This window comes from Anguilla rostrata, chromosome 5 (genome assembly GCF_018555375.3).
Source record: "Anguilla rostrata isolate EN2019 chromosome 5, ASM1855537v3, whole genome shotgun sequence".
NCBI classification, from domain to species: Eukaryota; Metazoa; Chordata; class Actinopteri; order Anguilliformes; family Anguillidae; genus Anguilla; species Anguilla rostrata.
In genome coordinates, this window is record NC_057937.1 from 46,289,599 (window position 1) to 46,405,114 (window position 115,516).

The 115,516-nt window shown below is 42.3% G+C and overlaps 3 protein-coding genes across 7 annotated transcripts; 1 reads left to right on the forward strand and 2 right to left on the reverse strand.

Moving 5' to 3' along the window:
- Positions 1 to 5,777: 5,777 nt before the first annotated feature.
- On the reverse strand, positions 5,778 to 28,954 carry abhd17c (abhydrolase domain containing 17C, depalmitoylase). The gene is made up of 3 exons (XM_064336607.1): positions 28,133 to 28,954; positions 12,692 to 12,871; positions 5,778 to 7,798 (listed from the first exon to the last, which is right to left on the reverse strand). Exons 1-3 carry the CDS (start codon positions 28,615 to 28,617, stop codon positions 7,579 to 7,581), a joined length of 885 nt encoding a protein of 294 aa, XP_064192677.1. The 5' UTR covers positions 28,618 to 28,954; the 3' UTR covers positions 5,778 to 7,578.
- A 17,156-nt stretch (positions 28,955 to 46,110) lies between these two features.
- arnt2 (aryl-hydrocarbon receptor nuclear translocator 2) lies at positions 46,111 to 91,302 on the reverse strand. Of its 5 annotated transcripts, none has more exons than XM_064336609.1 (20): positions 91,023 to 91,302; positions 86,981 to 87,095; positions 83,614 to 83,661; positions 80,932 to 80,976; positions 79,966 to 80,179; positions 79,171 to 79,384; positions 69,443 to 69,545; positions 65,045 to 65,110; positions 64,606 to 64,691; positions 62,289 to 62,365; positions 61,327 to 61,461; positions 60,491 to 60,565; positions 58,303 to 58,454; positions 53,089 to 53,164; positions 52,863 to 52,986; positions 52,456 to 52,555; positions 51,911 to 52,049; positions 51,452 to 51,617; positions 47,474 to 47,610; positions 46,111 to 47,250 (listed from the first exon to the last, which is right to left on the reverse strand). In XM_064336609.1, exons 1-20 carry the CDS (start codon positions 91,051 to 91,053, stop codon positions 47,152 to 47,154), a joined length of 2,202 nt encoding a protein of 733 aa, XP_064192679.1. In that variant the 5' UTR covers positions 91,054 to 91,302; the 3' UTR covers positions 46,111 to 47,151. The 5 variants fall into 5 exon arrangements, with proteins under 5 accessions (XP_064192679.1, XP_064192678.1, XP_064192681.1 ...); XM_064336608.1 differs by having other exon boundaries at positions 47,474 to 47,619; XM_064336611.1 differs by lacking the exon at positions 80,932 to 80,976 and having other exon boundaries at positions 91,023 to 91,301.
- Positions 91,303 to 98,297: 6,995 nt separating this feature from the next.
- On the forward strand, positions 98,298 to 111,299 carry LOC135255433 (cortexin domain-containing 1 protein). The gene is made up of 2 exons (XM_064336613.1): positions 98,298 to 98,943; positions 109,740 to 111,299. The coding sequence occupies exon 2, from the start codon at positions 109,794 to 109,796 to the stop codon at positions 109,971 to 109,973; it is 180 nt and encodes a 59-aa protein (XP_064192683.1). The 5' UTR covers positions 98,298 to 98,943; positions 109,740 to 109,793; the 3' UTR covers positions 109,974 to 111,299.
- The last annotated feature ends 4,217 nt before the right edge of the window (positions 111,300 to 115,516 follow it).

The following is a 115,516-nucleotide window of genomic DNA, read 5'->3' on the forward strand; positions in this document are numbered from 1 at the left end:
CAGCCAGAAGTGTTAATCACAGCCGTGTTTTTATCTACCGTGCCGGGGCAACGCCTCTGGAATTATCGCCGGCATTATGTAGCTGGCCCCATGTTTATTCTGTGAACGAGGAAATAGAAAAATTGCGCGGCATACGTTGATTAAGTCTGAGAGGTGCAACGCATAAATCAGGATACTTCACTTCCAGTTGCTATGTTTGGAATGCATCAATCGACGACCATTACATGTAACTGTCTAAATATCCATTTACATTTCACCAGGATACAATATGGATATTACTGAAAATTGGAATCCACCTTGTTTTTTTTTTTTGGGGGGGGGGGGGGGGGGGGTTCTGGGGCGAACTTACGCAGAAATATTGACAACCGCATTTGCTGAAAATGAACACACTTGTTTCCCTGGATCTCTCAGAAAGAGCATTGCACTTCACATTGCTTGATATAGCTTATTGTTTGTGTAGATGCAGAATATCTGTTGTTAATGTTGTCATATTGGTTCTAAGGTATCGATGCATGTAAGTGATGTTCTTTGTGTTGTGATGCGGTTATGGTCATGGTCATGGTCATGGCCATTCCAATGCCACTTGTGGGCAGTCCTGTGGGGCATGCATAAATGCCTGTACCTTTGCCCAGGGAGGGTGGCTTTCCGAGAGGGCAGGGCACTCTGCCCCTTTTAGCTCAATAAGAGCTGCACCAGTTGCACAGTCTTCTGGTGCAGTTATTGGGATAGTCAAGCGATAGTTGTCCTGCAAAAAGAAGTGGCAACAGCCTGGATTTGCTTTGGAGGAGGCACTAGAACTTACTCTCCCAAATAAAAAATTCAAACGGATAATAAAAATACCACATGTACTCTTGGCTATAGACAGCAGCTATTTGGCATGAAATACAAGTTGAATGAAACCTCTGGTTCTGGTTATTCTCCCAGGTATCAACAAAGAGCCTGATTTGTTCCAAAGAAATTCAGAAACATGACCTCTTACACTGCAGTGTTTCCCCAACTGTGGATGGGACCGATTGGTGGGTTATGAGATGATACACGAAAACAACTTTGAATATTAGAAATTTTTAATTGACATTCACACTGGTCCAATTAGGAGTTGTTCTTTCATGCATTGCATTATTTATAGTATACATCCATTTGTTTTGATATGTTTCATAAAAAAGATTAAAAGGACATTTTCAAAAAATATATGGCTGGCCGCAATTTAGCAGGGGATAAGTCACTACAAATGCATTCAATAAGTAGGTCACAAGTTCAGAATATTTTGATACCCCTGTTATATAATACGCAGTAGTGCCATACTTCTTTTAAGCGCATTTGCTCCTTACACCATCAGAAAATTTAGTAGTGCTAGCGGGTAGAAAACTGACTGAATTCCATCAATTTCCTATACTTGATTAGCAGTCGTCCTTGGCTCTGACAGGGAGGATGCACTGGCCTGCTCACTGTGGGCCTGTGTGAATCTCTTAATCTGGAAGGCAATGCCCTGGCTCATTGCCCAGCAGGGGGAGCCCCAGAGGGCAAATCTTCCTGGGAGTCACGGCGGGACTTCCCTCTGAGCTCCGCAGGCTACAGGGTTTCCAAAGTCAGGCTGCGGCAGGGGCCACGTCCCGGGACAAACAAGCGGTCCCTTTGCTCTCATTTTCCTATGGGCAGCCCCGCAGAAGCTGCTGATCCTGCAGCACCACAGGGCCTTTGAGTCTCATGGTGCCGACAGACGACGATATCCCAGACATCCCCTGTAACACAGCTGTAAGAAACACTTCCACTTCACCAGTGATCAGTTACACATTTCAGGACATTACAGTGTTTTATGTGCCTAGTGGGATCATTTTAAAATACACTTGCCAGAAATCTTTTTCGGAAACATCCCATGAATCAGCTTCAATATATGCCGAAAGTATAAACATTATCTGTCCGTTATTGACCTGATGTATGGTTTGATTAATTGTGTGCATGCTGTTCTACTTAAGGAGCCGCAGTGAAAAAAATTAGAGATAAACAGAGGGACATCTTCACCAATCTTTAAGCATAAAATATGACCGCGGAGGGATGCAATTCGGTTCTAAATCTTTAACTTGAACTCCGGCTCCATTTGGCCGGTAAAAAAGTGGGACAGTTCTCCATGAATGCCCTGTGAAGAATTTTCTAGAAACAGGCCTCAATTAACCTGTGGGAGCACAAGCCTCAGATCCCTGCTAACAGGCAGAGCAAAAAACCAACACTGTAAAACACAGAATAGTAGGGGAGCCTCAAGTCTGATATACTAGGACTCCATTGCTGGTGAAATGAGAGTGATGCTTCATGAACCACAAAATTGAGGTACAGTGAGCTGTCACTGCCTCATGCAAACATTGTCACGACCAATCATTAATTTGGCAAAAGCTCTTAACCTGAGCAGCTTACCAAACAAACAACAAAATGCATCAGTGCTTCTCAGCAAAATGAGTCATTTGAAATGAGTGTCTTCAATAACATATCCACCAAAAACACACCCACTCCCACCCACTTCCTGTTAGCTCTTGGAGACCTCCGGGTCTTCTGACGGTCTCATGGAACGGTGCCTGGTGTGGAGTCCACAGGGGGCCACTCAGCAACGTTCATGTGGGGGGAGGGGACAGCACAGAGGCCCCTCACAGGAATCTGTATTTGAGAAGTTTCATAAGGACAGGACTGGCCTGAGAAGAGGTGGCTTCCTCCCAACACACATCACAGGCCTTGGAGCAAAGAGAGGCTGTCATCCGAGACACAGGCGTGCCACAGCAGTTCATGCACCAAAGCTCAGGTCACAGACTTTTCCCTTTTCGTGACATTTAGTGTTTTCGATGAAAGGAGAGACAGGAAGAAACTTAAGCTTAATCTTCCACCAAGAGATTACACCAAGAACAGAACCACTTTCTTTGAGGGCGTATGTACAAGCATTGTACAAGGTCTGTGGTAAAACCTGACACAATCATACAAAGGCACTCCCTCCAGTTCATAAGGCATGCACCACTATGTCACGATGTCATTTCAGACAATCTTCATAATTCATCTCAAATTATTTGTTTGTCAATTGGCTATCTGCCACAATTGTAAAATATTATCCATGTCAAACTGCCAGTTAATATATTTATATTAACTGGCAGTTTAGCTTTGTAACAAAACAACAGTATTCACATAGTTCTGGGACTTGGAAATGGTGCAGTGTCACAAACCAGCGCACAACACATGAGTCGAGGAGAAGAGTCAGCTGAGAATGTCAAGGTCCTGCCCCGGGGTTCTCTCCAGGATGGGGCACGGCTAGTCTGTGGCAGGAGGGGTCGTGGCCTGTAGTCAGGCCTTCCATTTGTCATTATAAGAGACAGGTCTCATAGGAAAGATCATGTTACAGGGCAGAACCGGGTTCATTCAGGCTTTTCACTGTCATGTTGACCAGGACCTCGTCTTCACACCAGGCTTTAAAAAAGCGACCTATTCTCCTTTCATACTCGATCAGTGTCAAGTGGCACTGTCATGTCCAGAATTATTGACATCCAGGATGAAAATGAGGGGATAAAGCTTGTATAAAATAAACAGCAGAGCTATAGTATAAAACATATGAGCTATGGGAAGCTATACTACTATTGTAGAGTATTTATTCTTTAAAAACTTGTTTTATTGAATAACTACCACTCTCTTGGACCCTCCTGCACTAGGTGCATTACTAATATTTGAGTGCAGTAGCCCCAAAGCCAGTTTGGGATCCATTGGACAGTCTGAAGATGAATATGGAAAAACAGATCTGTATTACATATACACAATATACATTAAATATATACACTTACCTTATATATTGACACCAATCACATGAAACCGTACATGGTAAACGGACAGCGCTACTTGAAAATGCAGCTGTCTTGACAAACTGTATGTCACAAACATTGTTAATTCCACATTTGATGATAGGCCTGGCATGCAACTCATACAAGGCATTCTCTAGATATGAAAAGAAGACCTTGTTTTGGAATGACCCTATTAAAATCTGCTAGAAACCCCAAGGGAAGGCGAAGATTCATAATTTGAAGTAAAGAATTTTTCTCTCTCTCAGGGTCCCAATATATTCATGCCCAAAAATGCATCAGGTAGTGCCATTATGCGGAGATTCATTTGTTAGCAGTTTTTCTCATCACATCAGTCTCTGTCAAGCCAAACAGCTAGCAGAAAATTATGCATACAAAACAGCAGCTAATGCATAAGATACCCTTGTTCCGCTGAAAGCAGCTGGCTTCGAGCAGCAGGTTACTCACAGCATGCCAACTCATTAATATGGAAGGAGAGAGACCGCACAGCCTCTCTTTATTAAGAGCTCCCCAAAAGTTCAGCTTCATCCCCATATTCGGCACTCGTGGGGCTGCAGCCCATTAAAACCTGAACGGAAGCCAAATTAAATGTAGGCCTGTCAGCTGGAGCCCAGGTTAGACCTATAGACAATCACCTGGAAATGTTTCACCTTTCCGTATGACCATCCACATTCCAATATCAGCCATGATGGAGATGGCGTTTTCATTGGTCTTCCAGTCAGCAGATAAGGTCCAGTGGTGGTTTAGAAAGACACAACCGGTTTCATAACTCGATCGGTGTGTGTATTGTCGCAACTGCCATTTGTACAGGGAAACCTCCACGGATGCATTGTTGGTCTCTGAGTAAAACAGTTGGAAAACTGTGATTCACCAAGAAAGTCGACCAAGAACATTTGTTCTGAAATGAAACCTTGAGAGAAGATTACGGTTTAAGATAACAGCACATGGGGGATTTTCTTTTTCGAAGGTATAACAGTATCTGGATTTGCTGGGCATTGCTCCTCACAGTTTTTTCACTGAACCTGTAACCGATTAAATAAACGGCTCACCTTCAGATCCTACTTATGCTCAATGTTTATTTATGTTTAGACAAAAATGAATTATCAAAATGCATTTCTCACAACAGGAACTGCATTTTAATATCATTTCAAGTGGTAAAGTTAGAACCAACTGATTTTGCCAAATAATCTTAGCCTTTCACTTCTGACAGACCATTTGACAGGCAAAATAGATAGCGAATGTGCAGATGTATGAGTATGAGTATATGCAAAACAAATTTCCATTTGCTTTTAAAAACGTGTGGTTTAGCAAGGGCAGAGCAGTTTTCTTTAGTATTTCTGCTTACCATGGTATGCAGAATGAAGCATTCATGTTCCGACACTTGAACGATACTGCCGAGTGATTTCCAGTTCACCACAACAACTTTAAACGCAATCAACAAATCACAAGCCGCAATGTGCGAGCGTGCATACAAACTGCACTTTACAAAAAGCCAAACTTCTTTTTCGTACTTCCATGCATCCTTTATTCCATTGTAATCTTTATGACATTCACTGTGTTGCGTTGAAGCAACAAAACATTACAACACACAATTACATCAATCTCAGTCTTTCAGTATATTAAGTTAAGGCTTTTTGATTTTAGCAAAAATCTACACTAGTAATGTGTACCGATTAAGTATTTTTGCATTATTTATGCATACTGTGATTCCAGTGACAAAATCAAGTAGGCTAAAATACCTCAAATCACATTTCATATATATTTAGATAGATACACAAGTTTCTTACAAATCAGCATTAAACAAATGTGTAAATTTATTAACAATTACTGAAAAAAACACTGTAAAAAAAAAAAAAACAAAAAAAAAAAATACTTCAGTATCAAAAGAATATGGGGACTAGAAATAGCCGACAACAAAAACCTGCTTTGTTTTGCTCTTCTGCTTTTCTTAAAAAAAAAAATTAAAAAAAAAGAAAAAAAAATTTATAGTTTAAGCTACAAACACCAGAGAGGAGCCCTTTTGTTCCAAAAACAAGGGCCAGGAATTCTACAGTTTTCAGAAAAGGAGGACAGACCCTGAAAAAGAAAAGCCATTCATTAATGCTACGAGGAATGTCTCCCGACGTCTCCGTACTGCAACACCGTGAATGGAAAAAGCTGCTGGATATATTGCAAAATCCTTCAAATGAAATTAATGCTGCAGCGACAAGCCTTTACACCGGCCCCAACATTTTTCAGAAAGATATGTCATTAACTGAATCACCATTGAACAAATCTGGTTAAAACATATTAATACAGAAAATGATGATTTTAGATGGTGAAACATTTTTATGCAAGGAAATCTTATTGTATGTAGCTGTACTACAGGTGCAATTTTCACAATAAGCCTCCTTAAATATATTTCAATATAATGGGGAAAACAAATTAAATTTGGCATCAAGCATGAATATTTTTCATAAATTTATTTTACTGTATGCGCAAAACTCCAATCAATTGCATATTTTCTCGCTTCGGATAAAACGGTAAGGGGGATATCTTCTCAGATAAGGACACGACTGTTTGCGGTACGCGGTGACAGAAAATGAAATGAATTTGTCGGGGCGAGAGCAAATACCCATTGGCTGCAGAGATCTATCAAAAAAGCAGGTGAGAAATGTCCCGGTTTGACAGGCCTGTATCCCATGTAGCGATGAAATGCAGTTCAATGTTCTAGCAACAGTACGATCCAGTTCAGATTCACAGTGATTTTTTTTTTTTGCTAACAAAAGAGCAGCGGCTCGCAGCACCTTCGTGAACCGTGGCGATTCCACGCCTTCTACACCTGAAAGGAATGTCGCAACAAGGTATCAAAAAGACGTAAGGCCTTTTCCCGTAGTGTCTGTATTTAACTTTAAAGCATAAATTTACACATTGTTTAGGTTCCCCTCCCTTCCCCCCTGTCACTGCTTGATGAGACCATCTGGGCAGACGCATATATGCAGGGACTCTAACTCTACTCACTTCAAAACACAGAAAAGCACCATGCTCCAAAAAAATCATTCCGTTCCTCATTTCCCGTAACATGTCCTGTACAGTACATTTTAGTGTTAAATTAATTATGTGGAAATGTACTAAAAGCACAACATTTTACAGTATACAATATGACAGGTAAGGGCTTTGTACATTAAGGAGTGTTCCCTGGGTCTGTAACCTGCCTGGGTTAGAGTGGTTTGCGGTTCCACCAGAAGCACTGGCCTGATAAGACTCCACAGTTCAGATCGTGGAATGCAAAAAAAGGATAATCAAAATGTACAAACCAAACGACAGCAATAACAAAAAAAAAAGGTTCATTAACAACAGAACATAAAAATAGTGATTACTTCCAAACAACCGCACCAGAAATTCAAGTCGTTTTAATTACCTTCAAGGACCTGAACCAGCAAAATAAAACAATACAAACAAAAGACGACGACAACAACAACAAAAAAAAAAACCTAATAATTATCTGAGGTGCAAAAACATTTTTGTCATCAAGTACAAAAGAATGCAATCACATTTAAAACCCCTAGGTCCTCCCCGAGCCGTGGTTTTGGCTTACATCGCGGTCGGTAACAATATCATAGACACGTAGGCTGAGAAGAATCTAGATTCAAAAGCAAAGTGCAAATAGGGGTTAGGTCCCCCGGCTCCGGATCAAAGGGGACCTGTCCCACATACGTGCTCCTTGGCCTTTCCTCCGTCACGACCTCTCCCTCGTCCCTGGGTCCGAGCGCCCGCTTCAGGAGTTGGGCAGCTCGAGGGAGATGAACTGCTTTAGCCTCTCCAGGTACTGGGCGTAGAGCTCGATGTCGTTGTGCCCGGCGCCCTCCACCCACAGCGGCTCCACGGGGCGGGGGCAGCGCTCGTACATGGCCAGGCCGTGGGAGAAGTCGATCACCTCGTCCTCCGTCCCGTGGATCACCAGCACCGGCGACGCCACCTTGGACACCTTGTCGATACTGGGACACAGAAAAGGGGGGGAGGAGGGTTGGCAATGCTGTGATAGGGGGGGTCAGGGCACGGAGGGAGGCTACGGCAAGCCAGGAGGTCCAACTTTGGCGGAGTGCCGTGGGTACGTGAGCGGGAGGGGCTCTTCCGTTAAGAAAGCGAGTGTTTTTTACGGTCCGCTCGAATGAGCTCTAAGGTGCCGGAAGGAGCCTGCTGTTGCACGGGCTTCCAGATCATTTCCTCATGCCTCGGCGGGGGGAAACCGGTAATGTTTCCTTTCACTTCGGCATACTAATTAATTACAGTTAATGCATGACTAATCGTTCTTCATCTCCCACTTTAGCGGGGAGTTATTTGAACTGGGTGTTGAAGATAAATGCAATTATGGCGTGATGGAGTAATTACATTTTGAACCAAATGATGTCTAATGAGAATTATCTCCTGCTAAACCGCTAGAAAGCGGCGGAGTGATTTCCCCCTCGCGGACACAATCTACTGCGGGGACGGGGTACGCGCCCGCGGCGGTGCGGCGAGGGTTTCCGCGCGCACACGGCGCTCAATTACAGGCATTCTGGGTAATTTGGTCTGAAGCGAGGAGCGGGCAGTTAAAACGCCGAGCGTTTCACGCTCCGCCGGGCCGCTCGGGAGCCGTGGAAACGGATGCAGTTTTTTTACGGGCTTGGCACGCGCCGCGGGCAGGTGCAGGGTGGGCGTGGCCCGTCCTGGGTCCCATGTACGGAGCGTCTGGGGAGCCAAAAAAGGGGGAACGCGGAGCGGCCCGCTTTCGACGTCACGTTCTCTTAACGGGCTCCTGTCTGGCCTGCGCTGGCCGAGCAGGGTGGAGAGGCTGGGGGGGTCAGAGGCCTGAGGATGACTGAGGAGTACGTAACCCAAACCGCCACAGTGCACAGGGCTACAGCAGCGCAGAGCTACAGCAGCGCAGAGCTACAGCAGCGCAGAGCTACAGCAGCGCAGAGCTACAGCAGCGCAGGGCTACAGCAGCGCAGAGCTACAGCAGCGCAGGGCTACAGCAGCGCAGGGCTACAGCAGCGCAGGGCTTCAGCAGCGCAGGGCTACAGGCGCAGAGGCGCTACAGCAGCGCAGGGCTCGCAGCGCGAGCTCAGCAGGCGGGAAGCGGCAGAGCTACAGCAGCGCAGGGCTACAGCAGCGCAGGGCTACAGCAGCGCAGGGCTACAGCAGCGCAGGGCTACAGCAGCGCAGGGCTACAGCAGCGCAGGGCTACAGCAGCGCAGGGCTACAGCAGCGCAGAGCTACAGCAGCGCAGGGCGATGGCGTGCTGTTTATATCCGTTCTGTACAGAGGGTGCGGGGGAGGACTCCTGCCACTCGCAATGAATGGCTCTGAAGGCTGAGGACTTGGCACGCTCTCTCGCTCCGTCCGCCTCCTCTTCCCTCGCCGCCGCAGGGGGCGGGCGCGCTTAACATTCCCGGCCACGCCGCGCGCCGCCGAGACCGCCGTCTCATGAAACTTTCATCCGCCGCCACGCCCGCCCCTCCTCGGAATTCTGCCGCGTGCTCCGGGCTCTGGCTGCGGCCGCTCGCGACCCAGCGGCTCGGCGGCCTCTGGGCGGGAGCAAACAAACGAGCCGGCGGCGCGCGGGGCACCGGGGGACACTCTCCCCGGCTGGAACGGCGCCGCGAGTCAGCGCTGACATAAAAGCGCGGCGGAGACAATGGAGCCGGGGGGGGAGGGGGGGTCTGGGGGGAGCGGACCGAGTCACTCGATCCCGAACGCGCTGGCTGCTAACGCTCAGGGTTTGGACAGGGAGGAGCACAGAGAGAGAGAGAGGCCCCCAGCAGCTGAGGGGCTCTACAGTTACACTGCTGCCGCGCGGAGCACTAGTCTGCCCCGTCCCAATGCGCCAGGGCACAGGTGTGCCTACAGAGCTGGAAAAATTTAAGAGGCCGCATGAAATTTCCCGATTCACAGTTTATGGGTATGCGTCGGAGTAAACTCATTTTTTCTATCTTTTGATATTATACCTCCCAGAATATTATATATATATATATATATATTGTCATTTCAGAACATTTATTTGCAGAAAATAACAACTGGTCGAAATACACAGCGTTATTTATACATTGAACAATGAAAAATAAAAAAATAAAAATAACTATGTCTTTTTTAAGGAGTGGTTCAACAATCGTTATTTGGTGGAATAACCCTGATTCTGCATCAAAAACATGGGGCGGTCTCATAATGGGGAGGTTTCCAGAGCTGTATAATCTCAGTTTACAAAGAGCTACTACTCAAAAGCTATAATAATGCGCTCTCATTGATCAAACACCTTCACCGCTCGTTAGCTAAAACGCTCTCTCATCAGACAGACACTTTCACCGCTTACTGAAGGCACAAACTACACTGAGTAAATTCTATAGAAAAACCGCTCTCCCTGGAGACTGGAAACAGACATTTTTCTTCCTGGCCAGAGCCTGTCTGCAGCCATCTTTAATTTAACTTCCATTATTGGTCCGTCGGTCCAACGGACAAAGAAAAACTGTGCTTACAGCATAAAGCTCTTCTTTAATTCCCCAATGTTGACTAATCCTCAAAAGGCACGACTGCATCTTCATGGAAAAGTAGATTGCGGTGCGCAAATGAGAAATTCCATACCTATTAAAGCTGTCAGATTCTTGACCCTGCTCAAATGCAGCACTGCCCACAGACTGTATCTGTTCAGGGACTCAATGGAACAGCTTGAAACCGTGTGATGAGAGACCTACAGTACATCTGGCGAGAGGTAAAACCACATTACATACCCCTACAGAAGTAGGTCTAAGCACACCTTTAATTCAGTCAAATCCAATCCAAGAGAACTTAAAACAAAACACACACCCTGCTGCTAGCCAAACTAGCCGACTTCACATCTACCCGAGCGCCCCGCCTCAGAGAGAGAGAGAGAGAGAGCCGTGAGACCATAAAAGTCCAATATTTCCACTATACATTAAAAGCGCGGTGTTTTCCAGACAGGAGTCGGACTCCCCAGAAAGGACGTCGTCTAATGGAGTCGCAGCGAAGATTCCATTAGGCTCCATCGCGGCGGGGAGAGTCTATTCGATAAAGACGCAGTATCAGCCTCCTACACATCCACAGATGTGAAGATTAAAAAGATTGCGGGGCCCGGACGCGGCTGTGGGCTGAGGTATAAACCTCCATCATAAAGGGGGTGGGACGGGGAGGGGGGGGGGGGATAATGTGCAAGAGCTACGAGCATAAAGAGCCACAAACACGGTACGGAATTCCTATCCCGTTAATCTACATCCATAAATAGTCTCCTCTCCGCCTATTCGGCATTCTGTTGCGGTCGGGACTGAGTGAGGGAGACGGAAGGTTTCCCGCTTCCCGTTCCGTGTCCAGTTTTATGCCCGCGGCGGTTCGGGACCATGGCGCGCGCGATGTTCGGGGGGAGGACCCGCGATAAGCTGACCTGCCGGGAGGGGGATTAGGACGGCGAGGTGAGTCTGGGCTGAGTCGTGCGCCTCTCCAGGGCTTTGCTCAGGATTGGTGCCATGCAGATATACTAGACCACCCCCCCCCCTCCACAGCTGAGGAAAGCAGGGCGTAGTTTACAGTCGCGTGCGCGTATGTCAGAGTGTTAATGGCTGGCTGCGGAGCCCCGGGCGGGCCCCGGGGTCCATAAATAATCCTGCGGAATAAAAGGCGGCGGGGCCTCAGAATAGCGCGGTCGTCCCGCCGGCGTGCCGCGGCTGTCCCGCGGCCGACAGGGCGCCTCTCAAGGCCTCCTTCTATTACCGACACAACCCCTCTGGGGGCCAGGCTAAATCGAAACGCTGACAAACACCACCGAAAATACGAAAGCGGGCCTAATGGGAGCGGCGTTCCGCTGGCGTACAGTGAGCTGCGGGGTGTGTCTGGTCTCCGGTCGGTGATTAGCGGACGGCTCGAGGTTCGAATTGAATTTCGGCGCTGGCCCTTTTCGGGAAGACGCGTGAAACTGAAAACTGCTCAGCAGTGCATCAATTTGCGTCATTTTTTTCTTTTGGAGAATGAGAGCGAGGAAATGTTCCTTAAAAAATTTTGTCACTGTGACAGACAAACTCGGCTATGCGTCGCTCTGAAATGAACGGATGGTTATGAGGGGGAACTGCAGGGTACAGTCTCTTAACTTTCAGAGCACTTCTGAAGCGTCAAGAGTGCTCAAAAATGGGCAGAAGACAAACGACTGCACCGACGCTCAGACCCACTCGCAATGCTACGCACAAATACTATGCGTAAAGCTGTTTTACACGGTGAGCTGCGCGCAGGACACTGTGGGATGGTGATGTTATCAGTCAGAACTGTAACGGGGACACTGAATGAGCAAATCATTGCCAGCGCCTAAAAGAAAATGAACGGTATATTAGACCTGCCAACCATATATGCTCCGGTAATGGTAGATGGCACTACAATTTGGATTCTACAGAGCAGTCCATCACCATCAGCTATGAAAAACATAAGAGAAAAATGTATAACGTACGGCTGACAGCCAATCAGAATTGAGTATTTAACCAAGCCATGGTGTGTGTGTGTGCGTGTGCATATATATATATATATATATAAAATTTCTTCTTTATAAAATATACATACTTTCACTGCAGGCAGAAGATCAATGCAATAAAAAGTGAGAACAGAAGCATGGGGACGTTAGGCTGGAGGCAGGATGGGGGCGGGGGCCGGTCTTCAGTTGAATTTGGGAGCCCGGTTTTCAGAAAGCAACGCCTGACGCGTGAATTAATGATTAATGCACTTTGCGCGATGAAAAGTAAAAAAAAAAAAAAAAAAAGAAGAAAAAGAAAAAGCCACCAATCACATCTGAGCTGGCCTCTGTGAGTGGCAGCAGGCTCGGTTTCAGTGAGGGGGAAGGCCCGTCTGCCCGTACCCACCTGGGGAAGGCGTCGAAGCAGTAGGTTTTCCTGGTGTCTGGAAAGGCCACCCTGAGGCCAGACATGAGGGGGGAGTGCAGGATGACGGCGGCGCACTCGTAGCGGGCCGCCAGGTCCACCGTGGGCACCGTGCCGATGCTCTGCCCGTACAGGATCACGTTCTCCGGCGTCACGCCGTACCTGGACACACAGACGGACGGACAGACAGACAGACCAGTCAGTTCACAGGAACTCCCACCGCACTGAGCCACCGTACTGCATCGTCACACTCACCAGTGCTGAGACGCAGGAAAAGGATCAGCCGCCCGAGCTAGGAATGTATCCTACAAATTAGGCATTTCCCCGCCCTAAAGTAAGGCCTCTTTGATTGGGGTGTAATTCCTAATGGACCCCATATTTTCCTTGGCATAATTAATGTGAACATTCAACAGAAATGATCAGAATACAGGTTAAAAACTTGCGTTGGTCTGAAAACTAAATGAGGAGCATCTGTCGAAGTCGATAGACAAGATTCCTGCAAAGTTTCAAAAAATGTACCTGTTGGAAATCTCCATTAAGAGGTAACACGAACACTTTTAGCAAGGATAAGATTATTTTTGCCTGTGGGATTGTTAAGAGTACGAGCCCTGTATCTAAAAACATCAAATAAAAATGAAAAGAATCCAGATAAAGTAACAAAATACATGAATGTGTTATGAACTTAAAAGGGGAATCAATAATCTCCAGACCAAAAATGATATGCAATCAATATATATGTAAGGTTTACATGTGTTGACATTATCCTTGCCTGGATATTAGGCTATTTAAAATGCAAAGCGGGAATACAGGGGTACCATCTCATAAGGCAGTACCATGGGTTTGCCAGTACTATTAGTCTTCAAAAAAAAAAAAAAAAAAGATCTTGCATGGAATCAAATTAGGGCCCTAATTAAATCTTAAGGATCAAAGCAATTGCACCCATATATTCACACTGTCTTAAGAAGTAAGCTGCTATTAAAACATCCTCAACGTGACTTATGTTACTAGCATAAAGTTCAATTATTGTGTTTGTTCAAGTTTGTAGTGCTTCAATTACAAGAATCCGAGGTCAATTCTGAAATGATGAAATATTTTACTAATTAAGCCGTTCTGTAGTACAGTGGTTAACATCAGCTATGTTACATATTTACGAAATGTGGGATCTCACTTTTAATAACCGCTATTCGTAACAACAACAGCTTTATCTGCCGGGGTTATGGTAAGGTCAGAATCACCAATTATTTCTGTTCCTCATACTCACTTCCCCACATATTTGGATATGTGGTCACCCTTGTTATTTTCCATGCCCGTTTCTCCAGTCTACAGAGAGAATGAAGTAATGCACCGCAAAAAAAAACCTGGGTCCTGATTGGGCTGTGAGTGTGGTTCAGAGGCCAGAGCCAATCAGTATACAGACTGTACAACTAATTTTGGCATTTCATCGATCCGATTTCATGGAATAAAAATGTATACCTTGATTTTGTACCACAAAACTACAGGTTTTTTTGTTGTTACCTTGACCAAAGATTAAAGGTAGGCCACATTGACTGCAGACTTCAGAGAGACTTGTTATTCAGCCTCAGTGCCAACTGGGATATGATACGTCTGCATCGGCGACATCATGACCACGTCCACGATTCTCAATTATAAAAAATAGTTCCTGGAATTTAGGCACACAGTCAACCCGCATCCTAGTGATCCGTAGCGCTGCATTGGCAAGAGTTCACGTCCAGGTCCTTCAGTTAAAATGTCATTCTGGAAAAATGCAGTCCACATTGCATGGGCTGTTTTTTTGTTTTTTTTTAAAGGGGCTTATGAAAGGCACCTTATGTTTGAGAGAGAATTCCGGCAACGAGCCATTGGTGGGTTAAAAGGGGGGGGAAAAACCTGTTCCTTGGAAGCGCTCTTCATAAAACCCAGTTCCACTTGACACTTGAAAATGTGCAGGCGACCGCGGCGGTAACATGTGTTTGTCTTTACGTGTTTGTGTGGACCTGTCGCTGGGCTGGGGGGGTGGGGGGGTGGCGACCCCTTTTCTCGCCTCCGCTCGGCACGCATCGGCGGTCGGGCCCGGGACGCGGGGGGCGTGTCAGGCATGCCGCGGGGTCGCCGGCGAATGGAAACACATTTGATATCTGACCTTTTCTGTTAGCGCGGCTTTGGCGGGGCTAATCCCTGCAAGGTGAGAGCGGCCCAGAAACAAAACAGCCTTGAACCCGGAGCGCGGTACAACGTGTGCTCCGGCCTGTCCTTCGCTCTCCGAGCCGTGTCCGCCTTCAAAGAATCCAACCCCGCTGCAGCGCTCGGGAATCCCCTCCCACGCGAAATGACTCCATTACGTGCGACGCGTGGAACGAAGCAGAGAGGATGGCCCCCGCGGAAACCGCCGGAACGTGACTAATCCAGCGGACAAGCCGCCGCGGGCTGTTCCTGACAGACAGGTGGCGCTTGCGAGACGAAGAGGAGCGGAGGAGACAGAAACGGAGGAGGACTGCGGAGCATCACAACAGAGAAAACGAGTTCGAGGACGGCTGGCAATTCGGTGCAGCCAATTAGAGCCGAGCATCTGGCAGGAATTAAAGCGGAGCGCCGCAGTCCCATAACTCACCCGAAAACCGCGCGCTACCCGCCCTCGTGCCCCGCAAAGGCAGAGAGACGGCCAGGCCGGCCCGGCCTCGTCCGTGTGCCGCGCAGGTGCGTTTCAGTGCCGTTTTACCGCCCGGAGACGACGCCTGCAGGTTAGAAACGGCACGTTCGAACGGTCAGCTTCAACCAAAACAACCGTTTAGAAAACCCTGGAGGGAACGCTGGAGGGAATGCGGTACAGAACGCTCTCTCTGGAAGTGTTTACGGAAAGCAGAATTCACCGTCCGGCAAACATCTCTGCGCGCTCTTGTTATTGAAACGGTCTCTGTGTTGTGGCGTGAGGCACGTAGCGTAGCTCAATCACAGGAGGGTACTTCGAGTCTTGGGCTGCACTCCGCACTAAGACAGCAGTGCTGAGAGAGAAGGAACTATTAGTGGCTGTTTTTCAAAATCCAGAGACATTTTAAAAAGGCTCTAAAATGGAGAATACGCAAGGAAAATGCCTCAGGCAAGGAGAGGTGAAACAAACTTAAACAACATAGAAATGACGGATGTCAAATAGACTATTTTTTTATACACTAAGAATCAGATGGATGGGGAGACTCACTTTCTGAAAAACAGACACATTATTTTGGGGTGGGCGGTGCGTTGAACTGCATCCAAAATCATTAGTCCAAACAGGAGCCCTGGATGGAAAGCCACTGGAAATACAGTGCCAGGAAGGCTGTTTCACGTCATGTAAAAGAGGTCAAACAATGAGAAACAGGCTGTCAAAACAAACACCGGCTTATTTTCGAGAAAATTAATGCAAGTTGCACAGGAGCCAGCCATTGGGGCAGAGCCAGAATTAAACCGAATTGTATAACACCGGCCGTAAAAATAATAACACGGAAAATGGGATTTCATTTCGCTGGCGAGAGGTGTGTAAAAATACCTGTTTGAATAAGTGCGGTGAGCAGGAGCGTTTAAGTATTCAAAACGGCTTGTACTGAAATAAACATTTACAAACGACTGCTGCCAGAGATCTTTCTGTTCCCGTCTGCCAGCACTGCCAACCCTTAAATAAACACCCTTTAAGCCTTTTACAGGTAGAAATTAAATCTCCATTCAGTCTTTAAAGTTAAACGGCATATATCCGCTGAACTCTCATTTGCAAGCAAGCAGCAAGAAACGAACACAACTGCTGTCCTCAGCTGTCCCCGAGGCATATTTCTGCATTCGGTCCTGGGCATATATGGACACAAACGTGCACAAATGTGTGTACTGCGGCATCTGAGGCTGAGTTGGTGAAGAGATGTGTTTTCTGACAGAAATAACGGAGGTGACAGAAATGGCAGATGTCTTCTGTACTGTACATGTCACTTGAGATGTATGACAAAGCAGCAGCCTTGGGCCTAAAAGGAGCACCTACGTTCGACTGAGAACATTAAGAAGCTGGTGAGGTGTTGGAGCCCTAGGGGGTGAGCAAGGACTTGACTTACTACCTCCCATGTCCCATTCCTTTAATGCCACTTCATGAGGAGGAGGAGGAGAAGGAGAAGGAGAAGAATTTATGAAGTGATTTTTCCTTACATGACTGTAAAAGCACTTTCCAAAGAAATGACACAATGACGAGACAGGAATGGAGATGAACGGGACAGTTTTTAGAAAATCCAATTAATTATACAAAAATGCCACAAGGCAGTTCAGAAAACAAGACGTTCAAATAATACAAGTGGTTAAAAGCAGTCCAGTTCAACACAAACGCGGGGCATAAAAGAAGAACATTCAAGAACAGGAATTAAGTGAAAGTTTTACAGCATGGGTTTTTAAAAGGCACTTGTCGTGAGCTGATATCGTTTGAGCAGCTCTGATGTTCTCTGGCAATGAGCTCTACAAAAAAACCCCTCCAGTAATGGAAGTGACCAGCAGGAACCCGTGGACTCCAGCCGACTCATTTATAGGTTGGTTCGGTCGGTGGAGGATCGCGCCGAACGCGTTCACCAGCGAGCCACGGGACGCTGAGCCGCGTGGTTGCTTCGGGGAGGGGGGGGTTTCCGCCTGCCTGTATCAGCCGCGCGTCACCGTCGGCAACGCGCCGCCACGTCAGAAATTACTCGGACAAGGACGAGGCGAGCGAGAACATCTGCGCGCTCGTTACAGAGTTACAGCGCCGGGGCTTATTCGTGACATGGCCGCGGTTCTTTGAGCGGAACAAATTCGCTCCTGCCGCGCGGCGCGCTGGCTCGGCCGACAGCGTCCTGACGTCGGTACAAATTATTTTGTTTGTTTATTGTCACTGGACAGCTTTCTGGCTTCGGATCTGTTACTCGCCAGCCACCGGCTGGCCAAGACACGTTCGGCGGAACGGACTCTGAAGTGCGGCCACGATTTCCACGGGCGCTAACTTACCACACAAACATTTGCGGGAGCCGCATGTGCGGCAGCGCTGCTTCTAAGACCGGAGCCAATTCACGAGACGCGAGGCCTTTCCACCGTTTAAAGTCAAAGCCAAGTTCGGTTCACACTTTACAGACTTGGAGCACTTGACGGATGCCTTAAACTTCTGGCCCACTGACCTCACGCAACTATTCCTAAAAACAAGGAAAGCGCAGCTGTTGTAAGTCACGTTTCTCCGCGAAGGAGATGTGCTCAGCGCAATTCAAAACGGAGACATTCTGACCTGATAATTCGCAGGGGGACCATAATGCATGAAAAGTAATGCACAGAGCAATTTACATGAAGATGGACTTTGCTGAAAGACATAATTTGTTTGTGTTTTTCATTTCGTTAATGCAGTTTAGCAGCTGTGAAGGATTAAAATCTGCTCAACCCACACACCATTCACTTCACTCCTTATTATTTGCGTTACGAATTAATCCCCAGCCCATTTGGTTCGACATCACAGACTGTGCCAAAGCGGTCCCCATAAATAAATTAATTGAGGAAAAATGCTGACTTAAAGCCTCCGCAGAGATAACCTACAATGTTATTCCAAACCGCGCGCGCGAAATTCAGCGGAAAACAGACAGGAAGGCGGAAAATTCATGCTGTCAAAACGAAGGCCCATTCCACATCTCTGTCTCAAAGCTGTTCGCGGGAAGCCTGGCGCGTGTTCCGATTTCCACTTTAACAGAGCTCTTAATCAAAAAACAAAAACTGCTCTGCTAATCGCTTTCCGTGTGGCACAAATCAGAAATGTGCACCAATATGGCGCACATGCTTCTGCGAGCACAATAACACCGACCACATTAATCCAATCCTTTCGTAAGACTTCTGGCAGATCAAATAAGTTCTCACATTCAGAATAGAATTCAGGTGACGCCTACACCCTAACTCATGAGAAGGTGCTCAAAATAAGAGAAGGGGCCAAATAAACAGTGGGAACACTAGGCTGACGGTACGGGTTTTATGGTGCTCCGCTTCAGCAGGGCGCACTTATTTTGGGACAGACTGAACGTGACGCCGCATTCCTGGAACGGAAAGGTGAGCTCGGAGAGCTTCACTCGTCTCCGTTTATCAAAAGCACGGCCGCGAACCGCCGCTAGCCTCCTGGCGGGTTCGCGTCCAGGCAGCCAGGACAGCCGCGAGGATGATTCAAGCCAGGCCGCGGATCTGAAGGGTGCCACCCGATGGTTTCCAGCCGCGTTGCGTGATCTACGGCGTCTGGCGTTTCACAACGCGGTCTTCGGGACAAAACATCATCTGGAACCCGTGAAAACGCGCGCCTCGCCGCGCCTCGAGGTCAAGCAGCGTGAGGCAAGGTGCTCGTCCTGAATTCTTCCACGCCAAGAATGTCTTTTAAAAAAAAAAACCAACGCTGACCCGAACCTTCGAGAAGCGATGGGCGGACGGCATAACTCACGGCGAAGCTTTATGAAACTGCTATTCTCGGAACAGCTGCAGTGGAACTCATTACCTTGCATATCTGACCAAAAATAAACCCTTTGTGATCCCGTAAATCTCTATTTGGGAACACTTGTGAAACCCTTTCTTTATTTTTGCTTGTGTGAATGGGGGGAAAAAGAAGAAGAAAGAAATAAAAACTCATCCTCAGATAAGATGTCAGCCTGCGACTCAACTGTCTCTGTTGGACTACAGCTCAAGGCAATGCATCAAGTGATGGTAGCTTACTGTGTGGGTCAACTGCAAAAACAGGCCAGAAACACTGGTCGGCCCTTTTACCAATTTGGTAGCGCAGCTCAGAACTTTAAAAGCTTTAAGAACATCAAGAAATGGATCAAGAAGTGTAGGAAAATCAATTTCTTAAAAAGCCAACAACAGCCTTTCAGATGACAGAATTCCAGGGGATACTTCAGTGTCAGAGAGGGATTGCTGGTCTCAGAACCCGGAGGAGACAAGAAAGAAAACAATTTGAAAAAGTCTACCTTGCCTCTCAGACAGCAGGGAAAACGGATTATTGCATTACTCACTCCCACACGAGAAAATATGCTCATTTTCAAGGCCAAGCTGCCGCTTCTCAGCGCATTATCATAACACATGCCACGTTCGCAATCGCTTGCAAGTGGCACCCAGGAAAAAAATGGAGGCTATTAAATTTAAGAAATAAAACAAGACTTTAGCAAGAGAAAGAGTCTACTTCTGTTGATGAGCTAAACAACGAGTCGTTCAACGCAGCATTTGTGTGTGCCTGATTTGGCTATAAAAATAAAATAAATAAATAAATGAATGAATGAACAGTTAGGGTGCAGGACGTGTACGACTATAAAGAACCAGAACTATTCAGCAGAGATCCACATTTGAATACCATTACACCAAACTAATGGCGTATGAGCACTGCCACACCAGTGTACCTGCACTCCGGACTGTTGTATCGGTCCAGAGATGGAATCAGGGGTCACACTGTTGGCATGGTTCTATCCCTGAGAAAGATACTTCAACTGAATAGTATCAGCTGTAAAGATAGATGATATGTTAAAGTGAAATGGCACAAAAACCTGTGCCAATATCCATGATATACCATCAAATGCCATATCGCTGTTATAAAACTAGAAGGGAAACTAGAAGACGAGAACATAGCACACTTCAAAAACTCTGACAAATTAGCTATCTAGCTATGTAAACACTGTTCATTTGTACACTGCCAGTCAAGGTGCAGTTACTGAAGTAACTCAAAATCATTAACCCAAAGAGATCAAACGATAGGTATGTTAAACATTTCCATTTTCCAAAACTTTGCTCTTACTGTTTCTGTACGCTAATGGATCTGTTAATGTTACAATATGTCACAATGATATTAAAACAAAGTGCAAACATCCTGTTTACCCATGGGGTAATAATCGGGAATTGTTGTCACGGCTGGAATGCAAATTGACTTCTCGAAACAATGAACCGGATCCATCCGTTATATAAAAAAATCAAGCCCGTGTGCCTAACAGCTGCTAAAAGCCTAAATGTAACGTAATGTAATGGCATTTATGGTGTGACAGTGTGAATAAAAATACATTATCCACAGAGACAAGTAGTAGTGGAGAAGATGAGTGCTACTCTCAGGACTGCACAAACACAGTCAGACACAACAAATGGGGAGAAACAGTGGTTAACTACTTCAGGATGAACGGAAATATATTGTTACATAGTTAGACCGTAGAGTTAAACACTATAATCCCGAATACAGTAATTTATTAAGAAATTAAGTGTCATTTTATTCCCCAAAACAGAACAAATTCCAAGAGCCCCCATGTCTCAAAAACTGAATACAAGATGCAGACTCACTAGGCAGTTCCAACTACCAATTATGCTGCGCATTCGGTTCTCACAGGTATCCGGGAGACCCAATTATAACCGGTCGCATTCGAAAACATTAAATCGGTTGTTGACAATCAAATGGTGATGCTACAAAAAGGTATGGTATTTTGAATAGGTTTTTTTTTTCCAATTCCCCCCCAAGAAAATTACAGCCCAACTGTGTGCGGAGCTACATTTTTCTGTACGATTACATTTTTTCCAAACTCAGAGAAGTTAGCAAGTACACAGCCCCCGCAGGTGTTTTGATTATCATATCAATCTACCTATGCATCAAATGGCCTTTCAGCACAATGACAGACAATGCCACCCTCGCACAGTAATTCGCACAGAACAGTACTTCATGTCTTCATTTTCCTTCCTACCGATCAATTAAAATGGCGCATGAGTCACGGAGCAATTGTCCTAATTACAGCTGAACCTGTAATGAGATGACAGTGTGGGGTGGGCTTATTTTAGTCGGTTCCATAGGCTTTTCATGAGCCCGAAATAAAATAAAATAAATTCTGAAAGGAGTTCCTGTCATGGAAAAACTGCAGCTGGAAATGTAACGGTGACAGTAAAGATCAGCAGCTCCGCAGACTCACTGAGCACAGAGCGGTAATCTTGTCTCGGAGTATTTGCGCATTAAACTTCATCGCCGTTGATGGGCAACTCTCTTGCCAGTGTAGACTGCTGAAAAGACGAGTAACGGCCGGAAATAAATTTTTTATAGGTGAAAGATGGCTGAAAACACTGTAAAAATGATATATAAACGTAGGCCTACGTCCAACCGCTGCAGGGAGGTCTGCGGGCACTTGGACGACAGCACCGGAAGGCTCGCCAGAGGAAGGGCTTAATGAGTTCTGTGCGCGTTCGGATCTCGGATAAAGATGCTGAACTTCTCATTCAAGTGCAAGATTTAAGAAGGAAAAAGGCAATTGATGTCAGATATCCTGTTAGTCTGGATTTATTTGTCTGGCCTCCATACATTTCAGGAAGTCTCCCCACTGCAATATTTCCTGCAGTTCCCTAAGAAGAATGATTATGTATTGATTTCTTGGGGAGTCGGCGGCCAAGACTGGGGAAATGCATCACGACGTGCGCGACCGAGGGCTTGCACTGCAGTGACCCCGACAACTCGCGGAAAAAAGCGCAATGCAGCAGCGGCCAGGGAACCGCACCCGTGACGAGGCGTTCGCGGGTTCGAATCCGCTCCGTGAAGAAAGCGCGGGGGGACCCGCTAACTGCATGCAAATGTAGTCGCTAACCGCAAGGTCTCATCAAGCACGACAGATGGACATTAGGATCGCTTTCGTTGTTTTAATGCCAGCGGCACAGAGCGGCGACCGCAGCTTGACAGTCACCGCGTTCGCCGCATTAAGTGATTGTTCGCTCCGCGCCGCATTTTTACGTTCCCCTTTATCTCAGCGCTGTGCAATGTGTCCCCCGCCAGCGTGTCTGCTTCACAGGACCTGTACTGCGGCGTGCCACGCCACAGCCGGGGGAATTACAGCCTGCATGCACTGCTGCTGAAACACAACAGGCTCTGTACAGCCAGCACGACTGTGTGTGGAAGAGTCTTCAATGACTCATCTTGTTCTCCAACTGGAATTGTATAATTACTGATGCAAGCGCATTGTTTTTTTTTTTCCAAGCAAAATTAGCAAAACAATAAAAAAAGGTTACATATTAACAAATATATTATGATTATTTATATCATAATCTATTTTAGGCAATAAGCCTATAAGCTACATAATATTATTTCAGCATTGGTGCATGCCTTTGGTATTCAATGATCTTTATCTTTCACAAAATCCTTAAACGATAAAGAACAAAGAACAAAGAACAAAAAAAGGCCATCAAAACAGAGCATGCCCTTTGACACCCTTTTGATCTGAATTTGATCTAAATTAACAAACACAGTGCTGTGTCCCACTGTTAGGGTGCAGAGGCAAGCCAACAGCTCAGTTCTACGCAACTTATAAATTGTTTTGTTGCAGGAACAAAAAGTTGCAGAATGATCCGAAATCCAATTAAAACATTAAATTAGTTCTGAAAATAAAGTCACTAAATGCTTTTTAGAAGATAACAAGCAAAGCAAAAAAATAATAATTTGCTGTCATGCTTTGGCAGTTTCTCAATCTCGTTCAGGTCATTATGTGATGCAGTATAAATGTTTACAGCAGTGCATTAAGAGTAATAATAGCTTTCCTTGGACAGTTTTGTAAAAAAAAAAAAGAAAAAAAAAAAGAATAAGAACTTGATTGGGCTGCAGATTACAAAATTAATTGCAGCAATAGGAAAAGGTCTAATGAGGAGTTCTACTCGATATATGTTTGTGTCATTGTCATTTTCCCAAGTGCATTTTTCTCATTTAAGCTTCTGTTACCTGAAGGGGAAAAAAATTAATAAGATCCATTGTAATACAATCAGCATGGCTTACATCAACAATGTGTCCAACTGCTGATTCGCTCAAATAGGGTTTAAATAACAGCTAAAACGTCCTTCGAAATACAGCGGCGTGTAATTTCCTCCAGAATAGAATGTCCAGCTAAATCGCTAGTCACTGGTTTAGTAATGCACCCCACAGAACCGTATCCTGCCTGTCTCAGAGCCAAATGTGTCCAGAGAGGCCATGGAGTGAGACACAGTCGGAGGCAGCCCTACCCAGGGATAGGTTTAGTTCGGCCTGCATACCCCAGCTCACTGCAAATGAGCAACCTCTTAGGCAGTTTAAATGCAGTGCAGTCTGCCTGTGGCTAGCTGCATGGTACCTGTGTGACTAGGCCTACATCTCAGCTGGTGAACTGAAGAGGAGATGTGTTCTGGATGCAGTGGTCCTTGCTAGTCTGCATGCTCTACAGAATCAACGGAACGGGCTGACACGATACAATACTTGGTCCGCATTGGGAGAAAAAGCAAAAAGACGACATAAAAGGCAGTTTAAAAACTGACTAGTTTCATTCTTATGAATTCATCTTTTAGATACCATAGTCATGAACCTCGAGCGATGGGTGACCGTAAGGAAAATTGGGCTATATGACCGGAAATATTACGATTTCGATCGGACCATTACAAATCCTGTCCTGCAGTGAGACTGGCAAGCGCCGATTTCACGCTGAATCAAAAAATCCCCTTCACGACTCATCAGCCGGTGCACCGTTTAGCCGCGACCTTTGTTTAAAACTAAACAACTGCGCCGATAACGACGGCATGGCATTAATCGCTATGCCGGAACTCGGGGAGAAGCGCCCGAAACGCGAGGCGCGCCTTCGGGCATGCACTTACCCAAAACAAGCGGAGGGTTTAATTTGGCACCGTCACGCCGAGGAGCCGCGTGCGTCGGCGCGCCCGAGAATCCGCCGAGAGGAAACATCGGCTAATTCAGGGGTGCGCAGGAGGCGATTAACGTCAGTCAGCTTTCCGAAACGCGGAAAGGTCGGGACGGAGAGAGAGCCGGTGACCTTGCCTTCTGAAAGACGCAGAAACGGTCCGATTTGTTGTTTCAATTTAGCGAGGCCCGGCTTTCAAAGCAAAATGGGCGCCGCGCTTTACGTTTAGCCTAGCTCTGGGTTTGAAATGGATCGGCTGTGGTGGCAAAGCCACTCATTCAATAAAAGGCCTTTAAGTGAAAGCACTGAGCGGCGCTAGGAAAACGGTTTCTTTAATGGCACTGGCCAGCTGACACAACACGGGCTGATCTGAAGAGATCAGTGAGGGCGCGTGCCTTACACGAAGCCCTTCTCTGGGCCTAATGGGAACAGCAGTGAGCGAATGCAGCCAGAAGGCCATCCTAAATGTCAGCTATAATGAAGAAACTATTCTTATTACAGCTTTGACATTATGGCAGGAACGATCTATTTTTGTTTTAAGTGAATAAAAATAATACAAACACCCGAGTGAGCCTTTGCTAATACTCTAACAGTCAAAGGACACTGCCCACAATCCATACTGATGAGTGGCGAGAAAGTCGATTGGAGGAACAGTTCTTCACTTTTTGAAGAATGATAAGCGCCTTGGAAAAAAATTACAGCAGGCTGTAATAACACAGAGAGTACACCTAATGACCACCTTACACTGGTCATTAGGTTTTAATTCATTCAAATGCATTCCATCAGATTTCTCCCCAGAGAGGTGATTGGCAAAGATGATAATCTGACTTGAAAGCATTTTACCGATGATAAAAGAACGGCCGGTGGAATACAAATCAGAGTAAGCGCACTGTTGATTATATTGCTTTCTCACACCAGAGCGTCACTACCTCTCAGTCTCATTCTGCTGTCAGAGCAGGAACACTTGATTGATTTCATGGTACTTATGTTGATAGGCTTCAAGGTTTCTTCATTTATGAACAATGCGAAAGCTGACTTTAGGTTTGGGCCAACATTGTTACATCATCATCGTTTGTCCTGGGACAAACAGCTGAGAAAACAATAACTAACTTATGTTATGGCCTTATAAAGCAGTAAGACGGCATGGTTTCCCCTATGTATTAATGAGAGAGGCACAGCACCTCTGCTGAATTCACAAGCACCTCCGCAAAAACAGAAAAATCTAAACCCAGTCAGATCTCCATTGTGGGGAAAAAGGCGTGGTGTTCTTTTTTTAACAAATATTTCCAATGTGTAGTCGTGATTTGACCAGGTCAGATGTAGGCTGTACCAGAGCTTGCTGCTTCAGCAGGCTGCCACTGATTCACCTCTGAGGCACTCCCCCTGCCCCCCCACCCCTGCTATTTTCCTGGGGAAAACTCTGGACTGGACAGTATATGTGGGAGTAGCACAGAAATGCCGATTCCAATGGAAATCAAGCCTCTTAAATCCCATACAGATTACACCCACTCACTCTTCACATAAGAATCAGCAATAATGGGAAGCAGCAAACGCAACTGACTAGCATCAGTGTTAATCTTGCACACTCCTACACTGCCTTGGACCCACGGCCAAATCTATAAGTTTGGGTGTGCTGTACTGTTCATCAAGCGCAGACGGGAGCATGTGAAGTAGTATTTGTTTCACCTGGCGTGACTCATCTCCCCTGGTGCAAAAGGTTTTGAGGAGACACTTTGGAATCCATTTCATTAAAACTGTTTATCAAAAAGACCACTATTGTGAATGAGACGGGGAATACTCTGGCTGGCACTGTATTCCATCAACATAAAGGATCGAGATAGCGTTTGTTCCCTGCCGAAGAAGCTATAATTAGATATTTTTCATCCTTAAAACAACAGCCTCCGTTTAATTTTAGGACTCTTTTAAGCTGTCCCCAATAAATGTTAAAAATGCATTTTCTGACAGGCAGGTTTGATATAGAAGCTTTTTAAAATGCATCAGGCAATCATTTAAAACTAGTACTGTTTAAAAGGCACCAAATGACTGCTCTATGTGTGTGAAATTAACAGGGAAAGTTTATGGTTGGACTTACCAAGCTGAAGATACACATCAGTGTAATTTGTGTTATTCACATGGTGCGGTCGATATGTCAACAAAACACTTCAGCACAGAATATACTGACACACAGGTAACCTTGCCGTCTTAAAAAAACAACAAAAAAAAAACATTCAAGCTCCATCTTTACATGTCAACTTACAGATATTGGGGACAATAATATCTATGAGCTAAAAGCAAGATATAACCTAGCCGAGTACTATTTCAACTTTCAGGACTATGATGTATCATCAGCCATTTCAGAATTTCATTTCCCTTTCTCATTATTATTTCAAAGACACTTTCCCCATCACATCAAGCTCACAGCATAATATTAAATGTTGGCAAAATGTAGAGGCCTGATGGGCATGCTCCCTTTTAAGGTTTTTCCCCCTTAGAACGACACTTACTTTATAAGAGTACAGCAATTTGACCTTATGTGCGTTTGATAAGAGCGCCCTTGCTCCTGTAATGCTAACAATGTCATTCCTCAGCAGATGCAGTCAGACCAGTTAGTTGATGAGGGTCATCGTCTGAGATTGCCATAGAGACAGCGCTGCGTTTCCTGTGGCGTGTCCCTCGGGACTGTGACTATGCCTGTGAAAATGACTCATGTGTGAGGGCTTCGCCGGCACCCTTGCCCTCAGCAGCTCCTGTGGGGAAGGTGTGTACTGTGTGTTACCACATCCTTCATCTCAGGCACAGAAAAGTGACTGGGGCCAGACCATTTACTGTAAAAGCACTGAGGATTTAACAGCCTCTGAACTGGACATGCATACTGATAACAGTCAGCTAAATGTGCCGTCTCTGTAACAGCAAGCCAACATGTGCAAGAGATTTAAAATAAACCAACAAAACTTAGGGTAAATACAGGCCATGGTATATAATAGAATATGGAATTTCTGTGCAATTCTGTTTGTGATCACACACAATCACACAGCATCCTTCTCAGTTTCTTTCAATTAGGCCCAAAAATGTGCAAACACAAGAATGGGTTACCATATCTGGTTCATCCATACAGTGAAATTTGAATGTGACCATTGACCCAGAATAAGAATACAATCCATGACTCTCGGAAGTGGAGACAGAAACCCACCATATAATTTCATGCCAAGAACCAGTAAACCCAACACACTTCTTCAGTGTGACCAACCATTCAAATGCAGACAAAAGCACAAGCAGGTGGAGTATGTGTAAACGTATCATTCACTATGGATTATTTACTTACCACCTCTCAATCAAATTACACACAAATTACATTTAGGCCAAACACATTAGCCTATTACAAATGCAAAATAGCCTGCTCAGCAAGCTCGGTTTGTGAAATTTTAGGCCCCAATGCAGTACAAGGCTGTAAACCCTGAAATGCTAAATTCAATTTTGTATGCCTTTAGAAGTGTGGATAGGTAAGATGCTCTGTACGGCTCGGAAGATCACCACCATACACCCATTAGGCTATATAAAGTGACTATAACACAAATATTAAGGCAGGCCTCGCAGTTGTTGAATGGCGAGTTAGTTACACGTTGCAATAGCATAGCATGATCGTCAGGGACCATGGGAAAGTGACTACCAGAACTGGCGAAGTACATGGTAGCTAACATTATAGCCGTCCAACTCCAACATGTTCACCTTATAATTTAATCTCATTCACGAACAAGAAGGTTAGATGAAATATACTCACTTCGTCCTAAGGACTTGCCAGGCTGCTTCAATATCAGCATACAGATTCTTTTCCGATGGTTTCCCGGTGCTGACCCCGTAACCCGAATAATCGTAAGAGAAGACGTTGCAGTTGATCCTAGAGCCCAGACCGATGTAGAAGCTGCACATCTGGCCTAGGTCCACTGCATTCCCGTGGGAAAACAACAAGGTATACCGGCTGTTTGGGGCGCAGCGCACAAACATGCACCCGACACGATTCCCTCGGCTTGTTCTGGTATAAAACACCTCGACCGCATCCAGTTCACGCTGAGAGTACTGCCAGTCTGCACGCTCGTTCAAATGAAGGCTACAGGTCCCGTCTGTATGGTTCTGCACCGTGTATGTGGGCTCCGGTGGGAGAAAGGCGAGCTTAGCGGCGATGCGACTAGGGCAGGGCGGGCAACAAAATAGCCAACATAGCTCGCCGATGGAGAAACCATTCATCCTAGGGCCTTGCTCGGGCATTGAGGCTCAGTATAATACAGCTAACTAGCTAGCTAATCCCTTCCCTTTTCAATAGCAGCAAAGCTAGCTAGCAACAATGTATGACAAACGCAAACGATAAAACGACGACTAACTGACTATTCCTTCTTATTGTAGAGTAAAAAAACACAAACGGCCGTCGACATCATAGTTAAGAAAAGTCTTGTGCGCAAATCATATAAACTGGTATTTATTTTCTACAAATATTATTCAGAATAAAGGAAGACTAAAGCCTATATTGAATGGCTAACACAAAGCAGGCTGCCATGTCTTTTTCAGAAGCCAACTATTCGGTAAAGCTTCCGGGTTAGACGGCACACATACTATGTCAGTTCCGCTGTCAAGATAACAGTGCATTACCATATTTGAAAGCGTATTCTTGAATTGCAACCGTATTCGGTCTGTAAAAAATTAACAATATTGTGAATTCATGAATAGTTTTTATGCAATGCTATTTTCTTTTAGTTTATGGAAGACATACACGTAGGCTGATTAGCCTACTGTCTTACAGTCCCTAACACTATAAGGCCTACGCTAACTAAATGACTTTTAGAGGTAGGCTAATAATAGGCCTAGTAAGTATAGGTAAAAAGTAGCCTATTAGGCAACCTTTTTTTTTTTGTTTCTTTCTTCAAATTTCAGGTAGATAAGAATTCAGGTAATACATGTACATTTATTAAACAACAAACCAAAGTATAAACTTTTTTTTTGCAATTCCTACCGACAGTAACACGAAAATATGAGTTTTACTTAAAAAAATAATCTTAGACATGACTTTCAGTGTCTCCAAATGGTCTTCTTTGCCTTTAATCACAATTGAACAAATTATTGGGGTGGTGGGTGATGGAGGGATGGGAGGGAGGTGGACTGACTGAAATTGACTGAAATCTTGTCTACCTTACGTTTTTTTTTTTTTTAAACCACAGGTAGCCTTATACCTTTAGCATGTGGTGTAAAGAAAATAGGCACTAAAGTGGCAAGAAATATGGTAAAGAAGAATGAGTTAGGTTTAGATGTGCTGGATCAACTAAACATATTGTGACACAAAGGTTATTCCCAGTGAGACATTGCAAAGAAGCTTAAGATTTTCAGGTGCTGTGTTTAGTACACAGTCAGAAGGGTCCAGTTGATGGGCTGTAACTTTAACAGTGAAGACCAGGAAGAAGAAGGATAACATCAGAGGCAAGGGACAACTATCTTGTGGTGTCTAGCAAAACAAACCATTATATAAATGCACCACAACTATAGAGGGAAAATTCAATACAGCTGGAGAGAAACCAGTTTCCCTGACTACTGTGAAAAAGCCCTTGCTACGTGCCGTTAACAAGAAGAAAAGACCAAGCAACACTGGACCAAGAAAGTCTGGGGAAAGGCTTTTTTGCAGATATACATCCTTTTATAAAAGCACATTGCCGTTTTACTGTAGTCAGGGAAACTGGTTTCTTTCCAGTTGCATTGAGTTCTTCCTTTGATCACTCTAAAGTAAGTCACATTGCAGCCCAACTTCTATTCTTAATTATGTAATTATCTCAATCATAACTTGATCTGACATTTGTATATGCTACAGCTGCAGACTGCAAGGATATACTAAAGATTATACTGTTCTGAAGTACAGGAGTGAACCAGCGTAGTTCATAGCTGTCATAAAACCAAAGCTAAGTTAATTGGTTGGAACAAAAATGACCAGCCTTCCAGGACCAGAGTGGTGCACTCCTGGCATACACTGTTACCATTTGTGGCACATTGGCGCAGTGGGTAGCACTGTCGCCTCACAGCAAAAAGTTCCTGGGTTTGAATCCGAAGGCCCTGGGCCTTTCTGTGTGGAGTTTGCATGTTCTCCTCATGTCCCTGTGTTCCTCCTACAGTCCAAAGATATGCGGGTAGGGTAATTGGATACTCTAAATTTCCCACAGGTATGAGTGTGTGAGTTAATGGTGTGTGTGCCCTGTGATAGTTTGATATCCTGTCCAGGGTGTATTCCTGCCTCTCGCCCAATGCATGCTGGGATAGGCTCCAGCACCACCCGCAATCCTGCTCAGGATAAGCGGGTGTAGATAATAGATGGATTTTGCAAATCAAGAATATTCAGGTCCCAGTCTAACAGGCTTATGACATGCCCAAAGCTGTCTTCACTTAAATACACTGCTGTGTCTTTAATGACTGGGTCAGTCTGAAGATTAATATTATGATCATCCATCATTTTTAATATGACTCTATTTCTGTGCCTACAAACTACCAAAATAAATGTATAAAATTGGAGTAAATATGAATTTTACATCCAGTACACAAAAAATGTCATAATCAAAGCATTTTGGTTCAGTTCTTTTTTTTGTTGGTAGGAATAAAATCTTCATTAACCTAATGTAGTGATAAATTGTGAAGCTGCTATAATAGGCAGCAGGATTTTGCCTCACTTCAAAGGGAAACAATGTGTAAGATTACTTGACTGATGAGTAGTCAAAGCATTCCCACAGACTCAAAGAGACCGGCTATTATACCTATTTCTGTCTATGAGGAGGCTTTGATGTCTGCTACAAATATAGTTTTCATCTTCTTGAGGAAAACGTTGTTGTGGAATGGAAGGTATAGCTGAGGTCCACATCAATTTCAATAAGTGACCCGCGACACAAAGAGCAAGTCACAGAAGTATGGATACAAAGTCTTGATGATCTGTTTGTTAGGATGACGTTCAGGGACATTTTATCATGAGCTCTTCTTTGAAAATGAATACATTCTAAAATGGTAAATTCATTAAAATGCACACCATAATGAATGAATTAATTAAATTTCAGATGAACAATATGCAATAAATATATTAATAATTTCAGTGTATAGGCAAATTTACAGGTACCATAACTGTCGAACACTGGCACAATCATAATTTAAACAGTTAACTAACTTTTCCACAAGGGAATCCAACAGGCCACAGAATTTGGAACACAACCAAAAAGGACAACAGGCAAATACTTGTGATGCTCTGTAAAGCACAGATGTTCAATTCAAACACACCATATCTGAATATCTGAATTTGACATTTCTGAAGCAGAAATCAGAATGGCAATGGTTAGAATCTATAGAAATGATAACAGCTTTTCCAGTCCCACTTCAATGTGTCCTGCTTCAAGTTACTTTTTTTTTTGTTGATAAAAACTATAGTGGCTCAGGGGGACATATAGGAAGGAACACATGTCACAATGTGCTATAATCATACCTGACCTGCTGTTTCCTCTTAAATATTCCTCTTTGATACCTTAATCCCAAAGAAATCAAATACTGTATTCTATACACATAAATATACCTTTATGTATTTTTTCTCTCAGGTCCCCCTTCCACGGTTGGTGTAATGGAAAACATATGTTTCCCTATTATGCCAGACATTTTAACTTTCTGTTGAGTTCAAATTCTAATGGAATACAGTTTCATCATTAAGGAAAGAACACACGGTTCCTGACCTCAGAAAAGATTGTTTGGTTATTCAAGCACAAGGGGTGCCTACCATTATTTGAATTGATTAAACACTGGAATTGATATAGAATTATATAATTGATTTTGCTTAAATTCATCAAGGTAAACCATAAACAACCAGTGTGCTTCAGGATGAGTGCTATAGCCATAAATTTCTCATTTAATACCAGCTGACAGAGCTGCATTTTTCCCCCAGAATGGAATCCAGTACTCATGCTTTGTGGTTTGACCTTAACTTTGGTTAGCCAATTCAAGGAAGTGTTACTTGTTTGTGCAGTTACACAACATGTTCTCATTTATTCCACCTTGGAAAAAAAATGGAAATATGCTGCAATGACCTTAAAATGAGTAAAGTGAACTGAACTGTGGACTGAATTATGTCCCAAGCCACTGTATAGTGCATAATTACCATAGCTTATTTAGCACAAGTTTTGGATTGGAGGCACTACTATATCGATATTCTATTCTATTCTATTCCGGTGAAATTAGTGCTTTCATCTCTGGTGGCTGTCTTACTAATTTACTAATTAGTAGTACCAATCATTAGTTTACTAATCAAGAAGTGTTTTAATTGTTGCTGTTAATGAGAAAATGTAGGCTTTTATTGCAATTTTAATTTTCATTCTTTTTACCGGATGCAGTTATTACCTGAAACTGGCTACAACTATGACTGTGTCTAACAAAAGCTCCACCTCTTTAGAGAACATTTATGCTCAGAGGAATATTAATGCAAGTGTGCATCTTAATTGTTTTTTTTTTTGGATTACTGTTAATGTAAATAATGGCCCTGCAATGGGGTTCGTATGCATTTTTCCACTAATGAGCTGCTTTTTTCCCCCCGAAATGCAATGGACTGCCGTATGATAATTGTTTTCCTTTTCATAAAAATAGATATGTTGCATCTCATTTTCCTTTTATTTAAATAAGTGAAATGGTGGGGATGCAAAATGTAAAACTTTATACAACCAGGTTACCTTTGTTTCGCTATGTATGCAAATAAACTTCAGATGTGCATTCATTGACAGAACAAAAGCAAAAGCCCCAATCATAATCACGAGGGGTTACAAGCAAAAGAATGTAAAAAGTATCTCTGCATATGAGGATACGTAATTCAATAGACAGTCATTAAGCATAGATTAGATTTACATTAATTTCATACCTAGCTTTGTTAGAACTGCAAATATTAAATATATAACACTCAGAAGTGTCTCTTCTCAAAGAAAAAAGCTGTGGATTACTATGACATTTTATCCTATTAACTTTTGGGGGGAAAACCCTGACATTTTCACTTGGAACACGTAGAAGTTGACTGCAAGAGTACAGTAATGAGGAACTGGGCCTGTACCCATAAAAAATTTTGATTATAGGATGTTTGTCTGTGGTAAATGTCTACTAGTACTACTGCTACGGCTACAGCAACTACTATTAGTGATAATACTCCAACTAATAATAATAATAATAATAATAATAATAATTGTACTTGAGGCTAGTCCTCCGCAACTTCAAACCATACATTCTGGGCCTGCCCTCAGTTTATCCTACTGGTTGCCAATATTCAAACTGTTTTCTGAGGAAACGTAATTGTCAGGATCGGGTCACAATTGATCCCACACTCCTACTTGCACTCTTCAGGGTTGTATAAAGAATACGGTACTGACAAGGGCACAGGCTAACTGTCTGGCTTAGGTTACACTCCTGGCAAAACTTATCCCATTATAAAATTTACAGAAAGCTGCCTGCCATCATTAGAACACTGGCTGAGACATTATTCAATTCCATAAGCTCAAATAAATAAATAAATAAATAAATAAAATATCTTGAGAGTGTCTACTGGCAAATTATATTCAGGCTGATATCCATTTATTTTGTTCTTTCATAATTTAAACCTATTTGCCCTTCCCAGTAATTATAGCAACCATATAACCTTTAAGCTTGTATACTTTTACATCCCCGCTCCTGGACATTACTGCGTTCTTACTGGTACTTCACTCTTTTCACTCAGTATTATTATATAGGTCTAAATATGTATATCAGTGTGGCAGATCATTTAAATGAATAAGCAGTATAAGATTTATTTTTGTATTTACCTTGGTAGTATTATTTTATTATCTTTTTTGTTGCCTGTACCCACCACTTTTGTACCTTATGTTTTTATTGTATGGAATGCTTTGTGTCTCTGGATAATTCATGAATTCAAAAAAAAAAAAAAAGAAAATAGTAGATTCATGGAAAAGAAATGTAAGAATTCCCCTGATCAAGGAGGTTTATAAGAACCAGGCCTTATGGCCTGATCATCTCTGCATCCAATCAAAACTGCTGGTTCATCTTAAAAGGAATGGTTCTCCAAAAATACTAGAAAATAAATATTCAAATGTTAAATATCACTGCATATTGCAACAAATTAACCATTTACCCCCTGAAGATGACTAGGTGATTTTGATTTTATGGGGGGGTCATTATTGTGCGATACTGTTACTATGAGAGGCTTCTTTCTGCTTTGTTAATGATAAAAAGTGCTTTCTCTGCATCAATGCAATACTGAAAAAAAAGCTGAAAAAAACTGACTGAAAAAAAAATGGCGGCCAGGCGGATAAGCACAGTTGACCTGACCTAATAAGTGACATAAGCGGCTGCTTAAGGCCCTGTGACCGCCAGGGGACCCATAATTATTCTTAAAATATACATATTATTTATGATGTTGGGTTTGTGGTGTGGGGGGAGCATAATCAAATCCTGCTTAGGGACCCTCAAAGGCTATGGCCAGTACTGCTGACAAGGCTTTGTATGTCTATACATATTTCATAATGGCCAAAGGACTGCGGTATGCCAGAATATGCAGTAATTTTAAAGGAGCATCGACTTCCTTCCGCACCATTCAGGGACTGGAAGTCTGTTGCAGAGCCTGTGACCATATCGTCTCAAGTATTTGCTAGTTAGGTGACACAAGCCTTTCTAGAATTTCAGCCATGTGTTTGGGGATGTAAATGTGCCTCTATAAAGCACAAAATAAAGGTACATTTGCTAAGTCCACCATTTAAATGGTCTATCATTTGGGGCTCAATTCCAATAAACAAAATCCCTGGGGAACAAGCTTATCTTATCATCTTCAGAAACTAAGGTACTGTGTATTTAATTTACTGCATGTGGCCGAGTGCAGCATGTAGGCCTACTGTATATTGTATAGTATAGGATGCGTAGAGTTTCTTGTTAAAATTCCCCTTGAAAGAAGTACTGTGTTTCACAAATTACACAAGCTGTCTTTTTACAGCCCTATAGGGAATTTGATGGTGCAGAGGCCAGGCTCGTTTACCAGATGAATTCAACAGAATACGGCGGCGCGCAATAACGAGGAAGCCGGGAACCGATACGGAAGCACATTTTTACCCAATCATGAATGTGTACATGGAAGCAGAGTGGAGGGCATGCATCATGCAGAGGAGGATGGACAGCTTCAGCAGATAGCACCATGTGAAAAAAGGAACAAAAATGTGCTCTGGGATGTGCCTATCGCACAGCCTGGCTGTATGGGGAAATCAAACAAGTGCTGATTGCTGGAGTCCATCTGTTTAATTTAAAATTCTTGAGTAGATAATGTACGACCATTTTTATTACAGAAGTGCATTTTTCATGAGACTAGCTCAGAAATTAAAATGGAGGGGAAAAATCCACTTTTGTGTAATTGCTCCTTCGTTCTTGAGGTGAATGCATGCATACTAATTCAGCGCTGATTCACGAAACAATACGTGGCATCAGTATATTTCACATCTGTGCCAGTAAATCATATTATTCTTTGGATGGTATCAATTAAAACTTTCGACTTTTGGAAATGGTCCTTCTCCATACGTTTTCTGTATGGAACCAGTCATGCTCAGAGCAAACAAAAACAGTTAATCCCTTGAGAAAGTTTCCCCCCACTTCAATTAGCTTTTCTTTATATGCCTGCTATTTGCATGAATTGTGGCTATTAAACAGCAGTCAGGCATAATGCCTTTTCCTCATTGACATCTCTCTGGTAGTGTTTCTGGGATTTTTATTAATTCAAATTTTATTACATTTAAAAAAAAATTTTGGTTGGAAGTCATTGAATCCCTTTGAATTATTTATCTAATTGTCATGGGGTATACCAGTCCGTATATTAATCTTTGCTGCTCTACATTATTTGGTACCTTAAGGCCTTCACAGACTTCAGGTGCAGTCCTCACATCACGATGAAAATCAAGAGGGATGGAAACTCTATGTAGCCCATTAATATCTTGCATATATTGCTGTTCTACACGGGATCGATTTTTATTTTTATACTACCCAATTTGTCTGTATGCACACAGCATGTGCTTTGTGTCCGTGTGCGTATGCGTTTGTGTATTGGTGTCTGCATACAGGCATGTATTTTATCTGTCACAAGGGCATACGTCTGTGTTTGAATATCATGACAGGTAAATTATAGCTGGTTTCCTCTGAACGGCGAGTTGAATGTTGAAATCCAAAAGCAATATTTACAATAAAAAAACAGTACAGCCGTGAAGAGGACTTCTAGGAATAGCAGCATTCGGAGTCGGAGGATATCATCATGATCAATGATACACGCAAAAGAAATTGGGAATTTGTCAGGGGAATCATACTTCAGGAAGAAAAAAACATTTCTGAAGAAATAACTGCTTTCAAAGATTTGAAGACTGCAAAAAAAAAAAAAAAAAGATACAAAATCTTGCATCCAGAACTCCAGTTAATGCCTTGACCATACCTGTAGATTTTTTAATGTATATGAAAATTATCAGTAAAGTGTTATGTAGAAAAATACAATTTTGAGAACAGAAACATATACACAATTAATTTAATAGGAATAGTACAGAAGAGCCCTCTACCAAGAGCTGAAGCCACTTCAGTATCTGTTAAGACAAAGTACTATACCGATTTCAGCAAAGGGCACACTAGGAGGATCACTTTTTTGAGCCTATTAGTGCTCATGAAATGCAGCCTAAACGCAAGCACAGAAAGAGAAGAACTGCCCCAAGCACTGACTGTGTGCTTCTCTTATACCCAAATGGTGACCCATAATGCAAATCTGACGCACAAAAGAGTACAGAATCTATCTGGTTATTTCTTAGTCCAATCCTGGACAAGCTGTCAGCAGCCGTTACAATACAGTCGACGGATCAGATGGGAAGCCTTCATGGACAAGTTGATCCTGTTTGTTACATTTTTCACCAGGCCTCTGGAGATATTATGCGGGCGTGTCATAGGAGTGGGTATGTGGACTCTGTTAGATTGAAGGTGACGTAACGTATTGCAACAAATTAAATCAATTGGCCATAGCAGATGACAGAAAATGCCAAACAGAACTGCCCTGTAACATGCAATGTTCGCAATCCAGATGTTATGTTAAATTCAGAATTGATTCTGTTTTCAAATGCTCACATAAAATTTTGATTATCTTGAATACACCGAATCAGTGTGCTGAAAACGTTCTGCAAGTAGTCACTACACTCCCAGACAAAAGGTTTCTTTGGCTTGTCTTCAAGGGGGAACCCATTTTAACTTGTTATGGAACCATTTTTGGTACAGTAGGTGTGAAAAGTGTGAGAGTGTCAAGACTGAACTATTTTGCCTGACAAAGAACCATTGAAATAGATAAAGTCCCTCAATGGAAACATAGAGAAGCCTTTTGGAACCCCTCCTTCAGGAAGCTGTCCTGATAGATAGCTAGCTGGCCAGAATAGTGTTTAAGTAATATCTTGAGAATACTTAGGTAACTATTTGGCTAGCAAACCAGTAGCCTAGCCAGCTATAAATCAATCATTCAATCTTAGTTCTGAACCAATTTGCAAAGGCCTTCAGTAGCTAGCTCTTGGCCTAATTGGGTCAGTGTATAGCTACACCAAACAAATCTAGCATGCAGCTAACATTGGCAAAAAATATGACACATTTTTTGTTGTGAAATGATTGATCTCTTTGATAATGGGAAATGTTAACAACACAGGTACAGTATTAAGAGCTATTATTCTGAAGATTAAATGGTAGTTTACTCATGTGACATCAGTCTAAATCACTTCAGTCTAAACCATGCTGCAAGCTTAACCAACCTAAATAGTGCATTATAAATTTTCTGCTGAAAATTCCATCATAAATCATCATGTACTGGTCAAGCTGGTTTAAGCTGTGTTTCAACACCAGCAGTTCCTCAACTGACCAGCCTATGTAGTTTGCTAGTCCACCAGTTTGACCACCAGCTTCCTCTAGCAGCATAACCAGCTTTGTCCAGCCACAGACCAGCTATAACAATCTATAAATGTCCAAAACACAGCTTATACCATCTTAAATCATCTTAGAATCCCAGCTAGTCTCAGTTGGATTTTTTGGTAGGGGTTGTGGGCAATGTAGTGGTGATGCTGAGCAAAGAGCCATGTTTTGGATGCAGGAGGCTGCAAGCAAGATATTTAGACAATCACAACATTTTTTTACTTTCATTTTTCCCCCCACAAATGGAAGTATTACTTTTTTTGTTATTATAATAATAATAATAATAATAATAATAATAATAATAATAATAATAGTTGTTGTTGTTGTTATTATTATTATTATTATTATTATTATTATTATTATTATTATTATTATTCATTTTACTTTCACCAGTGGATTAGATACAATAATCACTTTTTAAAATATTTATTTTTATAACTTTGTTTTTTCTCCAGTAAAACTGCTAATTGTATGATAGCTCAGAACAGCTTGTTTTTGTGTATCACCTGAAAAGCCAGTGGCCTACCCCAGAAGTTCTTAATCTTCATTGTTTTGAATACTGGAGACATTTCAGCTGGGAGTGTTAGATTACTGCCAGGTCACAGACAGGGACAAAAAGCGTCGTCTTAAATTTCTGCTACAAAGTGCTTTTTGCTTCCAGGATCTCAGTAGGTGATCAAGCCTCTTGTTTTTGAACCATGCAGACATTATCTCTTAATATCATATATTACACACTAATGCTCCAATATTCATAGCTCTTGCAAAATTCAGATGTGTTTAACAGTCAGAGATATGAGAGCAGGAAACATTAATTTTTATGACCAAATCTTAAATGTATCTCTCATTTATGTATATTGAAAGGTAGGCTTTTCCCTCACACAAATAACTATCTTATGCTGTTTCATTATTTACAGTACATTCTGTAAGTGAACTCATATCCACAGAGTACAGGCAAGTCCCAGTATTAATCAGATCTCACAATATTCCAAATAGGAAAGAAATGAATAAAATAGCTGGCTGACATAAATTTTGCCAATCGGCTATGACCTTTTCAACCATGACTTTGTTTTCATCAAAACTTTTCCCAGCTTTTACATCACTTCTTACTTGAAATGGGTGATCTCCTTCGTGCCAGATAATATGGCACAGAACATCATGGCTGGAACCATTGAGAATCATTTCCAGATTCACCGCAGGGCTCATAAACCCGTTTGATGTCATTTTCACTGCTTCGCACATTGGCATCAGAAGACAAAGGCTAAGCCGTAGTTCAACGACAATAAAAAGGGCTTTTTACGTAAATGGGGAGATATTTCCCCATAGCTTATCCCCTCAATGGCAGGAATTCCCAGAAGATTCATTTAACGATGTTGAAACGTAGCAATAACTGTGTCCCTCCACAATGAGGATAAGAGCAACATTGGCCTGAGCCAAAAGAACAAAAAGGCATTATGTACCTGAGTCACTCTGGGAAGACAATAACAACAAGAGCAGCTTTCGCATTCACCTCATGACTAATGACTCTTGGAAATCCTAAAAGCCTTTCTGACTTAATAACAGTGTTTATTTCAGCTAGAGCATAGAAACACATTGATTTTGAGGCACTTAACTGCCAAGGAATTCAAGCCAATTATATTTCGCACTTGGGACATTGTAAACAGAAATGTTTTGCATCTGTGCGTTCGGTCACGTGTTCCATAACTATACACAAAGACAGTAGTGGGTGCTGGGGTGGGGGTGGGGGGGGGGGGGGGTGGCTACAACTTTGTTTGGTGTTTACAGCTGCTGCTGAAATTCTCAGAAATGTGGTGTCATGCAGATTATAGTGTAGTCAGAAGATAAGGGATTGTACAGCATCCAAAAAGAACAAGGTGCTGACAGGACAACCTGCTGTTTTGAGGTAAAATAGGCTCCTGTATTCTTGAAACACATCCATAAATACAAAATATAAGATCTTCCTTTTCCATGAAGGCCTAGCACTATGTCTGTTGTATAAAAGCAATGGCAACAAGGCAGAGCAAATAATATTTACAGGCTGCAAGGCTGATGTTTGATGATAATTACTGTAGCCCATGGCTTTCATTCAGACATCTTTAATTCATAGTAGTTTCTATGAATGAGTGAGAAAAGATGATAATAATGAAAATGAATGAAGAGTGCTGTTTTGCACACATCATCATATTCATATACTGAAGTCCTCAATCTGCTGTATCATTGTTTAAACTGGCACTGACATTTTGTATTGGCAAACATAGAGGTGATAGGCCAAGCAAATCTGTGAATCGACCATCAGTGCAATCCCCCTAGCAACTACACATAGAAGCTAGGACTTCCCTTAAAACAGATGAATGGCCATGCTGAACTGTTTCTCAGACACTGAGGAACACCATTGTGCTGCTTAGAGAAATCTCCATAAGGAACCTTTCCAGATTAGAAAAGGAGCCTAGAAAAGACTCCCATTTTCACCACTCCATACCCCAGAGACTCTGAAAGGCACCATACCCAAAAGGAAAATGTTTCAAAACAGTCTCAGTCACAGTGCCTGTCACGACTCAGAAATTACATAGACACAGAGGAATCTCTTAAACATTAATGAAGAGAACAGCCTGGGCCTGGGCTGGGGGCTCTAATGTATGATGTTCAACAGCCTGGGTGCATGGTAGTCCATAGCTTTATGCATACTGATGATGTCCCTCAAGGAAAAAAATTATAAAACTCTATAGCTTATGTGCACTGTACCACCCTCACACAAATCACGCATGGCAATAGCCAGCATTGCATTAAATTCAGGCAAGCATCATCAAAAATAAATGAAATGCACACAAATATGTACAATATTAGAAGCAGTGACATATTGTCAACAAGAACACTGGAACATATGAATAGGGTGAGGGATTGCAGCAATATTGCACATAATGGCAGATGCTCTGTCCAATAGTATTGGACTAAGTTGTCTTCTGAACTTGTTTTTGTGGGAACGAAGGCCACTGTGAGGCCAGTACTGCATATATGATCAGACAGGGCTGCTGCTTTTCATCAAGCAGAGACAAGAATGAATGAGGAAAAAAAAAGGTCATGTCTGGTAGGGCTGAAAGGCAAGCACGCAACTGATTGCGCCATGCAGACTCCACAGTGACAGCACCTAACCTGATGATTTGACTGGTGTACAGTTGACTGTCCTGTACTAGAAGTTCCAGAGAAGTAGTAAGTGTTGCTGTATTCCAATGGAAGACATCCCTCTGGTAGACTAGTATGACTATGTCAAAACATACTCTCAGTGTCATGGGTTTCAGCACCACATTATGAATTGATTTACTTTGTATTTTTTAAACAAGAACTGCACAACAACTTTTTTTACTTCTAGTTTGATTAAAACTTGATCGCTACTTTTTAATTTGTAAGATGTAAAAAGGACATTTTAAAAACTGTTATATACGACAACCTAAAATGCAGATAAACACGGTCAGTGAAAGGTCACTAGTGGTTACCTTGGTACTAGTGATCTGCCTGCTCCTCACCTGGCAGACTCCTGAGAAGTAGAGAGGCGGTTAGCTGATTCGGGAGGATAATCTTAATTGATAGATGGTGTTGCAGGGCAGGGGGTGGGTAACCAGCATAAACAACATGGTTTTTTTGGAACTAAGCATTTTTAAGTACACACCTTCTCCTAGAATATATATGGCTAATAGAAGATTATTAGTAAACAAGATTCATGGAGAAATGTCTGCTATAATGCCAATGAAGCCACATGCCCACAACTGATGTCTTGAAGGGATTTTGTTCTTCTTGGTGAACTGGATCACTAGCAAAGCCGAAGCATCACAGCAATATAAAAGGGGATTTAAAAGACATTGCGACACATATCCCCAAATGATTGCTAAATATTCTTCCTGGATATGAAATATTGCTGTGGGAGATTCAAAAAGCTTCTCACCAGGGTGTTTGTGTGTACTTAACATGCAAACATTAAGTGTCTGACTGATAACATCTCTTACTGACATGGCTGCCTGTGCCTTAGACTGCATTGATTATTGCATCACTTGTGAGTGAACATGAAATGAAGTCATCTATGTATCACCACTTGGGCGTGAAGGTTTAGGGATAGCTTGAAGTGCCGCCAGTTAATTATATGAGCTTAGGGCACGAGCCTGGGACCCAATCGCTCCCACAACCTGTTCAGGAACATTGCCCAAGGACTGGCAGAGTCTCTTTCGGGGTTGGGGAGAAGCCAAGCTTCACCCAGCCCAGATTCATGTTGATGGCAGAAAAATCATGAAGCCACCATGGTTGTCTACCAAGTGAATCCAGTATGTGCATTAGGTTTAGAAAAGAAATTCAGATCCTGTTCCTTGCTTTGGGTTTTTTTTTTTTTTTTTTTGACTTCATGTGGTGGAGCTGCAGTTCATTCCTCTTCTGTAACTTCTCCCCCTGGTAGGAAATCTGCCGGGGGAAAGACAGAGATAAAACACACAGAAATATAAAATCATTTTGATAGCTGCACTCACTCCCAGGCAAAAACCAAAGCAAAACACGTCTCACACGCTGTGCTGTCATTAGTATTACTCAAAAAGCTTATGGTGTGTTCGCAAATATCTTTCCCGAACATTAAACACAGATATGACCCTGAGGGAATATTGCCATTCTTGCACCATTACGTTCGGACCAAAGCCTTTGAAGATGTTCCTGCAGGTGAGAACAGGGTTACTGACAAAAATTGCCTACAACTGCAAGCAGTTGCAGAGATTGAAAATGAGATGTGTAGCTGAGAAGAGGGCCCCAGCCCTGAACTCTCGCTCATACACTAACCTTGTCTATCACTGGGGCTACTGAGCACAGCAAATGTCAAAAAGGAATTTGAAGAGACACCTCAAAGAACACCAGAAGCAAAAAAATCCAGCCTTGTTAGAATGGTGACATAAGAATGTATGTGATTATCAAATTCATTGAAATGAACCAGGGAAAACAGATCATGCTCAAAACCTTTATATTTCAGACTGAGTTGACTAGTGCTTCCTGGTTTTGGTAGATTTCAGTAGATTTTTCTAACTAATCTGGGTGTTTTGTTTGTCTGTTGATATTTTACAGGGCTTATGATGGTGAGATTCAGAAGCCACATAGAATTTCAACTGAAGAGGTGTTCTGATGTGAATGGTATTCAGACAATATAGTTCAGCATTTTGTCTGTCCATTTTGAACCAATATTTGGTACTGAATTGACAATATAGTACAGGTGGACGATGTACAAGTGGTGAATGTTCCTATAAGGAAACACTGCGGGATTCACTACAGAACAGTTTTCTGTTGAATTGACGCTCTAAGGCCTTTCTTATTATGATTTGCCAGTGTAAAAGTAAACAGTTAGATAATGGACCAAGAGAATAACCCCTGAGGTGCCAATGTATGAAGGTTACTTTCTATTTAATAGTCTCATAAAATAATGCATGGGCTTAACTCCCTGTGTTAGGTAATGCAGCAGAGGCCACTTGCGGTACCCAGAGCTCCTCTCCAAGGCCTGGGATTGTTCAGACCTGAGCTCCACCCACTGCTGCCTGAACCCCCAGGGAATGGCAGAAAGGCCAGCCGAGTGCTTCACACATCCATTGTGCTTCCTCCTGGAAAGGAGCTGGTGTTTGTGGCCATATAACATTAGCCAGGTGGTCCAGAGTGACACCATCTCCTTGACATACTGCTTTTAAAACGAGGGCATACTGCATTTCTTGTTTTGTCAGCAGCTCAGCTGCTTTTGTTAGGATAAAAGCATTGAACACAAGAACTGAAAAAGCATTGTTCGACAGCCTTAACCCTCTTGTGGTAAAAAGAAGATACTGCAGGAGCCACAACTTCCCTGAAGGCCAAACAGCTCACAGACATGACATGTCATTTGGAGATTAAGGGTCCAGGAAACTGGATTCAATTTGTGGTTATATTCCCCAGAAGTGACAATTGATTGTCTTCTTAATATTTCTTTCAAACCCAATTGTAACCACTAAATTGTAATAAACACTATTAGATTATTGCGACCTGTTCAGCAGGGCGAGTGTATCCTGCGCTCATTAACATTCATATCCCTAAGACACGTCACATGTAATCATTCCTCGTCGCTAACTAGGTTAGAGCAGTGACATTTCACTACCAGACTAGAACGAACGCATAGGCATTACCACTGTAGAGTTAACCCGAAATATCATTCAATGTGTAATAACGCTGCAACACTGAGCTACTGTACACTAACATTAGACTCTATAGTAGTTTCACTCCGGACATTACTCCAAAATAAAGAAAGTCTTTGATTCCACATGTCTAAGCTTGAAAGGTATTTAATTATCGCTAGCAAACGGTAGGTCCACCGTGTTCTGTGACAAGTTCCAGGCGAAATGGGCACTGTTAACTGTACTGGTTATTGTAATATTGCAGTGCCCGAGGGCGCCAGAAATAAAACTCATTTTTTGTATCTTCATTTTTGTGAAAAGACAAAAGCGTATTGTTTTCTCCGCGTCCAGAAAAGGGGCAATGCTTAAGCATTTTCAACTTAGCTTGCCTTATCGGGACAAAAGCGGCAAAGAGCGTCATTTACATATTACACATTATTATTACTTTTTTGTTTTATTACGTATCTAACACAAGCAAGCCTTTTATACGTTTTTTGCGAGAATCAATTCAAAATATTTATCGGCCGTTTGTGAACGCATTAACAACACATCAGCAAAGAATTCACAGATTTCAGTTTCCTGGACCTAAGTAAGTCATTCCATCATCTCCAGTGGGGATGAAACAGCCTGAGGTTCAGTGATAAAGCATGATCTTAATATATTTTTAGAGCTCCCCAGATTAATTAAAATCTCTTCCAATATACAGGGCAGATAGCCCTCTTTTTAAACTGTTGCTTCGAATAATCCTAATACTGTATTCATCTTTCCTACTAAACTCCCTGTAGAAAAAATGACTGAATGACTAATTTGCTGCTAAATTCAAGACCATACAATGTTTTTGTCTCATCAAATGCACTGGAAAGTCCCAAAGCCACCATGCAAAAATAAAAAAGATGGCTTCTTCTGTACTACTTCAAATACCTCAAAACGCACTTCAGTTTGTTCCCAACATAAACCAGTGAGTCAAGTCAGTTCGGGAGTTTGTGTGAGAACGGGATTCATGTGCAGTTCATAAGTTTGACATTAAATGTGGAGAACAAAGCAGAAACACAAGATCCGCAACTTCAGCCATGTCCATGGCAAAATTATCTGAACTCTCATTATTGTGGTTGAAGATTCATTTGCACACTTGGTAACAAATTTACAATTGTCAAGAGTCTAAATATAAAAGCCAGCAAGGTAAATAAATATGCTTGTAGAAATGTTTAACATTAGCTTGATTACAGTACATTGGATTCATCATTGTTTATCTCGAGATTAGTCACTTTAGACTTGTGTTCATAGATTATCAGGATCATATAACAGCCATTTGCTACATTGCCGTTTGCTCCCTCCGGGCAGACTTACCGTGGGCCATTACTATTTCCAGTGCTGCCTCCGACAGTCACTTAAGGTCATGCTGACTGAACTCAACCAAGCATTGTATCCATTAGATCTGTTACACATATTCACTTTTAACTGAACCACAACCAACTAAGTGACGGTGTAATTACCTCTGCACACTTAAGCTTCCAATTGCATACAGAGCTGGTAGCGGTTGTGAGAAATTGGAAATCAGTTGAGTGTCCAAAGCAGGCTGAGCAATAAAGTGGTCTTGTCCTGATTTAATTAACCACACCAAAAAGCAGATACATACTCATTTATTGACACAAGCACATTTGTTTATAAAGTTACACAAAAATAATAGATCACATTTACACAATTTTTACAAGTCTAAAACTCAATGTACAATTAAGCTAACTAAAAGAGTGATAGTTAAACTGACATACTGACATTGCTCACAATATTAAAACTACACAAATGTGTATAGCTGTGTATGTTTAGGAAAACCAAGTAAACATAAAAATCACATTATGTACAAAAAACATCCATCTGATTTAGCAAAAAGGATTTGGATACATGATCCCTCTCTCATTCGTCACTGCTACACAGTATACACACTTTTATGTGTAAAATATCCTGACTACAAATTACTCCAATTCCTTTACACAAAGATTAGATAATGTAACAAAGAATTGCGACTACCCCATGGACACAAGATGCACTGGGCAGTGCTTTAACTGCATGACGTATTTTTTCCCTTGGAAAGGCCTGGAGGCTGGTGATATTAGCTTCATGAAGTGCACTTAAAGCTTCACCTTAATACAAGCAACTTCTTCAAAAACTTCAGTTAATCTTCACTTACATGTTTTAAGCAAATTGCATCCTTCAACTTTTGAATTAGTTTACCTAGATTATGAAGAGAGCGCCACAAATACAATATTTCACACAGCAAGCTTCACGTAACGCTGGCGAGAAGCAGAAAAGTATGGCAAGATGTTGGGCCTCGCATAACCCGAATCGGTTCAGCGAAGCTCTGTGAAAGAAACAGGAGGGGCCTTAATTCCCCCTGGAACTTGAAGATTCTGCAGAACACTGACATCACGTACAGGTTAATACGAGCGCTTCTTCCTGGTAGATACTGATTTCACTGGAACGTGGTCCTTTTCAAGCAGAGTTGGAACACAGTACACGTGAGTGACTGACCGGGAACACTGGTTAATGATTCCTGTGTGCGATGGACACCTGACGCCTGGCATTCGCCGAGCTCAGGTATTCACACTTGGGTGCGAAGATGGTGATGAAATGCGAGATTTGTGAGTTCCTCCTGTCCCTGCCCCGGCTGCTACTCGGAGAACGGTGGGAACATGCCCAAGTCAGCAAAATCTTCTATGTTGTAATTGGCCGTCCCCTGCGTCGGATCCCCAGCCATCGGCAACATATCCTACAAATTCAGGAAGGGACGTGTCAGTCTGGGCAGAGAGACAATGACTGGCGTGTTGAGCACTCACAGTGGTACGGCTGCAGTGGGATGTGCATGCCCTATCCCAGCATGCACTGCTTTGTGTGCACTGGGGCCTGGCCAACTTATGAAGGCTTAGTCAAACAAAAAACAAACAGTGTGAAACAGAGACTTTTTTCCCCCCACACACATAGAATTGGCTTACCTGAAAGACCTCGGTCTGATTGGGCTGGGGGTGCGAGTGCTGTTCGCTGCCCTGCTGGCTGTGGTGCTGGCTCTGCCACTGCGACCAAACCTCCGAGGGCCTCCCCTGGAACTGCCCCCCGCTCTGCCCGCCTTCAGCTGCAACATCAGTGACAGGAGACAGGCGGACAGGTAAAGCCAGGCTCCCCCCGCACTGGGGCACAAATTCAGTCTGCTAGTGGCATCTTTTTGCATGTTTCTGCCTGGACGTACAACATCAGCATAGTCTGCGCTGAATTACAAGTGGAAGCCAGAATGAAGCCACCAAGCATAAAATTGGACACGCCGGTATTCCCCAGGGATCTCTGTTTTTCCATTTCCGCTTATGCTTTGGGGATGGTGAACTGGTATTATTAATTCCGGGGAAATTACTTCACTTTCATTGAATAGTCTAGTGAGGAAGAACTATGACCTCATACAATCCTCTGAGGAAGACGGCCCAGCTTCACTGCAATTCTAACGCTGGTTACAGACACTTAGACAACACCAAAACTGTGTGATAGGCCTTAACACTGCATAGCAGGCAATGTGACAGTCTAACCACATGCAAGCTACTATGTGCAACACAGAAATAAGGGACATTGCTGAAGGTCTTCGGTAATGACTAGGGTCTTGAACAATCAATTGGTCTGTAATGCAAGGACCCTTCTCAAATCCATTTTTGTCAAAAAGCTTTCAGACAATAATGATCAGAATGCTGCTACAGCTGTTGAAGGATACATTTGTTCACATTACTGACACACCAGCTGAGCTGTGACTACACATCGAGTCCGAGAAGAAGACACATACCCCTATAATGCAGACCTCTTAGTAAAAACATCAAGCTCACAAGCAAGCTGAGAGGTTGTTTGACAGATGAAACCCACACACAGGACAATGGTCACTCGAAAAAGCTTGATTACGCTGAGAAAAGGCGCGGGGAGATGCATCTCAATTTTTCATAATTTAATGGCATCACCCAAATCCAGATACGAACGGGAAATGCAGTGGATCGTTCTGCAAAGCGGATAAATTGTGCAGATGCGCCAGAACTCATTTGACGTGGAGATACATTAGAGTATCTCTGCAGGGAACCTTCTGAGTGTACGTGATTGTGATTAATGCTCACGAAGCTCTGTGAATGTTTTGCTATGAATTAGCTGAACTAGCGTAAGGCTAAGGCAGCGGTGTCCAAATTTATTCGCGTAGGGCCGATGTGGGTGCAGGTTTCAGTTCTATACCAGCACTACTGATTCAACTAATGAACTAATCAAGACCTTGATAAGTAGAACCCGGTGTCTTAGTGCTGGGTTAAAAAAACAAAAACCTGCACCCACACCGGCCCTTTTCGGATAAGATTGGACATCCCTGGCCTAGAGGCTCTCCTCTCTTGTACAAGGGCTTCTTTTTTTTGAGAGAAAATGTAACAAGATGACCTTTTATCTTGATCTTCTAAAAATGTGTTCATTTTTTATGAAGGAATAAAAAAAGGTGTGCTAGATGGAGGAGTTAACTGAATTCGCCTTCAATCTTCTTTTAGCTCAAAGCATAACAAAAGAAGGAAGCCAAAATATTTCTAAAACCCATGCAACCGTAGCAGCTGCCTCCCAGTTGACTTATTTCTAAGGTGTTGCCTCATTGAAATGGGTTTTAAGACACCACTACTGTTAATCTGTCTAATTCAGGCAGAAATGCTTAGTGAACTTACTTTAGTTTAAAATTCAATAAATATGTTTATTGTTACTGTTAACATCTTTGATATTTGTGTACGACTTTGTTTATGTCCCAGAGATGACTGATGCCACATCATTTTTCACATTAGTCCCTTGTGCTTTCAGCTTTATGCGTGTTGTGCACAAAACCACATAAATACAGTAGTTATGTCATGTGGAATTTAAGCATAAACAGTCTAGTTATTTAAATGTTAAAAATCATCTGTTTAAACACATACTGATTTTTACGCTATTTAACATCCCTAATCACTACAAGACCCATAATTCACAGCACATTTTTGCGGCACACAAACCACATATGTATTCCATTCTCTGGAAAGATAAGCTCGCAAATCTTACAACTTATCTCCTTGTAAGTCCTTAACTACAGCAAATCCTGGCTTCAAAATGAATTTTGAATCCAAGCAGAAAGCGGGCTTTGGAGAATGATCTGGAACAGGTGTAGGTTTTGGAGTGGGCATCTCCCAGATCTCACTCGGCTAGCCCTCTGTGAGTAAGGTCCGTGTGTGGGGATGCTTCTCATTTTCTTTCAATCTCAGTACATACCACATACCACACGCCACACACCAACCACCTCCCTGCTGAACTGACTGCACACCTTTTTTTTCGACCCTTCGTGGGTAAAAAAAACCATCAACAGGCGGCAACACCCTTCATTAATTTCTCACGGGGTCTATTTGGAACTATTGCTGCCTGGTGGTGGAAGAGTTACGAGTCCCACTTTCTGTCTAGACATTCAAAACTATACCGCAGTTAATCTTTTCTAAAAGATGACAGAATCCTTCCTTTGTTTTAGAGTTGTGCAGATATCTTTTAAAGATGTAAAGCCAAATTCCAGCACATTTCTAAGACTGACAATTGCCATCCTGCTACGTGAGTTTTATAATAGGGAAGTATAAAGAGAAGCAATTAATTTCCAAATGATCAACCTAATAATTATGCTAATAATGGGAAATGGAAAAAGGAAACTTAACAAATAAGCTCCACAATGGAAATAAATATCATGTTACAATATGGGTTTCTAACATTTCTGGTTTTAACCTTAAGACACCAAATCATAAATGCCAATATGAGCAGGGAAAAATTACAATTCTCAGTTTTGATAATGACAGCAATTTAAAAAAATTATCATTTGGACAAAGCTTGCTAATGCATTCATTTCCCCACCAGCTGGTAATAAACTGGTAAAGTTCCCTTGGGTTTAAAAAAGTCATTTATGGTTTTCTGTTTGGTAGTGTCCAAACAGAAGCGGAATTTTAATGCCACCTTCCCAAAATAAATTGCTAATCAAATGGCGATGCAAATTATATGTTCACAGTTGCTTGGAACAGAATCGCGATGAAGTTTACGTGGATATGACCACAGAAACAATGTTCTACTCAACGTCTTTTTCTAGAGACCCCTGGATCAATACGACACAGGCCATACCTAGCTATGGTATAGACCATCCATAAACTTTTTCTCCTATACATTTCAACACTGAACATGTCCAAAAGCAATTAAGGAATCTTAAAAAACCGTGGTAAATGATGCCCTCCCCCCCAAATACCATTGAAAACAACAGGTATCCTTTCGAACTGCTCCTTGTTCCAAATACAACAAAGCCTGTGCCAATATTCAACATAGCTTAGGTTAACATTAACCACAACCACTAATGTTAGTGCAACCACAACCACTAATGTGCAAGCAATCTGAAATGCTGAATAATGACACGGGTAGCGTACGAGGCTTCTCTTGAAAGAAAACCATGATAATTGTGTCATATGCAATAGGAAAAAAAAAATCCTGACTTCAATTTTTGCACTTCATCAAAGGAATCGAAAGCAGATTTGCGTTCTGGCGAAAGCCACGATGCGCGGCCCATTAACGAAAACCTACTGCCACCCGCCTGAACCCAGCACTTCAAAAAACATTTCCCCAAATGTGGAGGGACTGAGGGGCACAGAGCAAGATCGTTACTGGGCTGAGTCATCCATCAGCGCCACGGAAACCTGACAGCGTGATGTCAGCGGGCAGAGAGCGGGAGCGACCCAATGGGATTTCCCCACGGGCTGCGCCATTGTGAATATTTTGGCTGGATTGATTTCTAGTGTGCCCGGCCTACGCTGCTCGTTTGTGCATGTTAAATGCAGGGCTGGGTAAAGTGCGGAGGTGGAGTCGGGCTCGGGTGGAGTCGGGCCCGTGGGGTCCCGGGGACCTCGCGGCGGCGGCGGGGGAGCGCGTCTCACCGAAGGCGGCGCCGCGGTTGGCCAGGTTGGAGTAGGCGTTGCCGCTGGGGGAGGACGTGGCCGGGCTGGACAGCGGGCTGTAGGAGGAGGGGTCCGCCGGGTAGCTGTGGCTGGAGCCGATGCCGAACGGAGAGGACTGGGCCTTGCCAGACTGCGAGGCGATTTGCTGAAAAGCAGAAGGAAAGGAAAAAAAAAACACCGCACTAAGCATAACCTCCTGGGTCAGGGAGGGTGGAGAAGCGTGTGGGAGTGCCGCGAGCGCGCGGCGAAGTGTATCGGGCTCGCCCGTGCGCTGTATTTACGAGCGTCGCGGGACCCCGCACGGAACGCCCGCGTCCGATTCAAAGGAATCTCCCAGTTACAAATTGAATTTTTGCGCTCGCCGGGGACGCCCACGTGCCGAACCGCGCTCTCGGGAGAGCGTCAGAGGAGCCAAAGGCGGCCGCCGCGGATCCTCACCTGGCCGGAGAAGGGGGGCCGGCTGCCGCTCCAGGCCACCTGGCTGGGGTTGAGCTGCCGGGAGATCTGGGCCAGGTTCTGGCCGGCCGTGGCCGACGGCTGGATGTCGTTGACTCCGGGAACGTGAATCACGGACGAGCTGAAGTGAAGCCCCGGTTGTAGGAGAGGGGAGAAAAACAACACTTGAATTCCGCTGGACTGGTATATTTGCTTTGTGGATGCTTTCATGGGGGGGGGGGGAGACTATAACTCTAAGCCTTTTCACACAGATGGATGGATCTCTACGGGAGCAACTGAGGTAATAACCCGAGCTTGAAGGCTCGCCAGTGTCCCGCCTGGGATTCAAAACCAGGGCCCTCAGGTACACAGTCTTTCGCTCTAGCCAAACACTACACCACATGCAATTAATACAGTATTATATCATCATTACAGCCAGGGCCACAGCCATTAATCACCACGGGTCTCTAAGCTGCTGAATATGACAGGTAAGCCGTCCTAGAAGATCCTGCGAGGGTGAGGGGGAGGTCCACGGGGAACGCCCGTACCTGAAGCTTTTCCCAGAATGCCCCGGCTGAAAAGGGCTCCCCTGGGAGTAGAGCTGCTGCCCCCCGGCCGTGGACGACGGGACCATCATCTTTTTATCGGCTGAAAAAAAATGAACAGGCGTTCGAGCAAATTCCTAGACGCCACTAGACAATCGTCAAAGACATTTTAATTAACGTTATAAAAGTGTGGCTCGATTCCCAGCTTTTAAAGATGAACCCTACACAAATGAAACAACACTACTTTATTCATCCCACAGGAGCAATTTCAGAATGATCTACTACACTGAATGTAGTGCTAAAACGACAAATGTGAATCTATGAAAATATTCAAAGGATTACATAATATATCCATGTTCAATGCAAATGATTTCAGAGTTGAATAAATGAAGAGAAGACGTGACACCTACGCCCTGAGATCCCGGCGTACATGTCTGCAAAGCGGGGATCCCTCTCCTGGGAGAACATGGCCTCTGATTTGTCGATGGGCTTCCCCGCCTCGTGGACAGCGCCACCCACGCTGGGGACAGGGACCTGTGACATCCAGCGCGGAAGAGAAGAGAGGTCTGAGCCTTTTTGACTGACGGGAACGGGCCGGCACTGGGAGGATTCGGGGACGGCTCCCGCGCTTCCTACCTGGGAGAGGTCGTAAGCCGACAGGCCGTCTCTCTGGTGCACCTCCAGCTCGGCCTGCTGCTGCTGCTGCAGCTGCCTGTAAGCACGACAGGATGAAACAAGACGGCCAGATCAGCACGACAGCTGAGGACAGGCTAGAGTGCACAGTCATCCCCTGGTTCCTTCAAATTTAAAGCCACAGCCGGCAAGTGAAGCCACTCCATGCCAACAAAGGCAATTGGGTTTTCTGTTACCTCACAGATAAACACCAGGGAAAGTTTTTGGTTGGACATATAGTAACATGCATTTGTGTGCCTTGTGAGGCATATTTACTTAGCATAAGCTTGCTATATTAAGCTACCGCACCTCCCCTAGGGTACATTTTTAAAGTATACCTCCCCCCCACCAAACTTAAAAATAAATCTGAATATACAGATATGTCAAAGGGTTAGGGTGAAGGAAATGATTGATATGTTTTCAATGACTTAATACAGAGCTCGTAAATATGAATTAGGCTCAAATATGCACGCAAACGTTTGTACGTAGTTCATTCACAGAGGATTGCAATATACACAACAAAAACAAAAACACCTGGGATTTAAATATTTGCCGAGACACTTAAGAATTTGCGAAACACCACAGGGAAAATAAACCGAATCCTTCATCCTCCAGAAAACTCCAAATTTAAGAGGCATGCAACTATTTCCTACAAAAGTCCCCTGAAATTTCCTGTTTATGCGGAGCAGAATGTTTTCGCCGAGCTGCAAATTGAGGCTGTAGGGTTGTGCTGGAACAGCTGGCTCCAAATTCAAATAGCACCAGAAGTACAATTTTGCGCGTGTCCAACTGAGCAAGCATGACCACCCCAAACTGCTACCTCAAACCATTCCCACCTCGACCACCAGTAACGGGGAATCCCTGATCAGGCCGGACCGACAGCTCCTCTCTCCACTGAGACAAATATCAACTTTTGCCTCCCGGAGGATAATTCAGTTCCTTACATCTTGAAGCGCTTACAGTCGAAAGGGAAAAAGCCTTCATGCCCAGGATTCTGCTGCCACAGCCAAGGGCCCTGTCGAGACTTGGACAGCTCAAGCCGCAAAGTATTGGAAAAAAGTCCGTCAAGCAATGAGCATAACCATCCATAGCCAATTTAAGCTACCAAATCGCGGGGGCAGTTCAAAGGAAACGGCCAGCTAAAATAACACTTTTTACAGCGGCAATTACTCCAAAACCCAATAATGTCAAGTGGTGGCCGGAGATCTTACAAACGTACAGACAGGGCAGGATTTACGGCCCTGCTCTGCCCTCCGACAGGCCCGGGGGCGCGCGGGGTCACCCGGACCCACGCAGGATTAACCCAGTCAATGCAAGATGGCTATCGAAGAGAAAGCTGGGCTAGCAACGGAACGTGACAAGAATGAGAACGAGCGTTAGCAGACACCATCCGTCACCGTCCCTGTCAGCTCTATAAATTCCCTCGGATGGCAGCCGATATCATATTCGCGTGACTAATTACAAAAGTGCTCAACTCTACCTGCGTGGTGCGCTGACTTGCCAATGAGACACGGGCACCGAAACGAATGCTGAAATTCGGAATCTCGCGTTTCTGCCGAAATTTGCTCCCCGATGGAAAGTTTATATGAATTTTTAAAAAGTCTCAGGCAGCGGGCTTTGTGGCAGTGCCTTCTGCCCAGGCCGATATTCTTACGATAATGACGGGAGGTTGCTCAAACATCGGACTTTTTCCTGAGTGCGGAGTTCTACTGCTTGTATTTTTGCATGCGTTGTTGCTGTTCTCGTTTGTGTTAGTGTTAATCAGTTTAACCTTCAGGGTCCAAGTTGAACTATGCGGTTGTTCCTTGCACTTGGAACGGTACTTCTCTCTAGGGGTTTTGTCATACTTGTTCCTGGTTATGGTTATACGCTTTGTTGTACGTAGCTCTGGATAAGAGCGTCTGCCAAATGCCTGTAATGTAATGTAATGCAATGGAAGCAAGCACACTGCTGGGAAGGATGGGCCGGGTGCCTTAAGTGTATAGAGCCGGGATACCAAGGTCACAGCTCCGAGCTGTTTCGCTGTGCTGGGCTCCGCAAATAGCTTTTTTAAACACAGGGGGGATTTGTGCAAACAGCCAAATGGGAGTTTTAACGCTTAATAGCTTGTTTTATAGATACAATTTACTGTGGGCCAAAGTTATTTACTATTACAGTAGATTTATTCTGGTTGCGTTCCTGGCGAACTCTGACACATTAAAAGCTTGCAGAGTATGTGCATACGATTTCAATAGCTGCTGCATTCCTCGAAATTCCCTGCTCGAGGATTTACGGTCCCCACTGCCGCCTGACCGGCAGACAGTTGTTAAAAATGATTTCAGCCAGCAGTCCTGATGTGAACTGCCCAAAGTAGCCACACGTCTGAAAGGGCCCTCGGAAAATTCATCATTACATTCGCACACAGAAATGTGACTTTTTTGGCTCATATAGACACACAATTGTAATGCAACAGGAATGCGAGCAAAGGCACCGCACAACACTGTAGAATGTTTACACGGAAAAGGAACATTAAAACGAACGCCGTCCCGCGCATGTTATCAGACGTTCGCACGAGGCGAAACTCTGAGAAATCCTTTGCAATTCTTTCAGCCGAAACGGTGACGGAGAAGTCGGGGAGGATTTTCGGTGTTTAATTTTAGCGGCGCTGCCGTTAAGCGCTTTAGAGAAAGCGGTCGCGGAGACGTTTAGAGCTCTCCGGCTGAAGCTAAACAGGATCGCGGCCGCGGGGCACCTCTGAGCCGACACAAAGGTGCGCAGCGCCTGCGTCAGCTCGCGCGGCCCGAGGGCCTGGTGCGGGGCGCTGCTGTGTCATTACTGAAACAGTTCATGCTCACGTGGGCTCAGTGACAGACAAAAATAAAATTAATAAAATTAATAAAACCGCGAGCAGACAGCGCAACTTCTCCATTTCTATAAACACCTGAATACTCCAAAACCAGAACCCCAAAACACCTGGTGAGAACGCTTGTCGAAAATGAAGCCGCATGCAACGCAGCGCGATTTTTAGTAGCAAGCAGTATGAGTCACGTGGGTCACAAGAAAGTGCTATGGCACTCCTGCTTCCATCGCCCAGCTTAAACTTTCCTGGCTCAGTCGCTCCTACATCACTTTTACTGCAACCACAGCAACTTCAGTGCAGAATTCTGGAAATGGAGATAATGTCCAGCATCCAGTCTGATACTGCCCACGTGCACTGCCCCATACTGCCACTGTCTGATACTGCCAACATCCACTGCCTCATACTGCCAACTTCCTCATACTGCCACTGTCTGATACTGCCAACATCCACAGTCTCATACTGCCACTGACTCATACTGCCCACGTCCACAGACTCATATAGCATTTGTTGGGCTAGCGAGCTGTTGCCCCATTTGACCCATTGGAAGCAGGCTTGGTAAGCTTCAGTGAAAGGCGGCTGCGTTCCACAGCGCACTCCCCCGGGGGCCCTGGGACCTTAAACTGGGCTGAACTCGCCCGCTTCGTCTGATGCGTCCATATAACGTACGGCGGGCGAATTCTTCTTCGCTCACTGGCTCCCGCATTAGCCTCTTTAAATGAAGTTCTTCTCATACTTCCTCAGATAACGTTTCTATCACATTGCTAAAATAAATAGCCTAAATCGCTCGTTTCCGCTGTTTTTATGCCGGGCATAAATACGGGGAGCAGGGACCGTCAACGTTCCAGACGGTCTCCGCGGAGACAGGGCCATTCCGCGTCTACCCTGGCGAATATTGGCACGTTAAAAGACAGCTCTGCCCACTGGAATGTGACTTGCTGCATTGCTGAAAATACACATGATGCGCGGTGACTATTTATGTAAATGATACGTCATCCGGTGTTACTCCCAAATCACATCATTCAGACCCCCCTCCCTCCCCCCCAGAGTTTAAGAATGCTTGATTCTTCTTGCATGGTTAGGATGGCAGTGCTGTTGGGATGAATTCTTCACACGAAGAACCCCCCCCCACCCAAAACTCTCCTGCTATCATGCTGCGATTTACACTTCTCCTTCAAGGCGCGCTTCACACACACACACACACACACACAAACACACCTCACAACGTAACTACTGTAAATCACGCTGTGTGTGGAATGAGCCGTTACGCTCGAGGGAACGGGAGCTGGAGTCTACAGCAGCCACCATTTGACAAACGAGACTTGATTTTATAATAGGTTTCAGTAAATCTACCAAGCGCGATCATTAAAGGTTATACTATATTGGTCCCCATTTCAACCGCAAAATACCTTGGCATTCCTATGCATCCATTTTTAACACTATGGAATGTTATTACAAAGTTAATCCAATCTCCCAGGATAATGTAGACTGATTTTAAGAGAAGGGGGTATAAGCACGACATATTAAATGTTATTAAACAATAAAGACCACTTGGATATGTGTATATAAATGGCTACAGAAGGGGGCAAATAATAATTAAAGATATGAATGAGAAAAACAGGATTAAGAAAAGTAGGACATTTCTTTTCAGTGAAAGAGTAGATCACTGCTTCACAGGGCCGGGCATTTTTCTGACTAAATCTCCCTTCAGACTTCCCCTCAGCCACCTTTCTACCAGGCAGCATGACAAAATCAACAAAAACAAAAGTGCCCCCTGCTGGCCATACATAGGTACTCCAGTTTATACCAGCCTGAACTGCGGCACCTACGGTAGGAAAATGACTAATTGCACACAACACTGGGAGTTCCGCCATTTGTATTATTGGTACCAGAGGGACAAAAGTAAACAGAACTGGCACAGGAGGGAAAATGTGGAAGTATTAAATGGACAAAGGAGGTTATAATTCACAACATTTTCTTATTTTTATACCTTATTAATAAACATTTAAATCAAAAGCAGGCAAATATTATTCAACATCTCTTAAACTATTAAAAAAACAGATAAATTGCCAACATTCTAAGGTCCAATAACCACTTCCTTGCAGACCGGTTACTATTTCTATTGGGATGCAAAAGACTGCCATTAATTAGCAGACAGTTTAGGAACTACTCTTCTTATGCAACTGTACAAATTTCTCACTGGCTGAAAGTCTTTAGAATTCCTTAAATCCTTCATTTTCTCAACTGAGGGTGCGTGCCGCAGTCAGGAGACGGGCGAAGGGAGACGACGCTCATTCCTGCCTGCTTTCGGACAAAGGGAAGGTTGGAAAGCGGGGACGTACTTGACGTTGGTGTTGGTGCAGATGATGTACTCGATTTCGTCGGAGTACGGGTTCTGGAAGGTGAAGCTGCTGGTTCGGAGCAGCATCCACTCCCTGTTCTTCATGCGGAAGCGATACATCACCGAGAGAACCTGGCCCTTCAGCTTCACCACCTGCGAGGAGCACACGACAGCCACACCGCGCCCATTACTGAACCTGATCGGCAAAGCCGCGCAAGCAATGACCTGAAGAACTATACCAAATACCATCTCTCAGAAAATATCGCCAAGCCCATAGAAAAGCACATGCATAGAGGGGAAATACTGCTCTTTGGTGCATTAAAAATCATTTATTATGTCTCTCCCTCCCCGTTCGCAGTACTAAGTCACATTGGCAGGCTGAAATTCACTCAGCCATTCAGGCTTTGCAGTCAGTTAGCCGGAGGACTGCATTTCGTACGCAGCCAGAGCAGACGGACTGCAGGGGCTGTCATTGATCACAGGATCGGCTATAGCACGATCGGGCAAGGTGGGTGCAGCCGGAATAACGATGGCATTGGAGCAAAATACAGCTTGGTTCAAAATGAGAGAGAAGGAGTGTAAATGAAGATCAGGCCTGTCCCACACAGGCCCCAGATGTTAGCGTTGACTGAAGAGGGGAACCTAGTTGTTATTACAGCTGTTTAACATAACAATGCACGCTACCGAAGGATAGCTTCTCATCCTCATTCGGGACTGCTGCTGAACAAATAGAGAAGGTAAACTCTGCATCGCAAAACTATTTTATTGCATAATGAGAAAAACAGTGAACATTTCCTGTACACAAAGGAACAAAACCGCTTCAGCTTCGCAGTGTCTTTATAAGAGAAGAACCACTTCCTTTTATTAAACAGAGATGACCACCGCGCCAAAGGGTCAACGAACAAAGGGCCGGGGAGAAGAAAAAAAAAAACTATCCTATTGAGGATTTCGAATTTGAGCCTCCCATTGAGCGGCTGATACAGAGGGCTGTGCGAGCAGATAGGGCAGGAGGTTGTTGTTTTTGGCGGAGATCGCGACTGCGGCCTATCCGCTTCTCCTCCCGCTATCAGCCTGTAGGATTCCTTTCCAGCCGTTTCCAGGCCTAGAAATGTGGCGACTGCACCAAAACTGATGAGCGGGTTTACTTCAATGGCTCTCCCTTCCGCCAACCTAAGAACGACAATGCCAACAGCTGAGGGGGTTTCATACTACTTCCCCTGATAAACAACATCTGGAGGCTTCTCGCGTATTTTTCTTATTCCATACTGAATCCCTGCATACAAGCTTATTTATTAACTCTTTTCCTTGGCTGCACCTCTGGTAGCAGCAGTAAACCATTACATCACTCTTATGCAGAGTGCCATACAACACAGTACAACAGTGAACTATAAACAATCCGTTTTCACACCTTCCAAATCGCAGATTCACTATTTTTTATATCATTTTTGGCACAAAGTATAACTTTTCTGTTACACTTTGTGCCAAAAATGTTTTACTTCTTAACTTAAGTGCTCGACCAGAAATGACCTTGCCATTGACAGGGAGTAGTTTCAATGGTGGGGCAGTGAGAATGGGCCAGCTGCACACAGGAGCAGGTGTACCGGCACATTGCTAGCTGGGGACTCCGTGTGCAAAGTCTCAAGCTCACGAAACACCCCGCTTTCCACGAAAAAGGACTTTGGAGAACTGCCACAAGGCCTTTGTCGACAGTCAACGTATGTAACCTTAAACTTAAACTTGAACAAAGGTAACTCCTCGGCCTACCCGCCCAGTGCGCTTCAAATGCAAACATGGCTTTCAGCACGCATGTTTAAGTGCCAAGACCCAGGCGGCATTCTGCTGAACAAAAGAGCTGAAAAGAAAGGATTTCAACCCCTGTGGATATCTGAGCCGTTGCTCAGTCCTTAGCGTGGCTGCAGCTGATCTAAGGGGGCTGCAAGGCCGATGATTTATCACGTGAAATGAGGAAAAGCTCCTATTTGACCTTTATGGAAAATTCAAGTGTTCGGCGATAGCCTGCATAGCTCTTCATTACCGGGGACACGTGGACACAAGTGCTCCAATTAAAGCGCGGTTGACTGATTGCTTTGAAGCGATGACATGGTGATTGCTTGCCAGGGTGCTTTGGCAGCGGTCTCCATGGAAACAGTGGGTCTGAGGGCCCGGGTCTCTCTACTGAGCTCACGCACCTGTTGAAAGCTCTCCCGCAGGTGACTCTGGTCTTCAGGGTGGCAGAACTCTAAAATGTCTTTACCAAGCAGGTCCTTCAAAAAAAAAAGAAAAGAAATGGGCACAGTTCAGCGTGTGAATTCATCAGAATGGAGGAGGCATCACTTATGAAAACCTGAGGTGAGGACATGGCAGTCCAAACCCAGCCTGAATACAAGACAGAGCATGGGATCAAAAAGAGAAGGAATCTGTATGCACCCAACAATCCAGCCTTGAAAAAAAAGAGTCCTTTAAACCAAGGGACCTGTTTATCAAAGAAATGATGCTCCCTCCATGTCTCCTCACAGGTCTTTGATTGCACCTAGTTTCATAGTATGGCAACAGATTGTAAATTCCACAAATGAGGGCATTAGGTTAGACTTCAAAAAATACTTGTAAATTCATTTAGAAAAATAGAAAATCCACTTATCTACAATTGAATATTGACAGGTTATGCTCTAGAACTGTGCAAGGAGCAATATATTTCCATAGTCATGTTTATAAGTCTGTAAGTAAGATTTATAGACCATTTTCCAGAGGGCACCATAAAGGAACTATGCTATGTCTGGCTTCTACACACTGAGACAGACACAGACAGCAGCGGGAGAAAAAGCAGAACATGATTTATAAAACAATACATTTACCTCAGGTGGCACGAGTCTGGATCCAACACAATCCAAATTCAACTTACCCAATGTGTTGCTCTGTAAAATGTGGCTCCAATTAAAGCCAATCACCCCTACAGTGCATACATTTTTTGAAGACTGAGTACAGCCCCCATTCACTACCCGCTGTGCAGCATTCTATTGCGTCTGACCTGAGGCTGGTATCCAATCACGTTGATGCAACGGGGGTCGACGAAGGTGATGACGCCGTCCGAGTTGTGGCGCGAGAGGAACTCTGTGGGCACCGACAGCCCGTTCATGTCCATGGACACCGGGCAGCTGGTTACCTGCACAGACAGCAGCGACTGGTCACTTACCGATCCACCCAGTCGCACTGGGGCCAACGCACGCTAGCAGACGCCCATACAGTCCCACTGACACTGCTGCAGGCTTACCAACAGCAACGCCAGCTCACAAACATGGCCAACAGCACTGGCCTGGCCTCACTGAGCCCAAGTCACACTAACACTAGGGCTGGCTTATGAACACCAACCCTCATTCCCACAACACGTGTACCGACTCACTGACACCCAATCGTGTACGATGAGTGCTGGCTTACTGACACCCATTCAAATGAACACTGCATGGGAGTAAGTGGGTGTCAGAGTGAGACAGCACTAGCCCACAATCCCCCAACAGAACACAGACAATGACCCCCATGATTGTTTATCTTAAAGCTTTGAGACCACAAAGAAGGGCAAAAACAGTTTATCAGAAACACCATCTTGCCTGGTATGCTACTACACGTCATTAATCAGGAAGATTCATTCCCCGCTGGCAGCGAGGCTTTTTAAAATGAAAGGCTGCGGGCGATGGGGGGTGACCCAATTTCGCTCCCATATATTCCGGGGTCGAGCTGGAAAAGCCTGCGTCTTCTCACTGTCTTGTCAATTAGCCTAATCCTCTGGATGCGATCCTACCCCGTGCTGGACAGGAAGGCCCCGCCCTCCGACCTTGGGTCAATGGGTGCGGGCGTGCGAAGCGCACCCTGCTTTATAAGGTCATTTCACCAGAGGCCTCTGCGCTTTGAGTGGCCTTATTTGGCCAGGGCAGAGGCTCGGGTCTGCTGATCTGTCCTGAGATTGTGCCAGTGAATCACGCTGGCAATACGTACCTGAAGTCTTCCGATTGCAACCAGGCAGTATTTACTGGTTTGCCCTCCTTCAGAGTCCTCGTCTGGTATTGTCATGCCTGAGGAAGAAATAAAAAGGGGGGGGGGGGGGGTGGAGCAGAAAGTTTTTGTTTGCACGACAACCGTCAATGCCAAGCAAGTTCCTGGTGTTTCGTCAAAATAGCACATCTTTCAAGTGCTGCAACCTTTGCTACAATTCTTTTCACAATGAAGAAAGCCTTCGGCACTTGCCATGTCTTAAGTTTGTGGTGAGCCCCCACTTAACCTATAAACAACCACATAAGGCTGCCCGTTGGTCATTACAACTCCACGACTATTCATTACTGTCAACAGAAAGACTATTTTGCTATACAATTATGCTGACTTCATCTTCTTCTGACCAGTCTTGTTAATGCCGAAAAGCCTGAAAGTGTCTGAAAAGCATCCAGTTCCCAAAAGCTGTCCATTTGAGCTTTTTCACTGATCCTCCTAAATGTTCATTCATTAACTGTTTGTCTGGACTCATCTGAATAACAGGCCTTGCGTGTGTTCACAAAAGCACACCTAAGTACTAACACGATACGCATTCACGACAGATGTGACTCACCAAGAGAACAATAATGACAGTAAGTGTGCTGGCTCCAAAAAGGTTTTTTTCAAATTCAATTGAAGCTTTTCAGAGGCCTTTGTTATTTCACTAAACAGTCTGGCATAGGGACACATACTTGTGTAGGACGGAGTGTAGCACAGTGGGTAAGGAACTGGGCTTGTAACCGAAAGGTCGCAGGTTCGATTCCCGGGTAGGACACTGCCGTTGTACCCTTGAGCAAGGTACTTAACCGAAATTGCTTCAGTATATATCCAGCTGTATAAATGGATACAATGTAAAAATGCTATGTAAAAGTTGTGTAAGTCGCTCTGGATAAGAGCGTCTGCTAAATGCCTGTAATGTAATGTAATGTACTTGCTATTAAATGTCCCAGTTTCTGCATAAACCACCCTGAGGCTTAAATCTGGCAGTTAACTAAAAGACGTTGCTTGACACAATTTTCTGCAAAAGGCTTTAGAAAGGAAAGGTTAGCCTCCGGAAAGCTTCATTAGCCATGTGCATGTTGAAAGCTTACAAAGGGCATGGAAGAAGTAAGCCATTGCCTCTCTGTGGAAAAGCACACTTGATTCAGTAAGACGTTGAGCAACTCTCAGCCCAACGACTTAGACGTTGGAATCCAAACGTCGGAATGCAGAACATCATCTTTCCCATTTTTCAAAACAACTATTTTTAGTTGTTTTTTCCCCCATGAATGACTTATTTACAGACTATCAGGATCCACTGCCACCAGCTATGAGGATGAACACATCAGGCAGCTGTTTTGACTGTAAAATGAATGAAATTCTTATGAAAATGTACATGACATGACCCACATTCCACTACAATAGAAAAACGACTTCCTGCGATGAGGTTATAACGGAGTACTCCAAATGAGCATCACCTACTGCCAATTGCTATAAATAGCCATTAATAAAGACAGCTTCACGCATATGACATTGCTACATATGTCATTACAAAGGCAATGCAACACTTAAAGTAAATATCCCATTTCTTGTAACAGATGCGTGGAGGGAAAAGTTCCAGGGAGATAAAGTCATTAATCTACCCCACATGTGATTTGTCTGCTTCCTGGAACAATTCCTCTAGGGTGGATTTTCTGCTGCATGCAAAGGTGCCATTCCGGAGGACACCTAGATCACAGCTAATCGGAATGGCTGACAAGGAACCGTTTGAGCCATCCCAAGCACTTTCGGAAAGAGTACGGGTATTAACCCCATTGCCCCGGTCACATTCCAAAAAAACAACTGGCTCTCTACATCTACCCAAATAGTCATCCCCTAATCATTCATTTGATGTCTACATATTTTCAACAGTCCCATGCATTCGCTACCAAGTCCAAAATAAAAAAATCAACTCTTAGTTAAATGACCTGGTTAAGTAAAGGTAAGTAAATAATGAAATAAACAAATAAATAAATAAAATATATGTGAATGCTGGCCAGGAGTGACGGGAAACGTGCCATATGTATACCCCCTGCACCGTACATTCCGGAACAGAACATGACACCGAATTCCAGAGACTTCGATGAGAAGGGCTCTGGGTGCTATCTAGAAATCGAGTGCCTCGCGTGTCTGTTTTACAGCTTGGGAAGGCGGGGGGCCCCCAGACGGTCTTATCTGGACGATCGGGAACAGGGGCCTCGGACATGGCTGCCAGCTGTCACGCATTACGGGCTGGTGAGTGGCGCGCCGAGGAGGACGGCGTACATACCTGCAGGCGGCCAGGCTTTGATGTATCCTGTACAGTGCACCACCGAGTACTGCGCCTCCCCTTCTTTGGAGGGTCCCAGGCCGTTCCTGTAAGGAGAGGGACACGTGTCTTCAGGTCACCGGCTGAGCCGTGGACACTAAACCGCTGTAGCCCACCGCTAACCCGCCGCCACGGACGTGCACATATTTATGTATTCTCATCACATTCAGGAACACCGGGAACTAGTTCAGGTCCAGTGGGGCAACTGTGGAAAATTAGCATCAGCGTGCAAGTAGAGGATTTCAGAAAGACAATGTGCAATTCTTCCCCTGCTATCTCCTGAATATAGTTGAACCGGATAATTACCATATTTATTGTGGATATTGCTTAAAAAAATGCTTTTGTTCAGAGGATTATGCTACCGTCGGAGCTCAAAGAATGCCATTACAAGGAATCCTACCTGTATCTCTTTCTCATGTTGGACAGACGATTTAATGAGATGTGGTCTAAAGGTGCACTCCCACACCTACAGAAAAGGAAAAACAAACAGAGAACATCATGACAACAGTATGCGTTTATTATTTGTTATTGTTTATCTCTTACAGAATAGAATGGATCACTGACCCAGGGTGTCACTTAGCCTAATTGATCAACCAAAACAGTTGATCAAGCAGTTTACTCGCCTCATTTGGTTTTTTAAAAAAATGTAAATTGGTTGCTTGAGCCTAAATTGTTTTTAAGGTATAAACAAAAATCAGTGGACCCTGCGGCTTTCCAGGGTGAGAGCTGGTAACCTGCTGAATTGCATAGTTCTAATGACAACCAGGGGTTTTTTATGGAAATGCCACCATAGAAAACACTGGAAAGTAATCTCCTATGTTTGCTGTTCCTCGCTTCCCCTTTGTTTCACCTTATTCCAAAGGAAATATTTTATTTGGTCCATTTTTTCAAATGAAGTAAAGATTTCCCTTATACGAACAGCTTTCCAAAAACACCAGGCAAACCGTTGTGCCTTGGAGAGCAATCTTAAAACGGGCTATCCAAAATAAGTATAAAGTCTTTGGCTTCATTTACATCCACAAACACAGAGGTGAATTTAGCTTGTTCCAAATCACCTTTTCCCCAATGGTGTGGGACATTAAAAATGATGACAGTAATCGAGACTACCCCTCAAAATCCCAGAAAAGAAGATATGGGTACATTAACTTTTACAAATGCTCAGAATGAATATCTTCTCTGAAATCCCATTTTGCTGGATACTATTTCACTTAAGTGCATGATCACCTCTTTGCCTGTGAGACAGTCTCTAGCAATTATACTGCGACCGTCATCTGCACATGTTTCAATTCAAAACTGCCTTAAACAGAGCATTTTGAGAGAACACACATTCTTGGCAATGTTTCAGATGGCCTAATAATACTGTGTGACAGACAGAGACAAAAACAAGTAACACTGCGTTTAGATTTAGATCATCACATGAGGCAACGTTTATCGTGTTAAAAAAACGCTAAATTCAAATTGTTCCTCACTGTTAAAAATAGATTATTTCTTAATCTCCCAGGGACCTTAATGGCCTAAAATACCTTAAGTTTTTTTTAGGGTAACAGAGGAATGTAACTTTTGATTTAAAACATCTTGTGTCGTGCATAACAAACCGACGTTTCACACTGATTTATAAGACGTGAGGAGGACGTGAAACCCCACTTTTAAGTCAGGCTGGTGGTAAATTGCAGAAACCTCACCATGTCAGTTCCGCATTTCAACATCATAAGAAAATGAAGCTCATTTACCACTCGTAGAATGCACGTTTCTGGGAATACTTTGCGACACATGGGAAAACAATATTTTCTTTGTTTAAGTAGGGGGATTTTAATCAATCATGGGAGAAGCTCTTCCCTCAGATAAACTGTGCGGAATTGTGTTTACGTACAACTATTCACTGTAAGCAAAAGCTGTCGTAACAGCCAGACACAGGCATTCTGAGTATTCATAGCGATAAAATATTCCAATGTATTGAAATACTTGATGCAGCCATAATATTGCAAAATCTAACCTATTATTGAAATCATATTTTACCATAACCATACGTATATTTATTTTCATTATATTAAACCATGAACAATGCCATATTACGGATGAATGGCAGAATTTCTTTATTCCTTAAACTGACCTTAAATGCTAAATTCTTCTTGTTTTCCAACTACGAATAAAACGAGTTTATAAGCACAGGCGAGTGCAAACAGATTAATGAACAACACGCAGAGATTAATAAGAAAACACCTGATGCCATAGACAAATTGATTCTCTCTTCCTGAGAAATAAATTGTATCGATGTGACCTGCAATCACAATATGCAGGCGAGGCTATAGCTCTGGAAAAAACATTTTCAGTTTCACAGTTTATGGTCTGTGTCAAATCTAACTTTTGATATTGTTTCATGAATTACTGACCAAAACTGATCTTAATTCCAAAACAAAAATATTGTTATTGAGAACACTAGTAGAAAATGACGACTGGACAAAATACTGAAAACGTACAGTGTTGTGTATTTGCATTATTCATTTTTATAATAATATAAAAAAGAATGTCTTTGCTTAGGAAGGGTTCAGCAATCCAATACTAGGTTGAGTAACCCTGATGGGTTATGGGGTGGTCTCTTAATTTTATCCACAGCTGTATATAGAATATGCTTAAAGCATGTAGTTTTTATATACAGCAACAGTTAACTTAACACTTCTTTTGTCAGTGCCATAGAATACACGCAAATAAGGAGGTGCTGGAGACAGGCTCCTACCAGCAGAGCAGGAATATGCTGCATCTTATAGAGAAATTATGGTCTGGGGGCTCCTATCTGGACTACCTGAGGCAGATCTTACAAAACCTATGCTCTTCTTTACCTGCTATACTGGTGACTGATTCACTCTGTCCTTCTTCAGTGGTTCATGTCAAAATAAGGTCTAATTATGGCAACTGGGCATGTCCAAAACACGGTGTACAGTTAAAATTGGACATGCCCAGATGATGGTGGTAATATAACAGTAGCAGTAGCATTATTGTAATGACTACAGTACAGTACACGATGCAGAACTGCATGTACTGGTGGCAGAGCCCACTAATGTGGGAAAATCACAATGCACCACAGCGGTTGGCATAAATGTTCTTAAGGGGAACGCTGCAGGTGCGCCGATTGGCCAGTGTGCAGCCACACCTGCGTCACTCCCAACTTCCCACTCATGACCGCAGATATTAGCAGCCATTTCCCACTTGCTCCACATGTGCATCACCATTAAAAGCTTATTTGGCTACGCCTTGTTTTCTCAGTGGCAGTCCGCACCTTGCCTTTTACGATTCCAAATGTGCTGCCAGAAAAAAAATCCCTAAAAGGACAAACATCCATTGTGTGGTTTGGGGTGTTTACAGTTCGTGAACTATCAGAGACCTAAACCTAAATGCGGTTTTGTGATTAGGGCAATAAAAGAGGCAGGCAGAGCATACTACAGGCATGTACAGGAAACCCTCCCATGGCTCCATAAACCAACTGATAAAATTAGCATTATTTTAAGTAATCATGATAAAAATCTTAGATAATGTTGTATATTTTTTATACACAAGCAGAAAATCCATGGTCTCATTTATATTTTTTAAGGCTTGGATATCAATAGCCCCTCCTCCATCCACCTTCCCTTGTCACACGAGCTGGTTCGTGTGACCTTTACAAAAGTCACTCTAGATGTTTTTGAATGCGTGTCGTCAGTTAGTAACTATATGATATCAATGAAGGTGCACGAAATGAACCTGCTTTAAATATAAAACGTTATAAAAACCACAGATTTGGATGAAATACGAATGACACTCGTACAGTTTGGCAGCAGAGGTGCCTGCCTGCACATTTCACCCAGCCTGACAGACAGATACAAGAATATGTTTCTGGGATCCATGTCTGCACTGCTGGGATGAGCTCTGCCGGTGGCTATGCAGGGAATGCGGTCATTTGCAAGTTCTTTCTGTTCTCGGTTTTGACGGCTTGTCTGGAATCTGCACGCTTAAATTGATGATGCATTCAAGCTGTGGTTTTTTTTTTTTCTTTTTTTTTGGGGGGGGAAACCAGCTCTGGTTATTAGACAAGGCTTGCTCATTACATTTGGGATTTTTTATAAAGTGCTTCCACATGATACAGTACACACTGTGTGAGGGGTACCGTATTCAGAGAACTCACTGGATGAAAGCGTTGCCATGGTTTCACTCAAGAGGAGCCATCAAACCCACCAACCTCCAATTGCTGTAGATGGCTTATAAAAGTGTAAAAGAATCAGAGGCACTTTGTCTATTAGTGCAGTAGTTTCTATTCTTGTTCACTGGTAAGAAATGCTTGGTTAAATGGGTACTTTCAAAAAAATCAACCTGTTATTTACGGGCATATTTCATTTGCCTGTCACAGGCAAATTGCCAAACACTTGTTCTATCTCGAATACCCCAGCATGTGAGTGCTCGTATCCACCTCTTAAAAACAGAAGTTTCAAGCTCATGGAAACAATAGAAGTGTTTCAGCAAAAACAAATCAAACTAACCATATGTAATGACAAACAAATCCCTTGTGACCAGCACAAGGGTCAGTTCAATCTCTCCAAACAGCGTCCTGCCCTAGTCTTTGACGAGCAGGCACCAGGGAGCACTTTTTGTTCCCTTTGCTGTGATGACATTATGAGATCAGCAGCTGCAATTAATGAAGAATGTCAAATGAACCACAGAAAAGTTACAGTCGCTGAAATTCCTTTGCTTGCGGTTCGCTCGCGGCCAAAGCGCGAAGCGAGAGTGAAAAGGGGGCCTCCGTGAGCGCGCGCGTCCCCTCCTACGTTACCTCATCCTGCAGATGAAGGACCGCCTGGAGCCCATGCACATTCGCATGGAGGACTGCTGGCCCTCTTTCTTCACTGTGCCCGTCTTCAGATCCAGGATCCGCCCTGTAGGAAGAGCGAGAGGTCAAAAGGGGGGCTCCGTTTGTGCCGGGCCGCAAGGCCCAGCGGCGGACCGTACGCACGCTTTAATAAGCGCGCGACCGCGCGTTCCAATGGAGACCGCGGTAAATTACGGAGCAAAGCGCAGCCGGATTTGGGCGGCTGAGCCCAAATGGAAAAAGCGGCTCTGAAAATGCTTGTGGTGATAAAGATGGGGATTCAGACGCTGAAATATAGGTTTCCATAAAATCAGCAGTCAGCATGCTATGCAAATGAAATTTCTCAATTGATCAATTAGAGAATGATTCATACCAGCAGAGACGGTTAAAATGCCTGCTGTAATAACACTGTCATTGTAATTATTGCTCTTTTTTTTTTGTTTGCTTTCCAGAGGAAATGCCAGCGATTGCACAACACCAGTATGCATCGGTGTTGTATCAGTACGTACCTGAGGCTTTATGGTCTTTAAATGAGAATCATATGTAATACATTTTTTCTCAGTCTCGGCAGATATTTTTTTTAAAATGTGTCCGCAAGGGACCAACACTGTCAACCCAGAAGAGAGACAGAACTTAAACATTTTCTCACTTTACAAAAAGGGGAGAGGCCTAGCTGTTCATCACAGCAAAGAATGGGGCATTCAAAGTCCAAATGAACTGGAACGGTTTCATTGCAACATTTATTTATTTTTTTTAAAAAAGGGTTCTGTATGTATTCTGGACTATTATTAAATTATTCATCTGCACAAGGAGCATGAAACAGTCATTAAAATATGTCTGAACTCTTATTCTCTATGCATTTGTTTTACATGAATGAATTCCAATAATTCATCAGAATCCTTTTTCTACCCTTCCGATTACCCTTGAAAATGCAATACAAATATTATTGTTCTACTTTTATTAGTAAATAACATAGCACTACTTATAAGATGTTTTGCTTTACTAAATCCATGTGATAAATTCCTGTCAAAAGATAATTACTTATATTCTATACTTACATTTGTACTTGTAATTAAGGAAAATGAAACTCCACAACTCTATGTATCTTGCTAGTTAGCAACTTTGTAGCAATGATAACTTGTGACAATTACATATCAGATATCTGTCCTTTGTCCACTACATAAATATACCCACATTTATCACCAGGCCTTAAAATTGTTTTTATGTACAACTCTGCCACAACTGTCACAACAGAGATCTACACTAACTTCCTGGGCAGCTAGGATATAAGATGAAGATCATGCAGCAATGAGGCATGTTCTAAAAACAAAAGGATAATCTCCATATGTTGTAGGAAAACACATCAAAAGTCAAATGTAACAACCAGCTGTCAGTTACTGGAGCTCTTCATTTAATTCACACACAGAATCCTGCTCACGTTGCGAAACAGGTAAGGCAGTAAGCGCCAGCTAAAAACTGATTAAATCTTCAATTTTTCTCTTAATAAAATATAAAAACACATATACATATATATACACACATATATTACAGGCCAAACATATTAGGCCACCAGTACTTTTTAAAAAAAACTTTAGGTAGAGAAGAATTCAGTTAATATATACACATTTATGATTGAAGGGAGAAAAAAAACAGACAGTCAGACAATGACTTCAGTGGAAGACTGAAAATAAAGACACTGAACCAGAACTGTTAGCTCAGCAGTAAGCAAGAATGTGCTGCTATATTTCTGAGACATAAAAGAATGGTTTGGATTTATGTGATGAGGAAGAGAGCTTAAAAAACAACAGCATTTCACTCCGTAAAGAAAAGTGCTTTTTTTCTCCTCCAGTGTTTGAAAGGTGTTGAAAAAGAAAAGAAAAAACGTACCAGCCACAAAAATTTTCCATCACAATAAACAAACCAGACACAGCAAGACAACTGTATGATTCAGCTCTTTGTCCTGTTGAACAATTTGGTCATGACGGCAATAAGCATGATCTAAGCTCAAAGTCATGTCCACAGACAAATAATTGTTGACGTTGGTCACTAAAACGTGCAAAGCAACTTTGACAAACTAAACTGGTGACAGCTGTTCCGGTCCCTGTGACTCGTAGCGGATATCTTTTTTTGTATTGTTTTTCACTCGGGAAAACTGACTACCAATTTCCAGGATTGATATTTAACCCATGGTGAAGCACAAGCAGCCTCTTGGACAAAAAATAAGCTTTTTCTTGTAGGCGTTCAAAAGGTTAAGTCAAAATTGTGTAAATAAAGCAGATATAAAACAGGCCTTACAAAAAGGCCTTACAAAAAGGCAAACTGACAATAGCAGACACAGCGCACAAGAGATATTACAACCTGGCTTTGTCTATCTATAATTCTCCCTCTTAATTTTCATCTCTGATTCCACAGACATGACCTTTGTGACACAACATGGCTGCCATGTACCTCCAGTTGGGATTTCCTTCTCTCACAGGTTTGAGGAAATAGTAGTATTCATACAAATGAGAGCCCTTTCGCATTAACCCAATCAAAACAGACTCATGATGCTTACAACATCCACGCTATAAACTTGAATTGTTATGAATAAAGGCGCGCTGCACAGTATTTCAATTTAAACAGAAGTATAAAATGACTCCCTGATTGCGTATATCGACACAAAATCACAACCAAAGCATGCAAGTATTCTGGGGCGATACTGGCATGCTTTGGTTGAGAATTTGCTTGGATATACACAGTTGCCGTACTTCGGGATTAAGTACTTTCCAATGAAACAGTACACAACAAGGTCTGCGGATGTTCGTGAGTAATTGTGTCATTACATTTGGAAAGAGAAACTGCCGTTGAGTTTTTCAAATGTAAATTTTTGGTACTTTGACCACCACAAACATCGGCACTGTTGAGGACCATTGTATCAGGGTGAGCCGCAGCGGATATCTATAAAACTCAGCAAAGCTTTCTGAATGGATACATGGCACTCCGGCTAAGTGGAAATATAGCCTTATTTTATTTTTGGGTGAACTGCCCCTTTTAGATGACTCCGAACAAGCCTCCAACACGAGCCAAACAGATTATTTTATTCGCTGAAAAGTGGGTTCTCTGCCCTTTCTAGAAAAGTAATAGGACAACTCCAGCATGTTCAAATTGCAGCAGCCAGAGTTCTAACTGGAACCATAAAGAGAGAGAACATCGCGCCAGATTTAAGATCCGTTCACTGGCTACCAGTTAAATTCAAACTGATGTTAAAATCCTGATGCTTGTGTTTCAAATCTGTTAATGGTTTATCCCCTGAGTACATTGATGACATGCTGCCTAATTACATTCCAGGTAGAACTTTCAGATCCACTCTAATCTACTAATAGTCCCAAAAACCAAATCAAAAACATATGGAGATGCTCCATTCAGCTCCAATGGGCCTAGGCTCAGGAACAATCTCCTGGTGGATCTCAGAGCAGTTACATCAGTTGAGGCTTTCAAACACATGATAAAAACTCCCCTTTTCAGCTTGGCCTATACTGTACATAAAACCAGCTTTTCATTGGCGTGTTCTTAATTAATGTACATTTTTCGTGATGCTATATGTGTGCGTCTCTTTACGTGCGTATCCACAAGCCCTCTGTATTTTTTTTGTTTTTATACTTTCTATTTATCTATGTATTTAATTAGTCTACTGTATATTTCTTTTTTCTCTTGTCTGTTGCTTTTTGCATTGCTATGCCTTGTAAAGCACATTGAACTTAATATACCGGATGAAGTATGCTCTGAGTGAGTGAGTGAGTGAGTGAGTGAGTGGGTGAGTGAGTGAATGAGTGAATGAGTGAGTGAGTGAGTGAGTGAGTGAATGAATGAATGAATTAATGAAAACTGTCAATAGAAACTGTGTATAGAAGCCTAGCAAGGTTGACACTGAGCACACAGTGTGCTACCAAAACAATAAAATGATTGGTCAGACTTGACCTTCCAGTTTTCCCAGGGATGCACGCAAAAAGATCTTTGCGAAACATTTCCCGTACTTTCCCCATTTGACTCAATTTTTAAAAATCTGTGAGAGCCGATCATCAAAAAACCAAATGAGTCAAGATCTGTTCAATGCTAGCTTTACCAGCAGATGCTTTCCACATTTCGCTTAATGTCAGATGAGTAATATTTTCTCTTGTTTAGAACAAACTTAGCACTGGAGGCTTTTTCGTTCCAACGTCCAGCGTGCGCTTGGACCAGGTTCACCCGTGTTCCTCTTCTGGTGTTCCCGAAGCAGTGCACAGCAGGGTCGCGTTTGCCTTGGACCGAGTTCCTGCTGGAGCCCCGCTAAGACGCAGCGTGGCGCGGCGGCAAGAATAACACCTGGCGCTGCCACTTCATCTACCAGCGCCACCATAAGCGACGTCCTACGGAGGGCTTTGTCTGCTTTCCGATAAGAAAACGGAAAGCGTTTCAAAAAGACGTGTGGGAAAGCAACAGGAAATGACTGTTGCTCATGAGACGCAGGATACTGAGACGGGGACGACAACAGAAGTAGATCCAAAGTAAATGGCGGCTCCTGAAGGGTTGGCTCGTGCCCATAAGAAAACCTAACTGCATCCTTAGCAAACATGACATCTAACCTTCCCATTACATACACATTTCATACGCCACAGAGAAAGGCTAAATCTGCAAGAATGGGGGGGGGGGGGGGGCGTCATGAAGGTTACAGAAAATGGAAGTAAGAGTGTAAGAAGAAGAGGGTGAATGCGAAAGGACAAAAGAAAGGAAACGGGAGAGGGAGGTGTGCGGGTGGCCTTAGCATGCAAGCTCCACGGCCCCCATTCGTTTCGATGTGGACCTCTACAGGCAACCTTATTATTATCATTCTTACTCTGACAGACCATAATAATTACAGAATCGTCCTAAGGCAGAAAAACAAAACAAAACAAAACAGAAAAAATAATAATTTAACTGTCACTGATGCACGGTTAGCTCACATGCAGGATAAAAGCAAAACGTTTCATCCTTGAGATGCTGCTGCGTCTGTGTTTAGAAAAAAACCGCACATTTAGAAAGAGAAAAAAAATCATTTCTTTCTCTGTAGTAAGTCACTTTCAATAGTTGATCGTGACATAATGCGTTTTATAATAGCAGTGGGTCTGAATAGCTTTAGAACCTAGCTAAAGCTCCTGGCTATCATGGGGAGAATAATACAAAACAAACTGAATCATATGTCTCCAGTACAATTTCCAGACCTACATAAGTAATGATAAAAAACCAAGCATTCATTATTGAATCACTTGCTTTGAATAGACATCAGAAGGTCACAAACAAGATGGATACACAAATACGTATTAATGTCTAGTGTCCTACAAAAACCTTCCCGACATGACACATCAAAAATTTCAATTCACTTCTCAACAATTCTCAGTGCATCAGCATTGATTGTGATGTTAACAAGTCAGTGATGTTAAAAAAAAACATTAAGTCCTCCCCTTACACACATTATTTACAATGATGAATAAGAATGTGGGAAAAAAATGATGGGGAAAAAAAAAAGTATTTTGTGAAATATGCATAACACAATGACATCTGTATCAATTTCAAAGATTAATCATTTAGGGAGACTGACCAATGATTCATTTACATGTTGTAAAGTGTAGGTTAAATAGAGACCCACATTAAAGACAATGTGAGTCATCAAAACCTGGATTAACACTTTCCATGAAAAATGAGAATGTAGCCACCAGTTATTTAGCCTGCACAAAAGCACAAATACCAAAGGCTGACAATGCACATCATTTCACAGGGATTTTCTTGAATGACAGTTACACAAGGGACACTGGCATGCATTCCTTTGTTCTTGCAGTCCCATGGTTCATTTGTCTTGGGACTTCTACATGAAACACAGTGGGTGGGGCATCCCAAAATTCAGCAACCAATTTCACAGTTTTACAAGAAAACTAGATACTTAGAATAGAACAAGACTGCCAAATCATGGGTGGTTACCTGCCAAAGTGGCTGGCACAGCACACAAAGTTACCAGCCACAAATTAAATTTCACAAGCATTTGGCTTGTGGCTGATGTTCATTTCACACCGTTTCAACAGCCTGGATCACAGAGAATTCCAGACACTCAAAGTGCTTTACAGTGACCAGGGGGAATTCACCTCACCCACCACCAATGTGTAGCACCCACCTGGGTGATGTCCGGCAGCCCTTCTTTTTCCAGAAAGCTCACCACACATCAGTTGAGGTTACAGCTGGCTCTTAAGAGAAACTTGGGAAAAATCCTCTCTGCCTTACTCTTTCTAAACTTTCCACAACACAGTGCGACTTTCTGTCACTCCAACATAAAAAAAACAACCCTCAAGTCCTCCTCTGACCAATAAGAGCCACACAGTGGAAAGGTAAGAGTGATTTTGGCTGCAATCTTTTGCCCCGAGAAGACTCGGGACCAGACATCTAAGATGCAAAATCACTTTTAATCAATTATGCATGCCAGTCCATGCATGCCAGTTTCTCTCGCCATTAGGCACAAGGTCGGATGAAAAAGACAGAAAAAAGAGCTTCATGCTTCATCTCCCTTCAAAAACGGGGCTCATCAAAACCTTGTTGGGAAAATGTCAGTCTTGACATTCTTAAAGGCCAGGTTTGTGTTCCACCTTATAAAGAAGTGATAAAGTGACCGAACACACTTCCCCTTTCTTAATTCCCTGATTTCCAGTGTAATGTTCCAGCTGAGCTCCTGTCCACAATAAAAAAACAAATCTAATAGTCTTAATTGCCTAATCAAATAAGCGTTTGGACAATGTCTTGCCAAATATTGAATTACTGAAAACAAGCAACTTGTTACGTTTAAATGCTTTTCAGACCATAAGCAATGTAAACAAACTGTAACTTACACTGAGATCAGAGAGTACAGTACATATACCAGATCAGTCCCACAGCAGCCCTGGCTAGTGAGCTTGTGGTAAAGGAGGCAGAAAATTTACCTTCCAACCGATCATTGTGCTTGACTGGTTTTTGCTTGTTTTGCTCGATCGAGTGTTCCAGTTAGCGGAATAATCTGTACGGACCGGAGTGAAATTCTGCTCTGCTCATTGTCTAATATGGTAGTTCTATTCCCTTGTGTGGATGAAGCGCAGTTAAATGACAGTTAATTTATGTTAAATGATGCAATTTAGCCACTGTGAAGACAATACGTTTAACTAGGAACGGTAAAATGTCCTGTAACTGCATATCACGCAATCTTTCAGGGGGAAGAACAACAAAGCCAAGTGAGTGAATTCAGGAAATTAGGTCACTTACACAAGCATTTCAACCGGAGACTCTGCCGCAATGAGAGGCTCCTTAGCTCTCCAGAAAGCAGTGGAGAACAAAAAGGTGATCTATCCATGTCAGGAGCCTGCAACCCTGGTCCCGGAGAGCCACAGGCTCTGCTGGTTTTTACTACTTTGCACGTAATTAATCAATTAGAGCACTTTATTACAGTTAACTCACTTCACCTGGTCACTTGGGTTTGACCTGGGTGATTTTAAGGTGAAAACTAAAACCAACAGAGCTCATGGCTCTCCAGGACAAGGGTCACAGAACCCCGGGATCATGTGATCAAAGAAGTCCAGTTTTGCAACACAAAAAAATGAAAGAATGCCACCACAAGAGGCAGTTAGAAAGGAAATTAACTACCAATTAGCATGAATTATTCAGATGACAGCCTGCTTGGCCATTAACAAACAAAACAATGTTGAGAAATTAATCAGTTGAAAGGTAAAATACATCACCCCCAACCAACAGGGAGCCCTGCCTCTACAGCAAGATATTTATTCTCATGACACCATCTACTCATCTGATTATAGCTAGCCTAATAACACATTTCTAATTCCTTAGAAATTACTTATAACTGCAACTCTGCCACATAAAACAATAATAGTCAGACCTCTAATAAACTATGCAATTAAAGTCAAACTCTGAAGTAATCTATATTTCAAGAAGTCAACCAAACCCACTCAAAGGAATGTAAAATCCTTTAAAATTGTTATGGATTTTCCTCTTTAATCAAATTTTCCACTGCTGGACTCCTCCAACTTCTCATCAAAGGAGGCTTGTGACAAGTCAACGCAGTGAGATAATTTCTGACAATATGGATTACACGATTCCAGAGAAGTAAGTGTATTCTACAAATTCCTTTGTCTTTATGCAAACATAGCTATATTTGTCTGTGTTGGCTGAGATGCCCAGGCAGTGCAGATCATTTCCCCCTCACATATTTGTGTTATAGGTCCCTCTAGTGGTGTGCACTTGCAATCCCTGTAGGCTTTCCATCTGTTCTCCTCAGCTGCTGAGGTTTCTTTGGAAATTTAAGTCATCTGGTATTCATGAACCGTAAAAAATGGAAACTACAGTATCAGGCAGCCAAACCACTCTATACGAGACCATTACTAGCAGTAACAGACTACACAAAGAGTCCTACCTGCCACAGTTCTCACAAGCCTCTTTCAAACTTCTGTGGAAATGAATCTTAAGTAAAAAGCTGACTGCTATCTGGACTTCTTTCACATGGGACACATTGGCACACAGTTGGTGTAGCACAATTCACAGTGCACTGGGCATAGTCACCGCTAATCTTCTGGTGTGCGGAGCGCATACTAATGTACAGACAAATTCTTACGGCTTCAAAACCTTAAAAAATGTTGGTAACAGTATTTGGAATCGTTGCTTTGTTTAGACCCTTTATTAATGGACATAATTCACAGTTCATTGCATTCAGGCTTTGACAAATTCTTCAAGGCCAAAACAAGTCGCATATTATGGCCTCTTTCTTTTTTTTTTTTACCAGAAAGATGCACAATAAAGAAGGTGCATTAGAGTGCTAACCTTAATGTGACTCGACACAATGGAATTACATTCAGGGTACTCAAACAGTTGACGTGACAATTGCCAGTAAGACTGGGTTATGGCAGAGTAAGAGTCTGTTTAAAAGCGGCAAATGCAAAGTATGCTTTTAAGCAAACAAACAGAAGAGTTGACAGTAAAAAGGAGGGAACATTTGGAGCTTGGTGATTAGCAGTGGCATGTCACCATTCATCCACCAGCTCCACTCAACCAGTCTGTGGCTGACAGCTGCAATTCATGCGATGGTAGCTTTCACAGTACGGTTCATTTCAGAAGCCAGCTTTAGCTGAATGAAGCTAGAGGCAATGCCCCACATACAACTCCACTCCAGTCCAGTCATAAATCTCAAAGGCACCCCAAGGCCCCCCACACATTACATTACATTCATTTGGCAGACGCTTTTATCCAAAGCGACGTACAAAAAGTGCATTTCATGGTCGTAGACAACTGCTGAACATGGGTTCAGTAAGGTACAATACTTATTTTGTACAGCTATTTCTAGCCGAGAACAATGAACACTATTCTGGTCTAACATCTGCAAAGCCAACCAGGCAGAAGAATAAGCTACAGTATTAGGACAAATACAAATTACCAAGAAGTGCAGGGATGGGGCAACATGTAACATGTAACACACCTTCCCCATCTCTATCAATTTCTTGATGCATTCCAACTAGCCCAAACCCACTTACCTGAAAGAGTCCTCCATGGTGCCCCGCCCATTTACCCCAAGCCACCAATAACAGCCTACACACACTACAGCCTTACGTTTGCATTTGAGTTCTCTGAGGTGCCGCAGCATAAGATAGAGAATGCAGGCATACCCCTGTGCCCCATACCTGTCATGGAGTTCTCAGAGGTGCTGAGCTGCTCCCTCAGCTTGTCCACGTCGTCCGGGTGGACCTGGTCGTACAGCGTGCTCCCGAACCACTCCTGCTGCGGATGGTTCAGCACGGGCGTCACCGAGTCCGACACGTAGATCACCCGGCCCGTCTCCGCCGCCACCACGAACAGGAAGCCGTCCGCCGCCTCCAAAATCAGGTGCTTCAGCTCCTGCCAAACGGACAGATGGACAGTCACACCATGAGTTAGAGCCAATGAATCATACGGAGAAGTCTAAAGGCCAGGAAAGACACAGTCTAAAAGCTCTGTCCGGTTCAGATACGAGCAGCTTATCATGGGTTGTTCAGACTTGTTTGCCCCTAGGTGCTTTGGCAAACCTCCAAGATCGTTCAGATTTATTGAGACTCATATATAGTAAGTCAGTGCCAAAGTGTGTGAGGCACAATTATTTTGCAACAGAAAAATAGAGAGAATAACATTGAATAGCCTGACTGAAAGAAAACACGCCCTCTAGTGGCCTTGATGGGACGTGCGCTAATCTAGATTCGAGATGCATGGGCCCTGTTTTTTCGTGAAACAGGGCCCCTGTCACACATGGGCCCAGTTTCACAAAGCAGGATTACTGAATCAGCTAGATAACTGCACAGAGTAAAAGCCGGAGCGCTCCCAAACATGGAACATGGACTGACGCAAAAAGAGCTACGCCGGCCGGGTTTGCTAACGCAGGGTTAGCCAGCTCAGTAACCCTGCTTCGGGAAACACCGCCCTGGCGGCCCAGGGACGGAGCGCACCTGTTCGGTCAGGAAGGAGGGCTTGTAGGCCCCGTCGGTGGAGGTGTTCCCCGTGCCCCGCATGCTCTTCATGTGCGACACGGCCATGCGCAGGATGGTCAGCTTGTCGGGCTTGCGGGCCAGGGCGCTGCAGGTGGGCACCATGTCCGACAGCTCCGTGATGTACTGGGTCATCTTGTTCCGCCGGCGCCGCTCGATCTCGCTGTGGTTCTCTCTGCGCGGCGGGAGGGAGAGAGACGGCCAGTTAGCTCCCAGACGAGGGCGTACCGAAGACAGCCCCAAACGGCTGTCGCCGACGCGGGACGGTCGCGCCAAACGGGCTCCTGCACTCGAGCCACACACCTACCAACGGCTGGGCACTGACTGCCTTTACGTTACTGACTTTCAGTCACTTAGATGTCTTCAAAGACATTACAATTTTTTTAAAGTTTTTTTTTTTTAGTTATGAAGTACAGAAGTCTTTCTTTCGCTTCTCTGGACTGTGTTTTCTGAGAATATAAAAAGAAAAGTGCATTCATTAAAATATATATACAGTGTACCAACTCACAAATAGACTGCAATCTACACTAGAGAACTTTTAACTTCAGCAACACTGCCATATTCAATTTGGAAAGTTTACTTCTGAGCATCCATATTTATATCAGTGATAGCAGCAGTACATCATGCTTGGAGACATTCTAACACTCAAGTCTTAATACACCTAAAATACATACAGGCAAATTTAATGCCTACAATTCATCTACAATGAAATATGTACCTTTTCAGAATGAGTATATAGACTGTTTATAGGAGGACAGCAGAATACACATATTGCCTATAATTTTCTGCTACGGAATTGAATAATACTGTACAGCTCCTAGCTGACAATAATCTCAAGACTCTCTTTGCTTGTAGTCTTGGGTCTTAAGAGCCTTCAAGTCAGTGCTCAATGTACAATCCTCTAAAGCTCTTGTAGGCCAGCCCTACCTGGCAAATCTTTCCTTATCACCAGGAATCTGATCATCATCATACCTAGAAACAAAATGCAATAGACAACATTCACTAATCGGATGCAACTGCAACCAAAACCAAGAAACCTTTCAGTGACCAAAAGTTGTTCTGTACTATTAAAACTGTATGAAATATACCTCAGTACTTGTATATTTTATAGTTTTTCAAGTTCATCAGGGTAGGAATAGAAAAGCAGCGTACTGTAATTTGTGAAACATTGGAAGGGGTGGCTCATATACAAATGACAATGGCATGCTTCCTGGCTACTGTTTGCACCACAGAGACTGCATGCGACTATGGATGAAAGAATTATAAAACAAAAATAGAATGAATTATTAAAGTTGCTGTATCCTCTAAGTGAGCTCCATGTTTGGGACAAAGATGGTTTTTTTTTTCTTCCCCCTTGATTTGGCACTGTACTCTACCATTTTAGATTTGTAAGCAAACTGCTCGCAAATTATACATTCTCAGCTTGTATTAAAGGGTCTTTCTTATACATTTTGGCTTCACCATGTAGACATTACAGCACTTTTATTTTATTACATAGGGCCCCTCCCACCATTTCAGGGCATTATACCATTTAGAACATATTAATGATATGTAAATGAAAGCAGTCAGGTTTAGTACTGTGTTGCATATCCTTTGCACGCAATGACTGCTTGAAGTCTGTGACCCATAGACTTCACCAGCTGCTGCATGTCTTCTCTAGTGTTGTTTTGCCAGGCCTGTACTGCAGCCATCTTCAACGAACTTCTGCTTCTTTTGGGAGCTAGTTTTCTCTTCATCATATGAAACACAGGTTCAATACTGATACAAGTGAATCTTGGTCTCAATTGTTCACAAGACCTTTTTCCAAAAGCAGGCTTTTTTTAAGTAGTTCTTAGCAAACTGTAACTTGGCCATACTGTTTCTGTGACTAGATAGTAGTTTGCACCTTGCAGTCTAGCCTCTGCAGTTCTGTTCATGAAAATCTTCTGTGGACAGTAGCCACTGACATATCCTGAAGAGTGTTTCTGATCTGTTGGACAGGTGTTAGGGGGTTTTTCTTATTTCTCCTTCCTTGACTTTCAGTGGCACAACTCTGCTCCTCATGTTGACAAATGCTAATCACAGAATCCAAAGGCAATCAAAAGCCTAGAATCAAGACCAGATACTGAATGTTCTCTTATACCTGCACTAAGGAAGCAACTGACCAAATCCGAATAATCAGAAGCACCAGTGAAGCCATTGCTCCCAAACATTATGATTCCCTGAAATGGGGGGACTATGTAAAAAAAGTTGTCATTTATAAATGGTGAAACCAAAATGTAGAGAAATAAATCTGAGAATGTCCAATTAACCACATGTGAATTGTTTGATTACAAATATGAAATTGTGCAGTAGAGAGCAACATCAAGAAAAAATGTGTTTGTCTCAAACATTGTGGAGCTCACTGTATATGGCAGACAAAATATTCAGTAACAGGGTCTTGGGAGGGTCCCAAAGAGAGCTATATAAAGTCCTCCATAAGCACTACATAAACTTAAATGAATTATTAGTGCATTAATATACACGTCAGCTTTACTGTTAATTATTTTTTACACTTGCTATAAGACGACAATGCCATTTATGATAAGAATGGTGACAGAACTCACAGCTCAAATGTCTGACTCTAAAACAGATGAAATATTTAGGAATGTTCATGCAGTTCTCAAGAAAGCTTCACACAGTTCATTTGTGGGCCCTTTCAAATAGCGTCACCAGTAGTGACACGAGTGACAAGTGATTATTCCCACTGTTTTTAGAACAGTTCCTGGGAAAGAGGTCTAGGCCGTCTGACACAGAGCCTGAGGCCCAGGTGCACTTGAAACCACACTGTGACGGATGCTTCGCTCAGCGTTTTACAGGTCATACGTGGCCTTCTGAGTGTGTGGGTGCCCACGTTACCACAGAGCCTGGCCTGAATACAGCAGGGTCACCGCCGGCAGCTACCGGCACCTTTAAAGGCAAAGCTGTTGTGACGAGGTCAATTTACAAACTGCAAATGGATCTTCCAACACCGATACGCGAACACAGACACTAGAAAAGAATTAGACCTGCCAGTTAGTCCCCAAATAACTGTTCCACTGTAGTCCTATCCATGTATTCATTTTAGAAAATAACTGCTGGCGAAAACCTATTTTTCTGAAATTGGATTCAGTTCTTCCTTTTTCCAGCAGAGGGCCCCGTCTCCTTTTTAATAGTCAATGCTCAAGCAATGCCAATTTAGTACAAAATGGATACAGGTTCTTTAAAGAGAACAGTAATAAAAGACACACATAAATAAAACATGAGACAATGATTGAAAGAGAATTAATCTAGTGAGAGGTATGCCGAACAGACATTGAAATGCTTATGACTACAACCATGTTCAGAACATGCTAGAAAGAAACTGTATTAAAAAAGTGGTCAGCGTATGTGGAACAAAAACAGTGGAGAGATAAAACTGCAGATGTCTTTGTATGTAGCGGGCTCAGTGAAAATGTCAATGGTGACTCTAGACAAGTACACTCATGAATACATTAGCAGCAATACCAAAATAACACATCAAACCAGACTAGACATCAAAGCCACCTCACCAAGCGACAGAATGACAAACCGACATGGAGAATGTACTGGGCTGTATTTCGCTTGGCTCACCTTGAAAATTTGCTTGGTCCTTCTCCATCCTCGTCATCAAAGTCCATCCTGCGAATCAACAATTGAAAGAAAAGCTCTTTTGTTATTCATTTAAGGACTTATTCCCACCCACATCACTATTTGGCCACAGCTTCCCCTTCCAGAAGTCTTGTGGCATACCAAATGTTTATGTTTTCTCAAGTAATATAATTACCCTCTTTTAAGTTATTATATTGCTTAGTCCAAGAGAAATTTCTAATTTTAACAGAAGCCATTTTATTGCAGAAATACAGAAAAAATGTATATTTAGCCAGAGAAATCCCCAGCACAGCATTCAAATCACGTGTAGCAACATGAAAGAGATGGCGCATGTCGAAGCAGAGCTCATGTCTGTGCACAGCCTCAACACGATTTGCTGCTGCCAGCTTCATGGTTCAGAGGCTTGGCCAGTCGGGCACTGGCCCTCTGCCACGGTGACAGTGAACTGACCTATCAAAGCTGGCCGACTGTGTGGCCGAACAAAGAGTCCTCTCAGAGGAGAGGAAGCTCCCCATTGTTCCATCCTCTTCAAAGCCATTCCATTTGTTCCAGAGCACAGGCGTAATTCCCAGCGTACGAGTCTCCACTGAAACCTCCCTTACCCATCGCTTCAGCCCCGAAACGGACCTATTCAATATGGCCGACGGTGTCCAGAAAAAAACATTTGTAGAAGACCAAAATGGGATGAGATACTTCGTGTTTACTGTCAGCGGGAATGCGTTTTCATAAAAAATATTATTTTCCGACGTGACGGTATTTCTGTGCAAGTCGGGGAATTGAAACAGATGTGACATCAGCAGTTCCATGCGCCGTCGCACATTTTTTCATTTGCTTTGACTCCATCTGGAGACGTTTAATGGGAAGCAAAACTAAATGAGACGAGCAAAGTCCCCGAATGTCTTCCTCAATAGCGGTTTAATGTTCTGGAAATCACCAGAAACTGCAGGCAGTGATCAGTAATAAAATAATGTTGTCAAATACACATTTGTTCCTTTAAAAAAATAAAAAAAACAGATGGGGAAACTATAAATCCAGCTTATATGGCATGGCAGCGTGTTGACATGACATATGATCAATATTTTTTATGGCACCATCTATACCGAATGGCCTGAGAGACAGAGACCAGCTGATCTCTTCTACTACAGATGAAATGGCCACTATAAAACTTTCCCCAGTAACATGCGGGTGAGATTGGATTCAATAAAGGACGTCTTCAATAGACTTCCTCAGAAATTACAAACCAAGGCTGCTTGGTTAGCTTTTCAAATCGTTTAATGCAACAGAGTTCACTGGAATTGGTTTCAGTGACGTTTGCTGGGGGGAAGTGAATGTTTCGCAAGAGCAAGGACTGTTTGCAATGGAAATGCGTCTGTGGGTGAAAGAGTAGTGCCAAACTAAAAAAAAACCACCTAACCTAAAGTTGCCCTGTGACAATCAGTGCATCGTAGCTGTGATCATAACATTGCACTTCACAAGAAACATACAGTGTTTTAAATTATTTGGTGGGTGTGTCCACCAAGGAACTTAAGGAACTCCTTCACTTTCAAGTGAGAAGAAAGGAGGGAAAGCAGACCCGAGCCTGACAGCATGCTAACAGTTCACACATAAAACAAAGCAAAGGTGCACACTCCTCTCGGCTACCTGTGCATTACATTTAACTGATTTTTCACATTACTTCATCAGTATATGCACTCCTACACTGAAAGAGTAGAAGGTAGCACAAAAATGAGGCTCTCTTCAAAATAATAGAAATATCAGTACCCAATTGTGTTTCATGGTGCAGGTAAACGGCTTTGTCAGTATATGACCGTAACCAGGATAAGGAATACTTTGAGTACATAAACGTACTCATTATGTTTCTATACCAGAAACATATGGATGTGACTGTTTCTGGTGGGTCCCTGGGTGTCTTCTAGGTGTCTTATGAACTCCTAGACTAAGAGAACAGAAGTCACTAAGTGACACAAAGGAACTTGCGCCACACTGTGCGACAGTGTGAAGCGGACGAGGAGGCGGAGCAAAAGGCACCATCAGCCCCAGAGGAATGTGTCCGCATTTAGGTGTTAACCCCGCGAAGACGGCCTGCCGCTGTCAATGGCATGCGCGAGGCTAGCCTGCTTCTGCCCTTTACACTGAGAACTCAGCACCACCTGACTGTCCAACCTGAGAAATAGTGCTGGTCTTCATCTTGGGGGGCTACCATTTACCACGTCTAATTCAACAGACCCGGAAAATAAAAATGCCCAAAAATGAACTTGAAGAATAGCTAACTTTCCAGAATGAAAATTCATCCCAGGAACATTTTTCAGTTGGATGCACCCCCTCGTAAATGGCACTTAGAGGGTTAATATTTAACTGTTTTCTACCTCCAGCCAATTACTTTGAGTTTAATGTTCTCTTAGAACAATGAGAGTGCATCATTTCCTTTAACTCCGTGCTACCATGAGCCTGTACATGAGTGTTGTCAAAAGGTTATTTGTCTGCAAAATATTAAAAAAGCTTTTTTAACATGAAGCAAGAGGCAAAGAGCTACACACATACTTCAGATCTAAAGGCTTCAAGGTGGAAGAGCAGTCAAAAACAAACTGTAAATGTGTGAACATTTTGGTTATGCTCCCTTGAGTTTTAAAACTAGTGTGGCTGCAAACATCACAATCAAGTGTCATTTTCTCATTACTAATATTAAATAAAAGAGCAAACAAGGGCATTTACTCTTCTATTGGAAGACTATCAAGTCTGTATAAATCATTTGTGAAATGCACTAAATAAATAAAATATGATTGACTGATTGTAGGCCTGCCTGGACTGAAAACACTTATGACTGTAATGAGTGGTCATTTATTACGTCAGTTAACATTAATCAAAGCGTTGTTCTCAAACTAATGAAAAACGCTGATTCATCAGCCAGAAGGACGAGCGCTGTGATTACACAATTTCACTTTTCGTGCATGATGGAAATTAATTGACTCGGGCCAGTAATGGCCTACTTTCCCGCATGCCCACACACAAGCTATGATACGCTAAAAGGGCCCGCTGACACACTGTAAAGTGGGCTGCAGGGAGAGGGACACGGCTGGGCCTGTCCATGCAGCATCTACCCTTCGTACAACAGTCACGCTTTCAGTGGGAGGCCCAGTGCGCTGTGGGCGAGAGCAGTGGTAAGAGTTAACAGTACTCTTGCAAACAACTGCCCACGAAGTAACCACAGACCTATTCTGGTCTTTTGTCATAATGTTATGTGTGTGTGTGTGTGCGCCCGTATGTATGTGCATGTCCGTGTGTGTGCACGTTTATGAGCGTATACAGATTCTCATTTCCCCAAGAAGAGAGCTGAAATTAAAATGCTTACCCGCCAGATCTCCTCTTGCCCCCGCGGCCTGGCATGGAACCAGCCATCCGCACCTGCCCTGCCCCCACCACAGCGCCAGGCATCGCCACAGGCCCAGGGAGGTCTGTGCCCATCTCTGCATCCCAAGACAACAATAACATTAGTGTCACTCTCCCTGCAGTACTTAGGCATCCCATCTGCTGCTAGGGATTGAGCAAACCTCAGCTCCTGTGCTTAAACGGGCACATTAATATTTGATATTGTGTGCATTCTCAATGCTCGTCACAAGAAAAACAAGCTGCAACTCTCATTCAAAAGAGCTCTCATTCATTTATTCATGAAACGCATACCCCCATAGAAGGTTCAGCCAGGACGGTGGCTGTCTAAGCTATGGTTTACATGTGTTTTCAGATCCACCTTTCACAAATTCGGCTTTGCCAAAAGGCACAAACCGATGCTACATTTCTCTTTACGCCATCACCAAATATAGCAAGGAAATGGGCTATTTTGACTGCACATTCCATGCCACTTCAGCTACACGTATGCACATTAAGCACGGTTGCGGTCTATGAAGGGTGTGTCACATTTAATTTGCTTGAATAAAAAGTGTGCAAATGATCTGAATATTCAATTGGCAAGTAGCCTAATCAAAACGTTAGCTCAAATTGTCTCATACTGTAGCTTTTCTTTCTTTAAGGTACAGAATGTAGCTGGCTAAACGATAACGTGGGGTTCAATGATGAAATCATTGAAAATCATAGTCAAAATGTGCAAACGTGCATTTTTGGATATTCTGTGGACACTTTTTGTGGGATATGACTTATTCGAATCTAGTTTCAACAAATAAATATTCAGTCTATCTAAAGATGCCCCAATAAATGAGTAAATTTGTTAGAAGAAAATACCTAAAAATAGGATCTCTCTTAATCAATCACCAAAGTAGGCTACTTCAAAGGATAAATAGTTGGTTTTAGCTATATATTAACCAATGGAGAATGCATTATAAAATGTAGCTTACCTTTACCTATCCTTGCAGTGAGGGATAAAGACCATTCAACCCATTTCATTCCTAAGTATTTTTAAACCACTTCAGTTACACATTGAAGCCTACAGGCCTACATATAAATACATACTATAATGAATCTACGTTTGTGGTGGAAGATAAACAGGCCTGTAAATGGAACAGAATGACTCATTAATTTGTTTATAAATCGGCAGTAACTGATGGAAAGATCGAAGGTTAAGCACACGATTCAAACCACCAATGCATTTTTCTCAAGGACTTCACGGTTGTCCTTGCTCTTTAGACAGCCTTTCTCGCTGCTCAGTCTCTCTTGTGCCTCCAGGCTGCTAACCGTTTCATCCAGATGCAAGAAAAGTATGTAAACTCCACAGGAGCCACCCACTCCAAGGACCAAGGCACAGAGCACTTTTATTAAGACAACTGCAATTCCTAACAATTTAAAGTGAATTAGTGAACAGAAAAAAAAAAAATCAGGGGCACATCCTTGTTCCGTGTTCTTAAAAAATCCCTCCCAAAAAGTGAGGTTACCTCCTACAACAAGCCAGCTGTGCAAATTTGTACAATCGCCTTGATACGTAATATTTCACACATGCAAATTATTCGACAGGAAAGAGAAGCCTACGCACTTTCACACTGAACATAGAAGGCAGGACAGAGAAGGTAGCAGACACGCCTTAAGAAGACAATGGGTTCTTGGTAACACATGCACACACCATTATGGTCCCTGAGCCAATCCTGTAAACGCGCCGGACTGTTTTCAACAGCATGTTTGTGTTTACTGGGCTATTCTTTTGTGCAGCAAACCAATTCCCAGTAATTCTGCGGAATAGTCTTCTAAGGGGTGGCAGAATATTTCTCCAGTTTTCCCAAAATAGGCTCAATTTTGGTTTTCCCTTAAGTTTATAATTCCATCTGGAAAATGTTCATTGTAAAGTTCAGTGTGACCACCTGTTGTAAATGGTAGGCTACTATAAAAATGCTGATTGATCAACTGATTGGTGGAGTACAATCTGCATATTAATAAGCATCAACAATGAAGACCTAGAAGCTTATTCTCTGAAGCTTAAGCCACCACAGAACAGTCTAGGCCTATCCCAGGGCCTACATTTCTGACATCCTCATAAAAATGCCTGCTGGAATTTACAGTTGCTGGAAATGCACAAATTTAATTAGGTTAGACCTTTGTTCACAAGTTACTGTACGCAAGAAAGCCAATGTGCCTTCTGGGTACAGCGTTCACCTTTTGGAAAGAACCTTCAGGTTTTTTCATAACTAACCACACAGTATAACATGTTGCACTTCTTTGTTTACATACAATACAGCCTATTTTTGATATCTATAAATAACTCAAGTGTGCAGTTTCTTGGGTGGCAGATGGTAAAAGCAACATTGTATACAACACTGTAGCAGTGTAGTCTTTACTTAGCAAATAAGGATGTCAGGTTAGAAAGAAAGCAAAACATGAGTTATTTTTTCAGGGGATTTTAATATGGGGCTACACAGACATTCAGATTCCTGCTGCTCAGCACAGACAGGCCTATGAGAACAGAGTTTTGTGTCCTTCAGCTATACCTCTGACAGCTGAATCTTCAGCACCCTTGGTCTTGCATTCTTAAACGTGTTCGACATCTTTGTATGCAACCCAGGCAGTAATAACACAGGCATTCTTTATTTATTTCCCTTAATTTATATTCAGCACATTTGCAACTGATATGACAATGAGATATTCACTCCTGAGTTGGCAGAGGTTCTGTGAGAAGGCGGCAATGTTTGCTTATTAGAGCCGCACCTTTTGCAATTAAAATGTCAAGGGTATCAGATTATTTTGCATTAGACTACATTTTAGCCAAGTAAGGTTATTTAGCCTAAGTTTGCCAAAAGCTTACTTAAAGGGAAATTTTTTAAAAGCCTTCTAAATTTCAGTCTGCTGCACGCAAACATGCAGATGAACATTTTGTTGTTCCTACGGGCCATTTTCAAATGTGTCTACTATCGTACTATGTATGTACTATCGTAGCCTACTACAAAACGTTTTGAAAGTATGCTATATTAAAATGAATACCTGTCACGAAGACTGGTCCTTGGAAACTGCCAAATTATTTTTTGTTCCAAATAACCTGTTTCCATTAGCTACTGAAAGAGAGGCCTTGAGTTTACGTTTTAATTGCACACACATATCCTGCCTTGGAACTCTAGCATGTTTACTTTCTCCCGAACAAAATTTGAATGCCTAAAAAGAAAACCAATCCGTAATTTATCACTTTTTATTTCGAATCTAACTGGACATGAAATGTTAGCTTCTCACTTAATAACGGTAATACAAATAATTAAAACACGTCCTTTGGTGAATAAGACCATTCACTTCATATTTGCCCATTTTATTTTACTTTACCAGTAGCCTAAAACGTCATCGCTAACCAACTGTGAGATGCAGTGCTCTAGCTAAATATAAATAATGCCTCTCTTTCTCGGAATCAACAGGCAAGAGGAAGCAACCGACTTCGACATAGTAACATCACAGGCATAAACAAAAACGTTAGGCTTGGACAGTTTGTAGCAAGCAAACATCAACACAGTCGTGTCAATTGGCAAAGAAACCTTTGTATTTTAAGGACTCCAATCAAGGAAATCAAAGCACGTATTCGAAGCTAGGCTACTTCTTGGTTGAAAATAACATACCCTGAAAACCAATTTGAAACAGCAACACACGCTGTTAGCGACTTAAAGCGTCAAATTTGCAGAGACCGGCAGTTATTCAGAAAATAAAAAAGTCTCAATCACTCGAAGACCCCGTAACAGCTTTTGAAACACAGTCTCTGTTGTTATTTCTAGCTTGCTAACGTTAGCTAACTAGCTACACTGTAGATGGCTAAAGTGGGGGAAGGGGATGCTGAGACTGACGTCGGGATAAGCGCCGAGGCTTAGTTTGTGTTGTAATGAAAAATAACCATTCGTAGCCTATAGGGTATTAGACCGTAAACAAGTGACAAAATACAGAATAGTGTCTTATTGAGCAAAATAACACAAAATCGCTCTTACCCGACGGATTAACAGCGGCGGGTGTTGCCATGTTGAGTCGATGGAAAAATGAAGAAACGAAAATGACGCACAATACAGGACGCCCCGGGGAAAGACAATCCGCTGTAGGGTTTGCACGCAAGCACAGCACTGCACAGCTGCTCAGAACTTCATGTGCACTACTCTGTGTTCCAACGAAAAATATATCATAAAACCCAACCTCTATAGAGTGCCAGCGAAATAAACAATATTCGTTCTTTCAAATAGCAAAATGCAAGATGTCTGAAAGGTAACACCGCGAGACTTCCTTGGAATTAATTTATACAGGATTGCTTCAAAGTTACACGTAAACGGTTATGAAATAGCTACAGTTCCAGAAGTTAGTGCAACAGTCGTGATGAACGTGGATCAGCATAGGCATAAAGCTGCATATTCAATTGTCGTATTTAGCGTAGGCTATTCGTTTTATTTGTTTATTTATTTTATTGTATTAGCATTTTAGTAAATAAGATGCCAAATAATTGTAATAATTATAGTTCTACATATTTCAGCGGACTATTTGTAAAAGCACGACATGCAACCAACAAAAGCTAGCCTACTTAGTCTATGTAAATCCTTCGTGACTGAATTGCTGCTAACGCAGCCTACTGATTATTCAATGCGACAAACTATCCTTGTTTAACTATTGATTTTTTATAGATGTTTTGTCAGTGTTTTCTATTTATAGCTGAGATTGATGACAGTTCAGCAATAAATTTGTTTATAGCTTGTGTGAAATAGATGCCCAATTAATCGTCACTACGAGTAGGCTACCTCGCGGGCTTTAAATAATGATTACGACTTGACACTTGCTTTATTTCTAGTCTGGCTGACATGATCATTTATTGAAAATATTTCATCATTTCCTTTGGTTCTCGTCTATTTTTATCCAAGTATTACTGGGCGGTTTTATTCCCATTTAACCTGTTTGTACTTTCAAGGACCTTGTCGTAATGAACCAAATGAGGTAGGCTATTACAGGGATGTTTAGTATTAAAATGTGAGAAGAAATAGGTGTTTCTGCAACGCAACTTGTGTGAGTCCCAGGCCTTTGATTAATAAATTAAATAATATTATATTCTGGCGTGTTATTTAAGATGGAATTGTTTCCACTGAAAAATGTAGTGAGTAGAGTGGATGCTTTGGTCATACAATTAATGATGTCTTACAAATCATAATTCAATTTGGGATTTTTGAAGTTGGCAAGTGCACTGCAACCGATGCTGTATGCTGTTTTCATTGGCGTGTCACAGATTGGATGAAAAAAAAGACATGCTTTTAGACGTGGAACACAGGGGAATCTGTCAAGGACATCTCTTCCAGTGTCAGAGATTAATTTACTTTAAATGTCCATAGGACATTTCTGATTAATTTTTAGCATAACAATCTAGATGATTCCATTATTAGATCTTAATTTAGGTCATAACTCATAGTATTCTTCTGGTCTTGATTCCTTCTTGTACATGGACAGTTAATGTCAAAAGAGTATTTGGCTGTCTGTCGATCGCTTGCAATACCTGAGCTTTTTGTTTAGCAGAAGCATTTTTAGAATTGAACAAGCCAAGTTTGACTCATGATATTCTCTTGCCTGTGAAATGTAACAGTAGCCGTGTTTCACGGTGAGTTTGAAATTCGCCAAACAAATTTAACTGGTTCTGTTTGAGTGAGCTCTACTGGAGGTTTCATAACATACAAGTTTAATATTATGCATCCCATTAGCTGAGATTGCATTCCAGCCAGACCAAAAACTGCATTAAATGAATTATTTCTGTAAAAAATAGCAGTTTTAAATGCATCCATTCAGAAAAAGTTCAAAACACTTCCATTTTGTCTTGACTTGGTATCCTGGAATGAACTCATAGTATTGTGATTCCTCTTTGATCTTAGTAACCCAAATCAACTCTGTAGATTTATTGCAAGGTAAAGGGTGCCAAAAATGTTTAAACTCTTGCCCCGGGGCTCAAGACATGATCATTCACCCATGCATATCATACATGTACACACAGCCAAAGGTAATTATATAATTGATCATTTGATAAGGATAATTTTATTTACTGCCGCTTAACTACTTCAGACCTTTTCAGTCAGGCCCCGTTTTGTAATTGGAAATTCTTTAAGCACCCCCCCCCCCCCTCCCCCCCACCCCACACACACACATCCTGTGTTGTGCCATCTCCCTTAAACCCTTACTAGCTCAGTGCCATGTTGTCACTGAGCCTCCCACTTTGGAAACCACTGGTCTGAAAAACTGCATTCACAGATTTAGAAGTCAGGGATCACTGCCTTTGTATGCAGTACTGTAGGTTACTTCTGTCTTGTATCATTTGCTCAGAGAACAAAATGACCCCGATTTCACTCCATTATCACACACTGCAGAAGAATATCACTGAACAAAGAGTGGCAATAATTATTTTAAAATTACTTTTGGAGTTGGGTTCTGTACTTTGTCTCTCAAAAATGCACCCAGTGACATAATTTTGTGTGTTTACACCCCACAGAGACTGCGTAACTGCAGAGTTATTTTGTGCTCGCAGACTCGAAAACTAAATTTGTTTTGTATGGTTCCTTGCATGGTAATCTATGACACACAGATGCTCATGTTTCAGAAAGGATTTGTGCAGTTTGATTTTCTCTTCATTTTTATCCTAATTTATAGTTCTCTTCGTTTGTTGAGACTATATAAAAATAAGGCCAAAATGTTTTGAATATGGTACAGACATAGGCCTCCATGTGGTACATTTCTGCAGACCTTTTAAATAGTGGGATAATTCTTCCATTAAAAGACGCTGTATTTTTCATTAGTTCATCTCACTGGCCTAAGAGATGAGCACATTTTGTCTGAAATGAAGTGATTCAGAACACCATTTTGTAAAGCTGTGTTTGAAAAATAGTGCCAATTTCTTTCTGTATTGTTATACTGTAGTTTTTTTTTTAATGTCCCATAAAAATGTTGTATAATGTATTGTATAATATATTGCATGACATTTCCTTTTTATACTTTTTCTGTAGAGTCTATAGTTGTGCAGGTTAATTAGCTTGAGTTAAGCTCAAGTCTGCATGGTTTCTGACATGATGTTGGGTTATACATTATTTTGCATTCATAAATAGACATTGTAACTCAGTGAAATCCACAAAGAGGAAACATGCAGTGATTGCAAGATACACTACATGGCCAGAAGTATGTGGACACCCCACATCTAACATCTCATCCAAAATTATGGGCATTAAAATGGAGTTGGTGCACCCTTTGCTGCTATAACAATCTTCACTCTTCTGGGAAGGTTTTATAGTCGACGTTAGAGCATTTTTGCAGGGATTTGCTTCTATTCAGCCAGAAAAGCATTAGTGAACATGCCCAAACCATGAAAAATAGCTCCAGACCAAGGGGTGTCCAGATACTTTTGGTCATAAAGTGTACATGGCCGTCTTGTGAAAATCAAAGTTGATCCTCTTTTTTGTTATACAGTTAATATTCATAATGCTAGGTACTGTTTTAATTTGGTTTGAGATAAGCTATACTGACATCTCAGGAGGCCTCTTTATGTTAAAACACAAATTGCAATTTCTAGAATCTAGAATGATTATTCACAGTATGTCTGCCAAATAAGCCATGCAGATAAACTCACCTCATATTTTTACATGCAGTTACTGTAGATTCGTTAGGTTCTATTTTCCCTTGACTTGTTATCCTGGAATGAACTCATAGTATTGTGATTCCTCTTCGCTCTTTGTAACCCAACAAAACTAGATTTAATGCAAGGTAAGAGGTGCCATGTTGTCACTGAGCCACCGAATATGAAACCACTGGTCTGAATAACTGCATTCACAGATTCAGAACCCTTTTTCAAATCTTCTGATTGCATGTAGAAATATGAGCTCAGTTTATCTGCATTGCTGCATCATAAAGACTCAGGCAGAATCATATAATGAAACAACACTTATCTCAGAACGTTATGCTACATATTTTGAGACTTACTTATTAGCTGAAATACAATCATAAAATGTTTCTGCCACAAACAGTTTATACATTTGAATGCATACTTCATCTCAATTCATCAGTTTGTGTGGTTGTGTGTCATTTTGAGTTATGAATGTGTAAACATTTTCGGCCATTTTCAAACTTATTTCTGTGCTCTGAGTAGATTCTACTCAAACTTTGGAGAAAAGTGTTTGCTGCTGAGGGATATTCGGGTCATTTGACCCTCAGACCGCTGGCAAATCATCCTTTCAAAATGATGTTTAATAGAGAAGCCACAGGAGCTCGTATTTCCGTCATACTACTGTGAAATAAACAAAATTTATTATGTATTATTTATAATTTACTATGTCGTTTGTCGGTAAACTGCAAGCACAGGGTACCTTTAATTGTTAGGAAAATGGTGGGCATTCTTGGGCTGAATGGCCTGTTCTCACATGTTATGTTATGTTCTGAATTAATTTAGAAAAAAGGAAGCAATAATACATCAACTAGATGGTAAGTTACAGTATTACTAGTAGAGTTACAGTATTACAAGTAGATACTAACTTTCACAACTTCCTACGCAGTGTTGTGAAAGTTAGTATCCCAAAATCACTGGGATGATGGATATACGGGGGGGAAATCTTTTAAACGATTAGCTGATCGTATATCAATTTGGTTTCAGCTTTAGAAATTTCCTAAATATATCAGTCCACTATTTTCAGAATGCATTTGGACAAGTTAGGTGATTTGTCATGGTTAAATTGTTGTAATAATTGAAGTAAATCACAAATCTATATAAATACGAAACTGAATATATCTGTGTTGCTATTCAAAGCTTTTTTGGGTGGTCAGGTGTACAGAGTTTCTTTCCCCCAGTTGTTATGTTGTCTCATCTTATCATCTATTTAAGTGATTGCCCCCTGCATGACCTTTACCTTTTTTATTCAGCTAGTATTATGATTTTACTACTGGTAGGTGTCATATATGTGATTCTGAACAAATTGTGTCATCTGACATTTTTATGGGAAGATGGGAATTAATCATATTTATTCATGTATTGATTAATCTCACATCTGGGTTTATAAAGAAATGGAGCATGATATCAACTCAATTCTATATGCATATGAAAACAATATATTATATTTATTATTGAAGTTTTTGGCAAACCTTATATGTATAGATCTTCTAAGGATGTATTCCAGAGAGGTCTCTGAAAACTGAATATGTATCAGTAAAGTGTTTCATTATGCTGATTTGCCCTCAAAAGCAAGCAAGACCAATACTTTAATGTTTTGCATATAGTTCATTTTCCGGGGAGGGTCTAATACTGAGCTACATTTAAACACAATCCGCTTTTCTGAAGACCCATTATCACCCCAGGCAGCAGTGCCTGATAACACATCTGTTTCATTTAACTGGGCTTTCTCATACGTCTTCTACCTCTCACTTAATTACATGCACTTTGCTCTCTGGTGTAGCTTTGATAATATTGAAACTAATAAAGTATTAGAAGGAATGCAGAATGGCTTTGGAGTGGCCAATCATACTAAAGGCTGCCGTGTGGAGCACAAGGAGACCCGAGCCTATCATGGCTATGTCCTTAAACACCGGCAGTACATGTATTACTTTTTCACAGAAATGAGGAACATAAGACCAAAAGCAAAGAAATTAGTAAGTACAGACAGAAATTAGCATGATTTTACTCCAGGTCTCAACAACCACAAGTGTTTCATTTTAATATGAGTGGGTTTTATTTTTATTTTTTATTACCTGCTGATTTTGTTATTGATAAGTTTATTATTTGAACTCAGTAATGGGAAGTTATCCATTTGCGTGATCAAACACAGAAACTTATTTGGGACGTGGATATAAGTAGTGCGGGGGTAGACCCATGTCAAGGGCCCTTTCCTATCAATATAATCTATCTTTCATTAACATACAGTTTGAGTAACAAATGACACCGTTCACTCTTTTGACCCAACATTCCCAAATAGTTAATTGGTGCCCTATAAATTTCCAGTACACCCTCAAATAGGGTTGTTTTGAAAGTTTGGTTATGGCTCTCATAAATGGATGAAATTAGGTTTATGCGGTGGAATAGCTCATAGGTGCTTCCTCCTGAGAAATCTAGCATATGGGGGAGACTTCATTGCAGGGGCACGCTGTACTTTAACACCAAAATCGACACATACCTTTGCTTAAGCACACATACAGTATATGCTTAGAAATAATAGAAAATGGCATTTGAATTTCAAAAGGTCGGTTCCCCAGTTCCATCAGTTATTCAATAATGGTGGAAAGTGCGGAGTCTGCTTCAGCTAAACTGTAACCTTTTTCACCTTAGCCCATATTTTCAAACCTCAATTAAATCACCATTCCCACACTGGAGTCTATTCAGGTTTAGCTAAGAAGTCCTGTCACATCACATGCTACCAGGTGATTGTTGAATAAAGGAAGTCCCAGCACGTTTTTAAATTGTGCTTTCTAATTGGAATTCATTTGAAGCTGCGATTGCATCTTGGACAAACCATTATTAGTTGGTGTAATAGGCCATGATGCAGTATTATATAAATATAAAGGAAATGTTCCTTGTTAAAAGTTCCAAAATGTTTCAACAACTTGGATAGCTTTTTCCCACTTAAATCCCTTCCCCCACACATTTCTGTACAGGCCACTGCATATCATTTATCATTAGTTCATTCATTATATCATGTAAAAGATATGTTGCTTATTTTTGTAATCTGTTGAAAACATTTTGTCCCAGATTCTGTCATGAACTAAAAGCAGATGTTACCATTTCCATTAATAAAGTAATACATTTGTTGATCACTGAGTTCACCCAGCTGTGTTTTTGAAAAACATTTAACACTAACATTTAATTGTGCCTCAAAGCCAGGGGCAGTTGATTGGATCCAATGTCCATTAGCCATAAAAAGATCATTGTTATGATATCATAGGCTTACATGTACTTCATGTTTCTCTGTGATCTTGGCAGAGAATATTTCGTTTCAACATCTTTAATGGTTGTCCCACATAAATTTGAATAAAACACATATCTAACAAAAAACATATGAACTATAAGTTAGCTTTTTGATGAAATCTCAGCGTGTGCGAGTATGTGTGTGTGTGTGTGTCTGTTCAAAACATTTTGTTCTTATCACTTTTGCTCTGAGCACACAGGCAGCCATGCATGGGCCTTGTCATGTTTGCCCTTGACCGCAGGTGCAGTACTTGTGTTTTGTATCTGTGCCGGCAGGTGCTACACACTTTGTGGTCTTGCACCTGGATGGGCAGTATGGCTGACAGGGAGGGACCTTCAGGGCTGTGGCTGAGGAAGGGGAACATCTCTGGTAACCTCTGAAGCCCATCCACTCACATTAGCATCACTCCCAGGGTGGATCACACTGTCACTGCCTTCTTACCAGGGAGACTGCATTCGGCAAGAATTCTGTCCAAAAAGATACCTGCAATGACATCTGCCCTAACCTGGAAACTGCACCCCAGGATATTATGGGAATCTTGTAAGTGACTGACACAGGACACAGTGAAAGTCTGTGTAGTGGAGCTGAACAATAAGGCAAGCAGGCAGGCAGAGTGCATCTCTCTCTCTCTCTCACTTACTCACTCACTCACTCACTACCACTCACACACACACACACACACACACACAAAGAGACCGGCGACAGCAGCACTGGGGAGTCAGCAGGAGAAGGAGACAGCTGGGAAGAGTGTGGCAAGCAGAGCAAGGCACGGACTAATGGGACCCTCGCTGCACCGAACGCGTCCATGTGGAGCTGCGGGGAGCTGCCACTTCCTCTCCTCAGCAAAGGCGATGCAGTAAGAAGCTCTGTGTGGTAATGCAGCACCGGACAGCCCTCCTGCTCTAAAGCTCTCCTTGGAAACACTGTTACTTTCTGCTCAACAGGATGTGAGAACCGGCAGGTAGATTTTGTGCTTTTATCATCTCTGCTACTGAGCCCATGCAAACTGTTTTTATTCCCTGTGATACTGAGGCGAATTTGTGTGGTTCTTGCCTAAAGCTGCTTTGAGTCAGAGATGCTGGAAGATCAGGTACTGGGGCAGAGCACTAAAAAAGGACAGCCAATACTTTGTAGTTTGTAAGCCTTTTTGTGATCAAAGCCTTGTGGTCAATTTACATGAGATCTTAGACTCACCATGGTCTGTTGTGCACATCTGACACAAGCAGGGATGAGAAAATGCATTTGCCTTCATGCAATATTTCTGCATTTACTTCTTGAATTATTACTGGATGGTTGTGTATCATATTTGAAAGCAGTAAAAAGTTAGCAATGAGCTACATGAAGAAGCTGGAAAGAATTTTTTTTGAGAGAGAGATTATGAAACAAACAAATCTCTTTTGGTTCTTACCTGGTGTTTCCCCAGTGTGTCATTCTGGAGTCTGTCTCAAAAGATGAAATTTTTAAATTTTTATCCGTCTGATTCCTTATCAAGTTAAATTCTAATTCTTAAAAAAAAAATTGTGTCATCAAGTACAATGTAACAGAAAGATTCATGTCAATTTTAATGAAATTATGGTCTACCATTAAATGGAAGTTCCTCTAAAAACCATTTGCAGAAAGGCACTAGGAGATAACATAATCACAATTAAGCTTTCTAACTCAGGATTCTGTTACCACATAACATGTATAAAAGTAATGGAGTTGAAGTAACAAGTAAAAAGAATTAAATTAAGCCCCAGTCAACAAAAAATAAACAATTCAGTTGCAGCCTCGTTATTTTATTCACATGCATTGGTAATTTTTGTTGACCTTTTGAAACCTCCGATACAGATTAGAGTTGGGCAGTTTCTTCCATCGCTCGTGTATGAATGTATTATTTAGCATTAGCTGATATATATGCAAGACATATTGAGGGTCTTTTTTCTAGTATGAGGTGTTTGTTTAAGGTTGTTTCCTCAGGCATAAAATGAGCCGTTGTAATCAGTCACCTGGGGTACGAAAAGGTCATGAAGTTCCATTGTTGGAATTCATGATTCAGAGTGGGAGGCTGTAGGAAGAGGGGAATTACTGCTGTGTAAATTTTGCCCAAAAACACATTGCATGCATCATTTTTCTGATTACGGTGGGGTCTGTTTCTTGGAATTCAGTGAGGAAATACCTTATTTTGCCTTTTTGGTAAAAGACCAGCTTTTCACTACCTGTCTGGCAGCGTAGGTGGGACAGTACAGATGCTGACTGTGCGAGTTTGCTTTTGGAGTACACTTGGTTGTTGGTGTCTTCCTTCCAACATCACTGCTGGCCCAGCACTCCGGTAAACTGCTGAGGTCGTGTCTCTTTGAAGGGGGCATGAAAACTAAGGGAGGTATTTTGACATCATGCTGCCAACGGAATGTTGAAGTACATTACATGCCTGAGGTCACACCTCGCATGTCCTTGGTGGTCGACTAGAGGGAGGGATCCCTAGAGCATCTGTTCTTTGTCACTGCTAAAGAAAACCTGTGTCTCGTCTGTGTTAACAGACGCAGCGAGGGTCGTTGCACAAGTCTGCTGGCACAAAATCAGATCTGTACCAAAATCAATGGGCTGTTTTGAAATGTTTGTTACTGTCAGTTTTTACCCCACTTGACTACACTTTAATGGACTTCTTTCATGGATATAACATTGTGAAATAGGTTTTGGGGAATGGCTTTGGGTAGTGCACTGCATAAAAAAAATTACTTTATGAGAAATGTTTTAAAAACTTACTTTTAGATGGGAGGACGCACCCTTTTGTCAAGGAAACGCAGTGAGATTTTTCTGAAAATTTACATTACAATAAATGTAATTTACAAACCCTTCCTATAATTAAACGAGATCTGCGCAAGATTGATACATTGTCATTCTCTCATATAATGGAGAGATTAGCTGTTCCTCTCCTCCCTTGAATTAGGTCCCCCTGTTGAAGACTGAAGATTCTCTAATCTCTGCAAGCTGTTCCTTCAATCAGCGGCCATGAACGGTGGGGCAGCGTAGTTAGCAGGAGTGAGCTTAGCACACTCACAGGGAGCCTGTCTCGCACTGTGGCTCCTCCCTAATACCTCCGATTTGAGTCACCGATTCGGAGTGTCTGATCTGAAATCTGTTGGTATCACGGTGCCTTGCACACGCCTCACTTCAGCGGCAGCTGTCTCAAGCAGTGAGAAGTGTAATTACACTGCACGCTTTCTCAAGGTGCCTCAGAAGCAACTTCTCCGGAAACAGCTCCCTCAGCACAGCGAATCTGTAGCAGAAGCCAGTGCGTTAAGTGCGCTAAAAATTATTCTGATTTCACACCTTGCTGTTTCAGCCAATTCCCTACAGATTAGAACTACAAATGCTTAGCGCCAGGGTTTCCATTACCAGTGCAGTGAAGAATTATAAGCAGGTTCTCTCAAAGCTGTCTTCAAATTAGACATACTCAAGTAGGAAGGCAAATGCGTTTCCCTTGTGAATGCGGTGGCATCTCAGGTTATTTTTACAGTTAGCAGGGATGAGCATTTGAACCAGTTTCGTGTCACCAGCCTCAGAGTTTACATTCAAAAGAGGTAGTGTCCCAATGATAACAGAGTAAGAGGGTTTCATACACAGAGCTGATGGAGCTCTGATGTTCTCTGCCTGGTCAGCCAACCTCAGTCTAGGGGGAGAAGGAGATGGAGCGCCCGTGCTTGCACCCCCCTCAGAACTCCTCAGGACACACGCTCACAGTGGATGGTCAGTGTCAGTCAGGAGGAAACTATAACTGACATGGAAAAGTGCTGAGAGAGGCAAGCCAGGAAACCTTGTCAGGGAAATTTGGTCCTGTCTCTGATACTGCAGTGAACGTATTTATGGGCCTAAAGCTTGTTGCCACCACTACCATCCAGAACCCCACCCCCCTCCCAAAAAAAACTTTAAAAAATAAATAAAAATCATGCCAAATCAGCAACACTTTAATTCTTTACTAAAACAGCAGAGCTACGGGTTTTGAAATCGATGACCAGACTCCCTCAAGTATTATTGGTCTGAAACTGCAAGCCAATTGTGTTCAATTCATTACTTCCTGATACTTGCCAGGCATTGTCCCCACGCAGTTTGTAATCTTTAATGGGAAGGGAACATCTGAAACAAAGAAGATTAAGGAACACACACACACACAGACAAGCACACACACTCTCTCTCTCTCTCACACACACACACACTCACTTTTCAGCAGGATATATCACCTCTTTGACTGAAGGGTCCTTGCCACTGCCCACATGACTTTGTTGCAATGTGACTCTCTGTAGCGAACAGTGACTGTAGCAAAGCTAGCAGACATGGCAGATGTCTCACATGCCTCACTTCTCCATGGCAGATGGCCACAGTGAATGGAATCATGAGCCAGAACTTTTATACCCTTATATGAAAGGAACAGGAGTGGAATTAGTTTTTTTCTTTTTGTGCTGTGATTACTTTTGCTCGCCTTTTTATCCTCCGTCGGTAAATTGTCATTACTTCCGTTAAATGCCAATGGCCAGTAAGATAAAAAGCAAAAATAGCCTTTCAGTCACAAACAAAGGAATACCTAGTACTCCTGATTGTTTTTTTGATTCCATTTTGTCAACTTGGCTTTTAAGTGCCCCCAAACAACTGGGACGGTTCATCATAGCAAATTGCAAGAAAATACATTGAATGTCATACAATACTAAAGCTTAAATTATGGGGCTGGGGGGAGTAATCTATCTAGCAGCACAGTGGTGTCTGGGCCTGGTGCTTCAACACTAGCTGCTGCATCACAAAGAAAATATACATTTGTCCTGGGGAACAATCTTCCCGTCCACTCCGTAACTCCGTAAGTCATTCGTATTTACTCACGGATGAGGTTCCGTATGGCCTGGCAGGCGTTTGGAGCAAAATCACTTTCATTTATAGCCGATTTGTCATTTTAATTAGAACTCAACGGAAAAACAATTACCATTGATCGCCACGCTCCTTCTTTGATGTCGCATGTTCTCTTTGTCTGTCTCAATCTCTTGCTTTGCTTTCCTAATCCTGTCTGCTGAAGGAAAAAAGCGGTCAGGATCGGGGTATTATTTTTAAAGCACATATCTTTTAGAGGCGACACACATCGATCTTTCTAATGCTGACGATAACAGCATTGGAAACCCATCCATTTTTAAAAATAATGACATGTCATTTTTTTGTGAAAACTGGCATTTGTATTCATCACAAACTCTCCGTGAATGTTCCAGTAGTGTGAGTTATGTTCATTGTCTGATTTATGTTTTTAGATTTATTAGTCAGCTTGACTTCTAACAGCAATTGACCGGACAATCTGAAAGTAAGTGATTGTCCTTGACAAAAAAGTTTTTTTTATATCAAATGTAATGGGTTCTCCAAATGTTACTGTATTCCAAATGTTATCTGTATTCAGCTAAATATATCCACCTGAGCATTGCTTTTGGAGAAATAGAGGACATCTTATGATGGGTAGCCATTGTGCAGCAGCTATACTCCACAACCACTGAAAGTTTGATGCTTGAGTCATGAAAAAGAGATGTTTCCGGTTTTACACATTTTAATTTACAACTTTGGTTTGGCTGCAATTTGGACCGCAAGCAGTTTCACAGATATAGCTCTGTACAGAGGATGTTAATCAAAGGACAAGAAAAGGTATCCATTTTGGAGTCTTTGGTTGACAGGGTCGGTTGTAATTCTCCATTAAATTGCTAATGGCATTACCAAGGTTACATTTCCTGGAGTCCTTGCAAGATTAATACTGACTGTTTTAGTGTGAGGCCAACAGCATACACAAAAAACGATAAGTCTGGATCGAAGAAGAAATTGCTTATTAGTGTGATGTAGGGAAGGCAATTCAAAAATAGCTGACACAGGTACAATTTTCCCTAATCCCTGGAGTTAAGTGTCAGGGGGCTCTTTTCAAATTTTGAGTTGTGGTGGGATACAATATTTAAGTTGGTTATTCTAAGAGATCTTTGTCACTGTGTTTAAGACAGATCTTGTGAAAGGTGTCATCATGTGGGAAAAAATAAAATAATTGGAACATTTCTAAAGTGTACAAGGATATATTACCTTCAAGCATTTGAGATTAAAATATACGTCAATGTAAACTGAAGTAACAAAAAAACCATAAAGTAGATTTACACATATTCCCTGTTTTGTGGATACATAACCCTTAGAATAGAATACAAAAATGTATTGGTACTATGGAAGACAAATAAGATCAGTTATTCTCTGGCCTACAGCAGGCAGAGGAATAGGTCAAAGATGAGGTAAGGACTTGAGGCTAGAACTTAGAGTGTTCAAATCAGAAGGTTGAGCATTGGGTTGTGACTTGTCTGGGACCCCAGAAATAGTAAGATGAAATAGACCTAAGGTCCTTTTGAGCAATTCTAAATTATAAATATGATTTGGTAAAGAAGCCATCTTATCCCATCATTCAATCCTCAGAAGGATATCTTTCTGCCATAGGTCTATTGTGAAACAACCATGCACTGCTTCTGGAAAAAAATTATGCCATTTTGATTATGAAAACTGGATGACATTTCAGTCACACAGATTTTTCTTTTGTAATGCGATCTTCCTTTTGTCATGCTCTAGAAATGCTTTTTGCAAGAAGTGTAAAATTTTTAAAATATTTTATCCAGTGCTCCTCTTAAAAGTCTTTACCTTGTTTCAGCACAAAAAAAGTAATGGGTATGTTAGTGTATCTCACCAAAAACAGACACAACATCCTGCTGGTCAGTGTCATACACCATTCATTTTAGCCCAGGACCTTCTTGCTGTGAGGCGACAGTGCTACACACTGCACCACGTGCTGCTCACCGACACAACATGAATGCAAATAGTTGCACACCTCCTCACTTACGGTGTCAAACTGTGCTGGCCTTATTGAAGAGATCATTGCTGAAGTGAAAAATCAATTAATATTTTTCAATATTTATACGCTTGTTATTATCTTTCCAAGGGGATTTTAGCAATGTGCAGACGCTCGCTCCTGTGAATTTTCCATTTAAAACGTTGAGTTAATCATCAGAACATCCATTCACTCCCTTATTCAGTTCCACTCACCAATCACAACTAGCCTCCCGGTGAAGAAAATATGCAAGGTCTGTTAAAAGCTTCCCTCCATAACTCATTCTGAAGGTCTTCACAGAATAATTAATGTGACAATTACCAGGCTGGGTGGATAAATTAGAGCGGTTTAAAAATGAGATGAGTCATTGGCAGAACTGAAGGGCCAATATGATGAGGAAAGGCTGGGGGAAGTTAGGTCCCTGACTCCAGACCGAGTGAAGTACTGAAGGGCCACCCCTCAAAGCCGAGAGGAGCTCTGTGGTTTACCGGAAAGCTCATTAATTCTCAGCCCTCAGCCCATGTCAGTCTACAAAAAGTCAAAGGGGAATATAATGGCGCCTGGGACATATTGCACATTGTTCACAGTTCCTGTTGCCTTAAGCAACAGTGACCTTAAAATGGATGGAGCAATAATGGATGGACAAAGAAATGTGTGGCGAGCTTTTCCGTCAGTACCAGTTGTAATGGATGAGGATAGAGGCAAGCATTGGCTCCGGGTGCCATTCATTCAGGTGGCCTGTGATTAGAGTGTGAGCAAGAGTGGCATTCTGTGGACCCCTGGAGGTCCTTGAAGGTACTATAGGGGGCCCCTGGCCAGACGTGATATACAATGATTATATATAGATTATAAAACCTATAACGCTTTTTAACCTACGAAGGTGGTCCACTGCATGCCTTTGTGTGTGGGTAGGGGTCCCTGGTTCAGAAAAAGATTTTTAAAAACCCTGTTCTAGGTGGTATCAGTCTGCCATTTGGCATTGCAGTGTATCTTTTAACACCACAGAGGTTCCAAGGCACCTTCATTGTCTGCTAATTCAAGCTTAAGAAGGTGGTTGACTGCCACAATGGAGGAAACCATAGTACATTTGGTTAACAAACATGTTTTTCAAGGCCCATCCAGAGTAAAAAAAAAAAAGTGCTTCCACCTGATTTATACAATGCCAGACATGGCTGACAACCATCTTAGAACATCAAGTGTATATAGAACATGTCTAAAGGACTGTTTCTAATGTGCAGTGTGGGGGATGTTCTTACTTAACTCCCAACATTCCAAATTCATGTAAATCCATTGTTGTCCATTGGGGAACTGGAAAATATGGAAATGCAGTTGGGTGGAAAATCCACTCAACTGCATTTCCATATGATCACCAGTATATTTGCACTATCTACATCATATTTTTGCGCAATAAAAGACTGGAGAGATAAAAACTAGATAAAAAAGCGTGTCTTAAGCCAGGATTTGTGTTACTCTGAATTAAACGAGACCGACCTTTTCAGTGAGACTTCAGCCCTTGTGCATACATCTATCATATCCCTGCTTAAGTTGCCCAAGCCAGCATGCAGAAAAAAGAGGGTAAACTTGGAAGCACAGAAGTTCAAGATAAGAGCACGTATCTCAAAGCGAGAATCAGGGCCATATTTAGCAGACACTCTTATCCCGAGTGATTTACAAGGCTAATTTGGCATGGCACATTAAATGCACATTGCAGCAGCAACAAGAATAGGTGCAAGGAGCCAAGTAAGGTCCAATATTCTGTAGCAGTAATCTCGCTGCCACTGGCTTAAATGAGTGGTGTGTATGTAGTAGCACTGCTACAAAGACACACAAAATCCATTCAATTCTACCTGACAGGCAGCAAATTTACATTGTAAGATGTGTGTAAGATTAGTAGTTTCAACAGAAGAGAGGAAAGACACTGAAGCATTAGCTAAATATGATCAACCGTGGGTGAGTAAATTAGCTCATCTTTCTTTTTCTTTATTACCTCGTTCTGTGCCTCATTTCTCAACTATGCCTCTCTGGAATGATTTACAAGGAGTTACATTTTCAAGTCAGACCCCTATGCTGTATTAATTCTCGTTGTCACATTAATTTGAAAAAATTGATTTGATTGAGTCTCACTGATAATTACAGTGGTATAATGTATAGATTTCAAATGATGAAAATGAACTTCATTCATTTTCATTTTATGCTTGTTAAGTAAAAATATCCAATCCAAATTGTTGTTGCATTGACTGACCGTAAAAGTACATACATGTGAATGGTAAATTAATTGAGTTCTCCTGGTGGTACACCTTGCATATAAAAGGTAGAGTAGTATCATTTATTCATTTCGCTGACCCTTTCATTCAGAAGAATCTAAATGGCTCTATACGGATTAAAATCTATGCAGCATTATAGTTACCGATTTGCCACACATGCCTGCACACCAGATGAAGCACTTCTCCAGTGCATTCACTCTTACAATATCTTCATTATCATAATCATCATAAATTAATTTACTGCCAACAGTAACTACTCGTGGCAGTTCAAGTTAAGTCTTCTCCAGTGTAATGGAATTATAGCTTTTTGTAGTTATTGTTTTTTGTATGTTTAGGATTTTATTCTGCCTTCAGAATGCAGGATCAAAATGAACTCTGGATATGCTGCAGAGTCATTGTTCTGGCCACGGTGCAGTGCCAACAGAATGCAAGGAGCTCTATGTAATATATCTGAAGTCTAGGAAAAGCCAGCATAGATATAAGTCACACACATTACTCCTTATGTTTATATATTCCTACTGTAGCTACATTTTACTTTAAAAAAATAAAGCACAAAGAAATAACATTTTTTTCCCCACATGCACAGCCGTTTTCACATAAAAGGACATTTTGTATTGAACATCCCATAATGCTTTGAATGGACAATTTACATCCAATGATTTATATTGGAGCCAAGTTCAGGCCATTGGATGCTTGCAGTTGTCTGGGTGACTCTTAGCCCATCCTTTATTGTGAAGTAAACATTGGCAGAGAAATATTTGTCAGCATGCTTATCTACCCTCCCATATGCCCTGTTATTATTAGAAACAATAGCTATTGTTTAGCAGTGGCTGATCACATCCAAATAGAGGAGGGAGAGAAGCACCTTTGTATGATAACAACCCTAAGCCTATTTAGAATTTTTATAGTGATGAACAACAGCTCTGCTTTTGTACGCTGCACATGAAATGTATTAAGTATTAAATTGTGGCTCTCTGGTGGTATCCAGTTAATGCGCTGGTTCTCAGTTCAGTGATGGATAGGATTCCATTTTTGGCCTTGCCGTTGATGACTGTGGCTAGGGTACCTGTAGGGATACACATAAAAGGCCATTGCGTTGTCCAGGAAGGGCAGGTTTCAACACTGATGATGCATTCCCTGTGTCATTATGTCTCTTCTGATCAATCAACCATCTACACTATGTCTGCACCACATGCATAAGAAGTACATTTTTTCAGGTGCCACGACTCTGCAGTTCAGCTTGTGGACTGCATGGTGAAAAGACATACTTCAGATAACACAAATGCTAGACCATCTTCCCTTGACCTGACAGAAGTTGTAACAGTCGTGGGAAAAGCATTGATTTGTGATTCAACCCTTCAAATTTGGGAATAAAGGAAATAGGGATAAAGAAGTCGATTCAAAGAATAATAAATAAATGAGCAAATAAACAGAAAATGTGATCTTTAATGTAATCCAACTCAGAGCTGGCCCCTGGCATAAACACTATGCAGTTGATTATGCACTATGCACGATTCAAATTTAAGTGGTGGGTGTGATTTATGTTGGAGCACTTTGCAGCCACAGCAACATTCATGTTTAGGGTCATCAAAACTCTTGGGCCAGCTCTGATGAAACTTATTTAAAGAACCTTATTGTGTCTCTTTGTTATAATGCTAATGATTTAAAGGTGTGGTATGTAAGTTAGGAGAAATGAGCAAGAGCTAGAATAAAACATTTTTTTTAAAGTTCCACCACCTCCCACCCTCTTGCCTCAGTTCTCCCTCCAAAGCTTCTCCCTCCAAACACATGTGGGCGTGCTGCGTGACTGAGTACTAGAGAGACAGGACATATAGAGCGCTGAAAAGTAGGTAGAAAATAAAACACATAACGTTATCATAATAAATGTAAACAATGAACATATAGGTTTTATTTACAGCTATTGGCTATGTCAAGCATAATATTATCGACAAAAATGATTGAGTTTCAGGCGATCTACACATGTTTTGAGTATGTGAAGCTCAGTAGCCAAGGCTTCTTTACTTGATTAAGATTCCTCTGGCTTAGACTGTGGAAACACAATCTAACATCAATGACACTTAACCTCTGATTACTGCACAACAGTATTGAACAAAAGTATCACAAAAGTATTGAAGGCACACACTGATACCCTGAGAGATGCAGACATCAATATCCAGCATTGCACATTTTGGCTTTGTCAATACAAATCTTTCATTCCCACATCAGTCCAATTATTAGGATTAAGTGGGCAAATTGACCACACTACACATTCAAAGTGCTTATGAATTGGTGATTTGGGGCTGTTGGATTGCTCGTTCAGCCACGTACTGTAGACATTTGTTTCGAGTAGGTGGAGGTACCCTGTGGATTTGCAATGGTTCTGTACTGTAATGGTGCCGACAGTGTGCTGTAGTGTACTCAGGGAAGGAGGGTTCCTGCTGGTGGTATTGTCCATGCACCAGTGTCTCCTCTGTTTGATTGGATGCCTGACTCAGCTGTGCATGAAATGTACTCCACTGATGCATTGACTGCAGTCCGCCTGGGAGACTGCAAATTTAAATGATTCAGCGGCTTACAATAATTGGAGTGACTCTCACTCCGCCTGTAATGCCAGTCCTATGTCTCTCCCTCTCATTTCAGATAAGAGATCAGGATGATAGTGGTGGCCCAAATCGATGAGGACAGACCGAAGCAATGGAGGAGCCGACGCCCGACCCTGCCTTCGTTGACGTGGACCAGGGATTAACTTTGGCATGCATCGCCTTTCTCTGCCTCCTGCTGGTGGCCATGATCATCCGCTGTGCCAAGGTCATCATGGACCCCTACAGTGCTATCCCTACCTCCACCTGGGAGGAGCAGCACCTGGATGACTGATGGTGGCCTGGTCAGGCCCACTGCCCACTACTAGCACGGGGCAGGAGTCACTCTCCCAGCACATACACATAAGAGAGGGAGAGGGAAGGGGAGAGAGAGACAGAGAGAGCCCCTCTCTGGGGCTTGCTGATGTTCTGCTCACATGCTCTGACTGAAGTCAGACTAATAGAGTCTTTAGAAAGCTGCTTTGGTCTCTCTCGAAATGATCTTTTATTGTAGAACTGTTACATTACCTGAGCACACACTCATCTACATGATGGCTACCTGCTTAGCTTCTCTGTAGCAAGAAGAGCCCAGTGGCCCCATTCACTAATAGCAACCCCCGTAGGATCCAAAACAAACTTGGGGAAACATTTTTGTCTGGCTGCTGAAACTGTTCTTATTCCTCACATCAACAGGACTAGATTGTATGTTGCTCAGTATGCATTGACCATCTTAGTACATAAAGAAAATCCTGATAGTATACTTGATTAATGAATTTAAAATAAACGTTTCTTCTATTTACACAAAATGAGGATCTTAAATTTGTACCTTTTTTAACAGTCATGACCAACGTTGAGACTCAGTGGACACATGCCTGCTCTTGAAAAGCCGAATAACTATTATTCTCAGTCTGTTAACTTGCAGGGTTCAGTTCCAGAGGTTATCTTCAGAGCATGCACTGCTATCAGTAGCTGATTGGATGCAAATGGTGCTTGGTGCGTCTTGATCCATTGTTTCCAAAGTTTCCACATCAGAAGCTGCTGTGCTTGCTTCTAAAATTATTTCCTGTCCAGGCCATAGTTTGAGAACATTCAACTTTTCCTCTGTTACTCTGAATTCTCTCAGTTTGCTATGACAGTATGTAACATGAGCTTGTACAAAGCTATTTCTTTCTTCATTTGTTTGGTTCCCCTGTGTAATATCTCACAGAAGTGTTATGAATAGCTTTATAAACTATATTCTGAACTGCATGTTATCAAAGTGCCTCAGCTTAAACCACAAAGATTGTCTTGAATAGTTTTGAGCCTTTATAACAAAATAGTGAGTTTAGTGGCAGCGGATGACACAGATATAGGGGCGATATAGCTCAGGAGGTAAGACCGATTGTCTGGCAGCCGGAGGGTTGCCGGTTCAAACCCCGCCCTGGGCATGTCGAAGTGTCCTTGAGCAAGACACCTAACTGCTCTGGCGAATGAGAGGCATCAATTGTAAAGCGCTTTGGATAAAAGCGCTATATAAATGCAGTCCATTTACCATTTACAGATATGGTCTCTGTTTGGTATGAGACAAAATCCAACGAAATGAAGTCTGTCTGTTGTTACACTTAATAAAAAAATGAATTTATCACTGGCTGTTTTTTTTGTTAAGCTTAAAATTTTTAAGTTTACATTGCCCAAATTTAGAACTTGTTATGATAATACTAAAGATGTCAGAAGCAAGAACCTTTGATTATATTAGATATACATCACTTGTGAAATGTCTTTATGTTATTCTCCGGTCAGTAGTATAAGTCACTTAAGTGCTTTTCACCTTTCCAGCTGTGAAGTTTATCCATTCTCCTACCAAGTATCACAAAAAGAGAAAAGCCATATCAATATGTAACTGCTTTAGTAGTTTATCTATATTACGAAGTCTGGCCTCCACGTGGCAGTCATCCATCATTCAAACCAAACATACAGACGGCCATATAAATAAAGAATGTCAGTGCTTTTGATCACAACTTGCAAAAATCAGTTTCGCGTTTCACTGTGGCCAAGATATGCCTTCAATTAGAGTGATTAATCACTAGGCTCCTTTGCAGCCGGAGGTGAGAGTATGTGACTTGGATGGAACTGCAGTGTTTATATTGTAGCACCTTTCAGTGAGTCAGGAGCCCGGCAGACCTGACCAGGCCTCTACCAACAAAACAGTCACTGCTGTGTGTTTCCAGGAAAAGGTCAGCGCTGTTCTCCAGTTCAGTGCGGTTTAGCGGGTGTGAGGGTAGCATTCAGAACATTTGCCAGGGCTGGTGTGTGATTACCATCACTGCAGCTGGCTCAGTGTACTGGTGAACACTTCAGACTCTGTCAACCCCTCCACCAAGAGGAGGAGCTGACCTGAAAAATCTTCACACCATATGTGCCATCTATTCCTATTAGACAGAGTGGACTCAGCTCCTGAGATGGGTGATACACACAACTCTTGGCTCAGCTCTTACCGAAAGGGAACATGACTAACATGCATGTGAAAGACTGGTCAATTTTAAAAAAAGGAAAGAAATAGAAAGAAAGTAATAAAATTACTTGTGGGGGATGATGGTCTGCCAATCCATGCACTATACCCGCAGAGCACGGAATCACTCCTGCTAGTTGGAGTGGCTAAACAATTCAGCCTTTTTCCAAGCAGAAGAATAAGTGACACAACCACTTCAGAAACCACCTCTCATTTCCTTCTGTGAGTTTCTTGCGAAAGTATGAAGTGGTAGAAGAGACTCTTTGGGTGTTAAAGATTAGCCTTGACACAGGACAAGATACTCTCACCTCGATCCCGTTATGACGCTTTCTTCTTGTAAGTTCTTGTGTCTGTTGCAGAGGTTTCTCCGTCATTTTTTACTCAAGCAAATAACTTGTCAGTACGAACTCAGCTTTTAACTTTCATTAATTAATTTGTGTTATGAAGCAATTTTCCTCCAAGGCAGATGTAAATTGGTCAATATTTTATTCATTACAATTTGTGAATCATATTTAAGCAGGGCTCACCATCTAATCGAATGGTGGTGAAATTTTCTTTCCCCCACTTCATTCTTTTAAATGGCTTAATCTGTCATATTCTTGGCAAAGAAGTTTGCAGTTTGCCCTTATAAATATTTGTTTGGACAGTAAATTGTATTTAGATGCGGCAATAAATATTCAATTTTTGCTCCACATTTCCATTTGTGTGAATGTGTCTGGGGTGGTTTGTCTGGCTGTTTAAATTACCCTGTTGTCCAGAGATAATATCAGAGGATAAAGGCATTGCATGCTGAATCAGCTCCCTTTGAGAACTGCTGTAACAAAAATAGCACAGCTCTTAGTGGCCTATAGCCAACCCTCACTGCTTATATTTTGGGGGAGGATAAAATGTATTTTTTCTGCACTTTATCACTTTTGCTGAGGGTCTTTGCTATTATTAGGTACACCTGTTCAACCTGATCTACATGCATACAGAGCACTTCAACAACCTCCAAAACCTTTTTCAGGTGAACTTGAAAACACAGTAAAATGTCCAGTGTTAATTCACCTCATAACAGATAACATTTGGTCCCATCTGTTATATGTTAATTGTGGAACTAACACTGTGAGAGTAAAATTAACACTGGGCCTTTTACGGTATATATATATTTTGAAGGTAATGTTTCATTGCCTGAACAGCTGCACAAACTCACTGAACGGCACTACCAAGTGCTGAAGCATGTAGCACATAAAAATAGTCAACTCTGTTGCAGCACTCAATATGTACCGATTCCAAACTGCTTCTGGAAGCAACGTCAGCACAAGAACTGTTCATCAGCAACTTCATAAAATGGGCTTCCATAGCCAAGCAGCCACATACAAGCGTAAGATCACTATACACAATGCCAAGCATTGTGGTGTGGTGTAAACGGCTTCCCACATTGGACTCCGGAGCAGCAGTGATGTGTCATGCTTCATCACTTGGCAGTCGAACAGACAAATCCAGATTTGGCGGTTGCCCGGATAATGCTACCTGTCCAAAGGCATAATGTCAACTTTAAAGCTAGGCAGAGGAGAAATAATGGTCTGGGGCTGTGTTTCATGGTTCTGGCTAGGCCCCTTAGTTTCAGTGAAGGAAAATTTGAACAATGACATTCTAGATGATTCCGAGCTTCCAACTTCATGGCAACAATTTGGGGAAGGCCCTTTCCTGTTTGTGCATGATGTGTACAATGTGAGATCCATATAGAATTATAGGATTTTTAAAAACCAAGATCAGTGTGGAAGACGGGCCTCCACAGACCCCTGACCTCCACCTCATCAAACACCTTTGGGATAAACTGGAACGCAGACAGCAAGCCAGGTCTAATCGTATAATATACTTCTGAGTAAATCTCATTCACCATTGGATCAACTTGTCTCAAATCTGGACTTAATAAAATATGGGCCATATTTTATCACTGTGCAAAATCGACTAAAATCAATTTATAAATATGGCCACGAGTCTCTGAAATGGCTCAATCAGCAAGGTGCTCCCTGTGATCAAAAATTATGATCAATTATGTGCATATAGTCTAGACACTACGTCACATGCAGGATGCCATCTTGCTGGGAACAGGGTAGCACAGGGTAGTGCTGATGTCAGGAAGAGTTTCTCAGGTTAACAACACTGTTTAGATGAATGAACTATTCCAATTTTGTAATGAAATCATAGATATATGTGGCCATAATAATTGTACAGTCAGACCATTTTATAATTTCAGGCATGTTAGTAAATTGTTTGATTTTTGTAAAGCACTGCACCTCAAATTACGGAATAATTTAAAGATTTGCAGAAAACTGGGTATAAATAAGGAATGTACTGCCAATTAATAATAATTGTAATTAATTGTCTGTCCACAGTGTTGCAAAGAAGGGAACAATCCAAACATTATATATTAACTTCAGTGAGCCCAGTTATTTTAGAATTAGTCATTTGGAATGGAAAAAGTGTAAGAAACACACTTCATTATTCATTTAATTTCTTCCAGCAGTTGTATTCATGGGAATCAATAATTCTTAATCATTTGACATTCATAAACTGCCACAGCATCAACATTTCTGCACCACTGAGCGAAGCCTTGTATTGCCATGGATTTATTTCTGATCCATAGGACACAGTTCATTATACGTGCATGAATTTATCAGTACAAACAGTTTAACAACAGTTTAATATTTCTCACCATATTCCCATTTATAACCACAAGGGTATTGTTTACATGGAAGCAAATTAATTATCTTGACACACATAATTATATTATTTTATCATAAAATAATTGCTCAGAGAATAATATTTTAACAAGCATTATTTCATAATTCAGACCCCTGCCTTAATTACTTTGTGCACTCTCCCTTTGCAAGGATACGCTATTAGTTATCGTCTATAGTGATTAATGAGATCGGTGAACAAATTGGGGGACTATTCCTCCATACACCTCAATCCTGCCATTCATAGTTTCATTTCAAATCCAATGTGCTGGGGTAAAGCCAAAACAACAAAAGATGTTTCACTGTCCAAATAGACTGCACTGTGTGTACATGCAACAATGCCAAGTTACTCACACATACAAAGCACTCTCTATGAGTCATTTTTTCAAACGTGCAATCTAGGCCATTAAAAGTATTGATATAAATATTAGGCTTAAAAATTAAGTTACAAGAAACAATATTAGCTATCTTTGCTGACACAAATTAAACAAGCTGGCATTTCAAAGCAATGCTACCCAGTAGATCATTTGAAAAAATTATTTGAAGTAACTTTGCGCATTTTACAATTTTATAAAATGTGTGTGAATGGTTCATGGTGTGCCCTGCGATAGACTGGTGAACTGC

What these genes read in the sequence shown, in the direction of transcription:
- LOC135255433 (XM_064336613.1), top strand. Translation starts at nt 109,794, where the DNA reads ATGGAGGAGCCGACGCCCGACCCTGCCTTCGTTGACGTGGACCAGGGA.
- arnt2 (XM_064336608.1), bottom strand. Translation starts at nt 91,053, where the DNA reads ATGGCAACACCCGCCGCTGTTAATCCGTCGG. An exon ending in AACATGAGAAAGAGATACAG is followed by an intron (nt 64,692 to 65,044) that starts GTAGGATTCCTT and finishes CTCTCCTTACAG; the next exon opens with GAACGGCCTGGGACCCTCCA. An exon ending in TTGCAATCGGAAGACTTCAG is followed by an intron (nt 61,462 to 62,288) that starts GTACGTATTGCC and finishes CTGTCTGTGCAG; the next exon opens with GTAACCAGCTGCCCGGTGTC.
- abhd17c (XM_064336607.1), bottom strand. Translation starts at nt 28,617, where the DNA reads ATGCCCGAGCAAGGCCCTAGGATGAATGGTTTCTCCATCGGCGAGCTA. An exon ending in TGGCAAGTCCTTAGGACGAA is followed by an intron (nt 12,872 to 28,132) that starts GTGAGTATATTT and finishes CTGTGTGTCCAG; the next exon opens with GTACGGCGTGACGCCGGAGA. An exon ending in TGCTTCGACGCCTTCCCCAG is followed by an intron (nt 7,799 to 12,691) that starts GTGGGTACGGGC and finishes TCTGTGTCCCAG; the next exon opens with TATCGACAAGGTGTCCAAGG.